Source organism: Calonectris borealis, unplaced genomic scaffold (genome assembly GCF_964195595.1).
Source record: "Calonectris borealis unplaced genomic scaffold, bCalBor7.hap1.2 HAP1_SCAFFOLD_165, whole genome shotgun sequence".
NCBI lineage: Eukaryota > Metazoa > Chordata > Aves > Procellariiformes > Procellariidae > Calonectris > Calonectris borealis.
Genome location: NW_027441551.1, coordinates 8,695 through 133,162, shown reverse-complemented (window position 1 = coordinate 133,162; position 124,468 = coordinate 8,695). Strand labels below are relative to the sequence as shown.

General features: G+C 46.9%; 4 protein-coding genes and 2 long non-coding RNA genes across 21 annotated transcripts; 3 read left to right on the top strand and 3 right to left on the bottom strand.

Moving 5' to 3' along the window:
- The first annotated feature begins 17 nt into the window (after positions 1-17).
- Positions 18-1,053, top strand: LOC142077156 (olfactory receptor 5V1-like). Its single transcript, XM_075139321.1, has one exon. The coding sequence runs from the start codon at positions 106-108 to the stop codon at positions 1,051-1,053; it is 948 nt and encodes a 315-aa protein (XP_074995422.1). The 5' UTR covers positions 18-105.
- Positions 1,054-3,015: 1,962 nt separating this feature from the next.
- LOC142077160 (hematopoietic lineage cell-specific protein-like) lies at positions 3,016-21,656 on the bottom strand. 3 transcript variants are annotated; one of them, XM_075139340.1, is made up of 15 exons: positions 21,025-21,654; positions 18,633-18,716; positions 16,612-16,685; positions 15,401-15,530; positions 14,059-14,169; positions 13,313-13,367; positions 12,299-12,409; positions 11,663-11,773; positions 10,972-11,027; positions 7,893-7,962; positions 7,513-7,649; positions 6,720-6,827; positions 5,905-6,214; positions 5,062-5,133; positions 3,016-4,691 (listed from the first exon to the last, which is right to left on the bottom strand). In XM_075139340.1, exons 2-15 carry the CDS (start codon positions 18,714-18,716, stop codon positions 4,555-4,557), a joined length of 1,566 nt encoding a protein of 521 aa, XP_074995441.1. In that variant the 5' UTR covers positions 21,025-21,654; the 3' UTR covers positions 3,016-4,554. The 3 variants fall into 3 exon arrangements, with proteins under 3 accessions (XP_074995441.1, XP_074995440.1, XP_074995442.1); XM_075139339.1 differs by having other exon boundaries at positions 6,720-6,830; positions 21,025-21,652; XM_075139341.1 differs by lacking the exon at positions 5,062-5,133 and having other exon boundaries at positions 6,720-6,830; positions 21,025-21,656.
- Positions 3,775-10,993, top strand: LOC142077161 (uncharacterized). The gene is made up of 3 exons (XR_012671585.1): positions 3,775-3,836; positions 7,627-8,585; positions 9,358-10,993. It is a non-coding gene; the product is annotated as an uncharacterized LOC142077161 (long non-coding RNA).
- A 6,376-nt stretch (positions 21,657-28,032) lies between the features above and the next one.
- Positions 28,033-98,311, bottom strand: GOLGB1 (golgin B1). 14 transcript variants are annotated; one of them, XM_075139328.1, is made up of 26 exons: positions 79,375-81,706; positions 78,332-78,436; positions 77,768-77,905; positions 75,578-75,674; positions 74,815-74,967; positions 73,896-74,048; positions 70,013-70,165; positions 67,353-67,475; positions 66,799-66,912; positions 64,645-65,056; positions 63,870-63,967; positions 63,471-63,567; positions 56,965-57,288; positions 55,536-55,609; positions 53,101-53,191; positions 52,297-52,364; positions 46,402-51,440; positions 43,358-45,308; positions 41,567-41,745; positions 40,186-40,351; positions 38,919-39,050; positions 35,026-35,184; positions 34,797-34,894; positions 34,014-34,148; positions 31,201-31,306; positions 28,033-29,986 (listed from the first exon to the last, which is right to left on the bottom strand). In XM_075139328.1, exons 4-26 carry the CDS (start codon positions 75,665-75,667, stop codon positions 29,852-29,854), a joined length of 10,050 nt encoding a protein of 3,349 aa, XP_074995429.1. In that variant the 5' UTR covers positions 75,668-75,674; positions 77,768-77,905; positions 78,332-78,436; positions 79,375-81,706; the 3' UTR covers positions 28,033-29,851. The 14 variants fall into 14 exon arrangements, with proteins under 14 accessions (XP_074995429.1, XP_074995436.1, XP_074995426.1 ...); XM_075139335.1 differs by lacking the exons at positions 56,965-57,288; positions 78,332-78,436; positions 79,375-81,706 and adding exons at positions 89,402-89,542; positions 98,184-98,311 and having other exon boundaries at positions 63,468-63,567; XM_075139325.1 differs by lacking the exons at positions 77,768-77,905; positions 78,332-78,436; positions 79,375-81,706 and adding exons at positions 89,402-89,542; positions 98,184-98,311.
- LOC142077159 (guanylyl cyclase-activating protein 1-like) lies at positions 86,798-94,076 on the top strand. Its single transcript, XM_075139338.1, has 4 exons — positions 86,798-87,191; positions 89,803-89,952; positions 91,669-91,759; positions 92,690-94,076. Exons 1-4 carry the CDS (start codon positions 86,994-86,996, stop codon positions 92,815-92,817), a joined length of 567 nt encoding a protein of 188 aa, XP_074995439.1. The 5' UTR covers positions 86,798-86,993; the 3' UTR covers positions 92,818-94,076.
- Positions 98,312-100,916: 2,605 nt separating the features above from the next.
- On the bottom strand, positions 100,917-102,716 carry LOC142077157 (uncharacterized). Its single transcript, XR_012671584.1, has 2 exons — positions 102,311-102,716; positions 100,917-101,236 (listed from the first exon to the last, which is right to left on the bottom strand). It is a non-coding gene; the product is annotated as an uncharacterized LOC142077157 (long non-coding RNA).
- Between the last annotated feature and the right edge of the window lie 21,752 nt (positions 102,717-124,468).

Here is a 124,468-nt window from a genome sequence, read left to right as displayed (position 1 = left end):
CCAGTGAAACCCTTGCCTCATGGGTGGTTGTGCTCCCCTGGCTCACAATCACCACCTCCTCCTCACAGTGCTCGTTTCTGCCCACAGACCAATTCAGCTGGCCCCATGGCAGGTGAGAACCAGACTCATACGATGGAATTTGTGCTCCTGGGCTTCTCCCATGGCCAGCCCTTCCTCTTTGTTCTTTTCCTGGCCATTTACCTTGCCACGCTGCTGGGGAACTCTGCAATACTCGCTCTCGTGTCCCTGGATCCCCATCTCCACAGCCCCATGTACTTCTTCCTCAGTCACCTGTCCTGTTTGGACATTTGCTATTCATCAGTGACGGTGCCCAAGATCCTGGCAAATGCCCTGCGCCCGCAGGCGACCATCTCCTACCACGGGTGCCTGGCACAGATGTTCTTCCTGATGGGGTGCGCAGGGGCTGAGTGCGCACTCCTGGCTGTCATGGCCTACGACCGCTACGCAGCCATATGCCAGCCGCTGCGCTACACCCATGCCATGAGCCGGGGCGTCTGTGCAGTGGCAGCCGCCAGCTGCTGGCTCTGGGGGATGCTGGACTCAGCCGTGCACACCCTCCTGGCCTCCAGGCTCTCCTTCTGCGGGGCTGCCCAGCTTCAGCATATCTTCTGTGATGTCCCCCCACTGCTGAGGGCAGCGTGCAGCAACACCCGCCCCAGCGAAGTGGCACTCCACGCTGCCAGTGTCTTTGTGGGCCTCAGCCCCTTCCTGCTTGTCGTCATCTCCTACCTCCGCATCCTGGCCACTGTCCTCGGGATGCCCGTGGCCACTGGCCGGCACAAGGCCTTCTCCACATGCTCTGCCCACCTGCTTGTAGTTGCCCTGTACTTTGTGACGGCCAACCTGAACTACAACCGGCCCAGCTCCGGCTACTCCCCAGCAGCTGACACACTGGTCTCCACACTGTACTGCATAGTCACCCCCATGCTGAACCCCCTCATCTATAGCCTCCGCAACCAGGAGGTGCGGGGGGCCCTGCGGAAGGCTGTGCGCGGATGGGGTACGCTGGGCTCCCCAGGCAGCAATGCATGAGCAATACCAGGGCTGCAACAGAGTGCTGGTGTGGCACCGGTGCAGCATTGTCCATCTGTGGGAAATCTTTGATGGCAGTAGTGGGCTCAGGGCTCCCTGCCCAGGCAGTGGCTGCTTGAGGCACGCTGCCATCACTGACGGCTGAATGGCAAAATCAAGTTGGGGACAAGGCTACAGTTCCAAGATTATGTCTTTATTTTGCAAGTGTCATGTGCTGAACTCAGCACAGGACCTGTTGCAGCTAGGCTGTTACCAGGGAATGCTGTAAAAGGCAATTTCATGCGGTACCAGACACGTGCTGGCCCCGAGCAGGGCTGGAAGCGCTGCCTTGGAGCTGTCCAAGCTGCTAAGCCCGGCACTGCACGGGACCAGGGGCAGTGTCTTGGATCACAAAACCTGGCCTCCGCAAAGGGGCTGTCACACGGTCCTCCTTCCGCATATGCTGCGGCACTGAGTCCGATGTCTGCTGGGTTTCTCCAGGCTGCCATGAAAGCCCTGTAGCGTTTTGTACATTATGACAGCAGCCAGCAGTTTAAACAGACCACTCATTATTCTCAGTGCTTTGGTCAAACAGCGAATTATTAGCACTGAGCTGTGAGCTGGCATTGCTTAAATCCTCACCAGAAATGCTTGCTTTGCTTGATACCCATAAAAAAATCAAAAAAATGCAGTTGTGAGTGGTGCGTCTGTGGATGATAGTGGCTGAGGGCTGGCTGGTGAGCTGGGGCAGCCAGCTTCATCCAGCTGCCTCTGCCTCAGCTTAACCTCTTCTTGCAGGGGCTCTGCAACTGAGTCCAAGCTGAAATGATTGCATGGGTGTTGGGGCAATCCCACTGCTGGTCAAATTTGCAGGGCCAGCAGTGTCCAACACCATGGCAGAAGCCAGGAGCAGCCAGCCACCAGTGCAAGTGTCTGCGTGGGCAGGGAAGCTGGCACAGGCTGCACATGCAGGTGCACACCTGCAGCCGCAGCAGTGTTTCTGCAGCTGTGCCACAGAGGGGCACGTTGGCTGGAAGGGGCCAAAACGTACTCATCCATAGCTCAGTTACCAAGAGATATCCAGCAAAATCCAGTCTGTTCCCAAAGAAACCTACTGGAGAGTCAAAAAATGGACCTATGAGGCATACAGCTTGTTGGTAGCAGTTTGCCAGTTCTTCTTAGTGCACAACACACACTGATTTTATTCTTCAGGGAAAAAAATGTTTCTGTAACCCATGTGTTGGGATGGCCTGTTGCTCCCACCCAAACAGGTTGCAAGCCTCTCAGCAAGCTCTACTTGCTATGCACCCTTCTTGATTGTAAAAAATTATTGAAACACCCCTAGTTCAGAGTCAAACCAACCAACCAAAAACCCAAATCAAAAACCTCCAGAAAATTTACATTAAAATTGACAGTTTCTAACCTGAATCACAATGTGTCTTTCCCATGATTGATAGACACAGACTGTGATTTTTCTCAGTATGAAACAGGTGGTACAGTCTTGTTCAAGCGCAGGATGGTCCAGAACCAACCTGTGAGCCACACTGAACTCTAAAGGTGTCACAGTGGGACCCTCTGCGCCCCTGCTGTTGGCAGCTGGCACTGCACTGGGGTGTGCTCCTGCAGCTTCTTACATGCTGTGCCACTCAGCGTGTCCCTCATTTATTCCTATTGTGATGGTACTTGCATACCACAAAGGAACAACAACCAACTCCTAAAGTGGCATGTTGAGCATCTAGCCTGGAACATACTGGTTCAAGGAAGGGCTTCAGTTTGCATTGGATTATCACTGAAAACTGTTTTAAACATTAAAAAAAAAAAATTTCCTCTTGTCCTGCTTCCCACCTGCTCCGCCTTTTCCCCACATCTGTGATGAAGCAGGGCTGGAATCAGGGGCCCTTTTCACTGTGCCAGGAACCAAGCCTACAACAGGCACAGGGGACATGTGCTGTCACAGAATAACCAGGATGCAATTTTAGTCAGGCCAGAACAGAAGCAGTTTATTACTACAGTCATGAGGGAGAGCACAGCGCAGCAGAGTGACAGACACTGCTGACATGAACTCTGCCCAAATGGAGCAGTTACAAAGTTTATATACCTTTAGGTTATACAACTCATTCTTCACCAAACCGTGTCAGACAAGCAGGATATTGTAAATAACATTCTTCAGAAAAGGAGGCTCTAGCCAGCACACCCTGTAACAAATAATTCACTCCTTTGTTAATTTAACTGGTGAGACCATTAACTGCAAATATTTGAGTCCTGCAAAGGCCTATGAGGCATTAACTATTTTACTGCCACACTGGGGAGGCCTGACTTCAGCACAGGGACTCAAACCGCCCAACAGCAGACAGAACAGGCTGAGCCAAATACTGGATGGGGGGAACCTACTGACTGCACACTAGAGTCCTTAGGCTAGAGACAAGCTGTGGGACTGCTCTTCCCACCCCACCTGCATGTGTATGCTTATTTATACTGTCAGAGCAGTTAACAGGAAAAATGGAGTGCCCTTAAAAATTTTCTATTGCCTTAAGCAGCACTTATTCTGGTTCATTTGCTAGACGATTGAAAGGATTTCCCTAGCAGAACATTCCTCTGATGAGCTGCCTGGATGCGGACCAAGACAGTTATTAACATCATCTTTGTTAAATGAAGCCTTTTAGTATTTTTCTCTTGCTCCAAGACAGATTTTCCAGAATAATTTTTCTCAGAAAATAATATAATTTTTACATTTCCTTTTTCCAGGTTTACCCCAGAAATGAGACATCTCCCAACAGCATTCTTGGCACACAGAGGAAAACCAAGTGAGTAATCTCCTACATTAGCAAGATCATCCTACATTTCCATTAAGCCAGCACACGCTTCTCTTGTTTAATAGAACAGCTCACTACAGCCAAGCTTCTGTCTGTGTGCAGGAAAAGTCAGCAGCGTTCACTGTGACGGTCAAATGTTCCCAGGGCCCAGCCCCGAAATCTGCCCAGATAGACCAGGTTCATGCTTCTCTACTCCATGCTGCAAACATGGTTCATCCTGCAAGTAGAAACCCTTCTTGGGAACAAAGGCAAGTTTGGCCTTCACAGCGGTCTTTTCCTTGACCCCTGCGTAGGATGAGATCCAGGACCACAGGAACTTAAAAAGGTCCCATAGCTCGTGTCCCTTCTGCCTTGACTGGATTAGAGTTGGTGCTTCTTTTCTGTGAATTGCCCTGTCGGGAACAGGAATGGACACACTTCTCCTGCAAGCTTGCTGGGTGATGTGTGGGACAGCAAGTAGGTAGAAAAGACGTCTTATATCGCACTCACATGTTCTTAAACCATCCCACATTTCCCATCTGGAAGTGGATGGGAACCAAAGTCCTCTTGGGCGCAGGCCAAAACATTCCCTCAGACACTGCCAGTTTCCTCCTTGGTATTTCTTGCATGTAGACATGCCAGGCCAAGCCAAATTAAGCTAATAACACATAAAAGGCTGAAGCAGAGAGATGCAAAAGTTTGGAAGGAAGCAGCTTGGACAATGCTGGTTTCACTGCAGAAGCTTCACATAATTTGCTGGAAAGAGGCCTACTTTGCCCCGGCACTGCCCCCGCCACCAGCCTTCATCTACCATCTCGATATGTGTGATTGTGTCGTCAGGATCAAAAGAAATCTCATCATCTCCATCTGCAAAAATTGTTCAGAAAAGATAGTCACAATGCAAAGATAACTCCAGAGAGAGCTGGTTTTACACCCCTTCTCCCACCCCCCCAGAAGGAGACTCCACAACAAGCATTCTGATAACCGTCAGAGTTCATCTCATCCAACCCCCATCAAACAGTACAGATAAAGCAGAGAAGGAACAAGACTTCACAGATGGAAGATGAAGCTTCTGTGTTCCCAAGTCAGGTCTCATTCTGCTTTCCAAGAGGAAGAAATTTAAACTACCGGGTCGAAATCTTTTCACCACTGCTGATGGTGTAAGCCACCACCTCCCTGTTGCACTGCCCCAGCCAGCTCCCAGTGTCTCTCCCCACAGCCTGGATGGCAGACCCACCTCCTTGGTAATCGTAGAGAGCCACTGCACAGGTCCCAGGGCTCTCCACCTCATAAACATTGTCCATTTCCCCTGCAGAAGACAGGACGGGCAGATGAGAAAGAGGCGGAAAGCAGCCGTATAGATCTGGTCAGTGCCACCCTCCACCCAGCTGTCAGCCTTGGAGTGAACCACATCCAAACCCTATCAACAGGGAGAGGTGTACCATGGCTCAAAGCAAGGTATGACTTCCCTCTCCCTCTGCAAGGAGAAAGACGGGGTCCTGATGCTTCATGTTCCTCTTCCAAGAAAAAGGCTGGACATAACTCCAGCCTCTCCACTTACCATCTCCAGTACCAGCAAAGCTGCAACAGAAACATCAACAGCAGCCCATGCAGTTTGCTTATGGGCTTGGAGGAAGACTACCCTGCACTCCTCACACCCAGGAGACATCACCAGATCAGGTCTCATGAGCACCAGTTGTTTGAGCAACAGGCTGAACTAAGAGGGCACCCCCAGGCCTCAGTGCAGCACTGGCAATCGCTTGCCAGGAAACAGTGCACCAAGAGCATCAGTCCAGGTCCAGCTTCTTTAGAGCCCACAGAAGCCCTCTGGTCCTCCTGCCTGAGTCCTGTTCCAGCAGAGATACTTGCTGCCTGGCCCAGCATCCCATGCAGCTGATCTCACACCTTGGAGCCGCGCAAGGGAGCGGGAGACAACCAAGTCTCCATCATCATGGGCTCCTAACCTGACCACAGTAGACTTCAGGATACAAATTCCCTCTGGAGTCTGTCCCATACATCCAGTGAGGTGAGCAGACAGATACAAGCTCCCCAAGACATGGGCTTTTCCATCAGTACTCACCCAGGTGGGGCTGGCTCTGGCTGGGCTCCTCAGGAAGGATCTCCTCATAGTCCTCACCTCCATCTCCTCCATGGTCATAGATGGCATCCAGCTTTCCCAAGGGTGCTGGCAGCTCCTCATAGTCAGCACCTCCATTGGTACTGTCACAGTAGTCAGAGGGCTCTGGCAGCTCCTCATAGTCTCCACCGACATCCAAACTTTCACTGTAGATGGGCTGATCCTGGCTGGGGATCTTGCACAGCTCTTCGCCCAGGTCTGCTGGCCTTGGTGGCAAAGTGGGTGGTGCTTCCTCATCCTCCCTTTTTGTTTCCTGCCATGAAGTGAGAAAGTGACAGGAAAGTCACCTGTAAAGCATCCACTGCAGGCAGGTCTCCCATGACTGCACAGCACCCAACACAAGGGAGTCCGCTCCACTGCAGGTGCCTTTAGTGCTACCATGACACAAATGGAGCATCATCCTCTGCACAATGGGGAAACAGCTCAGCCATTAGGTCTGTGCTGAACTGGCACCTGGGATTGCTGTGAAGACCCTCACAGCTCATGTATTTGAACCTCTCTCACATGCTTAGCTACAGCTTACTGTACTGCCGCTGCACTGACCCCACTCCAAGAGCCCATCTCATGATGTAAGGTGCGGTGCAGCCATGTCCCATCACCATCCCAACATTTCCCCCCTCACTCCTTCCAAAGCCTCTTCCATGCTGTGGCTGCACCCCACTTCTTCCCGCAGGGCTGCCCGTAAAGCACAGCCCCCTCTCAGGTGCAATCCCCTCTGCCTGCTCCCCTTCCTGGCTCCCCCCAGCCCGCCTTGGCACCTGCTCTCCTTGTGTCACAGGCCTCTCTCGGGCAGCACTCCGGGGCACCCTTGCTGGCACGGTGGCAGGGGCTGCCTCTGTGTCGTCCTTCTCTCTCTGTGGGATTTCCTGCTGAAGAAAAGTCACCAGATCCCTCAATCTCTTTGAATGAGGTCCAGAGCAATGTCCGTTCCCATTCCCAACAGAGCAACTCAGAAAATTTTCCTTCAGCTGAAATCTGTTCCACTTCACAGAGCAACTCTCAGTTTTCCTCCAGCTGAAATCTGTTCCAGCTCCCATAAACCTGCCTTAGGGAGTGGACGCTAGCAGGCCTGTAACGACTATGGGGTCTGCAGAAAGTAGCCTCAAGGAGGGAATGTACCAGGGAGCGCTTTATTGGTGAAACCTTATCTGCACATTGAATGCAGAAACAGCACAATGTAGAAGGAGGTCTTGTAAACGTGAGGGTTTGGGTGCCATCTCCGGTTTGGAAAACCCTGAATGCAGGCTGCTGGGATGGCGAAACTGGGGAGGTGTGATTGCACTGTGTTTGCCAGGCACTAGAGGCAAGAAGGAGCCTAGGCCAAAGCACAGGGGGTCACGGCCGGGTGCATCACGTCCTGATCTGTGTGCCGAAAGGGAAAATCCAGTGACAGCTGTGAAGTTTAATGGCAGGCCCTGGCAGTTGCAGGGAAGCAGTTTAAGCAAGAGGTTACTGTAAAGAGATCAGATAGAAGGACATGGAGCTGCGTGGCCCTGAGGAAAAGTCTGCTTCGCAAGCCTTGGAGGACATGGCAAGATGGCCATGGCTCACCTTCTGCTGAGCTGCCTGGCACTCCCGAGCCTGTCGCCTCACCCGTTCCTCCTCTGCCTGCCTTCTGCTCTCCTCCTTTGCTGACTTAGCCATGTTTTCAAATCGTGACCGCAGGCTGCTGGTGCCACTGGAAGCTCCTGTGGAGAAGACAGCTGATCAAGCCTGCTCAATGGCTCCCTTCCACCACCCCAAGCATCCAGGAGAAACCCAGATCTCTGCCTCTCCCAGAGAAACTTGCAGTTCAGCCACCTTCCCCTGCCCCTCAACACAGATTAAATCCACATCCCACCACAGCACATGCCTGCCAGAGTGCTGCCACAAAGGGACCATGAGGCTCACAGCTTCCCACCAAGCCCAGGGCTGGTACTCAGTTGTCTCACCTGTCTCCAGTGGTCTTGTTTTCTCGTACAAGGAGGTGGGAGCTGCCATCTCATTAAAGCCAGCAGCACTCTGCAAGAAGAAGTGAATGAGGTGTCCAGCTTGTCAGGCAAGGCCAGTGCTGAGGTCCCCTGCTGCGTATGGCTGCTGGTGACTGCAAGTTTTGTCCCCAGCTGTGTCTGTCCTCATCTGTACAACTGCCACAGCCCTGTGGAGGCTGCTGGCGGCAGCCCTGCTCTCCTGATGCCTCCCTGCACGGTGGGAGCGCCTGCTGCCCTCCAGCCAAAGGCAAGGGCTGTTCCTGTTAGAGGGGTGGTGCTCCAAGGGCTGAAAAGGCTACACGGAGCCAAGTGGAAGAGGCCGCACAGTGGCAAGACGACTGCTGCATGGGACAGCGAGGCTGGGCATTCAAGACAGAAGCGCTCACTGGTAACATGGCAAAGAGCTGAGTGGATGCCTGGCAGTCTACCACTTCCTGAGGTCCAGGGATCCGATGCATCCATCTCCTGCACTCCCAGTGGTACGAGGCATGGAAGCACTTCTCTATTGGATGCACAGCTGCAGCTGCCTAACCGTGAAAAACGTGCGTCCCTTCAGCAGGTTGTTGCCCACCATATGTTTACACAGTAGCATAAGATGGAAAACATCGAAGTGAAAACATGTGTGAACATCTCAGATATCGCTGGTTTTATGAGGTGTGAAGAGATGGCTAAACTGGTAATAGCATCAATGGGGTGTTTGCAGCAAAAAGAAAGTGAGATAGAGGGGGTTTATCTACTTTCATGAGAAAACTATTTCATACAAAAAGGAACCTGCAGGTAGGATCCAGCTTTCAGACTAATATAGCTACCTTTAGATACCTGCATGTGTCACCGACGGCCTAGTTCCTATTACAGTCAGTGGAGCTCAGAGAGCAGCTCTGCTCCGCTTAAAGAAAACACACCTGAGCAGGCAAACAGCACTGCAGGCTCAGAACCAGGTCTACACAGACCACAGCAGAGACTTAGATGTATTGTTTATATGACAGCATTTAAATTTAGGAGTCTCAGTGTGAGAGTTGAATCCTACACTTAGTGTTCAAAACTTTATCAAAGGGGAGTTAAGATTGCCTGATGGTATATTATGCTCTACTCTGGAGCAATGAATTCAGCACTACTCCAGTGCCTGAAAACCAAGCAATCAAGAACTTAGGTACTTGCCCAAATATCCTTATTTTTACCATCTTTGATTACGCTTAAATATTCTTAAAATGCACAAATTCATGTTCCACTTTGAGCTGATCAGGAACTGCTTACCCCCTCTCTGCATCCTGCTCCTCAAATGACCCACAGCCCAGACTTTTGCACAAGTGCTCATCTGATTTTGCATGCTTTTTTCTGCCACATACATGATGCCTTGCCTTTTGACAATGCACCTCCATTCGCTGTTGTTAAATTCATAGACCATGCTAATCTCTTCCATGGGCAGGATGCCGTTCCCACTCTGCTACTGGCCCAGCCTACACATGCTCGGAAGGAGTAGAAGGAAAGGAACACGCTCGGTTGTTATAGGTATGTGTTTATGTCCTTCCTTGGCTCAGGGCCCTGCAGAAATGTCCTCATCTGCTTCCTCCAGCTCCTGAGTATGGCGATGTTGGTACTGTACCAGGCACAACACTGTGCCATTAGCACTGTGCCCAACAACAGAAAAAGTATGGTTCAGGGAAGGTACCTCACTTCCTCCTCCAAATGCCCCAAAGCCCCACCACCATGCAGGATTCTCATCTTTTAGGTTATCCCCATCCATGCAGATCATCATCCACTGGCAAGACGCCCTTTCCTGAACAAGCTTGCAGGGTAGCCTGCCAAAGCACAATGTTAATTCAAGTGCCTGAGGCAGTCTGCATTTTGACTGTAGATGAGCCTTTGCCTAGTTTCAGCCCAGACAGAAAACTTGAACCAGCAAACTGGATGACCTCTTCTCATGCAAGGTTGATCCTTGCCAATCCCATCCCTGCTGGGTTTTGTTAAGGTTTGCAGGTAGATGACTAGGCCCTGGCCAGAGATTTAGCTAAGAAACTCCCGGATAGGACAGAAAAACCTGCAGAAGGTAACAAAAACCAGAGAAGCTGATGAGTTACAGACAGCGCCATGAGGAATGGCCAGATTTCACCAGTAGTTAAGCAGGAGGGATATGGGGCCAGTCACTCATACACAAAGCCATACCAGCTGGTGAGTAATAAGTATAAGAAGATACCAGAGAGGCCATAGATCAGATACTGCAGAGACTGGGGAGGTTTGCAAGTTGGCTACTGGAGGGACCAAAGATTCAAGCCAGCTTCTGGGAAGCCTTGTTTATGTGTGGGTGCGACAGTTGCTAACAAACCTTACACCTTGAGTAAGAACAGCTAGAGGAATGGCAGCCACAGCAATACCACCTTCTTGCTGGAGGTAGTACAAGGCAAGAACCACTCTGTATGCATACTGCTCTCTGCACGATCATCACCTACCACTCAGTGCTAGGGACATGACACCAGATGGACCTTCAGTCTGATCCAGCACCTCTCCTGTGTAAGAGACAGTTCCTGCACGGTGCAATAGCCTGTGGCCTCTCAGATTTCTCACAAGGCTGCACTCCTACAAAATTTCATCTCCAAGGAGCTATCACTGCTCAACCTGACTATATGGGTACACACAGGGCCTGTAGGAGTGACGGCAAGCAGCCAGGCAGAACACTCCCAGTATCTCTAGATACTAGATATTCAGGAGGGCACAGTCTGATGCCCTTAGAAAGCTCTTCACTGGCTCTGCTATTAAATCCTGCCCCAAAAGAAAGCAGGTGTATGACTGTTCAGTCCGAGTGTAGAATGATTCAAAAGCAGCTGAGAATGGAAAAAACTTTTTCTTTCTTGCGTTATGGTCTCCCCAGGCTGCATTCCTCTGCACCCTCTGGTATTTACACTGGGCCAGTTCCCTCACCCTTGCAATAGCTGTGCACTGAGCAGTGGCACCTCATCTCCATCTGGGAAGTCTCTTCTCTTGCAGCAGTGCAAAGAGCAGTGATTAGCAGGAAGCAATTGCAGGCTGCAGCATGCAGTCTTACCTTGTCTACTCTGTCCTTCTGGACACCGTAACGGCCTCCAAACCCCTTGGCATAGTCTGTATGGAAAAAATGAGGCTATTTTATAATATTTTATATTCTGTGTGCACCTCCAACTTCAGTATGCTGTGACCAGTGAAATGAGTTAGCTTTATTTGCATCTTATCACATATGGAACGTGTGGAAATTGCTCTGGACAGTAGCTTTTAAGACTAATCCTTCATTCCTTTCAGCCAAGTGCACAGGTGTTCAGTGCTGTACGCTGGCAAATCTGCTTCCAAGGCACTGGGGTGAGAAGCCAGTCATGCCATTTGAGTGCAATGTGGCCTTGTTCACTGAAGTTAAACATACAGTAGTCATGCCATTCCTGAAACCTGCTTTGCCTCATTCCTATGTACTCACCTTTTGAATGAGCTTATGATCAGGAATGTACCTCACAAAGAAAGCGCAGTATAGTCTGGGAAGCCTGATTCAGGGACTTGCATTCAATGTCCGCCACTGATCCAAGCATGCACTTACTCTGGCAGAGTTTACTCTTGTGCTTTAGGGGGTTCACAATGTCCCAGCTGCTCCACAATATGCTGTACACAGTCAGTTTTCAGTAGCTGGATCTCTGTCAAGTGTGAACCACTAGCTCTAGGTCTGTGTGTGCTCCAAGGAAATTGTGCTGCCACCTCTGGCAGCATTGCCCTACCTGTTTGGGATGCATGGGGTTGCACTTCCTCCTGATGCTCCCAGCCAAGGGCACTCTTGTCCTGACGATCCCTCTGGACCCCAAACTTCCCACCAAAGCCCACAGAATAGTCTTCAGCCACAGGGATCCAGATCATGGCATGGAAGAGAACAGATAAGGGAGGGAAAGAGAAAAGTGGCAGGACTGTGAGCCCAGGCTAGTCTCACAGGGGTGACAGTTTTCCCTGCCGAGGACTTAGAGAAAGAAACGGAGCAAGGCCAGATTTCCTCACTGGTGGCTGTAGCAACAGCCCTCCCTCATCCCTGGGACATGTCACCTGCTATTAGCACCTGCCTGGGTTTCCCCTGCACCCTTCCTCTGGTGACATACTGCCCAGGAGATCCCTGTGCCCATAGAAATCTGCTGCTCCTCTTCGTTTAGCCTGAATTTTTTCTAGCAGTCATGCATCATGCAATGGCTTTCCTCACCTGCCCCATTCCCTTGCTGCAAGCAGCAGACACCCAAGAGCTCCCCATAGCGTTTCCACCATTCATGCAGCAGGTTGCAAAAATCAAGCACAGTGCCCCACCACCCAGTTGGGTATCGTCCCAAGCTCCAGTCCTGACACTGCCTGCTGCATTGGGCTCCCCAGCTCACCTTTCTGAGATATGTGCTTCTCTGCTTGGCTCTTGTAGTCGAATCCCACTGCCACTTTGTCCACCTTGTCCCTCTCCACACCGTAACGGCCACCAAAGCCCTTGGAGTAATCTGAGGCAGTGCATGGAATGAAATGCTGCTCCGAGGCTGGTGAGGGGAGGGCGTAAAGATGGGGAGCAGTACTGGGGAGGAGCACCAGGGAGGAGGAAGAATAGCAGGGACAATGGAAAACACTAGAAAAAGCAAGGGGTTTGGAGGGGACAGAGTGGATAGCAGGGAGGGCCACTGAGGATGAGAGTCCATGGGAATGGATGCACAGGGCAAGCATGGGTCATGGCAGCAAGAGAGCCTGAGGGCCGTGGGCAACAGGAGGCACAGCAGGCCGAGAGGGCAAGGAAGAAAACCGTCATGCCAAGGGCAGCTGGGGAGGCAGTGGGAGCTCAGCCGCCCAAGGATGCAAAGCCAAGGCAAGGCTTGGGCACTGACAGCCCGGGCATCCACCCACCCATGCATCTCCAGAGCAAGGATTTCAACTGTGGTCTGCCAGTCTCTGAAAAGGTCTGTGAATAAGTATATTGAGCCCTTGAAAGTACAGAAGAAATGGCAAACTTTTGTTGTATGGCTTACATTTGCTACAATGGAATCTCAACTTCTACAAGGAAACCACTGACTACAGTGCTTGGGTTCCCTCTGGAGCAGTTGCTCAGAAGGACTTTTAGAGGAAAGGGAGCATCAGCCATCCATCAGGGGTGCGTGTGGGGGTGTCTTCTCTGCTCAGCCATGATGTGGTTGCCATCAAAACAAAACATAGAGCAAGCAGAATGTACAACAGAAGGGTGGTGACAGGACAGCAGGGAATGGGGCCGCAAGGGTGACTGACTGGGAACAGGAATCTGAAACAAGTGACAGGAGGGGGATAACAAAGGAGATTGTGCCACAGCAGACAGCACAGGATATTGGGAGCAGAAGAGAAGCTGGGCAGTGTCAAGGGGCCACACGTGCCAATGGACTTGCCTTTCTGGGACGAGTGTTTCTCCACCTCACCCTTGTATTCAAAGCCCAGTGCTGACTGGAACAAGAAGGGGAGGAATGTCAGTCATCCTGAGGGCCAAGCCGGGTCTCACCCACCCTCCTCCAGGGGCCGGGCTGGGACCCTGTTCCCTGTCTTGTGCTGCAACATGCAGGCGCAGGCACCTGGCCACTCCTCAGCTGGTACAGGCCTCCTCAGCCTTTCACATCACCCCTGCTGTCCATGTGGCAGCATGCTCAGGAACGGGCCCTCGCAAGAGCCCATGCCCTCCAGGTAAGAGGGCCATGATCCTGACCCCACATCCTGTCAGTAGGCAAGGTGGCTGGGCAGTGTCTGACACCAGGATGTGCACAGGAGGGACAACCTGCTGTCCTCATCCAGTCCTGCCACGGCCAGTCACTGTGCATGGCACAGGTTGGGGGTCTGGAGATGCAAAACACCACAAGCCCCCGAGACAAACAAAGTGCTGCCTGGCTAGGACAGCGCAAGCACGTTAATGCACACCAGAGAGTTAATCTTCACAAGTGCCCTGCGATTCGTCATCAGTCATTGTCCTGCACGCAGGAGGTGAGCTGCACGCTTCAGTGGAGACCACGGTGCATGGCACGCCTAGACCTGCACCCACCAGCACTTTGAAAACTGCAGCCACAATCCTAAATGTAGCACAGTTCTAGGGGGAGCACCGAGCACAGGCTGCAAGTACAGATTCCAGCTGCCCTGTCCAACACACCTTGTCAGCTCGGTCCCGCTGGACTCCATACTTCCCCCCAAAGCCCTGGGCTGCATCCGTCTGCGAGGAGTGCTTCCCAACATCAGCAATGTACTCGTGGCCCACTGCACACTGAGAAGAGAGACAGCATGACATGAGCACCCATGGTCAGACTGGCAGGGTGGACAGGGACATAGGCACCACACAGTTGCTCTGCCCCGCTGCCAAGATGCTTGCAGCCGCAAGGTGAGAGGTCCAAATTGACCGTGCTGGTGGTGGCAATGCCTTCGGCACAGCCTTTGCCAGTATCAGCTCTGCTCTGAGACCTGTGATACAGCTTCAAGGGCAGCCACCCCACACAAGCAGCCGCACTGCCGGCTCATCCTGCATACCGTGGGATGCTGAATACCTGCTGCTCCCAAATGCCAGTGGAGTGGTGGATACTCACATGGGGAAACTGAGGAGAAAAGTGCGGATAGGCATGCACAACCGAAAAACCACAAGCATCAGGTCTGGCACCTGCTCCCTATTCTCTGTGTCTGAGAGTCAGCAGAGCTGGCTGGGATCACCCTTTACGCCTGCCACAGGCCAGGCCAGGGTCCCGCTGCTCCCTGCAGGAGGTGGTGTGGCCAGGAATTGCACACACTCCTCAGGAGAAGGGCCAGAGGCTGAATGCTTGCAACATCCTTGGTAAGACTGGATGAAGGCCGAGGAGCTGCTCAACAGAAATGTCCGCACTCTGCTTCGGCAGAAGGGTCTGAGCATGGCTGCTCCACTTTAGCCTCCTGGAAACGTCTGTTTCTCACCCTACCATCCCGGTATGATGCACACCCACAGTGACCCCATTTATTGAATACTACTGCAATCTTATCATCTCACTTCTGAAAAAAAAGAAGTATTAAATGCTGAAAGGTACAGGAAGAAGCGTGATGATGATTATTGGAAAACATAAAATAGGTTTGATGTGAGAACAGAGAATATGAACTAGGGCTTCATCCTGGGGAGGTATGACAGAGGTCTGTAACGGAGAATGTGAGGAGGGAATTATTATTCATTAGCTGTCCAAGAACAAGTAGGGAGGCACCTAATTTAACTGTTATGCAGCAGATTTGAAACAAGCCACAGAAAGTCCTTCTTCACAGCAAAGGGGAGTGTTGCAAGGAAGTTGTAGAGACAAATGATACAAATGGGTTCAAACAGATCCTGGAGACAGATTATCTCCCCTGCATGTGTGAAATCTGCGCAGCCGTGCCAGCTCTCCATTCTCTCCCTTCAGGGTCAGGCCGGAAAACAGGGATGCTCTTTCCTTTATGAGAAAAAGACTTTTCCACTGGGGCCCAAGGAAGCCCTCTACAACTGTTACCTTATCCATTCGGTCCCGCTCTGTTCCAAATTTGCCCCCATAGCCATAGGAGGCCTTGGGGCCAGTCTCCAGCTCCTTCTTCTTGATGACCTCATGTTCCTCTGACACCTTGTTCCTCAGCTGATGGATGCTGGTGAGACAGAGAGAGTCAGGGCAAGTCACTGTGGCATTGTAGCCATGCCATGCTGCCAGCTGGAGTATCCCTGTGCCACTGTAGCAGCCAGAGGCCAGCGCAGAGCCGGACATAAACCTGGCCAGCTGCCACCGTATGCCCACACTGGGCCCCTCTGTGTGGTAGCCACACACGTGCAGTCACTGCACTGTGGCAGATGATGCTACTCTGGGGGCTGGCGAAGGATCCAAAGCAGTAGGCTCAGCGGGTGCTGAGCATCCAGCTCCCACCCTGCAGCCCCCATTCAGGGCTACATCCTGTCTTCAACAGGAGCCCACACTTTCCTTTTTCTGTATGCTGCTCTAGCCACACTGTGCAGAGCAGTACTGGGATGTCCCAAGGGAGCTGCTGGACAGGGTCAGCTTTGGAGGCGGAAGGAGCAGGAAGTCTTTGCCACAGGGACAGCGGCTGTCTGGACCTACTTGAAAGTTAACCTCTCGCAGCATCGCAGGCGGCCTGTGAATTTTGCCTCGGTGCCACATCAGCATCTCAAACCAAGAGCCTGGATGCAGCTGGCAGAGCCCAGGCGGGCAGGCGGGGGGCGGCAGCGCAGCCCCAAGGCGCTCCTCGCCCGGGGCGAGGTCTCCACTCCCCTGCCACCCCGCTGCTTTCTGGGCCGGAGGTGTACCCCAAGCGAAAAGCCCCAAAAGAGGGGCCCCAGAAGAGGGGCGCCGAGGGAGGAGCCTGAGGGCGGCCGCCGGGCAGCCGGCAGCGCCAGGAAAGCTCCGTCGGCCCCCCACACCCCACGGCCCCGGCGGGCAGCGCGGGGCGGGCGCGGGCGGGCGCGGGACGGCGGGCCAGGCCCCCCCCCGGGCCGCTCCGCCCCCGCCGCGGCCCCGCTGCCCACAAGCCCTTATTTGGCTGGTTTCGGCCGGCGCTGCCGCTTCGCCTCACGGGACGTCCCGCGGTAACGGCCCGCCCGCAGCTCCCGGTCCCCAGACGCCTGTCGGAGCCGCAGCGGACGGGGGCTGGGCCCCGCCCGCAGCGCGGCTCGGGCCGCCCGCCCGCTGCCCCCCGCGCCCCGCCGGGCCGCACTCACTCGATGTGCTCGGCGCGTCCGGATCCCTCGATGGTTTTGGCTCCCCAGCGCTGCTCCTTCTCGGAGATGTCGTTCTGCAGAGCGAACCGCAGCCGTCAGCTGGGGCCCGCCTGCCCCGGAGAAACGGGGCTCTGTCCCCCGGCCCCCCGAGCACCGCCCGCCGCGCCCCCGGAGGACGGCGCTCGGTGCATCTCCGCCGGGCTGGGCCTGGCCCCGGGCGAGCCCGGACGACTGGGCCGGGGCGGGCGAAGAGACGAGGACGGCTGCCGGGCACGGACGGGAGGGGGGCGGCGGGCAAGCCGCAGCGGGGACGGCCGGGGATCCCGGGCGCCCCATCCCCGCTGGCGACCGCCGTCCTGCGGGGCCGGGCGCACGGGAACGGCGGGTCCGCGGACCGGGACGGCCGCGGCGACAGGTCGTGAGGCTGCTGGAGACTCCATCCCTCTTCCTCAGGGAGGAGCTAGCAAACAAAAAAGCTGTGGAAATTGTTTAGGAAAATACTGGAAGACACTGAAGTGAACGTTTCACTCAAGGTCCGCTGTTCTGCCTCAGCTTTGTTGTGACAGCACTTGTTTTGCCTTCCTTTTGGAAGGTCTGAACATGTATTTGATAAAACAAAGCATCAATAAACTCTTTCCTAATATAAGGTAAAGCTAAAAATACGTATATACAAAATAGAATAAAAGAATAATACAAAGTCTTACTCTGTTCAGGCTTATTTAAAATGCTTCCACAAATAGAAGAAATGACGTAAAAACAAACAAAAAAAATTGACAGCATAGAATTTTTTTAAAACAATAATTTGGAACTTTGAGGAGGGACTTGCTTTTCTGTCCCAAACCAGAATTTCTTTCTGGAAATAACTAGGCAAGACCAAACCTCGAAAACATAGGACGCTTGTGTAACAGAAGAGACTGTCCATCAAGAAACTATCTTGGAAAGGAAACCAAAATCTCAACAGAGCTCAGAGAGACCTGTGGCTGTAAAGCACGGCTGGCACTCCTTGGTGCCAGGAGGAGCAGGACTTTTGCTGTGCTGTGTGCTCCTAAAAGAGGTTTAGAAAAAGGGTATGAAGAATGAGATGTCAATGTCTTGAGATAGTAAAGGACTGTTTAGGTTAACCAAATATAGGAGACAAAGCAGTGCAGAAAAATCTTGTGATGCCAAATCAGTGGGTGGCGAAATTGTAAGTGAAGGTTAGTATCAATAAGTTAAGAAGTAAAGCATATGGAAAAAAAAAATCTTAATTATATCTGCACAATCATGGTTCCAGAATATTTACCATTCAGAAAGGAGTACGAAAGATGGAATTATGTGCCATTATGTAGAAGAGGAGCAAATACAGAATTGGCCAAAAAGCCAAAGTGTGAGTGACTTACTAGGAAAGGAAAAGAGAATCAAATAGAAAATGAAAATCATGACACTGTATGAATGCATGGAGTTCCCACAGGCTGAGCCCTTCTCTCACCGTCTCACCTAAAGAATTGGACTAGATAGACAACAAGGCTATTTAGAGGCATGGAACTGCATCTGCACAAGGTGACCATAAATAGAGTAGGATTCTTCCATCTGGAAAAAAGACAAATGAGGGCAATGCTGGAATCCTGTACAAGTCTTCGCTATTTCTTGTAAGTTGTGGGGAGGACTTGGTGAAGTTACCAGGGAGCAGGTTTAAAAGAAACTAGATATTCTATACTCCTTAAGCCTATTAGTATTATATATATATTAGTATGTATTATTATGTATTAGTATTATATTATATTACTTGTAGTCAGAGGTGGGGTACAGTGATGTAGGAAGTTCTGGAGACTAAATATAGATACAGGTCAGAAATGGCTTAGACAGACAATACCTGCGAGGGGTTGGTGGGACTTGGCTGATCCTGCGCAACCCAGCAGTGCTGCATGCCGTGCCGAGCCCCGAGCCCCAGCCCAGTTGACCAGCACATGCTTAGGGCCAGTGAACCCTTCACACCACTACCACCAGCATCGATATTACGTGTTACCACACCAGACACTCACCACGAAATCAGGGTCAGTGTCCCAGTCATCTCCCTGATTCTCAACCTTCACTGACACGTCATGTCCCACGGTTGCTTTCCACATCTGCACAAGGAGGACACGGTATCACCCAGAGCCCAGCATGTGAGCGCTGCTGGCTCACAGCCATGGGCATGTCAGACCACAGCAGTCATGGCATAATGGGCTGGAAGGGACCCTTGCAGGCCATCTGCCCTGCTGATCTCTCTGTCCCTCATACAGCATAGGGCACCCCAAAATAGCTACTCTTAAGCCCCAGCACCTCTTTCAGCAAAACACACAGGGATTTTAAGTGTAAACCACCATCTTCATGCACACTGACTCCACAGTTAAAATGCACACCTTATTTTAATGTAAATTAGTGCTAGCATCCAACTACCAGATTCTGGTTTTCCAACATACATTCATTTTCTGTGCTGTGGGAGACTGTTCCCTGCTTTAACCTCCCTTCTGTTAAGCACAGTCACGGCACACCACTAAAGGCCATGGCTTGCTCTGCCACCATGACACAATGCTTATTTACCCGAGGTTGGACTCCTTGTGGCTCTTGTCTGTTTTCCAACCTTTTAATCACTGCCTAGTGTGCTAGAGAAGGTTCAGAGAAAAGCTGTATGCTGTTCTGACAGTGCTGGTACAGTACGCTGTGTGATGTTTGTCTGAGATATGGTAAAAACAGGAAATGGGGCTAAAATCATTAAGTGTGCAGGGCTGAAAAGGCTGAAGCTGCGGCAGTACAGCTTGTACAGGCTGTCCAAAGAGGCCTGGAGGAAGTGACAGACCCAGGAAGAGGAAGTTAAATAAAAGTAATGTGAAATGTAAAACTCCTCCATTTCATTTTCAAGGTGACTGTGAAAAAAGATGGTGAAAAAGCCCCTCCCAAACAACACAGTTTCTACAAAAAGAGACACAGAAGAAAGATTACACGGCTTGCCTGCCCCTGCACAACAGAGCAATCTTTCTCAGCAGAGCTCTCACGTCCCACCACCTATTACCGCCTGTGGTGTTAAGGAGCCCCAAATTGTTCTTACTGTTGCCTAGAGCAGCTTTTCACTGGGGCAGAAAGAAAGACTGAACAGAATGTGCAGCAAAGACTGGGCTGCTGAGCCCTGTTTCACATCACTGCAAACATCACATAAACCTGTGAACAAACCAACAGGAGGGAAAACTGCTTTGTGATGGATCCTCGTTTAACAGCATGCTTTTATTACGTGCTTCTCAACAGCACTAACTCCTCAATCCCACAGCCATACAGTAGCCTACAAACTGGCCCCAAGTGCCCAGAACAGTTGCTTTCTGTGCAAGCAAAACGTTTATGCTGAACAAGTAATTAATTGTACAACACAAAAAGCTGTTAAGTGGATAACCTTCTAGTTCAGTTCAGTGCACTGTTCAGTGCAGTTTCAAGCTGCCCTTACCAATTGTCTAGACCACCAGCACTGTAAGACCAGGGAGCAAAGACGACACAAAACTAAAAGAGCACAGCAGGGATGAGTCTTTCTTTTGTTAAACAAAAGCCAGATAGTTAGCTATGGGAGAGGATGTAGAAGCAAGGCAGATTTACTGTGAAGATCTGGCTTTAGGCCGTCCCCAGGCTGCCTCAGGGGGAAAAAAAAAAAAAGCTGTCATACTCCAGAACACAGCAGGTCGGTGACATACTCGCTGTGCTTGTATGCACTGACAGCAATCTTATAACAAACTGAATATAGCTAATTGCAAATAGAAGCAGGGGAAGCAGGAAGGCTCATGTGGACAACATAGCACAATCTAACAATACCTTTCATCTTCTTTTCCCCTCCCTGATTTATTAGCATCTCTCACTCCAAAGATTTTTGAAGTTTGTTGCTCATTTTTGTTAATGATAAAACAGCAGCAATAACCAGCTAGCACAGAACTGTTCAACACGGCAGCTGATTTGAGCAGCTAGCTCAAATGCAGGTGGTTCAGGGTTTTAAATCCTGTAAATGGTTCTTGACCACCTACTCTCCAAAGTTACCCACCATGCATCTTGGGAACATGACAAACCACAGACTGTAATCACACCACAAGGCTCCAGACATCCTCTATAATGAGGAATATCAGCCAGAGTAGCAGCTCAACCCTTTAGTTTGTCCCATTTTTCCCCTTGAAAGCATCCACTACAGCACAAATATAGGGCTTAGCACGGTTGTGCGGGTTGATTTGTAAACATGGTTCTTTAGAGCCTCAAACACAAGAGCAACGACGATGACCAAAGAACAGACTGAGAAGCAAATGCCGAGCACTATCAACTCACACATGCTGGGTTAGGAAGGACTTCTCTTTGCTCACCAAAACCCTACATTTTTTTGTTGTCATTTCTCACTTTCCACTCTCAAAACCCACTCAGCTTTCTTACCTTAAAAGACTCACCAGCTCCTGCTGGCAAACCTGCTGCTTTTTGCTCAGGCACCTGTTGCTAGCGACAGCTTTTGGATTGCTGTGTGCTCCGAGTTCCTGTTTTAACTTCAGCTCTCTTCACTTCCTGCGTCCCAGCCCCCAACTCTGCTCAAGCTACGAGTACCAAAACCTGCCCTAGTGCGCTGCAATTCCCTTGCATGCTGCCTGTGCTCTGGGACACCGACAAGGCGTATACCCAGGATACAAATTGCTGGCTCCATGAGTCGTGCTTGATGGGGCACAATTACATTTCTTAGTGTGCAAAAACCGGTTGTGATCTCCTTTTTCATCTCTTCCAAAAAATCATTCTGCCATAAAAGTACAAAAAAGTTAAAACTCTGAACCCCTGGGCTTGACAATTACAATGAGATCCAAAGAAAGCAAGATACTGCTTACAGAACTTGTTATGAAACTTGACTCAGTACTTTACAGCACAATTAAAAATATATATAATCACACACAGACATACACACACACATATATACATAAATGAAAGCTCTTCCAGGACCAAAAAAAAAAAAAGTAAATAGTTTGAACTAGGAAGAGGGAAAGCATGTAGTTAAAGAACCCTAAGCACTTACAGATCAAACTCTTTGGTACATTGCTTACTGGTGGGAAGTGCACAATTTTGGAATGAGAAGCATGAATCACACTAGTTTGACACTAGATAAAAATCTCAAACCAAAATTACTTTCTTTCTGAATGAGTCAAGTGAAGCAAGAAAAGCTCCTAGAGTATTCATTTCTATTCGACACAATGGCAAGATATACAGGGTTTAGAATAGAATAGAGTAGTTCAGCTGGAAGGGACCTGCAACGATCATCCAATCCAACTGCCTGACCACTTCAGGGCTCACCAAAAGTTAAAGCATGTTATTAAGGGCAATGTCCAAATGCCTCTTAAACACTGACAGGCATGGGGCATTGACCACCTCTCCAGGAAGCCTGTTCCAGGGTTTGACCCCCCTCTCGGTAAAGAAGTGTTTCCTAATGTCAAGTCTGAACGTCCCCTGATGCAGCTTTGAACCATTCCCACAAGTCCTATCACTGGATCCCAGGGAGAAGAGCTCAGCACCTCCCTCTCCATGTCCCCTCCTCAGGAAGCTGCAGAGAGCAATGAGGTCGCTCCTCAGCCTCCTTTTCTCCAAACGAGACAAACACAGAGTCCTCAGCCGCTCCTCATAGGACATGCCTTCCAGCCCTTCACCAGCTTTGTTGTCCTCCTCTAGACGCATTCGAGGACCTTCACATCCTTCTCAAACGGTGGGGCCCAGCGCTGCACACAGTATTCAAGGTGAGGCCGGAGCAACGCTAAATACAGCGGGATAATCGCCTCTCTTGACCGGCGGGCTGTGCAGTGTTTGATGCACCCCGGGATGTGGTTTGCCCTCTGGGCTGCCAGGGCACACTGTGACTCCTATTGAGCCTGCTGCCAACCAGCACCCCCGATCCCTTTCTGCAGGGCTGCTCTGCAGCCACTCCTCTCCCAATTTATACTTGTGCCTGGTGTTACTCTGTCCCAGATGCAGAATCCGGCATTTGGTCTTGTTAAATTTCATGCCATTGATGATTGCCCAATGCTCCAATCTATCTACATCCCTCTGCAAGGCCTGTTGTCCCTCGAGAGAGTCAACAGCACCTCCTAGTTTATTATCACCAGCAAACTCCTGCATCCAGATCATTGATAAAATTATTGAACAGAACTGGCCCTAGAATTGAGCTCTAAGGAACACCACTGATGACTGGTCGCCAGCCAGGTGTAGCCCCATTCACTACAAGACTTTGAGCCCTGCCGTTCGGCCAGTTCTTCACTCAACGTACTGCGTACCTGATCATGTCACAGCTGGACAACTTGTCCAGAAGGATGCTGTGAGGGACAATATCAAAAGCCTTACTAAAATCCAGAAAAACTACATCCACTGCCTTCCCTTGATCCACTAAGTGGGTTACTTTATACAGAAGGGTTAAAAGATGGGATTTTGGTCCATGGATGGACACTGGGTGAGAAATAGATAGCTAAGAAAACCGCAGTCAGCATAGAAAACAGACGGTTTATTGTCTATTGTGTGAAAATGCTGAATACAGAAGGGTAAGGAAAGTTGAGAAAACATTAGGGGAGGGCGTGAAGGATGTGGAAGACGTGCAATAATGAAGAAATATAAAGCACAATGTATAATTTTGCTTGCTTTGTTACATTGTGCTGTTGGCTTGAGTATAGGTTAATACGTAAATGCTGGACCATGGTAATATGTCGTGTGAACAGGGCCTACAAACCAATAGACGAGGTGGCTATGGCTCATGCAGTGTGCCTGATCAGCAAGCGCATGCGCCATAGGCTCCCTATGTTGAGAGTTGCCAATCGAGGCGTGTTTCGGCACCTGCTGATCATGTGTCTTGAAACCCGTTTCCTTTGCAAATGTATAAATACCGGGACTTTCCCGAAGAACAGTGGGCCGGTGTACAGCGAGGTCACCGTTGCCTCCGTGGGGATGCCCACGTAAAGCTGGCACCTACCGACTGCTGGGCTGAGTTCGCGGCACAAGACAATACAAGAATGTACGGATGGTTCATCTTTCTCATGGGCCTCGGGTTGGTAAGACAATCGCTTTGCAAAATACGCTTAGTGTAATGCAGGATTGTAGTTAATAAAGTGCTTGCTTTTCCCCTTCCTTATAGTCTGTCTATGTGTGCTCACCTTCTAAAGGAATCCTCGAAACCCACTCTAAAACAGTTACCTTATCATAGAAGGTTATCAAATTAGTTAAACAGGACTTTTCTTTTGTGAACCTGTGTTCACGGGACTGTGCCTGATGATCGTGTTGTTCTTTAAATGTCTTTCAGTATGATCTTCTCCATAATTTTTCCAGGAACTGAGGTTAGACTAACAGGTCTGTAGTTTCCTGGGTCTTCCCTCACACCCTTCTTGTAAATTGGAATAACGTTGGCTAGCTTCCAGTCAGGGGGGACCTCCCCAGACGCCCAAGACCTTTGGTAGATGATCGAGAGGAGTCCTGCCATAACATCCACTAGCTCCTTCAGTACTCTGAGGTGAATCCCGTCAGGCCCCATGGACTTGTGAACATTCAGCTGATACAGCTGGTCCCTTACAATTTTAGTGTGCGCAAATGGAAAGTCACTGTTCCTGCACTCCTCGTCGTCTGACTCAGGGGACCAGGCAGCCCAAGGTCTATCAATATTATTAAAGACTATTGTTAAAGATTATTAGGCAAAAAAATTATTGGGCGCCTCCGCTTTTTCTTCATCCCTATTAGTCAGGTGACCATCTTCAACAAGGATCACTCCGATGTTTTCTTTAGACCTTTTCTTGCTATTAATGGAGTTTAAAGAAGCCTTTCTTGTTGTCTGATACAACACTGACCAGTTTCAACTCTGGTCAGATTTGGCCTTTCGTGTCGTCTCGCTGCATATGCAAACCATGGCTCTGTAATCTTCCTGCAAAGCCTGACCTCGCTTCCAGAGATCGTACAACTCCTTTTTCCTCTTGAGCTCCACGAGGAGTTCCCTGTTCAGCGAAGCGGTCTTCTGTGCTGCTTGCTTGACTTTTGACACAGTAGAATTGCCTGCTCCTGTGCTTCTAAAAGGTGCTGCTTAAAAACTGACCAGCACTCACTGACTCCTAAACCCTCAAAAGCAGATTCCCAGGGGACACTGCTAAGTAGCTCCCTGAATAGCTTAAAGTTTGCTCTCTTGAAATCCAGGGTAGCAACTCTGCTGACCTTTTTCCTCATTACACCAAAAATTTTAAACTCAACTATTTCGTGATCACTGTGGCCAAGACAGCCACCTACCATCACATCTCCCATGAGCCCTTCTCTATTCACAAAAAACAAGTCTAGGAGGGTGTCTTTCCTAGTTGGCTCACTGAGTACTTGTGACAAGAAGTTATCTTTCACAAACTTCAGGAATTTCCCAGACTTGCTCATCACAGCAGTATGGAATTCCCAGCTGATGTCTGGGAAGTTGAAATCTCCCATAAGGACAAGGGCTACTGATCCAGAGATTTATCCTAATTGCCTATAGAATAACTCATGAGTGCTATCATCCTGGCTGGGTGGTTGATAGTAGACACCCACTACGACATCTGCTTTGTTTTCCATCCCCCTAATCCTCACCCAGAAGCTCTCAACCCCATCACTCCTAACTGTAAGGGCTGTACAGTCAAACCTCTCCCTTACATATAGTGCAACTCCTCCACCTCGCCTGCCCTGCCTACCCCTCCTGAACAGCCTATAGCCCTCCATCCCAGCACTCCAGTCGTGGGACTCACTCCACCAAATCTCAGTAATACCAATGATATCATAGCTCTGGGAACTGACCAACGCTTCCAGTTCATCCTGTTTGTTTCTCATACTGCATGTGTTGATGTACAAGCATTTCAGATGTGCTCCTAAGCCCTCAGTGCTCCCTGGAGCACCTTAAATGCTCCCATTAGCATTGTCACCCTCAGCTGATGCCATGCCAAGCCTTGGCTTCCCTTCAGCTTTCCTGTTGGTATCCCCACTGATTCTAGTTTAAAGCCCTCTCAATGAGTCCTGCCAGTTTACAAGCAAAGATGCATTTCCCCCATCAGGACTGGTGGATCCTGTCAGGCCCCAGCATACCTTGTATTTTAAAGACTCTCCCATGGTTATAAAAAACAAATTTCTGGTGGAGGCACCAGTCCTGGAGCCAGGTATTGATATCTTAGGCACACCTGTTTCTTCCAGTGTCTCTCTCCATTGCTGGGAGGATTGAGGAAAATACTACCTGTGCTCCTGAATCTTTTAGCATACTTCCCAGGGCCCTGAAATCTCTTTCGAAACTTGGTCTTCCTGTTGAAACATCATTAGTACCCACATGAAAGAGCTAGAGTGGGTAACAGTCCAAAGGCTTTACTAAACTCAGTCATCTGGTGACATCCCTGATTCGGGCCCCAGGGAGGCAGCAAACTTTCCTGAAAAGAGGGTCTGGTCTGCAAATGGGTGCCTCCGTTCTGCTCAGGAGGGAGTCACCTATGACCATAACTCACGGTTGTTTCTTCTCAGCACTGGTCTTAACGCAGCTCTTGTTGCAAGGGGTTGGTTGATCTGACCTTGGTGAGAGTACTTGCATAGGTTCCTCCCCTTCTATCTCATCATGCGCTTTGTCTACCATACCCAGAGCCTCATACCCATTCTGTAAAGGTAGCTGAGAGGGTAAGGAGGAGTTCCTCTTACAGGTCTGTGCGGTAACCTGCTTCCACTCCTCCCTATCCCTTGTAACGCTGCCTTCCCCTGGTACAAAAACAGATCCTCGACCTGCCTCAGCAGTGGCCATGCTGAGCTGGCTTGTGTGTACCAGAGATGGCAGAGCACAGCTCCATCGGTCGATCTCCTTCTCAGATGCTATTGCAGATAGATCAAAAAACTAGGCAGGACAGGTCCATCAAACAGAGAAGAAACAAGAAGTTGATATGTTTGAAACAGGAAACATCAGCTAAAATGCCACATCTTTCATTAGGTCAAACCAGAAAGCTGTTAGGCCAAACTATGATTATCAGATCAGGAGTTCCTTCTGAGGTTTTATTTTATTTATTTATATATTTAATCTAAGCTGTAACTGTTCCATCTGAAGGTATAAAATATTTAAATGTCTCTGAACCAGCAAAAGCTTCTTACTTCAGTTCAGGAAAACTTGCATCATAGGCTTTAAGGAAACATATTTTGCTTGTAATTCTTGCTCCTATTAAATACAGTGTAAACATTGTACATTGGTCTTACAACACCCCATTACTAGCTTTTGTTCTAGTGGTGGTGGTGGATTGTAGTAGTGAATATAAACAAAGGTACCTGTCTTTGGCTACAGAAAGATGAAAGAGGACAGTATATTTTAACTAGTCCCATTTAAGTTAGTAGCATGCTTCCAGCTTGCTGTTGCTAACTCCTGTGTCTTTCCTGAGGTTGCACAACTCTTAACAGGGTGGTGAATGGAGTTAAATCCAGTTAGTGGCCGGTCACGAGCGGTGTTCCCCAAGGCTCAGTTTTGGGGCCAGTCTTGTTCAATACCTTTATCAACGATCTGGATGAGGGGATCGAGTGCTCCCTCAGTAAGTTTGCAGATGACACCAAGTTGGGCAGGAGTGTTGATCTGCTCGAGGGTAGGAAGGCTCTGCAGAGGGACCTGGACAGGCTGGATCGATAGGCCGAGGCCAATGTATGAGGTTCAACAAGGCCAAGTGCTGGGTCCTGCACTTCGGCCACAACAACCCCAGGCAACGCTGCAGGCTTGGGGCAGAGTGGCTGGAAAGCTGCCCAGAGGAAAAGGATCTGAGGGTGCTGGCCAACGGCAAAAAGGCCAACAGCATCCTGGCCTGTATCAGCACTGGTGTGGCCAGCAGGAGCAGGGAGGTGATCGTGCCCCTGTACTCGGCACTGGTGAGGCCGCACCTCGAATTCTGTGTTCAGTTCTGGGCCCCTCACCACAAGAAGGACATGGAGGTGCTGGAGCGTGTCCAGAGAAGGGCAACGAAGCTGGTGAAGGGCCTGGAGCACAAGTCTGATGGGGAGCGGCTGAGGGAACTGGGGTTGTTTAGCCTGGAGAAGAGGAGGCTGAGGGGAGACCTCATCGCGCTCTACAACTACCTGAAAGGAGGTTGTAGAGAGGTGGGGGTTGGTCTCTTCTCCCCAGTAACAAGCGATAGGACGAAAGGAAATGGCCTCAAGTTGCGCCAAGGGAGGTTTAGATTGGATATTAGGAAAAAATTACTGAAAGAGCGGTCAAGCCTTGGAACAGGCTGCCCAGGGAAGTGGTTGAGTCACCAACCCTGGAAGTATTTAAAAGAGTTGTAGATGTGGCGCTTAGGGACATGGTGTAGTGGGCACGGTGGTGTTGGGTTGACGGTTGGACTCGATGATCTTAAGAGGTCTTTTCCAGCCTTAGTGATTCTATGATTCTAGGGTGCAGTGTGCCTAAACGCAAAGAGAAGTAAACCCAAGCAGATCTTGTTTTATTGGAATTGCTTTCACTATTAAAGTGGTATTTCCTTCTTTTGTCATTGCAGCAAAAGCTGAAAAAGGCTGACAGAGAGGTGAGATATGGGAAAAAGGTCATCTCCGTAGGCATTCAAAAAATATGAAGAAACAGCTTCTGCAATCAACATACAAGGAAGTGTACACAAAAGTGACCTACAGTCCCACAGTGGTCCTGTAAAAGGTATGATACAGCAGCACTATACCCTCAAGAGACCTCTGACATTTACATGACAACATTATACAAATTCCATCTGAAAAATAATCTTTATTGTATATACAGGACGACATGCCTCAGGAAGCTATAGGCAAAGTATTTGGTCACTGAATTTTATATAGTTGAGGAAGTCCACACAAATAATCAAGGGTACAAATGGATATACAGTGCCAATGTTGTGGACCTACAAGAGATCCAGTTATTTTAGCTACCGTGATGAAATCAATCCATCCTCAAACAGGCTTTGTTCGCTAGCCAGAGAATCTTAGTTTACCAGCAATATCAAAAGAACTACCTCTTTCCCATGGGAAAAATGTGACTATTAATACTCTAGTAAGAGGCGGATACAATCCTTCTGCCTAGTACTCTGAACAGAATGACCACTCAGTCTCTGACAGGGAACTTGACTGGAACTATCTTCTTTGCATTCAGCATTCTCCCGTTGGAAGAGGGCAGTCTCAATTCCAGGACATATTCAGAGTTCTTTAGAAAACACAGCTTTCCATATATCCTATAAGATCAAGTCTATTTACATCAGTTTGCTTTAGATTCAAAAAACCCCAAAAGACCAGCACTAGGTTTCTACAACAGGCTTTTCCTAAAGCAGAGATGCCAGAAGGTTTCAGAACTCTATTCCCTTCCTCAGCATAGGGGGGACAGTTTATTTCTGGAGCTTCTGCCTTTGATTTGGGCCCACATACCACATTATGGAACCCTTTAACACAGCCTGTACAGGTTTAATCTTGTGACAAGGGTTCAGTGGACGAGAACATAGGAGCATAGCTGCTCTCATTTCAAGAGGTATGCAAGCACCTTCCATTGTGAGAGGTGCACAAATGCTATAACAGCAAGGTTATTAACAGAGCTAGAAAGTTTCTTGTTTCCTATTCCTTTTAAATGGAATACTCAGCAGGTCCAGATATACTAATTTTGGCCTTTCTTCAACAGGAGATGCAACTGAGCAGGAAACACGATTTTGAAATGCAATTCATGTTCCTTAAAGTGTCCACAACTTCCTTAGGGTATGCATTTCAAACAGCGCTGAGCCATGGAACAAATCTAAGGGATAGAAGAAAGGGAAGAAGCTTCTCTTTCTTATATCTAGCTACAGGGTTTCCCCAACCCAACTCACTGATTCAGTCTAAGAGGGAGAAGATCCTGCAGCTCCTGGAAGTGTTGAAGTACTGCGGCAACTCAAGAATATTTTTCTTATTCCTACCACAGCACAATACTATCTAAAATGAGTGGTGCTACCTTCAGGTACAGGAACAGATGCTGTCCTTGAAGCTTGTAGCATGAGGATCCTGGCTCAGAGAATGTACCACTCATTTAAGAACACCAAAGGAATGGCAGATGTCCTGGAAACAGATCCCAAGCATCAGCATTGGCTGCTGCATACTTAGACAGCAAGCAACCTAGGTGCAAGTTGCTGGGTGCAGCTGCTCTTTAAGGGCTGATTTGGAAAAAGAAGGCAGCTGGGTGAAGTGCTACCCTGTCGATAGGGAATGCAGGCCTAGGGATTACACAGAGGGCTGTGGCTAAAGAAAAGGCTGTTATTCCTGTTCATAGGTGGCCTGTAAAGCACAGGAAGAGCAGGACATGGAGAGCAAGCAGATACATGGCCACTAGCAGAGGCAAGTGGGTCCGGGAACGGAAGAGAGAGCATAACAGACGTCGTAGTCCAAGGATATTCCGAGTCTGGAAGAGTAAAAGAGACCAGTCAGTACCAGGAATGGGTATGTCCCCAGCTGCCTTCACCCAGAGCTCTCCAGACCATGACTATAAGTTTGTTTAAGCTAATGAGCATGAACCTTCCCAAACCCATTCCACTGTCAGATTCGACCTCTAGACCCAATCCTCAGTGAAATATTCCCCTTCCCGTACTCTCTGCAGGTTTCTCATGAACCAGCTCTCTCCGTTCTGCTTGAGAAAGGGCAACAGAATGCAGAACATCTCCCTCTAACATTTGGTCCCTAAGAATTACTAGCCTCTCCGAGTGAAATATAAACAAATGGATTAACGGTACTTTTCTGCTAAAGCCTCGAGCTACTAGGAATCCTGATTCACTCTCTGGCCCAGAAGAAGAAAATTATTATTTGTTGCCTTCTTTCACCCTTGCAACTGAAAGGACTTCTGGAGCTGATGAACAAGCCGCTTACGCTACAGGGGCTCTTCCAGGAGTCCTCAGACCATGTAACATCTACTGGCAAAGTTCCAGTAGAAAGAAAAAAATGTCTATTCTAGTAACAAACCCCAAGCATGAGTACAGAGTAGCATCCAGTTATGACTCTTGCTGTAATTCTGCTGATGCTGCTCTTGAGAGCACCACCCCCAAATCTGGAAAAGACCAGAGGGCAAACTCTTCAGCAGGGCTTCATCCTTAGCAAAACAGCACAGGTGACTGCCAGGCTGTCATTCAGTACAGTGAAAAAGCAGCTCTCCACTTCAGCTCCCAGCCTGACTGACATAGTGAGGAAAAACTGAGATGGTTGCTAAACAAAAGGGCAGACTCTCCAGACATCGCAGATGCTAGGGCCAGTAACACTTATACTTCTTATGCATGAGATTGCACATGGTTTGCACAGACTTTGCCTATTTGCTCACCACTGAGGCCTTGAATATTCCACAAGGAACCTGGAGCCACATTTTAGGCACAGACAATGCTGGCCTACGTTTTAGTGACCTCTGAAATTTAGCCTGCTTACGCAGACTGTAGCAGAGCCATGATCAGAACAGTATGTGGCTTTTGGCATGGAAAACAGCAAGACAAGAGCAGAAACCTACACAAACCCAAACAGATTTAAATGTGCCTACAGGAAGATTTAGCTGCTATAGGTTCACAGTTTTCAGTTCACATTTTCTTGCATCAGCCAGGGCTCACATCATTGACAGCTGTGAATGTAAATTCTTACTTTGCTGAAATTATTATCCATGGAGTCAATCAGCAAGGAATGCTCATGACCTGGAGTCATATCAATGCTATCACTTAAGGAAGATGTCCACTCGCTTGACCGCAACCTGCCACAAAAAACATGAAATTAAATTCAGTTTCTTATGATGCCCCAAACCAATACTGTAGACAAGCTTAGGAAAGAAGGTATTTCTTCAAAAAGTAACCAACCATTGCAAGCAAGCCATGACCTCACTTGACAAGAACGGGTTTCATTTGTACAACTGTAGTGCCCCTGAGCTCAAGCTAAGCAGGAGAACTGCTCAGCACAAGAAAGGCATAGATCTGTTGGAGCGGGTGCAGAGGAGGGCCACAAAAATGATCAGGGGGTTGGAATGCCTCTCCCATGAAGAAAGGCTGAGGGAGTTGGGGTTATTCAGCCTGGAGAAGAGAAGGCTTCGGGGACATCTTATTGCAGCCTTTCAGTACTTAAAGGAGGCTTATAAGAAAGGTGGGGACAAATCTTTTAGCAGGGCCTATTGCGATAGGACAAGGGGGAATGGTTTTAAACTAAAAGAAGGTGGATTTAGACTAGCTATAAGGAATAAATGTTTTACAATGAGGGTGGTGAAACACTGGCACAGGTTGCCCAGAGAGGTGGTAGATGCCCCATCCCTGGAAACATTAAGGTCGGGTTGGACGGGGCTCTGAGCAACCTGATCTAGTTGAAGATGTCTCTGCCCACAGCAGGGGTGTTGGACTGGATGAGCTTTAAAAGGTCCTTTCCAATCCAAACTACTCTATGATTCTATGACTGGGTGATCCAACTAGCAGTAGTCCTCCTTCCTCCACCAGGAGGCTGGTGAAACCATAACAGAGTAGGCATATTGTGATTTCTATACAAGTTACACTTGCTCAGTGCCAGCCACTTCCTGTGTCCATAGTCATAGCCATAGTCAGAGAGAAAAGTAAAACTTCCATACTGCATGATGTGCAGATTACCATTCCTTTCCAGTAGAAAGGACAATTCAGCTGTTGGCAGTGGAGTCCTTTCTTACCTAATTTATATCCTGTCACTTCAAAACTCATGATTTTTTTAGTGCTAGTTTTTTCCTTTTGTCTTTCAGGAATTTCAAACTCTTTAACTTAACTGAGGTCTCTGTGTTCTACGTGGGGGCTTTCAAGTGAAATTTCATAGTGTGTGACTTGAAAGAAGCCAGGGCAGATGATGTAACTGTATATTTTAAATTCTATGAAATTGTTTTGGAAGCCAGCTCTGGTCCCAATAGTGCTGGTTCTTGCTAACTATTTTCTAGTGACAGATATTCAAGATTGATAAGATACTATTAAAGGATGAAATGCAGAAGCAGCACTGTCAAATATTTGGGCTAGCATTAGTTAGTGAAGTGAAATCAGTTGTAGGAGGCTTTCATAGACTTTAATGCTAGAAGGGCTACAGTTGTTTGAGTTGTGTAGCAATTACCAGGGAACTTCATCCAGAATTCTTCCATACGGACCATTATTTTTTGGCTGAATCAGCATATGTGTCAGAAGAAAGCCATTGTTTCCATGTAAAAGACTCCAATAGTGAGGTTTATTCTAACTACCAGGAAATGCACAGCACAAGTGCCTACAATCAAGTTACATGATAAACCCCACTTTTATAATCAATGAAGAGAAATAGGCATTTCTAACATGTGACTCACTTCCTAACATCTAGTCTAGGTCAGCCTCCTTTTCTCTGCTGACTATAAGGGCATCTGTCAAGTAACCTGAGATACACAGTGTATTGGGTATAAACAGCAAGGTTTTGGTAACAGGGAGTTGCAAGGGAGAGCTGTATGGCAGGAGGCCGTGAAGTGCCCCGTACCAGTCACAGCTGGTTCCAGCTGGCTTGGCAATGGATGATGCCTCACTGTGTGCCAAAACTACAACCAGAAGAGCATATGGTGCCTCTGCTCAAACATATTTAACAAAGGGTGGTACCTGCTAGAGGAAGGAGGAAATGAGTAAGAAACAAAGAGCAGCAGAGAGAAATCACTACATACTGACCCCAGCCTCCTACACTGCCCTTTGCCTGAGTGTAATGTGCAGTGCAAACAACTGGACTGGATACTAGGAAGGGGGGAGGAGGGGTGTCTAGACTGAAGGTGAGCCTGGGAAAGGCGGGGGGAAGCGTTTTCCCTAAGTGTTTAATTGTTTCTCAATACCCAAATTAATTTAAAGTTTATGTTAATTGGCAATACACTAAAATTGAGTGACATTCTTCAAGTCAAGAGTCTTTTGCCCATGACAGACAGGTGCTTACTGAGGAGCCAAATCCCCTGGAAGTATGAAAACTCCTTTTCTGCCTTCACCCAATTCCCAGTCTCCAAATTATATTTTCCAGCAGTTAATTTAAACTCATTGAGAAAGCTGGCATCTCATTTCTAGTCAGAATTTGTCTTAATGTCTAGTCAGTTATCTCATTCTATCTTTGTCTACAATTGAAAGATAGCCTGAACATCAGGAAACATTTTTTTACTGTAAGGGTGACTGAGCACTGGCACAGGTTGCCCAGGGAGGTTGTGAAGTCCTCATGCTTGGAGATATTCAAAAGCCATCTGGACATGGTCCTGGGCAACTGGCTCTAGGTAGCCCTGCTTGAGCAGGGGTGTTGGACCAGATGACCTCCAGAGGTCCCTTCCAACCTCAACCATTCTGTGATAGACATGGTATAGTCATTTCTATGCCCCCAGTGACATTCGACAAGGATGTAATGAAGTGCAGATGAACACAGAGCTAGGATCACCATACTTTTATGGTGATACTGCCTGTTTGCTCAAGCTCCCTCACCTCCTGATCTGATCCTGTGCTGCAGAGAGCGCCTCCTCTACAGCAAGACGATGGTCCCGTTCTTCCTCCAGTTGGTCCTCTAAATACCTCAGATCCTGCTTTGTGCTGCTATGTAAATGTTCTGTTTCGGACAACCTGTCAGAAAATAACCAAGCATATACCAAAAAAGGGCTAATTCATGGATTATTCTGTTTCTGTTGTATTCACTGATGCAGTATGTGAACTGACTCCAATTCCCTTCCACTTCACACAGAAGACTTAATAATCTTCTATTAACATATTTAAATTATTTGGAAAGCAAGAGAGAAGATAAATCTCTTTAAGCTTCTGTGTCACATCTGGAAGGAGTTCCTTGGCTCTGTCATCCATGGCCCCACCTACTGAAAATTATTTTGAAAGGGTATGAGGAATCATGTGCTAGGTCTTAGTTCCAGAAGGTTACAAGGAAATCATGTGCTAGGTCTCAAGGCTGTTAGCCATTGATACACTTAAGCAGTTACTAAGGTCCCAGCCCATCAAATCAAAGATGCTGGTTTGGCTGGTGATGGTCAACTGGAATTACTGCTGCATGTTGTCTCTTCATTTTTTGAGGTTCTATCCAAAGAGATAACTAACGACAGCTGTCAAGTGCATATAACAGTTCCTCCACTTCCACTAGGTCCTAGTGTGGAACAGAGTTTTTCCAACACTCTGACAGAGAGTAACAGAAATAGGCTCATCACTAGCCCAAAGACCTCCATCAGGGCTAACATTCCCACTCCTGTTTTCTCAGGCTTTCTTTACCTCAGCTGCAACTCCTGCAGTTCTGGTGTGTAACTGCCTCTCTGAGGCTCATTCTTTTCTTGGGGTGCTCCTGGAGCAGCATCTGTTGCAAACAACTCCTGAAAGAAAGCATGAATGTATGGCAGATAGCACTGAATAAAGAGGATAGAAAGTAGCTACAATGCTGCACAGTTAGTGGAACCATCTGCAATAATTTTTTCCCTCCCTTGCACCAAAAAGACCACCTTACCATGCCCTTGTCTGCAGACTGCAGCTCCTGGAGCTGCCTCTCAAGCACCAAGCAGCGGTTCAGAACCTCATCGTAGTGCTGATGGCTCTCACAGATGTTCCGACTGCTACCACGCAGCTGGAGGGAGAGGGCATTTTTCTCCTCAAAGACCTGAGATAGCTGAGAAAAGAACACAACTGCTGAGTAAAGAACTCATATTTTTGTGAAAGCAAAATTGTTCTCTCTGTAACTGAGAGTAAGAATTCTACTGAGAACATGGGAACTGCCACACTGCACGTTACTAAGGTCCAAAGACAGTGATAATCTCCAACAGTAGCTTGTGGTTAAGGTTTCCAGAACAGGAGTCCCAAAACATCAACACGATGTACAGAATAACACGCTTCCAAAACAAGATTTCTAAAGTGCAGAGATTGACGTAAACCTTTCAGAAATATCATCAATAAATTATGATTTCATATTGTTGCTTTCTCCTTGAATGCAACTCTCTTTCTGAAGATCGCTAAGTTCTGAGTCTTCCATTTCAATGTGGGAGCCAGACTGCTTGTGATTCTGCACTGAAATACAGAAACTTTTTCAAGATTGAAGGCAGCACTGAAGATCACAAGCATGCCTTCTGAAGAAGGAACTTCCTTCAGGAGTCTAGAAAGCAGGAGGCTAGAAGGAACGCCTGACAATAGAAATGGAAACTGGAAACAACTTTCTTCACATAACCTCGCTCTCTAGTCCCTTTGTCTGGATTCCCTTTCTCTCCCCGCCCCCCCATCTTTCTCCTCTCCCCTCCAACCTTCCTCCATTGCCCCCTCTCCAAATCTGTCCTCCCTCTCCCCTTCTCTCCTCTCTTTCTTTCCTCCCCTCTCCCTCTCCTCCTCTGTCCTCTTCCCTTCTCCTTCCTTCTTTCTCCCTCTGGTCACTTTAGAGAAAGGGCAGTAAAATTCAGTGGCAGAAAAGTTCCTGGTTCAGACACTACTGTCACTGATCCTCCTGAATGTGATGTGTATGTGGCCTGGAATATCCCTCTGGTCCATTCAGGTCAGCTGTCCCAGTTATGACCTCTCCCAGGCTCTTGCCCACCCCCAGCCTACTCACTGCAGGGAGAGCAGAGTGAGAAACGGAGAAGGCCTTAATTCTGTGCAAGCACGGTTCGGCAATAGCGAATACATTGGTGTGTTATCAACACTGCTTTAGTCACGAATTTATAACACAGCACCCTAGGGGTGAAGAAAATTAACTCATCTCAGCCAGCTCCAGTACACAGAGCTTTTAACCTCATCACCCACAGTATTCACATTTGGAAACTAAGGAGCTATGAACTAGACAAATGAACTGCTATATAGTAAAAAATTGGCTGGACCACTGGACTCAAAGGCAATGATCAATGGCTTGACAGCCAGCAATGAGCAGAATACTCCTGGAGCCTACCTGGGGCACATATTGCTCAACATTGACAGCAATAAGTTATAACATAAAGTTTAGCATCAGCAAATTTGCAGCCAAAATTGAATTTTAGGGAGTGGCTGACATGACAAAGACTGAAACTTCAACTTGGAGGGACCTTGAGAAACTTGAGGATTGGGCCAACAGAAATCTCAAGTTCAATAAGGAGAAGCGTAAACTTCTGCACCTAAGGCAAAACCCATACATCAATATAGGATGGGAAGAGACTACTAAGGCAACAGTTCTGCTGTAAAGGACCAGGGAGTTACAGCAGCTGCCCAGCTGAATACAAGCCAAGAGTACATCCTCACTCTGAACAAGGCAAACTGTTTACTGGGCTACATTAGGAGAAGCAAGACCAGCGGATTGAGGGAATTTATTACCTGCTGTGGTTGGTACCAATAAGACTGTGCCTGGAATACTGGGACTGGTTTTAGATCACTCATTTTCAGCTGGGGAGGCCCCAGTTGACTGGAGGTTAGCAAATGTGATGACCATCTACAAGAAGGGCCAGAAGGAGGATCCAGGGAACTACAGGCCTGTCAGCCTGACCTCGGTGCCGGGGAAGGTTATGGAGCAGATCATCTTGAGTGCCATCACACGGCACGTACAGGACAACCAGGGGATCAGGCCCAGTCAGCATGGGCTTATGAAAGGCAGGTCCTGCTTGACTAACCTGATCTCCTTCTATGACAAGGTGACCCGCTTAGTGGATGAGGGAAAGGATATTTGCTACCTAGACTTTAGTAAAGCCTTTGACACTGTTTCCCACAGCATTCTCCTGGAGAAACTGGCTGCTCATGGCTTGGACGGGTGTACTCTTTGCTGGGTAATAAAACTGGCTGGATGGCCGGGCCCAAAGAGTGGTGGTGAATGGAGTTAAATCCAGTGGCGGCCAGTCACAAGCGGTGTTCCCCAGGGCTCAGTATTGGGGACAGTTCTGTTCAATATCTTTATCAATGATCTGGATGAGGGGATCAAATGCACCCTCAGTCAGTCTGCAGACAACACCAAGTTGGGCGGGAGTGTTGATCTGCTGGAGGGTGGGAAGGCTCTGCAGAGGGACCTGGACAGGCTGGATCGATGGGCCGAGGCCAATGTATGAGGTTCAACAAGGCCAAGTGCCGGGTCCTGCACTTGGGCCACAACAACCCCAGGCAACGCTGCAGGCTTGGGGAAGAGTGGCTGGAAAGTGCCCGGAGGAAAAGGACTTGGGGGTGCTGGTCGACAGCCGGCTGAACATGAGCCGGCAGTGTGCCCAGGCAGCCGAGGCGGCCAGTAGCATCTTGGCTTGTATCAGAAATAGTGTGGCCAGCAGGACGAAGGAAGTGATCATTCTCCTGTATTCGGCACTGGTGAGGCCGCATCTCGAATACTGTGTTCAGTTTTGGGCCCCTCACTACAAGAAGGGCATTGAGGTGCTGGAACACACCCAAAGATGGGCAACAAAGCTGGTGAAGGGTCTGGAGAACAAGTCCTGTGAGGAGCGGCTGAGGAACTGGGGTCATTTAGCCTGAAGAAAAGGAGGCTGAGGGGGAGACCTTATCACTCTTTACAGCTACCTGAAAGGAGGTTGTGGCGAGGTGGGGGTCAGTCTCCTTCCCAAGTAATAAGCGATAGGACGAGAGGAAACCGCCTCAAGTTGTGCCAGGGGACGTTTAGATTCGATATTAGGAAAAATTTCTTCACCAAAAGGCTTGTCAAGCCTTGGAACAGGCTGCCCAGGGAAGTGGTTGAGTCACCATCCCTGGAGGTATTTAAAAGAGGTGTAGACGTGGCACTTAGGGACATGGCTTAGTGGTGGACTTGGCAGTGTTAGGTTAACAGTTGGACTCGGTCATATTAAGGGTCTTTTCCAACCTAAATGATTCTAAAATGGGTAGAGAAATGGGAATGAGTCCAGAAAAACGCTGCTGAGATCGTCGAAGGATTGGAGCACATGATGCCTATGAGAGCTGGGCTGCTTTAGCCTGCTAAAGAGGAGGCTAAGGGGTCATTTTACAATAGCTTACAATTAAATTAAAGGGATTCATAAAGTAGACAGAGCCGAACACTTTTTGGTAGTGGCAGAAAATATAATAAGGGGCCATAGTCATAGACTGTGGCTTGGAAGAATCAGACTAGACATTAAGAATAACATTTGCATTAAAAGTGTAGAGCAGCATGGGACAAAGGCCCAGAGAGGTTCTGGAATCTCTATTCTTTCACCATTCAGCTAGGCAAAGTCATGGCTGACCTGATCTAATGTTGGTGACAGTGCTCCTTTGAGCATCAGAAGGATGTACTAGATCATCTCCAGAAGTCTTTTATAACTATTACTTCTAATTTTGTGTTACTTCACTAAATGCCCACAAGAACAGAAAGATTCATTCCTGCTCCCTGAGCCCTACTCAAGCCTACCCTCTTCCCCACATTCCTCATCCCAGACTGTGCAAGCAAGTATAAGATATAATCAGTACCTTGCTGTTTAACTGCTGAATTCTGAGCTCTTTGTGGTGCAGTTCTTTCAGGCTGTCACTTAGCTGGGCCTGGAGATGTTTTGTCTCTGCTTCTAGGCTTGAAAAGTCCCCTCTCAGAACTTCTGAAGAAATCTGCCAGGGAAAGAACAATGAAAAATATACTGCACATGGGACAACCCAGTCTCGTATTAGTCCTCTCTGTTTAGTATTTCAAGGTCAAAGCCCAACATTATTCCTAGGCCAGGAACTTGATCTGCTCAAGCAAAACAGCAAATGGGGAATAAACAGAAATATCCTAAAAGCCATCTGAAAATCCAAACAATTAGAAAGATCACTGAATTTACACATACGATGGGTCCTTCTCAAAAGTTGTCTTACAGCTGTCTGCAATACAGGAAGGAAAAAAAAGGCATATGAATCAGAACAAGAAAACCAAACAAAAAACCAAAGCAATGCCCACACTGCTCTCATTCAACACAGACTAAAACGTTAGCACTGAAGCATTTTCCTGGAAAGCATCACACGTTCGTTGTTCTAGCTTCTTCTTTGCACCTATGCATGTGTGTGTCAAAGGGATAAGGGGAGATTTCCTCCCTCCTCCACTGACATAAAAGCTTCTCACTGGAACATTACAGATGTGGGCAGGAGAGTTCCTTCCTTGCTCATAATGTAGTGGTATGGTACATGCAGCAGGCAAGCATCCTTCCCTAGACCAAGCAAAATACTCAACATATTCCACTCCACTTTTTAGGACTGTGATAGAGGGGAAAGGAGGCAGAAAGTGCAACATTCAATCCTCAGACTCTCTGGGCTTGAGTCAGGATTGTAGATCCCTGTCACGGTAAAAACAGCAATAAAAATTCAATAGGAAACTTAAAAATTAGAATGTGACATTAAAAGGAGAACTAAACCAGAAGATCTTAGATTCAAACAGAGCGGAAGACGCAATTCTAAAATAGCCAGAAAGAAAGATCTGAGAAGTTCCATACTGCTTAGAAGGACCTAAGGTGCCTAGGAAGCCCTGTCTCTTCTACTCTCTTTCTTGAAACACTAGGAACCGTGAACTAAGGGAAGAGCACATAAGGGTATGCCAGAGTTTTCTAAAGGTTTTCAATGATCCAAGTTGCATTGTTGGTATAGTCCTTGGAGGCCACACAACAAAATCCGATACTGCAGTCTGTACGAGCTGAATACAAGCAATGATGCTTTGGCTGAATTTCAAGCCTCACATTTCTATGCAATAAAGAATCTGTGTATTTCCACCCACCTTTGTTTGGTACTGCTCCTCTACAATTTGAGACTTGCTGAGGGGCAATCTCATTTCTTGCGTGATCCTTTGTAAATGGCTCAGTTGCTTGTCTTTTTCTGCTATGACCATCAGGTACTGTTCCTTTATGCTGCTGTGCTGCCTTTCCCAGGTAGTTTTTTCTTGTCTGCCCAGTATGACACAAAGGAAATTACCAGGAAGTTACCAGTATCACTTATGATATCCAGGTATCCAGCTCAGAATGAGCTGAGGATGATTCTATTTCCTATCATTACCCCATGCCAGAAAAGAATTTTCATAACTAAACCAAAACCCACTTAAGTACAGGAACCTTAAAAGCAGGTTTAAGGAAGCATTGTGTATTTGGCTCAACACTGCAGATTGTTCAATGCTCACACTTTTGGTGTTCCTGGACATTGTTTTGATCTTTGATACAGAGAGTTTTGTCAAGCAAGTCATTGACAATGCCACTTGTCATCATAACATTATCACTGCCTCAGTCAAATACGTACCAGAACCATACCATTGATCCCAACATGCAAACTTGAGGCCTTAGCTTCATTTACATTGTAGAAGCTAGACAGGAAATAAATCTCCTTTTCTTTTATCAGGAGATAAATAAAATTTGTAACCTGCTTCAAACTTTACGAGATCTGAAGTGTTAGTTTGAGGGTCAGACTGGGGGAAGGGGGAGGGGGAAGGAGCACTACAAGTTTTTATATCACTTTGGACAAAGATAAGCCATACATCTTTCCACAAAAAAACTCCACCCCTTTCAGTCCAGGTTCAGTCATTCTTAGATGGTTCCCTGAAGTACCTGAAAGGATTTTTTCCCCATTTTTAGTACAGAGCGTATTTGTCTGACTAGTTTTAGTCCAGTTGGAGATGACAATTTAGTAGACTTGAATTACAGATTTTTTTAAAAATAGAAGACAAAGCAAGTGAAACAAAGGATTAGACAGTCATACAAAACGAGTATTTTCTAAACAATTTTATCAATGGGATAATAAAGGGTGTTCATCATCAGCTTGGAATGGAGAGTTCTGTAATTACATACATAAGGTCCAATTCAAGAAACAGCCTAAGTTTCCTCTCAAACAGATGATATTGGTCACCACTGGATGAAGGAAATAAAAATTAAAAGGTCATTGATCTATTTTACACAGGCATTTCCTTCCAATATGTTGGGCTGTAATCCTGAGGCAAAAGCTGAACAAGGGAAACGTGTGCCCACTCCTGAACAGGGCAAATTTAGTGACAGCTGACACAGGTAAGGCTGAGGTTCTCAATGCTTGCTTTGCCTTCTGCCCACAATTGCTCTTTGAATGAAAGAAACGGCAGTTTGTGTCTCTAAGGCAGTGAGAAGACAGACAATTCTCACCTAAGCTGCTGGAGCTCCTGCTGGTAGAAAATACTTTCTTGCTTCAGCTGTTCTTGGAGACGATGCTGTTTATCTGCATCTTGCTGATATTCCTGCAGTTGTGATTTTAAGCGAGAATTTTCAGCTGATTCTACCCCGACTAGTATGTATTGCTGCTGCAGATTCTTCAGCTCTCTTACCTTTAAAGGGAAATATCAGGGTGTGTGACAACTAAGCAAGCAGCTAGGTTTATTACTTATAAGTGTTTAAGAGCATTTCTCACTGTGGCATCTGGAGGAAAAAAGTCACATTCAGATGACAGAGAAATTAGAAATCGAATCAGTGATTACAGCAGTCTACTAAAAACTGCTCAGAAAAAAACATCAGAGAATTCTATGTTAATGAGTAGTGAGTTTTGAGACCTTCCATGAAGATTTGACATACATTAACAAAAAGACCCCAGACTACAATATTAATTCCCTTATTCAGAGGAAGACAAAGTGAGCCAGAAGGAGCTGATTAAGAATAACTCCTGAAGCTGGTATCTGCTGTAAACCAGGGGACTGAGGAACTAAAATCCTTTTGACAGTCTACTCAGACTGAAATTAGAAATAAGTTGTCATTACACATCCATCACTGCAATCAGTTTTCGAAGACAAGAAAATGTGACTGACTCTAGAGACAGGGAAGTACTTAATGAGTCAGGAAGTCTACCGAGCATCTATCTTAGTATTAGCAGCACTACACAGATATGCAAGTTCAACAAAACAACAGTAAAGAAGACATAAATCTACAAATAACTGAGACATAAAATGGACAAGAAGGAAGATGTGTTTAAGACAGTATCACAAAGTCTGTTGTGAATTAACAGAAGGGAAAACTAAGACAGACTAAGTGACAGTGAAAAAGGATTGTAAAAGTCTGTCATCTGACCAGCAACTAGAACTCTGAAACTTGCTGAGCTGCATTGTGCCAAAGACTACATAAACACAGACACATTAAGTATGCAAGCAAGGATATCAAAATGAAGCTGCAATGCTTGACAATCAGCTGCCAAGAGGAGAAACAGACCCACGTCTTTGCTCTAGTCTCTTCTAGAAATCTAAGACAAACCAAATGCACAAGCTTCCACAGGTGTGGACTAAGGAGATTAACAGAGAACCCATACGTTATTTCTATCATTCCAAATTTTAAATCAAGCTAACGAGAGAAACCACCCTGCAAAGTTAACAATGAAATCACAGCTTCCATATGTCAGACAAGATAACATAGATGGCACACACTAAATCCACGGGATCTGATGGAGCATGCCCACAAGTGCTAAGGTCATTGGGAGGGAACTCAATTACCTTTGAAAGGTCAGGAGAGGTTCCTGAAGACTGGAAGAAAGCAAATGTCATCCCTACCTACAAGAAGGGCAAGGAGGAGGAACTGGGGAACTGCAGGCTGGTCAGCCTCATCTCCATCCCTGGGAAGGTGATGGAGCAACTAATTCTGGAAACCATTTCCAGATATATGAAAAAGCAGGTTGCCCAGAGAAGTTGTGGAATATCCACCAATGGAAATATTAAAAATCCAACTGGACACTGTCTTGCGCAACCTATTCCAGCTGACCTTGTTTGAGCAGGGGGGTTGGACTAGAAGATCTCCAGAAGTCCCTTCCAACCTCAACTATTCTGTGATTCGGTGAAGACAATGATCTATGTTTCACATTGCAAATACCAGATCTAAGTGCGATGAATTTTAAGATCTGAAGATCCAAATTTCCTATGGAGCTTTAAGTAAGAGCAGGAAGAGAGAACAAGGACTTACTACTCTGTCTCTGTCATTCTGCAAGGAGGACAGTGCCTTCTTAAGACTCTGCACTTCTGAAGGAGTGGTGGAAGCGCTCCCTTCTGCTTGTTGCTTCACTTCTTCAATCTTACATGTTTTGCCCAATTCATTCAGCAGACAATCTCGCTCATTCTGCAGGCTTGCCATAGCCTTGGAGAAAGATTTGACTTGGTTGGAAGAGCCTTCCAGTTCTGAAGACAAATGGAGAAGCTCATCATCTTTGGCTCTGAGCTTCTGATTAAGTTTCTCAATCTGGGCCAAGAGACCTCTTTCATCAGTGGCTTTCTGCAGTTCTGTCAGCTCAGACCTCACTGTATCTCGGTCCCTGGCAGTGGAATGTTGCTCCTTTTGTAGCTGAACCATCTGTTTCTGAAGACTCTGCACTAGATTCTTTTGTTCCTCTAAGTCTGCAGAGTATTTCTGTTTCAAAACATGAAGCTCTTCATTGGCCTGGTCCCGGCTATCCTGAAGAGAGCTCATGGACTTCCCAAAAGACTGAATTTGAGCTCTGAGATCTTTGTTTTCATCTGTGACTGCAAGAAATTTCTGTTCCATTTCCATCAAGTCCCGTGCCAACTCTGCTACTCTCTCTTCTGCTGTTTCTGTTTCATTCCTCATTATCCCTGCATCATGATGTAGGTGCTTCAATTCCTTTCGAAGCCTGTCCTCAGCCTCTCCCACTCTCTTGGCCGCATCCCTTTGAACACATACTAGTTCCCCCTCAAGTTCTGTTATCCTTTTCTGTGAGAGGGAAAGCTTATGACTCAGTTCTTGTGCTTCTTCCTCTCGGGCCTTCAGTTGTGTTTGACACTCCATGATAGGACCCCCCTCATGTAATGCTGTCATCTCACTCTGCACCCGAGACAGAGAGGACATAAGGGTTTCAATCTCCTGAGACATACTGACTTTATCCTCTCTCAAGGCTTCCATGCACTTCCTGAGATCATCCTGAGTATGCTTGGACTCTTCCAGCTGTGTTTCCATGACTGCCTTCTCCTTTTCCAGAGTTTGGATCCGCTGAAGCTGCGTTTTGAGAAGCTGTTTCTGTTGGGAGTCCTTTATTGAAATCACTTGGTTCAGGTCTTCTCTATACCGCACCAACTCTGCATTCAGCTTGGCATTCTCAGAGTTGAGGTCATCCATCCGGCTATGAAAACTTCTGATTTCTTCCTTGAGCTTATTGTTTTCAGCAGCAGCCTCTTGAATTAGCTGGTCTTTTTCCAAGATTATAACAAGATGACGTTCTTCAAGTTGCTTGTAGTCTCTCAGTATGCGGTCCCTGTCATCTTGCAAAGATGTCATGGACTTGGTGAAGGAGTCCAGTTGTGCCTTCTGCTGCTTATTTTCTTCTCTGCTTATCTTCATCTTTTCAGTGAGACGATCAAGTTTGTCAAGAAATTTGTTCCTCTCATTTTCCAAAGCTTTTTTATCTTCTTCCTCTTTACTTAGCCTATGCTCCAACTCTTTCATCTCTTCAGAATGTTGCTGCTGTAATTCAGACAGAGCAGCCATAACTACTTCTTCCTTGGCAGACAGCAAACCAATGATCTTTTGATCCTTGGCACTAGTTTCTTCATGCAGCTTATTCGTTAGGTCCTTGGAAGCTTGCAGATCAGCCGCAAGCTGTTCACAGCTGAATTTAAAATTCTGGATACTGATCTCTTGTTGCTTGACCATATTCCCCAGCTCTTCCCTGACCAATTCACATTTGGTGAAGGAATTCTGTAAGTCAGCAAGCTGGTCTCTCAGGCTGCTGATTTCTGACTCCAGTTTCTGCTGTTCATTCTGAGACTTGTTGTACAGTTTCTGAGACCCTTCAAGTTGAGTCAAAAGCTCCTTTTTTTCCTCCAGCAATATTTCACATGTCTTTTGATGATGCTGAATCTCCTTTGTGGATTCAGACTCCCACTCCTTCTTGTTGTGTTCCAGCCTGAAAACAGAGAAGAGAAAGACAGTCACAAATCAATCAAGTATCTTAGTATCCAAAACCACAGTAGTAGTTTTCATTGATTATACTAATTTAGAAAAGCTACAAAATTAATTTTACTTTAAGGAAGCAAGCTGGAAATATCCAGATGATTAGTTTTCTCTCAATCTAAAATTCAAGGCATCTTTTAAAGTTCTGACTGCACTACTGTCTGAAGGGGGTGGTGCTGGGGGAATATTTTTTAGAACATGTCCAGTGAGATAAATCTTTACGTTAACATTGAAAAAATGGAGGAGGTTAAACATTGAATGTTATCACCTCCTTTTCATTAAAATACTTCTTTCTCTCATCCATTGTAGCTAAAAAAAAAAAAAACAAAACACACGCAACAATGGAATCAATGTTCTTATATGCTTGATGCTCATTTCATGTTCCAGCATGCAAAGATATAGCATTTTGATCACAACTTTATAGAACAATTTTACTCATGTAAGAATGGTTTGGTTTTGAATTCTGGAAATTCCCAGATGTACATTTTGGTATGTTTCCATAGCTCCATCTTGCCCTCAAAATCTATTTTGGGATTAAACTGGAATTATGTATCCCAATGCTCTCTTGACCTGCCAAATTTAATCTCTGGATGCATCAACTCTATGCAAAAGAATCTATTTCAGATTAATAAAGACTTTAGATAGTACTCAGATGGCTACTGCTTGTCACAGAGAATGCATTTAACACGGGTACCCTAATGATGAGAAGAAGTATTTTACAGTGTAAATCTCCCTGTATCCTTGTGCAGACAACAAATACATAGTGACTCCCTACAACATAACTCCAAACCTCTTTTTTATCCAAACATAAGTGATCCAGGAGAGAGTCTATGTTTATGGCTTTATTAGGAAGACTAATTCTGCTCTCCATCTTAGGCATTCATTAGTTTTGCCAATCACATGTCACATTTAGCATATTTACATACTCAAAATTGTTTCTTTCTGGTACACTGCAAAAGAAAAGGGGAATCCTACCTCACCTCTAGCTGCTGCCTTGTCAAAAGGAAATACAAGAACACCAGCTGAGTCATTATCACCTTCTTTACCTGGATATACGAGTCTGAAGTTCTTCCACATGTATGGTCATCTGCTTCATCTGGTCCTTTAGCACAACACAAGTTTCCTCTTTTGAACGTATTTCTTCTTCCTTCTTTTGAATAGTTTCAGTGAATTTCTTCTCCCATGTTTTTGATTCATCTATCACTCTATCCCTGTCATCCTGAAGGGAAGACATGCTCCTGGTGAAGGCTGCAAGCTGGGCTAGTGTTTTGTTTAGGCTGCCTTCCAATTGCTTGGCTTCTTGATCCTTGGTCTTCAAGGAGTCTTGAAGATCACTAACAGTTGTTTCCATATAGTCTTTCTCCCTCTGCAAAGTTGCCAGCTTTTCTTCCATGTTTTTAATTTCCTTTGAGTGCTTGTCTTTTTCCTGTTCCAGTCTTCTCTCGAAGTCCTGATCTTTTTTCTTCATTTGAATTTTAATATTCTCTTTGTTTGCCTGCAACTCTTCTTTCACTTTGACACTCTCTGCTAGAACCCTTGCTGCCTCACTCTGGGTGTCATCCAATACCACTCTGCAGAGAGCAAGCTCTGCTTGGGCTTTCTTCGTGTCTTCAACTGCTTTAGCTAAATTCTCTTTGGCTGCTTCTACCTCTTTCTGAGACTCACGCTGCACAAATTCCAGAGCTTTAACAGTTCTTTCTAAACTACTGTTCTTTTCCTGGCTTTTAATACAGTCCTTCTGCAGCTGCTTAATCTCCTGCTGTTTCTGTTTCAGCAGTTCTTGAAGCTCCTTTACATGTGAGCTGCTATCTCCCCTCCAACTGCATTTTAGCTTTTCTACAAATTCCTTTTGCTTTTCTGAACTTGCTTTACTTTTCTCCTTTGCCATCTGACATTTCTCCTCCTCCAGTTCATGCATCATTCTCTGCAAACTCTGAAGCTCATGTTTCAGTTGCTCATTTTTGATCTGGAAGTCTGTTGCATCTTGCTGATAGTTTCCAATACTCCCATTAAGTTCTGCCAGCTGATTCATGAGCCTTTCTTCCAAATCATCCTTCTCAGCCTCTAGCGTGTTCTTCAGTTCTGTCATTCTGACAAGGTCATCTTTGGTTTTTTGGACCATTTGTTCCATCTTTGCTACTGTGTCCTGAAGAGCATTCAATTCATGGGCTTTCTCTTCCATTTGGGTCTCTAAAGCCCTTTTCTCACCTCCTAAAGTCTCAACACACCTGCGGATGTCACCCAGCTGTTGCTCTGAAGCCCTCCTATTAGCTTCTAGTTCTGTGATTCGCTCTGTGAGCTCAGCTATCTGCTGTACGTAGGTACCAAGATCTTCACAAGGGCTACTACCTTCAAATGCTTTTTGTTCCAGCTCTGCAGTAGGAGACTCTGGTCTAAAACTTATGTCCACTTGCTTTTCAGTCCTCTCCATTGGTAGTGGTGTGGCAGCTGCCTGATTTGTTTCTTCCCCTGTTGTCTTCTGAGCAACATACTTGTTTACCAGTTCTCTGCTTTCCTTCAGCCTTGCTTCTGTTAACTGCAAATGACACTTTAAGTCTGTGATCTCTTGATTAAGAGACTCCTTTTCAGCCTTTACTGTCTCAAGCTGAGTAGAAAGAGACTGGTAATCCCTCCTAGAGGTCTCCAGATCTTCTTTCAGGCTAGTATTTGTAAAGACATCTCCAGTCCTGGATAGCTCTCCATCTGTAAAATGCATCTCTGCTCTAAGCTTCTCATTCTCCTCCTCTAGTTCCAGGATCTTTTGTTGCTTTGATTTTGCAAATTTCCTCATTTTCTCCTTCATTCCATCAATTTCCTGTCCAGCTTCCTGTAGCTGCTTATCTGTTTCCTCTTTTTTTGCTTCAATGCTTTTCAGCTTAATGAAAATTTCCTGCTTTTCCTGCCTAACAGTTTCCAAAACACGCTGAATCCGCTCAGTCTCATTACTCACATTCTCATATGACTGCAGGAGAGTTTCGTATTCTTTCTGAAGCTCCCCGTATTTCTCATGCCACTCAGAACTCTCAGTGGCTTGAAAGCATTTCAAGGATTCCATCTCCTTCTCCAGCTTCTCCTTCTCTAGAACAACTCTATCTAGAGTAAATGTCAGGTTTTTACAGCATCCATCAAGATTCTGGTTTTCTCTAAGTACTTTATCAACTTCCGCAATAAGTTTTTCTCGCTCTTCAGTGAGGCCCACTAACTTTTCTGTTAAAGTATCTGTTTCTTTAACATGGCCGCATATTTGGCTTTCCATACTTGTCAACTTGACACAAAGATTTTCAATAGTACTTTTAGCATTAGCCAGGTCCTCTTTTAGAGATTTGCTCTCCTTTAGTGCCTCTTTTCTAGAGATAAGTGCAGCTTGCAACTTTCTCTGCATTTGATTCTTCTGTTTAGCTGCTTCTGCACTGTCATCTTGCTTCTCCTGAATTTCAAGCAACTTCATTTGCAGTCGCTTGCTTTGTTCCTCATGTACCTGAGCTTGAGTTTCCAACTGACTACGTAGTCTTTTGACTGAATCCTCTTTTTCCAGCAACTGTGCCTGCACATTATTGAGAGCTTCACTTTTCTCCCTTAACTGCAAGTTAAGAAATTCCATTTCTTCATCCTTTTGGTGCATAAGTGTTTTCAGGTCTTCCAGACTGCCTTCTCTAGAAATTTTTGCTCGACTCTCCTCCAATTCTGTCTGAAGGCTTGCTGCCTTAGCTTCAGCTTGGTCAGAGGTTCTCTTCAGCCCTTCTATCTCCAGAAACAACTGTGCTATATGCTCTTGCAAATGAAAGACTAATTCTGATTTGCAAGCAAGTTCACTTTGCATATGGCTAACGTTATATTCCAATTCCTCTTTCTCCATCTGCGATTTTTCAAGTTTTTTCTTAAACTCTTCCCCAGAAACATCTGCAACTTGTACAAGCTTGTTATTTGTTGTATTTTCTGCTTCCATGCATGAAGAATCCAACCTACCCTGATTCCCAAGAACACTCTCTGTTGATCCTTTCTGTTCTTGGAGTTGTTTGAGCTGAGCTTGGATGCTCTCCTTCTCTTTGCTTTGCTTATCAAATTGTTCTTGGAGGATGTTGTAATCATCTTTCTGCTGTTTCAGTTGTTCTCTGTGATGCCTGTCTTTTTCTTGAGCCTTTTTTATAGTGTCTTTGCGAGATACCAGGGCTTCCTGAAGTTTTTTTTGAAGTTGTTCTTTTTCTTGTTCAAGAGTTGAAATCCTCTCTTTCAGAGCAGACTTTTGGTTTTCTTCAAGATTTGTAGCTGCTGAACTATTTTTTTCATTTTCTTCACAATCTTTTGGGCTTTTGTTGGTTTCAGTTACTTTGTCAGCAATTGTCTGACTCTCCATGATTTCATCTTTAATTGAAACAATGTTTGTCTTACCTTGCAAGCTTTGCCTCATTTCCTCAATCACTGCCTGCAATTGTGCTTCAGTAGTTTCTTTATCCAGCAGGTCCTTCCGGATGCTCTGCAACTCAGATTCCTTTTCAGAAAGCAGTTGAATTAGATACTCCTCACTGGGCTGGCTTTCAAGATTCACTTCTCTGCTTATCACGCTTGTCATATTTTCTTCCCCTTCAGCTTCCTGAGCCACTGAGGTTTCTGTTTCATGTTCTCTTCTCAGTTGAACTAATTCATTCTCCAATTTGCTAACCTTCTTCAGAAGCTCCTTCCTGTTAACAAGTGCTGCTTGCAGCTTCCGCTTTACTTGCTCGTTTTCTTTTTTCAGAAGTTCAAGTTTATTTACTAATACCTCACTTTCTTTACATGCTGCCTCTGTCTCATACTGCTGCTCAGACGTGCCACATTTCAGATATGTATCTTTTGCTTCTATGTTTTGGTCTTTTTCTTCCTGGGCTTTTAATAATAGACTTGTTTGTTCTTTAAGACTCTTCAGCTCATTTCCTAGAGAAAATTTCTCTTCATTCAGCAAAACCATTTTCTCAGACATGCTGACACTGATCTCTGTCATCTGTTGGTCTTTCTCCAGCAAGGTTTGTTGCAGGCTTTCTATAGACCTGGTGTGTTCAGCAACAAGCTGTTCTAGGCTTGCTGCTTCACATCCCTTTGAGGCTAAGTTTTGGGAAAGCCTTTCTATCTCAGCTGTATACTTCCTCAAAAGTTGTTCTAGATCAAGTACTTCACATTCCTTCTTCTCGACCTGGCTTCTCAGATCTTTTAGTTGCATGTCCTGGTCAGAAAGCTGAAGTTGTGCTTCATCCAAGTCTTTTTGCAACGCTTCAATTTTTATCTCCTTGGATTTAAATTCATTTTTAAGGCTCTGGATTTGTTCTCTCAGAAGACTGCTTTGACTCTCTGACAGTCTCTGCTTTTCTGAAAGAGCTAGATTTTCCTCAAGTTGCTTCACTTGCTCTTTCAGTTCTGTTATGGTAGAGAGTTCCGTCATCTGACACAGGAGCTGATCTCGTTCTTCAGTCAAAACACAAAATGCACTGTCAGAATCCTCTATTTTTTTTCTGTATTCCTCAGCCAACTGGTTTAGCCTATTTATTTCTGCACCCTTTTCTCCTAGATCTTTCTTATAGGATTCTTCTGATTTCTGCAGAATTATTTGCAGTTCTGTAATTTGGTTTTGTAACTTTATCAGTTCTTGAGATTGAGAGATGCCAGGCTCTGGATCTGCTGTAGAGACTTCTTGCATTGCCTCCATCTCCCCTCTGCATGGGACAGTGCTCCCCTGGGGCACTTCCTGAAGACTGATTCTGTTTTCCTGAAGCACACCAATTTGCTGCATTTCTATTTCTCTCAGTAATGAGCTACTGCCCAACTCATTTTGTGTACATGAAGCTTTTTGCTCTTCCCTCTCAAGAAACTGTATCCGAGAATTACCTTCCAGCTGGTTAGCTGCTTCTCCTGTTTGGTTACCTGTAGAAGTTTGGCTGTTTGGGCCCTTGAGCTGCCTTTTCAGAAAAGTTATTTCTTCTTGGGCTTCTTTCAGTTCCAGCAGCAAAACTGACAGCTCTTTCTGTTTCTCTGCAGCAAGATATTCTAGAATTCCAGGCAGACAACTTTCCTCAGTAAACTGCTCACTTCCATTGGGAAAGCCATCTGTTCTTGCCTAAAAGAAAATAATAGGTTTCAATTTTCCTTTGAATCCTATGAAGGGGTCACTTTTGGAAGTACCTGCTTTCCACATTTTGTAGTTTAAGGATACCCTTTCTTGAGCTGGCTATTGCAATAAATAGTAGCCTCACTAATAACAGGAAGACTCCTCAGGTCATTTCTGTTCATTTCAGTTTCTGAAGTTGCAGCATGAAAGATTCTGGCTTTACGATTAGACCATAAATGTAACTTCCTATTCCCTTATTTCCCATTCTCTCTTGATTACAAGATAGTATGATTCTGAAGTGTTTCAGTTCTCCTGTGATTCTTACAAGCCCTCCAGCGTACTTATCCAGCCACATTTTCCTGACATCCTATCCATAGTCTCTGCATGAGGAGGTTTTGTCCCCTACTCTATCTGTCCATTTAACATGGGAAAGAAACAGTGTAGAAGCCCATATTCCAGTCTGTGTCCATTTCTAAAGTGAGAGCACTACACAAAACATCTGGACCAAAGTGCTCAGCTTTTTCCAAATAATTATCTTAAGGTTTCCTCCCACCCCCACAAACAGATTACAAAAGAAAAGCAGTCACAAATCCTTCCCAGAAAGCATGGATCAGCAGACCACCAATAAGTCAACATCTTGTGTTGTAAAGGCTGCCTGTTCATCAGTTTGGAGGGCAGAAACAATTTATGGGGAACCATTAAAGAAGAACTATCTCTTAAAGCCTGTTGCAGTGTTGCAACAACCACTTTAAGTTACGGGATGTTAAAAAACCAACTCTTTGGGGCTTTTAAACTAAATTAAAGTTTTCATATCCACAGATGCATACAATACTGAGAGGAAAAAAGTTCTGGACTAGATTTATACCTCAGGGAGCACGAAAGTGTCATCAAAGGGCTTTTGCGCTTCAGAATTCACCAGCTCTCCTGACACACCTAGTGATAAAAGGTACACTTGTCACCATCAGCATAATGAGTTGCATGTAAAGTCAGTAGGTAAGTGGAGAGACAATGTATGGGACTGGAGCTTCTCTAGTTTCCAAGGTGAGAAAGACAAAAAAAACCCCACATAACAACAGAGTTTAAGCCTATGCATTGCACCCAGACATCCCCAATAGCTCTGCACATGCAAAACCTTCTGCATTTGCTGCATGCTGGCATCACCTAAGTCTACACTATATCTAACCTCTACAGAAGAATGAAGAGGCAAAGAGACAAGTGAACTAGGTAACAGGTTGTTTTGTTTTGGGTTTGTTGTTTTTTTCGTTTTGTTTGGGTTGTTTGTTTTGTTTAATAATGTGGGGACAGGGGTGGTGGCAGTAACTCCAGACTCAAAAAGAAACTTACTAGCTTACAGAGAGGAACCCAATTCTTCATCCTATATTAATTCTCTTCTGTGTCTTACACATCAGTCTTTGCATCTACAAACACACTCTCCTTCAAACCCTTCTCCCTTTCTCATCTTAGGAACCACTTCTTTCTTCCCTTCTGATATATCCTATCCATCCCACATTAGAATGTTCTCTTCTACCTCGTGTGCATCTTTTCTATCTCCTGTACATCTTTAGATTCTGACCTCAAAGCTCCTCTTTCCAAATCACCTTAGATTTGTCCCTGAAACTTCTCAAATTTCCACAGTTTTCTTGTCACATGCCTTATTCTGTGTCCTCACCTGTAGAAGTAGAAAAGCAGTCTACATAAGAGGCTGGAGCTTCCAGAGTCTGCAAGTCTTGCAGTTTCACCTCAGGTCCAACATTCTTATTCTATTGGTTAAAGAAAAAATACTTAGTTTTGAGCCATGATCTTTGCATTAGAAGATAGCTATCTTAACTGCCTGCTGCTCTGCCAAGCTTTAAGTAAAAACTATCAGTCCCAACTTTAGACGCAACTCTGATGCCTAATGAAAATAAATTAAAAAAAAGGTAGATTGGTTTTGATGTTAAGCAAGAGACTACGACAATCTCAGCAGATTAGGATATCAATGAATGCAATGATTCTAATAATTTCCTTCCCACCTTGAGATGCTTCCTCTTCCATCTTCACTGCTTCAAAGAGGCTAACTATAGATTCATAACCTTTCACTGAACCACCCAAGCAGAGAAGGTGAGAAGTCATGTGTTTGTCACTGTATGGCTCGCTACTCCAGCAGATAAAGAACGTGCAGTCTTCCCAGGAAAGTTACACTAGGCTCCACCACACAGACAAACAAACCACCCCACAACAATCTATTAACTGCCATATGTCTCCAGCTTCTCTGTCAGACAGGACAGAACCTGACTGGTGAAGAAGATGGAACACACTGGAAAGAGAGAGGAGATTTTGCTGTTTCACAGACACAAACTTTTTTTGCCCACACAAAGATGCTGAATAAAGCCCAGAAAATAGGTTAGTTTGCTGTTGACATCCATACAATAACTGACTTCATCCACTAATTTCTTCATTCTGAAAAGTCCGCTTGTAAGTTAACATGCACTTAAAATGAATGGCAATATTTCTGGCTAGTTCCCAACACACGTTGTCTTTCACCACCACAAACAATTGGCACCCTCAGCATTACTTGTGTGGGAAAAGGTTTGAACTAGAGTACAAAGAGACTACGAGTCAGAACTAAGTAAAGTGTCTCTAAAAAAAGGTACTCCCTCCCACCCCAAAAAAAGCAAGTAAAAAAACCCCAACCCAACCCAACCATGGAAAGGCTGAAAACAAAATGAAGTGTTCAGAATTAACATTTGCTGTAACTACCTAGAATGTAAGTACAGGGCACTAACAGGTCACACAGTCATAAGGAAACGATCTCCAGCCCCAAGTTCTAGAGCACTTTGCCTTTGCCAGCTCCAAGCACTGAAATGGAATGTATGGCATGCATCCAAATAACTTGTGCACATGACCCAAACCCCTGAACCGGGTTTGGATTCACATATATCTTGGCCTAAAGTCATGGGTCAGATGCACAAATGGCAGGATATATCTGTCCAAGTGTAAATACTTACATGCAAGCTATTTAGCTAGACTCTTCATAATTAAGACATTGAAATAGACAATTCCAGGGTTGGATTCATTGACCCATTTTCAACATCCACCTTGGTCCAGGTGAATCATATGCTAAAGAACCTGTTGTTATCTCCACTGTTTATAAGGGGGCTCTAGAAAATAACTCAAAGGCTTATATCTGCCCTTGAAAAGACTGCGCGCGCACGTGCCTGTGTGTATGTACCCATTGATCCACTAGCTTACACCTCGTCTACAGGCAGTTGGAATGTAAGGGTCGGAAGTCAAGCAGGATGAGCTGACTCAGAATGCCTTCTCTAGTTCCAACATGAGTCCCAAATGTCAACTTTTGCCCTAATACTTCACAGTAATAAATATACTATAAACTCTCTCTGTTGGAGAGGAATGTATTAGATAAAACACAGCATCATCTTCTTCCCCCTGCTGGCAGGTTGGAAGAGAGTGGAGCAGTCTGGAAAGAGCCCTCTTGCTCTAAGCTAACAAACAATTCTACCACAAATTCTTAGTACAGATATACAGAGGCAGTCATCTCCATCACCTTGCTGACTGAGTATAAAGCAAAGCAGCAGGTATCTAATCCTGCACTCTTCTCACCAATAGACTGACTGCAATTGTACCTGCAGCTGTTCACAGTGGAAGAGTACAAGGACAGAATCTACTTATCTCCCACCTAACAAAGAGAACTCAGCTTCCTCCAGTCAGTCTGCCAGATCCCCATCAGGGCAGTGGGAATAAATAGGGTTGGTTTAAAAGGCATCCTATAATGACAGCTGAGCCTTTGGAATTGTATTTCCTGAGACTTGCCTCAGTTTAGCCTATGGTTTTGCTGAAAACTAACTCACAAGAGGCAGAAAATAGCACGGATATGGATTGGGTGGATGAAGGACACAAGAATTCCACACAGCCAGCAAAGGGAAATACAGTCTGATAAGAACACTACAAGCAGTATTTGGAAGCTATTTGTGTCTTTCATTGTTAATCCAGTTAATAATAACCTTCCAAAGAGGATTGTTAAAAAGGGCCGTAACAGCTTAGCTGTTTTAAGGCCAGTCCTTGACCTATTTTAGTTTTAGCTTATTTTAGCTGCTTAATCATTACCTGCTTCACATTTTCTGTGACCATCACCACTTCCTGCTGAGGCTCCTGGAGAATAAGTTGCAAGTGTGGTATTTCTGAAATATTCAAACACAAACAATTTCTTTGAAAATTAAAACGCTGATTTAGAGAGTATTAGGATATTCTTCCAGGAGCTTTAGATAACAGGGCACATGGCTGCTAGTTACACTTATGTAGTGGAGATATATAACACTGTCATTGGATAATGTGTTTTGGTTTTTTTTAGAGACAAACCACCAAAATAACCTGCTGTTTTAAGCACCTTTTAGAAAAGAACAATTGTTATTATACAGACTAAAATTAAAGGACAGCTGATAAGGGTTTCAAGTTTTAAGAAACATTTTTATAAAGGAGGGGAAATAAAGTTGTAGTAAAATGTTTCAAATTTTATTTGGATAAAATGAAATGAGAAATTGTTAAAATTAGAGAAGAATAAAACACTCAAGGGACATGGTCCAAGTCAAGATTGGTACAAGAACTCAGCTGCTGTTTGACTCAGGATATTTTTACACTTACATCTCTGTAAACTGACATATAAACACCATTTATCATAGGTATGCCACTGTATATGATGAAATGACTGGCTTGGTAGATGAGGGGAGAGTAGTGGGTATCACCAAGGCCTTCAGTAAGGCTTTCGGCATTGTTTCCCAGAAGAGTCTCATAGAGAAGCTGTTGATGTAAGGGCTGGATGAGCAGACAGTGAGGTGGATCGAAAACTGGCTGAATGGCCAGCCAAGCAGCATGAAGTCTAGCTGGAGGCCAATAACTTAGCAGTGTACCCCCAGGGATCAATACTGGGTCCGATCCTGTTCAATATCTTCATTAATGATCTGGATGATGGGGCAGATTGCACCCTCAGCAAGCTTGCAGATAACACAAAACTGGGAGAAGTTGCTGATACACCAGAGGGTTGTGCTGCCATCCAGAGGGACCTGGACAAGCTGGAGAAATGGGCTGGCAGGAACCTCATGAAGTTCAACACGGAGAAGCGCAAAGTCCTCCACCCAGGGAGGAACAACCCCAGAGCACCAGTTTATGCTGGGGACCACCCCGCTGGAAAGCAGCTTTGCAGAAAAGGCCCTGGGGATCCTGGCTGACACCAAGCTGACTGGAAGCCAGCAATGTGCCCTTGCCACAAAGAAGGCTAAGAGTATCCTGGGCTGCATTAGGCAAAGTATTCCTTCGCCTCTACTCAGCACTGGTGAGCCCACACCTGGAGTACTGTGTCCTGTTCTGGGCTCCTGAGTACAGGAGAGACATGAACATACTGGAGAGAGTCCAACAAAGAGCCACGAAGATGATTAAGGGACTGGAGCGTCCCTCATATAAGGAAAGGCTGAGAGGGCTGGGACTCTTTAGCCTAGCGAAGAGAAGGCTTAGGGGGAATTTCATAAATGAGCATAAATACCTGAAGGAAGAGCATAAACAAGATGGAGCGAGGCTCTTTCCAGTGGTGCCCAGTGACAGGACCAGAGGCAATGGCCACAACATAGGAGGTTCTCTCTGAACATCAGGAAACACTTTTTCCACTGTGAGGTTGACCAAGCGCTTGCACAGGCTGCCCAGAGAGGTTGTGGAGTCTCCCTCCTTTGAGATATTGAAAAGCCATCTGGACATTGTCCTGGGCAGCTGGTCCCTTCCAACCTCAACCATTCTATGATACTCAAGACATACTCAAGACATTTTGATACTCCAAAGCAGAAGATAAGCAAAAAAGTATCCTGTACCACATCTAGAAAAAAAATTAATGTTTGAAAGTAATAATTACAGTTATTTAGCTTTCCTGATTAATTATTACAGGAAAAAAGCTTCCATTTACATTTGATACCAACAGACACCATCTCAGTCTTCTCACTACCTGGGAAGACAGAGAACGTGTTCACTTCCTGTCTGGAAATGTCGGTCTTTAAACAATTTGAGGAAGTCTCTGTGTCACAGATCCTGAATCTTCTGGAGGACCTTAATCTCCCTGACATCTGCTGGAAGGGTAGCACGTCAGAAGGCAAGCACTCTACGAGATTTCTGGAGAGCATCAGAGATAAATTCTCGATACAGGATGGGCCAACCAAGAGTGATACACAGCTAGATCTGCCGTTCATAAGCAGAGAATAACTGGCTGGATATGTGATAATCAGTGGCAGCCTTGGCTGTTGTGACCATGAAATAGAGGAATTCAAGATCCTGAGGGGAGTGAGGAAGGAGAATAACAGAGGTACAGATCCTAGACTTCAGGAGACTAGACTTCACCTTATTTGAGGAACTGGTAGGTGGGATCCCATGGCAGACAGCTCTGAAGGGCAAAGGAGCTCAGGAAGGCTGGCAGGTTTGTAAGGACAGCACCCTCCAAGCACAACACTCCACACAAGTCCATCTCAACACTCAGAAAAACAAGTCAACATATCAGAAGCCTGGCTTGAGTAAACAGGGAACTCATGACAGAGCTCTGAGGCAAAGAAGTATTATATAGGAGATAAAAACAGGGACAGGCTGCAAAGCAGGAATTCAGGAACATTTAAGGACAGTGTTAGAAAAGCCAAAAATTACTGGAGTTGAGACTTGCAAGGGATGTCAAGGGCAACAAGAATAGCTTCTACCTCTACATTAGTAGTAAAAGGCTGAACAAGGAATATGTGGGACTGACGCTGAATGAGGTTTATGATTTAGTGACAGTGCACACAGGTAATGCTAAGACACTCTGTACCTCCTTTGTCTCTGTCTTTTCCAATAAAGTTTTCCAAGCCTCTGTCCTGAGGATTGAGTCAGGGACTACTTGTGAGAAATCGAGCGATACGAATTTATGAGAACAGATGGGTTGTCTTGCATTCAAGAGTCCTGAGAGAGCTGGCCAGTGTCCTTGCAAGGACAGTATCATCACTGAAAGGTTATGGAAATTGAGGGAAGTCCACTATAACTGGAGAAAGACAAATGGTGTATCCATCTTCAAAAAAAGGGCAAAGAGATGATATGGTAAACTAGAAGCCAGTGTGCCTCACTTCAGTCCCTCCAAAAATCACAAAGTGAGCCCTCTTGGAGCACATTAGCAGGCAGATGGAAGAGGAGGCAGTGACTGAGAAACAGCCAGCACGGATTTACCGAGGTGAAATCATATTTGGACTACCCGATTGCCTTTTATGCATTTGTGGATGAGGAAAGAGCAGTGGACAGCATTTACCTTGACTTTAGCAAGGCTTTTGCCAGTGTCTCACACAATATTTTTGTATCGATGGTCTGGACCGAAGGACAACTCAATGCATAAAAAACTGGTTGGATGATCAGGCTCAGAGAATAGTGGTGAACAGGTCATACTCTAGCTGGAGGCTAGTTACAAGAGGCACATCACAGAGGTCTACTTGTGACCTCTCCTGTTTAACATCTTTATCTATGACCTGGAGGTGGCAGAGTCCACACTCAAGTTTGAAGAACACAACACAGTGAGGGGAAACAGCTGATACCCTCGCTGGCAGGGCTGCCATTTACAGCAACCTAGACAGGCTAGAAGAATGGCGCAACAGGAACCTCATGAAATTCAAGGACAAATGTAAAGTCCTGCCCCTGAGAATGCAGGCTGAGGACCAGCTCTGCAAGAAAGGATGAAGAGGATCTGCTAGACATTAGGCTAAACATCAGCCAGCAAGTGTGCCTGGCAGCAAACAAGATCAACAGCCTCCTGGACTGTATGAACAGCAGTCTAGCCAGCAGATTGATCAAGGATATTATCCTCTTCTACTGAGCACTCATTAGACTGCATTTCAAATACTGCATTCAGTTTTGGACCCCCAATATAGAAAAGACATTGATAAACTGAAGCAAGTTCAGTGGAAGACCACCAAGATAAGATGGTCATGGGGCTGGAGCACTTTCCCTGTGAGAAGAGGCTGAGGGAACAAGGGTTTTTTACCCTGGAGAACAGGAGGCTTTGCGGAGACCTAAAAGCAGCCTTCCAACACCTATGAAGAGGTTATTGAGAAGACAGAGCCAGGCTTTTTACAGTGGTGCAAGGTAGGAGGATGAAAGACAACACACATATACTGAAACAAAATGGGTTCCAACTGGATGTAATGAAGACTTTTTTTGCCTTGAGGACAGTCAAGTGTCATAACAGGCTGCCCAGGGAGGTTGTGCAGTCACCATCATTGGAGGTTTTCAAGACCTGACTGGATAAAGGCTTGAGCAACCTGGTCTGATCTCACAGTTGATCCTGCTTCTAGGAGGAAGCTGGACTAAAATACGCCTTCGATCCCTTCCAATGCAAGTTATTCTGTGATTCTATGATTCATCTCAGTTCCAGCTAATTCTATTAGAGATGATGCCTCAACTTTTTAGCAGAAGAGCCAGTAAAACAACTTATACAATATGTCTGTCTTCCTCAGAAATATCAATTTAGAAGCATTAAAAAACAGACCCCATTTTTGTGAACAGGTAACTATCAATGATGATATGAAATGTATGTTCATATATATGCAAAATGAAATTCAGGACCAAGTTAAATAGTTCTGTTAGGGATAAGAATTCTTGTAGTTTCCAATTCTGAGCATGAAAAGAGGACATAGCATTAACATATGGTATAAGGTTTTCTTTTGTGCCCCTTTAGACTCTTTTCTACATACAATTGACTATACAAAATGGTATTTGCTAAGTTAAACGTATTATGTATTTTGAGGAGGCTCAGATGAATTTTTTTGTGAATTCTAACATCTGGAAAGCAGTCTGTCCATCTTCTGTGATAATGGCTTTCCTTTATCAATTCATACCATACTGTAGTCTTTCAACAACTTTTTCTTCCACTAAGTGAACTAGGGAAAGTCTTATATCTAATGTTAAATTATCTATACAGTGACTCTGAAAAGCAATCTCTAGCTCTCAATCCAGATGTTTGCTTTCTTTGAAATTGGCTGAACGTCATAGGCTTTTCCTGAAGATGACAGAATCATAGAATCATTTAAGTTGGAAAAGACCCTTAAGATCATTGAGTCCAGCTGTTAACCTAACTCTTGTCTATTTTCTTAGTGGAGAGGGGAAAGCAGAGAAAGGTAAACTCAATGGTCTCTTACGTAGCAGGAGGAGAGAATTCAATCACTCAAAGAGCTGCTTCAAGAAAAGTTTAAGGAATCCATGTAGCTAGTAAAAAGAGCAAGAGATATAGTAGTATAATGCACTGCTAAGCCCATGAAAATTAAAACACTGTACAAAGATTTCAAAAGTGTTTACATTTTAGAAAATGATAGTTAAGTAGTTTGGAAGCATTTGTTGAGGTCTGTTTGAAAATCATCAGAAATTGCAAAATGTAAGGTAACTATATGTAAATCCTTATTTCATTCTACTCAAGTTAGGACTGGAGTACTGTGGGCAGTTTTAGGCATCACAATTTAAATAAGACTGACAAATCAGAAAGTCATCAGGAGACGAAGAGGAGTAACAAAGTATTTAGAACCTACAAAGGAGTTTTGAAAGATGATGATTTTTTACATGTTTCCATTTAATCTTTTGGTGGTTTTTTTAAGAAATTACATCTCCCAGTGTTCAAAATGTTAAAAAATGTTAGTAACCAAGTGTTCAATACACCCACTGGAAACCGAATTACAAGAAAAAAAATCTTGTTTTGAAGTAAACATGCACGTAAACATGCATTGGGAAAGACCTTTTAAGTAACATGACAGTGAAGCCCTAAAAGTCACTGCATTTTTCAGGTGGAATTCCTTTCACTGGAGGAAGGACCTGCTTTTTAAGAAAGCTGATGAAAGCCTTCCAGGTACATTTTGGATATACTCAATCTTAACTCAGGGCATGATATCAGATTAAAAGCTGGACTTCTGTCAGGCCTTTGACATGGTCCCCCCCAACATTCTTGCCACTAAATTGCACGGATGGACTGTTAGATGCATAAGGAACTGGCTAGATGGCTGTGTGCAAAGAGTTGTAGTCAATGGCTCAATGTCCAAGTGGAAACCAGTAATGAGTGGTGTCCCTCAAGGGCCCATACGGGTACCAATACTATTTACTATCTTCGTTCACAGTATAGACAGTGGGACTGAGTGCACCCTCAGCAAGCTTGCAGATGACACCAAGCTGATTCGACAGTTGATTCGACTGAGGGATGGGATGCCATCCAGAGGAACCTGGGCAAGCTTGAGGAGTGGGCCCGTGCGGACCTCACGAAGTTCAACAAGGCCAAGTGCAAGGTCCTGCACCTGGGTTGGGGCAATCCCCAGTATCAGTACAGGCTAGGGGGTGAATGGATTGAGAGCAGGCCTGCAGAGGACTTGGGAATACTGGTAAACAAAAAATTGGACAGGAGCTGGCAACGTGCGCTTACAGCCCAGAAATCATATCCTGGGCAGCATCAAAAGAAGTGTGGGCAGCAGGTCGAGGGAGACAATTCTCACCCCCTACTCCGCTCTCATGAGACCCTACCTGGAGTACTCTGTCCAGCTCTGGGGTCCCCCAGTACAAGACAGACATGGATTTGTTAGAGTGAGCCCAGAGAAAGGCCACAAAAATGATCAGAGGGCTGGAACATCTTTCCTATGATGAAAGGCTGAGAGAGTTGGGGTTGTTCAGCCTGGAGAAGAGAAGGCTCCGGGGAAGCCTTATTGTAGCCTTTCAAGAGGGCCTCTTCTCTTTGAGTTGCCCAGAGAAGTTGTTGGTTGCCCCATCATTGGACATGTTCAAGGTCAGGTTGGATAAGGCTTTGAGCAACCTGACCTAGTGAAGGATATCCCTGCCCCGGGCAGGGGGGTTGGACTAGATGATCTTTACAAGTCCCTTCCAACCCAAACCATTCTATGATTCTAAGTGATGTCTTGAAGTCTGTTAAAGACCTGCATTTCTGAGTTCACAGAATAAAAAGAGAGAAGGGAGATGTTCTAGGACTGCAGGAATCTGGTTTATTGGTGATTACTCACCCACCAGGATTCTTACGAAGAGGGTATATCTCTGAATAACAGGAAGCAAAAGGAATCTATTTCTGCAAAAAATCAAGATAGCCTGTTGCCATAGCGTACCATACCCTAAAGTCAAAAACTGTGGGAATCCACCTTTTTATACTATAATTCTGATAGAGTGGGGATATTGCTGCTCTATGTCTACATGCCTAGACACTCAAAACCACATTAACTGTCTGTCTTTTTTTTTTTTTAATGTGGCATATGTATGAGCCCTTTACTGTTTCAGCAAGAGCTATCAAAAATAACCCCCTCAGAAGCACCACCTGCATATTGTCAGCAATTTGTATTAGGGAGGAGCTACTACTTCAGTTATATCTTATTTTGTACAATCTAAGAATGTGCGAGTGCACAGTGTCTTGGAATACAAAATTTATTGTACCATCCTTAGGCATAACTGACATTTGTAGAACAAAAAACCCAATAAATCAAAATTATTCATTGAACTTAATATGCCCTATCACAATACTAACCTTGGAACCCTTTTCTGGAAAAGCCTGCAATCACATAATATTACCATCCTTGCCTTCATCCTAACTTTTTCATGTCTTCTCCATGTTCTTTGCACCTATCACCATACATCATACATGCAGGAACATGACACACGTGAACCATACAGGTGACAAGTTCTACTCAGTTTGTCTCATGGCCAAAACACCAACCATCGCTTCATATCACAAGACAACACCATGCAGGCAGGCCTATGATGCACAGTCCAGTCTTTAATAATTGCATATGGTTTACTTATTTGTTTCTGTCAGTCTGTTCACTGTCTGAGAGTCAAATAGTTCCTTTTCCCTTTAGAATTACATTCTATTTTAATCACTGGAAAGAATTATATAGTATTTTTGAAGATCTTGGCAACGAAAGCATAATGAACAAGTAACCATGGACATGTTTATCATCTAAAAACAGACAAGGATAATTCTTAAATATTTTAAGAATATTAAAATAGGTAAGATAATCATACCACCTTCAGTCTTCTGTCTTTCCAAGTTTTCTGTGGGTAGGAGTGAAGTCCCATTTCGATCTTCCTGATCTATTATTTTTTCCTGTGAAATTGTTTCATCCTGTTTAAACATAGGACAGGGGGGAGAAAGATAAATTTCAATACAGTTTATATATACACATTAGTCTTTGATCTTTCAGTTAACCTTTTAACAAATCAATTGGCAACTTTTAAATTACTCAAATTGACTCCTATTTCTTCCCAGGCTTCCATAGTCGTAACATGTCTGCCCATCAGCTGAGAGAACCTGTAAGGGCCTTTCTCAAGCAATACATCATAAAAAAGGAATTCCAAACATTTCATTTGGTTTCAGTTCCTCAACATATGGGAAAATTTCAGGAGACTCATATGAAAAGATCATACCTGTTTCTTCAATTCAAAGACCTGCACTACTGACTGGGATTTCAGCTCATTCTGACAGCAGAATTCAACAAATTCTTCAGATTTCTGTACAAGTTCATCTAATGGAGGGGGAAAAAGGAGAGTTAAGGTGTGTTCTTGCCTTTTTTGTTGAAGTATATCCAGTTTACACATATGCACAGTAGTATGTGAGATCCCTTATCTCTCAGTCACTGCTTCAAGTTCTGGGCCATAAAGGAGCTGGAAGAAAATCAATTTGAAATAATAGCTTGAGGCAAGATCAATATTATTAGTTCTAATACAAGCCTACAGAGAAAATGGTACAGTTTGCTTTCCTTGGTTGTTTTACTTATAATTTCAGTAGAAATTCAGACTCTGAAAAATGTGGCACATCTAAAAAGAACTTACATAAGTTGATGGAAAAAATCCAAGAAGTTATTAAAATTAATTTAAAAAAACGCATTTGGCTCAATAAATCCATAAGCCTCAAAAGATTATAGGCTGGGACAGTACACAAGGAAAGCACCATATATGTCCTACTCTTACGCTCCTCCTCTTGCAACTGGCTTTGGTCACTGCCAAAGACAGAAAGGTGAGATCACACTAGAGAGACCTTTGGTTTGATACAGTACAACCACTCCTATGTCCCTATGCTATTAGGAATTGTTATACCAAGACTTTCTTATGAGCTATTACAAAAACAAAGCCAAATAGAAGGCAAGCCAATGATCCTTAGGCTCTTGAGAACCTGCTTCACCAAACTGCTGTGCTTGCTCACCCTGTAGTTTCTGTATTGTAGCACTGTTTTCAGCAGACAACACCAACAGCCGGTCAACATCCTGTTTCAGCTGGTCATTTTCAGCTACAAGGGCAGCATGGCTAGATTGCAGCTCTTGCTCAGCCACCTTAAGACAACTGATCTGCAGGTTTTTCTCTTCCACCTCCAGCCTTTGCTCCTGCTCCAGGTCTTTATACTTCACCTCTAATTCAGCTTGTGCTCTTCTTGCCTCTTCCAGCTGTTCTGAGAGACACTGCACCTCCTCCTGCAAGTGATGGGAGGACAGCTTCCTCTCAGCTAGTTCCAGCTCCATCTTCTCTCTGAGATCCTGAGACTCTCGTCTCTCTGCATCTAGCACATCCCTCAGTGAGCTTAGATCCACTTCCATCTTCTGGCACTGGTCTAGGAGTGTCTGTAAAAGGATATGGAAATGAATTTAACGCTCAACTAGTTCAATATATTGCCAAAGCAAAGTACCTGAATTATATTTTTAAATTGCCATTAAATCCTTTCCAAATATCTAAGCAGCAGAAAGGAGGAAATAAACATAGCAGAAATCTCAATTTGTTAGAAAGAAACTGCCCTACTATTTGCAAATTCCAAGAAAGCAATGCTGGGAGAAACAAGAACTCTCAGTTTTGGTAAAGAAAAGATAAGTCTTAATTTAGAGCAGGGGAATGTAGAGGAAAGAAACAATAGAACAGTGGCCATGAGTTCTCTTTTAGAGGAAAGAAAGCTTCCCAAAAAGAGGAGGAAGAACTACAACAAAAGAGGGGGAACTCAACTATTACAGAGTACAATTAAAAAACAGAAAAAAGTGTGTATGTGAAAGGGGGTCAAAAATAGGAAATGGAATAGGAATAGGAAACAGAAGGTAACAAACAGAGTGCTCCACATAGTGCCCACTGCTTCAGGAAAGATCCCAGAAAGCTGGTCGACACTGACCAGAGCTTTAAGACAACCAAAGAACAGAAACAGACCCTACACGTGCCAGAATTCCTTTTGCCAAACTTCCTCCTCCTGGAGCTGTGGACGGTCAGCATAGCTACTTTCAGGAGGAGGCTGATGAGGAGTTCCCTTTACTTTATGGGTAGGAAGAGAAGCTTCAGCCACATGGTCTCAAGTTTATATGTGTACCAAGGTCTCCCTCTGACCATATAATGTGCATGAGGGGAGTCAAAGACACAGAGGAGGAGTCAGGGGACCCCAACAACCATGCCATGAAGATATCCATGCCACCACTCCATGAAACACCCTGGTGAGCAATGTAATCAGTAGTAAGTACAAGCCAGCTCACAGAGGTTCTTCACCTCTTCCTGGTAGTAAGACGTCCCACACTGTGTCTGGCTGGGACACACGGGAAAAGAAACGGGAGTGGTGCATAAGTGTGTAAAAGTTATCAAAGTGAGGTTCAGCACTAGATTGGCTAGAGATTGTGCACCCTACTAACATGAGACTGATACAGTATAAGTCTCTTCTAAAGGGATGGAGAATTATTTTCAGAAGTTCAGATATTGGAAAAAAATTAAAAATACACTCATCCTGTATCTGCAAACAAGCCTTTTAAGAGATTGCGTACTAAACCCTGTCTCAAGGGGCACATGTATATATACAGTCATATATGCACAGACTTGATTTCATTCTCTTCACGCTCTAAAATGGTTAAGTGAGAGGCAATACCACTTCAGAAGTTGTGTCATCATATCTGCATGCTTTCAGCAAGACATAGCAAAGAGTATCTGTCTATGCTCTGATATGGCTTGGATGCTGCAGTCCAGAAACAGTGTAGCTACAGCAGCCCTGCGTTAGGCACTTTTGTCTTAGACGAAGCCTTGTGTATTTGATGGCTTTGAATGTATCAGTCAGCAGTGTGGAGTATGGATAGATTTTGTCCCTGCCCACCTGCCCAGAATCTGGATCACTAGAGATGGCTGCTGCAGTGTCCCTATCCTTGTTGTTTGGCTGGACTTATTATAAGCTGTGCATACAGACCCGCAGCTCTAAAACCTGACCTGAGGGAGCCCCCTAGTTGATTTCATGCTAGAAACCTCATGCCAGAAATAAGCTAATCTGGTAAATTCTGAGCTACTTACAAGGGCCCCATCCACCACTTACACATGAGAGTAAGGCAACAAGCAAAGCATGAAAAGGTACCTGGTTTTGTTGTTCAGCAGTCCGTAATTCCTGCTGCAGCAATTCTACCACCTGAGTTCGTCCTAGCAGAGCTGCTTCCTGCTCCTCTAGCTTTCTCTGAAGTGTACGCAGGTTCTGTGAGAGAGACAGTGCTATACCAGTATCTGGGAGACTAACATAAGGCGGCTACATTTCCTGGTTTCATCCACACACCTAGTTTTCATAACACAGTTACTTTAATAGCCTGAATAACTTTATTTTTGTTGACACTTATTCTGGAGCCCTGGTGCACGAGGAAGAGCTCACCATTGTTTCACAAGTAGGGAACTGGAGCATAATAATTTTATACTTCTTTTTAACTGTTCTTTCTTTTCAACTGATAGCAAATCAGCAGATTGAAGCTAAGACTCTGAAAGTCCAAACTAGCATCCCAAAAAAACCCAAACAATCAAATCATATCTCTTCTCACCCCTTCTGAGTTACTTTGATGAGAACTGCTCTCTCAGGGTGTCTTCAGACTGGTAAAATTTCTTTTCCTTTCTCCTCCCATAAGAAGATTATTGTAACAAATATACCTGCTGCATCTCTACTTCCAGATCTGACTGGGCCGCTATCTTGAGCAATTCAGCTTGGTGCCGGTGAACCTGCTCTTCTAGGAGAGCTTCCTTCTCCTGAATCACTTCCTGCAGGGAGCTCAGCTGAAAACATAAGCCACAAAATAAAAAAAAAAACAAGAAGGTTATGAGCTTGACAGACATGCAGGCTTGCTTTCAACATGCACTAGCATATTACGTGTGTGATGAGGTCTTCAGCTTGATAATCCTATATGTCACCTCGGTCAAATGGTATCTTTATCCTACTAATACGTATATATTAACTGATAATATTTCAGATACCAGAAAGCAAAAACCACAGAATTTCATCTACAAATATGCAGAATAATAAAAGATATAATTACTATATAATTACAAGTTCATAAAACTTCTGGGTTTTTATTTGTATAAGATGCAGCCTAATTCACAGATCAAAAGCTAAACCTGCAATTCAGAGTATTAACAAAAACCTTTCCATAAATAAATACAATGTAACGTAACAGCTGTTACATTATGTAAAAAAAAGCTCCTCTGCACATCCACAGTAGAACACAGAGAGGCAATGGCAGGTTTGGGAGCTGAAAGAATAGCCTGGCCCAGCTATTCCAAAGCCCATCACAGAACAGCAATGGCAGAACAGGGAAGAACCCAAATTCTGGCCCAGGCCCTTCCAGGGGTTGTTTCTCCCCCTCCTCAGAGAGCCATCAGTCCCATTGTCCAAGTGCGAAACCCGTTAAGATAACTTAACTGCGGAGCACCTTTTGCACCAAGGGTGGTTACTGCCTAGGGGTATAGGATATATTATGGGATGCAGGTGAAGAGCATTTTGGGATTGTGAAAGATTTATGGAATGTTTAGAGGAGGAACCAAAGGCAGGGAAATGGATGGACCTAGCTGATTTGGGGAGGAACAAAAATGAAAAAATAGAAGGTAAGGGAATTAAAAAAGGCCAGCTGGGTAAACAGTGGCTGCTCAACATGCTCGTCTGGCCATGCCCTGCACCTGATCAGCAGTCTGTCCTGTCTTCTTACGAAACACCATTTCTAACTCTTTCATTGGGGGAGAGGGTCTCTGTTCGGTGTGCATTTGCGTGGGTATGGGGGGTGTAAGTGCTAGTAACTGGAATCAGACTGCGGGTTAAAGGGTCTGTGTGTCCACCGTGCCAGCACCTGGAGAGATTACAGCAAGTGAACTTAAGTGCCAGCAACTGCAGTGGGATCACAGGTCAGAGGGCCTGTGTGTACACGGTGCCAGAAACTGGAACAAGTGTGAGTGTGCAAGTGAACGTATGATCACTAGCGAGTATCAAGCTGGACAGGCTGGCAAGTAGGTGAAGTAGCCTGGAAGCCAGGACAGAGGGGGGATGGTGCCCAAGGGTGACACCACAGGCAGGCTTGGCTACTGGATGGACCAGGGGAGTTCTGGCCAGCTGCCAGAGACCATAGGGTCTTGGGCGTTTCTAAGGACAAGTCCTGCTTCTGTGTATGTGTGAATCTCTAAGGGAGCTGGCTACTAGAGAGACCAGGGGAGTCCTGGTCAGCTGTGTGCAAGTGCATGCCTATGTGTCTCTAAGAGTGAGAGCACAGGGAGGGCTGGCTACCAGAGGGACCAGGAGAGTCCTGGTCAGGGTATGCGTGTGTGTCTGTGTCTCTTTAAGGGTAAGACCACAGGGGGTTGGCTACTGAAGGGGGCAGGGGAGCCCTGGTCAGGTGGGGGGGGTGGTGCACGTGTGTGCGCACGTGTGCACACATGCACTAATGCGCGCATTTTTCTAAAAGCAAGCCAGAACAGAGGGGTTGGCTATTGGAGCGACCAGGGGAGTCCCAGCCAGCTCCGTGCACACGTGTCTGTGTCTGTACCAGCAGCTGGAGTGGAGCTGTGGGCCCTGAGGCTTTGCATGTCCACATGCCAGCCACAAGGGAGACAGGAGCCAGTTACTGGGCAGACTGAGTGCCTAAGCACAGCTGTTGGTGAGATTCACAATGTACATCTGAATACATTCTTACTATTCTCTCATTTGAGCTGCCATAGAGGAGAACATGGTGAGGCTATTGGTGCTGTTTGTGTTCATGTGACTGCTGGGCGCTTCTGTCTGTGTTATCTATGTGGCTGGCCATCTACATACATATACAGGAGTTGTACCTGCGCGCCTGCTGGAAACACATTCTCAGCCATGCTACTGGCTGGACTGGGGGGCATGGCGCTTTGGCAGCCTTGCCTCTGTCAGGCTGCAGGATTTAGCCATATTCCCTAGCAGCAGCATGTCCTCAGGAACAACTGTCTCTCAAATTATCCAGTGACAAGACACGTGGGAATCGTTCAAAGCTGCATCAGGGGAGGTTCAGACTTGACATTTCTTTATCAGGAAACATTTTGTTATCAAGAGAGTGGTCACACACTGGAATGGGATTCCTAGAGAGGTGGTCAATGCCCCATGCCTGTCAGTGTTTAAGAGGCATTTGGACAATGCCCTTAATAATATGCTTTAACTTTTGGTCAGCCCTGAAGTGGTCAGGCAGTTGGACTAGATGATCATTGTAAGTCCCTTCCAGCTGAACCACACTAGCATGATAGAATAGAATAAGTGCGGGGTGGGAAACACAGACACACACAGACTGATGAATAGAAAAATTTTTCTGTACCTGTGTTGTGTACTTGAATTCAGCATCTTTCAGATCCACTTTGGCTAGAGCCAGCTGTTCCTTCAGATCCTGAAGAGTCTCCTCTCGCTCCCTGAGCTGCTCTTTTAGTGCTTCGGCTTCCTCTCTATGCCCTTCACTTGTATTTTGGTTATTCTGACATTGCAAGAGTAAAGAAGGGGGAAGAAAAGAAACAGAAGTAAATAAACTGATCAGTAAATTAAAAAAAAAAAATTAGAATGCTACTGCACTCTTGACTCCTAACCAGATGTTTATTTCTACTACATTTCTTAACTTCTTAACTTCACATTGTCTTTGTTTCTTTAAATGAAGTTGTCCTACGTTAAGTAACTATTTTGCCTATTTCAGTGTAGATATGCACAAGATGTCTTTAATTGGGAAGTGTCAGATCACTTTGGAAGGGCTAATTATCCATGAATGCTTACCATATAAACTAAGGTAAATCATATCATCAAATAAAATATAACACATAATCTACAATATGACCACCTTGATTTGTGAGGCTTTCTAATTTCACAGATTTCTCTAATACCAGAAATGAAACATTTTTTAGTTAGCAATATAAGAATATTCTCCACATGAAAAAGGGACAGACATGAAACATTCTAGACTACAGAAAACGCCCATGGAAATCTCTTTAAACTAAAGGGATTTATAGTAACAAACCTGTTAGAAATAAGCAAAGAGAACACGCAAGCAATCATCCGTTCTACTCCACTCTGAGGCACTAAAATCCTCTATTTATGACCATGAAATCTAAACTCAGACAACATTTCACAAAAACCATGTGCTTAGGCTATGTGTATGCAGACATACCAGCACACTATCCCTGCACTCTTCTTCTGTCTCTCAAAGACTATCTGTATGGCAGGCAATTCTCTAATACCACAGCTGTACACCTACTTAACATAGAGTTACTTATTAAGTCCAGGATATCAACAGTGTCACTGAGAAGCAGGAAAAACATCCTTCTATTGTTATCATCTCAGCACTCCCAATTACTTCAAGCACTTAGTGCTGGGGATTTTTGACTGAATATATACAAAATGTCTCTCATTCCTTTTCCTTGTTACAGGTATTGGATCAAAGATCACCAGTAACACACAGAGTCTACAGAGTATTTATGTCCTTTAAACCCATTCTGAAAAATTTATGAACGCTTTTAGAAGGACTTATAAGTCAGTGTTATAAGAATAAGTAAGAAGCTACTGTTCCTCAAAAGATGTGTCACCTACAGAGAATGTCTTTGGAAGCAGGTAGAATAGGCAGACAAGGAAAGCTTTAATTGCACTTAAGCTTAGAAGTAGAACAGGGGAAAAAAAAGAACAGAAGTGCAGGAAGCTTTAAGAAGCCAGGGATATACATAATTTATAAGGCTGGGGCAAAGCAGTTGCTGGGGGAAAAGATGGGTAGATTAGTTTGCTTACTTGGGATTAGTTTTCAGGATTGATATTTACAGTCGGATTTGGAAAAGCTTCTGACAGAAATCCTCACATACTGGCCACTACGTGAAGTACTGCAATTAAGGACAGTAGCACAGCCACAAAGTTCCCAGAGCTCAAACTTTCAAATATCATGTTTTTCCAAAATATATAAATTCTTATATCTGAACATAATTTCTGTTTACGCACTTTAAAAGTTTAAGAGGAGCCTCAATTTTCTGTACACAAATACCAACTACTTAATAGAAAGACATAAGCTGATATTTCGATTCTCCTGAAAATGAGGCACTCTGTTAAAAGCCCAGAAAATAATAGTACCAATCGGATATTTAAAACACAGCCTTCCCATGGGGCCCCCATCATGAGAGGAAAAAAAAGCCCTTTGCTATATTTATGCCTCATGATTTCCAAAAGGAATCACTAATGTTCAATAACTCAGCACAACATGCAACCCTAACCTAAATTTTTCATCTTCAAACTACAGGGTATCTGTCTAGGAAATATCACCGTTACTCAAGACAGCACCTACTTGGGGAAATAATCATAAATAAATAAAGGAATCTAGCTTCTCAGTAGGTCTAACCTTACAATAAAGTATCTAGAAAGTGCTTTCTGGGTCAAATACATAATATTGCAGGTAACTGCCCTAACATCATTTCTCTTAAATGATGTTCTAACCCAAAACCAATAAGGCTCTGGTCCACACCATTTCCACTGGAGACTGTATCAAGACCTCATTTCTCTAATTAGAAGGCCATTTTTCTCAATGGCTAATTTACATCCATTCATTCACCCGTCAGTACTGTCCTTTCACTTTAACAGTTCTTCCACTTTCTTGGTGCTTACCTTCCTCATAGAAAGAAATGTTTCCTCTCTGCCTTTGGTTGACTAAATAGTTAAGCTATTTTGAGTGTCTAGTAAAAGCAGCTACTAACATGACAGGAGAATGGAAAGTCTTTTGCTGCTCTCAGAGTTCATCTTTCCTAATTCCAAGTGAACAGACATGACAGCACTCCACATGAGGCCTTGCCACTCCTAGTACAATAGTTGGAAGGATAACTGTTTGCCTTACATAACAAAGAGTAGGCCTCTTTTTAAAATCTGTATCACACTGATTAACTGATTATAAGCTTGCTTTCTTTTTGCCTTCTTCAACTGATAAATTTGAATTTTGAAGCAAGAACACTCCAAAATCAGCAAGTCTACACAAAGTAATGTAACAAGTCTACACATGCTACATATGAATAAGATAAAAAAAGCCTCAGCAGCAGGACAGCAATGTGAAGTGACATAGCTAAACAGCCCCCAGGGCCTTCACTGTCCTCTGCAGCCAGGGGATATTTTTCATGGCCTTGCAGCATACAGTGGCAGGATACCACAAGTGCTTGATCTTGCACTTGTTAAATTTTGCTTTATTTTTATATTACGTCAATCCTCAAGATCATCCAATTCTTCCTGTATGAAAACCAAATGCTGCTTTGCATTGAGAAAGATTCTCAAGATTGTATTGTAAAGTGAATTATAGTAGCACATTTCTATGATTTTATGATGCCATCAATCAAAAATAGTAAGCACAAGTCATGGAACCAATCTTTATTCGATTAGCAGTCACCTCTCACCTGACAGTTCTCACACTCACCTTTTAATGTTTCCTATAATCTTTTAATCTTTTTTTTCGATGTTTCAAATAACCCTTATCTTTTCTGGTTTAATGAACATCATCTGATGTCCTGCAGTCTGTTTGGACTTCTGTTGCATTTCCCTTGCCTAGTATTACTAACTTTTTAAAGAAAACTATGTGGTCAGCAGAACAATTTTAAGTTTTCAAAAATTACCAGCTCTGATGGGAGTTTCTAGATAATAGCTAATAGCTTCTTTAATGTCTTGGTACAGGACACTTTCCCCTCATTTTTTACCTAGCTTTACACGATTACGGCTTGTTAACCATAAAACTTCGTGGTGGCACAGGAAGCTACATGGCTGGAAAATTTTTTTTTTTTTTTTTTTTTTTTTTTACATTTAAGTTACTGCCTTTCAATTTTAATGACCTCCTTACCTCCTTGTTCTTGTATTTCAGCCAACCTTCCCTCTCCTTTGCTGTACCCACATGACAGATAACATTTTGAAACTTACAGCTCAGATAGACATGTGATTTCTGCACGAAAGAACTTAGCCACAACAGATTACTGAGGGTATGCAAAGTGAAACTGGCCCATATCCCTGAGGAGATCAAGTTGTGCACTCCAAGGGCACCTGCAGTACAAGGGAGCTGGACAGACCAGCTTCCTACAGCATAGACATCCTTCCTGGAACTATGAATGTCCTGCTAACAAGAGAGATAGGACCTGCTAGCTCACTGGGACCTAAAACATAGGGATTATCAGTAGAGGCTAACATCTTTTAAGTAGCCCTGTTCTCCCTACCTTGGGATACACTTGATCTTCTGGTAGGGTCTGTGCAGGCAATGGTGATCCTTTCTCTGTCAGCTCCTCAATGCGTTTGTTCAGAGAGGCCAGTTTGGCTTTGGCCTGAAGTTTAAGCTTCATCAGCTTAGCATCTGCAGCCTCTCGCTCTTCCTGTAAAAGAAGGATACAAACTGACTGCACTTAAAATTCCAGTGCTATCACTCTGAAAGCACCACTTGGAAAAGTTACATAATTTGTCAGTCTGCCATTCTTTGTCCAAACCTGCCTCTGCAGTAACAGTGCTAATTAAAACACATCCAGGAAACAGATTTGTTTGAAACACTATACACAGCAAAATAGTTAGCTTCTGTTCTAGTATTTTCTCTTCAAGGGATAGATCACTCAAGGTACTTCTCCTAGCAGTTAGTACAAACTCAGTTTGACTTCCTCTACTATATGCAATCTCTGAACACTATCTCAAGTAACTGCACCTTCTCTCCTGTCATACCTCAGGTATGCAATATGTATCTTTAGTTACGTGCCATAAAACCACTGGACTGCTAAGTGACTGCAGCACAGTCTACTCTGTCCCAAACACTCTAAAGTGGGGAAAGAAAAACCTCACACAGAAGATATTAGTATTTATTAGAGCCACCAGGAACCTGTACGGGCCTTGAGGAGCTCCGAGACAAAATGCTACGTAACTTGGATATAACTTATCTACTCTAGAAGGAATTACCCCTAAGCAAAATGAACAGAAGCTATCCTACATCTCTTGGGTTAGGGTCCATTCTTCGGATTTCAATAATTCTCTGGAATTGATGCTTTAGTACTGCAGGTGTCTCAAATGTTCAAAAGAAACTAGAGACTGGCTTGTACAGAAAGCTGAAGCAGCATTTTACTCTTGCTTCCAGGTCCCCAGTGAAAGAAATGATACCTTGAGTACAGTTTGGTTTTGCTGGAGCAGGGCATCCTTTTCTCGGATCAAATTCTTCAGCTGAACAACTAGTGTTTCTGTTTGGGCTAGGCGCTCCAATAGCTCCTCAGGTGCCTCCTCCATGCTTTCTGCTTCTGGCTCTAAAGCTTGTACCTGAAACAGTGAAATGAGTGCTCTGGCAGACTGCAGCATATCATCCAAATGATATCTTCAGCTCCACTCCTAAATGCTTCACTCTGTTCCTTGCAAGCATTTCACATAGCCTATAGAACTGTACACAATGAGGTGAAACCAGGAGGAAAGCTCAGGATACCCATGAGCCAATACACAAAAAAAAGAGCACCTTTGCTGAACACAATGCCAGCAAATCTGAAATGAGTGGCACTGGAGAGACTCTACCACTCACACACTATCCACTGTCTCCAGTACCAAAGGGCAAGCCTTCCACTGTCACCCAATCATGCAGAGCTCCCCTTTCTGCTGCACAGAATCATTAGTACTCTTAAAAGTGTTTCTTCACCCTAATTCTAGTCTGTTTTCTAGGACCACCTTGAGATGTGGAAGCTAAGGAGATTACGGTCTGCCCCACAAAAGTGCTGACTTAAGAGGTCAGGAATATAGGAGAAGCAGAGTGGAATGACAGCTCAGTCTAGTCCCCAGCAATGAAGAAGCAGGAAACAGTTCTCACTGCAGTCAAATGATTCACACTCCCCAAACTAACTCTCAATGAGATCTGAAAGCCTTCAGATAACACTGTACTTACAACAACAGACGATTCAGTAACTGCATCTCCATCATCACCTGACAGCTCTTGTAAAACAGTACTTGCTAAACCTGACAAACGGCTCAGCATCTTCAGCCTAAAACAAAACAAAGAGTCAGAATACAGTTACAGAGTCAAAAGTGCTAAGAAGAATAAGCATCCCTCCATGCTGATCTCTAACGTTATAGAGGTGATCAGGCTTACAGGAAATATGTAAAGAGAGAAAAGCCAAAGTAAAACCTCAGGAATAAAGAAATGGTCATGTTAACAAAAGCAGCCAGATTCTGAACATAAAAGCAGAGGATGTGCTGGTAAGACACATGAAGATACCTTCACCACTCTACATGTATGATTGAAAAATACATTTTTATACCAGATTTCAAGTCACTCTCATAGTTCATTCCTGATCTTTCTTAACAATGACATTACAGAACCATGATCTGTTCAGTTTACTCAAAAGAAGAGTAAGTGATTCTTAGATGAAGTCACTTCTTTACAGGCCCAACATGGCCTGTAAATACATAAAAGAAGCTTTCTGTTAGTAAGTGGAAATGGTGAACTCAGCCCTGACATTTGCTAAGTAGATTCAAGTGTGTCACATTAGAGAGATGATGAGACCTCTGCATGTCACATATGTGACAGGACAGGACCTTGACATAGGGGAATAGTCCGGAGAGGGCATATATTCCCTGGCTGCTGTTTTAGCATACCTTCTTTCCTTTCCTTGAAATTCAGGAGCCAAACTGATCCAGCAAGTGGAGGTGAAAAACCAGAAAAATGCAGCAGTCCCAGCCAGTAATACATAATTTGCTATTTTGGGGAGAGTGGCAGATTAAGTTCTCTGTTATTAACCCAGACAATGGGATGCAATCCACCTCAGTAAGTTCACCAAATTCTTATGAGCAGTTGATAAGTCGAAGTATAGAGCTGCCAACCAGAGGGATCTCAACAGGCTAGAGAAACAGATGGATAGAAACATCATGAAGCTCAGAAAAGGCAAATACAGAGCCCTACACCTGGGATGGAACAAACATATGCAGTATTACAGGCTGGGGACCAACTGGCTGTAAAACTGCATTGCAGAAGACAGCCTAGAGATGTTGGCAGATAAGCTCAACATGAGTCAGCAGTGTGCTCTCACAGCAGAGAAGGTCAACTATATACTGAGTTGTATTAGTAAGACTGCAGCCAGCAGGTTGAGGGAAGCAATTATTCCTTTCTATTCAGCACTTGTAAGACTATATTTGAAGTACAGTGTCCACTTTCTAGCTCCCTGATACACAAAAATGACAGGGACAAACTGAAGCAAGTACAGCAGAAAGCCTTCAGGATGACTGGGGGTTGGATTACAAGACATATGGAAAGGCTAAGGAGGGGCTTATTCAGGCTTGTTCAGCCTTGAGACCAGCAGGTAAGGAGGGGTATATAATTGCTGTCTTCCCTACAATTGCCTATTAGGTAGCTAAAGACAGAGCCAGACAGTTCTTATAAAATGCACAGCAGATGGACATGAGGCAGTGTGCACAAGTTGCAGCATAAGAAATTTCAATCAGGAAAAAAAAATTCACAGGGAAGATGATAAAATATATTGGAATAGGCTGATAGCAACCTGATCTAACTTTGAACTTAGCCATGCTAAGAGCAGAGGGTTTGACCAAACGAACTCCCAAGGTCCCTTAAGACCTAAATCATTCTAGTATTCTATGAAGAAAGGTAACATGTGACACTTGGCATATCTCTTAACAGAAAAGCTATAGATCTGTCCCAACTGTAAGTCCAAGCCTGTAAATGCCAAAATAATTTGTACAAATGTAAAAGAAGCTCCAATAGTGTAAACTGAAACTAGACAAACTCACATTAGCCATAAGATCCAGTTTACATTACCATAATTATCTCCATCAAATGGGATCTTTAAATATGACAAGATGTCTCTGTTTAGCTAGAAGTAGGCTTCTAAAGCTGGCTACAATGATCCACTCATTCCTGACCTCCTCTATCTTAGTAAGCAAATCTTTGCTCTTAGGTTGCCAATTAAAGTGTGGAAATGTCAACAATGGAGAGAACAGTAGTGCATTATTTTTCTGTAGCAGTCACACCTTCTAACCACCTGATTTTGCAGAAGTAGAAAATGTCACAATGGACATTAGAGTATCAAAAAAGAGTATCAGAAAAGGGCATGTGAACACCAACCTCTTTTATGCACTGAGTAGCTCATAGATCTACTTATTCAGTAGTAAAGAGGTTTCCAAGGCAGAGCAGTCATACACACATCCTTCATGCCATTCTTTTTTCTCTCTTGGGTACTGACAGGTTGCATGAACCAAGACTCTTGATGGAGAGAGAAAAAAAAAAAAGAAGAGGAAAATAATTTATCCAACAGTAAAGAAATAAGCCCATTCTTTATCCTACACAGTACACTTTGGGATTATTATAGTCAGTCATTTGCAATAAGCGTAAAAAGTGAAAAGTCTTCCCTGTTCGGGAAACTGGATTTCTCCTGTTCTTGCAGAGACATGCCCTGGTTTCTTATGTTGTATGGCATGAGCTTAGTCTCTTCAGCCTACAGAATAAAATGCTCAAGAGGCAGTCAGTGAAGCAAAAAGACATGAGGCAAGAAGCCAGGCCTCAGACAGTCTCTTGCAAAGAGTTTTGGGTGGTGAAATTACTCAAGAAGCATACTGTCAGAAAGCCAGGATTGTCCACATTCTGTATCAATACACTAGCCAGTGAAAAAAGTACTAGTACTTCGCTTACTTCTCTGCTGGTCCCAGTGAGACTGAGGCATGGAATTCCAGAATAATATAGTTTTACAGTTCCTACTAGCGAAATTTCTTCTGTCAACATCAACTGTTCACCAAGCTGGTAATATAAAAGACTCATTTAAAGACCTGGAATCCCTGGTTCATTATAAGAATAATGAAGTATTTATAGTTTTGTAAACCACCCCCACAATGCCCCAATGAGGAACAGAACCCGCTGTCGTGGCAGTGGTAAAAGCACATTTTAGAAAAGTCAACCAAATGCAAAAATGCCTCTTTCTGACTGTCACCAATATTTGAAGAGGATGGATCTGATCTTCCTACTGAGCATTAGGCCACAGATTCTTAAAGTCACAAATGAACAATATGTGGTTGAGATGTGACATCAGGTAATACAAGATAACATGATTTAGGACTGATAGAACCAATAGATAAATTATTAGAAGTGCTAGAAAAAAGTAGAATCTAGGCATCTGCAGACATTCATTGTAACCAGAATATGTATGGGGCTCAGCACATATCTGCATGCTACAAGCATTACAACTTCAAGCATGGGTACATGGACTATGTTGAGAAAAGATTCCCTGGCCTTTGTCCAGGCTGGCTACATTAAGCTGATACTGAACTCAAGCTAATATGCCTTGCTGGGCTTGGCTCACAGTTGGCCTCCTCAAAATGCAACTGAGGAACTGAGGCCTGTCTGCACCTATTTGCACAAGCATGGACTTTAATAACCTGAACTCAAGTCTTATAGATTTATGTCTTTTGAACTCACTTTTACATTATATTCTCAGGTTAGCTGAATATGGCAAGGGATGTGAAGGGGAATGAAAAATTATTCTATAATTATATAAACAGCAAAAGGAAGCCCAGGGAAAACGTGAGCCCACTGCTAAATGTGGCAGGGGCCCTGATCACAGAAAAGGCTGAGGTACTCACTGTCTTTTTTTCCCCCCTCAGTTTTTAGTGGCAAGACCAGGCTTCAGGAATCCCAGTCCACCAACACCTGATGGAAAGTCTGGAGCAAAGACGACTTACCTTATGTGGAAGAGGACCAGGCTAGGGAGCACAAATTGGTCATACACAAGTCCACCAGGCCTGACAGGACGCACCCAGAAGTGCAGAGGCAGCTGGCTGATATCACTCCAGCGTGCACCCTCAGCAACTTTGCAAAAAACTGGAAGGAGTGGCTGATACCCCACAAATGGGTGTGCTGCCATCCAGAAGGACCTGGAGAAATGGGCCAACGGGAACCTCATGAAGTTCAACAAAGGGAAATGCAAACTCCTGCACCTGGGGAATTATAACCCCATGCATTAGTACGTACTGGAGGCAGACCAGCTAGAAAGCAGCTCTGCAGAGAAGGGCCTGGGGATCATCGTGGACAACAAGCTGACCATGAGCCATCAATGCCCCTTTATGGCAAAGGCCAACAGCATCCTGGGCTGCATCAGGAGCGTTGCCAGGAGGAAGGTGATCCTTCCTCTTACTCAGCACTGGTGAGGCCACATCTGGAGCACTGTGTCCAGGTCTGGGCTCCCGAGAACAAGAGAGGTGGAAACTTGTTGGAGCAAATTCAGTGACGGACAACAAAAAGAAGGCTCAGGGAGGATCTTACTACAGAATGGGTGAGGTTAGAAGAAACCTCCAGAGGACATCTGGCCCAACCTCCCTGCTCAAACAGGGCCACCTACAGCCAGTTGCCCAGGACCATGTCCAGACAGCTTTTGAATATCTCCAAGGATGGAGGCTCCACAATCTCCCTGGGCAACCTGTGCCAGTGCTCAGTAACCCACACAGCAAAAAAAAGCATTTCCTGATGTTCAGAGGGAACCTCCTGTGTTTCAGTTTGTGCTCATTGCCTCTCATCCTGTCACTGGACACCACTGTAAAGAGCCTGGCTCAGTCTTCTTTGAACCCTCCCTGACAATAAATCCATGAACAAGCATAACATGGCTTTAAATACTGTCCCAAAGCCAACAGTCCACACACAAGGTGGTAGCTGTCTTATGCATTAGCCTCAAGGACTTGTGGCAGGAATACCTTGGTGCTTGCACTTCATATTTACTTCTGAGCTTATAGCAAGAAAGCATTATACAATGCTGGCCAATTTCCTCATAAACAGAAGTAGACAAACACAAAAGGACAGAGGTTATTCTGTGTTCCACTGCCTCACCCAAATAAAGTAAACAGTGCAGCTCTCAGAGAAAAGACTATTGCTCTTCCAGAGTCATACTGACTTTGGTATGGATTTCCATTTTTGTAATTAATAGCAGAACATAAAAGACCTGCACTGTGTTCATGATGTAAGCCAGTATAGTTTGTGTTCTGGCTGTAGTTGACAATGTTTCGCTCAGCTTTCTTACGACTAATGAACTTTTGGTTGTGAGACTTTACTTTGAACACTGGGACTACCAGCAGTGTTCTAGAAGAGACTCCTTTACTCTGAAATATAATTCCCTTACTGACCCAAACAGTCTAAGTCCATTATTAGTCATAGGACAGTCTGCATACAAGTAATAAGCTGTGCATAAATCCATGCATTTCTATCTGCAGGTATCAGCCACAGGGAAGAAAGACTTGACAGTGTTTCTCCCTAATTTATTCTATTACAAGTTTATTATACATAAGTTAAGTTTAATTCTTTGCCTTTCCCTTCTTTTGAAGGCAAACAGGCATTGAAAGCATTGCTGCAGTACACAAGCCCTGGACCAAACCTCTCACACTGTGCAGAGGGGCTCTGAAAAGGACAAGGATCAAAGGAGAGCAACAGATCTTGTCCACCGCTGTCACCTGCAATCCCAGGCCTCACAGGAGCTAAGCAACAACCTTCCACCAAGGGAAGAGGAAGCCAGCGCCGATGCAGCTACAGGAACGCACAGTTGCCCCGCCACGGGTTTACCGACGAGAGCGAAGTTGACCGCAATGCCTCCGGCGGGCTTCACAGGGCAGAAACCTTCCCAGGACGGGCTCCACTGCCGGTTACATCTGGGCACCGTGGTCAAACCGCCGGCGAAAGGCAGCACAGTGGAAGCGTAGGCACCGGCGTGGTGGGGCCAGGCCACGGAGCCCGGGAGAGAGAAGACCGCCGCCGGCCCAGCCCGCCCCACTGTTTCTCACCGCCCTGGACCCCAAGAAGCTGCGAAGCCGCCCCGGTTCCTTGGGCCCTGCAGGCTGGCAGCGGTGTCCCAGCACTGCACGGCGGAATGAGCCCGGTCCGGGACCACGGCCGAGAGCCGCGCGGCAGCGCCGACCCCGCAGACCGCACACACCGAGAGGCGGAGGGGAGGCACTGACCTGCCGACAGCGCGCACCCGCCGACCCCAGCGACGGCTCCTCTGCTGTAAAACCGATCCCGCCCCCAGCCACCTCAGCACCGGAACACGCCGCGGCGGCTTCCGCCTGCAGCGCGGCCCCGCCTCCCCGCAGGAGGACACCCAGTCAGCTACGGAGACACGAAGAGAGACGTGATCGTCAGCTAATTGCGGCGAAGCAGCCGCGTGGGCGCCATGGTTATACTGACACATGGCACAAAAGCACCAATCCCGAGTAGGGTTTGGGGACCCGCCCAATAACAAGGAAGCAACCAATCAGCCAAGGCTTCCTGAGGAATATTGAGGGTGAGGTGAGACGGTGCCTGAGACAGCGCGGTGGTCCGCGCGCCCGGGCGGGGAGCGCTGTGCTGCCGGGCAGTGACGTCCCCTTGGGCAGCGCCATAAGCGCTGCACAGTCACAGAATGGTTTGGGTGGGAAGGGACCTTTAAGGATCATCTAGTCCAACCCCCCTGCCGTGGGCCGGGACATCTTTCACTACGTTGCTTTCAGGTTGCTCAAAGCCCCATGCAACTTGACCTTGAACAATTCTAGAGATGTCCAATCTAAACCTACCCTGTTACAATTTAAAACCATTGTCCCTTGTCCTTTCACTACAGGCCTTGGTAAAAAGTCTTCCTCCATCTTTCTTCTAAGCCCCCTTTGTATATTGAAAGGCTGCAATAAGGTCTCCCTTCTGCAGGTCTCCCACCTTCTCTGGGCTAAACAACCCCAACTCTCTCAGCCTTTCATCATAGGAAAGATGTTCCAGCCCTCTGATCATTTTTGTGGCCCTTCTCTGGGCTCACTCTAACAAATCCATGTCTGTCTTGTACTGGGGGACCCCAGAGCTGGACAGAGTACTCCAGGTGGGGTCTCACGAGCAGAGTGGAGGGTGAGAATTGTCTCCCTCGACCTGCTGCCCACACTTCTTTTGATGCTGCCCAGCATACGTTTGTCTTTCTGGGCTGCAACCGCACATTGCCAGCTCCTGTCCAATTTTTTGTTTACCAGCACCCCCAAGTCATTCTCAGGCCTTCTCTCAATCTATTCACCTCCTTGTATTGATACTGGGGATCACCCCAACCCAAGTGTAGGGCCTTGCACTTGGCTTTTTTGAAGTTCATGAAGACTTCATGAAGTCTGAGCAGCGCAATCTTCCGCGCCTCCCGGCTGTCTTCATTGTGTGTTAGCATATACATTCGAATGCACTCATATTCCTGCTTCTGATGTGTCTATGTAGTCCTGTCATAGGGTATTGCCATAGACTCTGTACTGAGTTCGCAAGGCCTCAGGACTAAGGCCTGCCAGGCCTGGTCTGAATTTTTCATGACCTGCCTGCAGTTTTGTTTCACTTGGTTTACCTGTGAGAGCAATTTCTCTAAATACCTAAATAGCCATAGGTGTCTACGGCTAATTTATTTTACTTATTTATCCTTGTGTGGTACAACCATGGTTTTACATAGGTAGTATTAGCAAGCAGTTATTCTAGGTAGAATGAGATATTTACAACTCTAACACAATTATGTAGAGTAGAGAAATACAGGCCTGGTAAAACCGCTGCGGTCTTGAGAAGTGGAGACACGGGATTCGGCATGGAGGAGAACAGACATGGGATGATAAGAGATGGGGCACAGGCTTTGTGCTGGAGACCCCATGGCTATAAACAACTAACTAATGATTAGTTAAAAAAATGCAGACCCAGAGCTGGTCAAAACTGGTTTTAGGGGTAACAAAATAAATGTATGTAAAATATGTACAGGGCACCATATAGAGTAAATTCAAATGTAAATGTAAAAAGAAAGAGAAAGGTGTAAATTTATGTTAGCAAACATATATACATGAGCCTAAGTGGAAGGAAAGAGAAGAAAGGGAAAAAAAAAAAGGAGAGAGGATGAAAAAACCATTGACAGAAACATCACATTCCTCCCAGTGAAGGACTTCAGATACTGACAACTTGCCATGACACCCCCCACTGGCAAACGTCAGAGAACCACAGATCTTAATATCCAGAGGAGCAGCAATCAGGTGAGTGTAACACCAGAGAAGGCATAGAAACTAAGTGTGTGTGTTGCAATTTTAGTTTTTAATTATTGCTATTTGTGCAAGTTTTTTCCTGTATATAAGTACTCAACCTACATTATTTTTCTTTGCTATTCTATAATTAGATCTAGACTAATGATGACTCCTGAATTAGACTTTTAAAATTTCTATTATATCAACAATAAATTCTTGCTTTTACATATATCTGTAAAGTGGTGTGGTTGATACTTTAGAGGGAAGGGATGCCATCCAGAGGGACCTTGACAGGCTAGAGAGGTGCGCCCGTGCAAACCTCATGAAGTGCAACAAGGCCGAGTGCAAGGTCCTACACCTGGGTTGGGGCAATCCCAAACATGGATACAGGCTGGGTGATGAGTGGATTGAGAGCAGCCCTGCAGAGAAGGACTTGGGGGTATTGGTGGCTGCAAAACTGAATATAGGCCGGCAATGTGCGCTCACAGCCCAGAAAGCCAACTGTATGCTGGGCTGCATCCAAAGAAGCGTGGCCAGCAGGTCGAGGGAGGTGATTCTGCCCCTCTACTCCACCCTGGTGAGACCCCATCTGGAGTACTGTGTTCAGCTCTGGGGGCCCCAGTATAAGATAGACATAGACCTGTTGGAGCGGGTCCAGAGGAGGGCCACGAAGATGACCAGGGAGCTGAAGCACCTCTCCTGTGAAGAAAGGCTGAGAGAGTGGGGCTGTTTAGACTAGAGAAGAGAAGGCTCCGGGGAGACCTTATAGCAGCCTCTCAGAACTTCAAGGGGCCCTACAGTATAGACGGAGAGGGACTCTTTAATAGGGAGTATAGTGAAAGGTCAAGGAGTAATGATTTTAAACTGAAAGAGGGTAGATTTAGATTAGCTATTAGGAAGAAATTCTTTACTGTGAGGGTGGTGAGACACTGGAACAGGCTGCCCAGAGAAGCTGTGGATGTCCCTTCTCTGGAAGTGTTCAAGGCCAGGTTGGATAGGGTTTTGAGCAACCTGATCTAGTGAAAGATGTCCCTGCCCATGGCAGGGGAGTTGACTAGATGATCTTTAAAGTTCCCTTCCAACCCAAACCATTCTGTGATTCTATGATCTCTGATTCTGTCCATAAACTCTTTGTCCATAAACTCTTTGTCCATAAACAAGATTTTGAATGTTACACTGAGTTCTTAGTTTAGGAATGTTTAGTAATGGTGTCTAACAGATATAGAAATCCTCCATCTCCTTTACATACTGTCCTTCTTAAATGGATTAATGGTGATAATTTTCAAGGCTCAGTTGTGCTAGTATCTCACTACATTTCAGTAATACAAACAATTTTTTAATGGTCTTAATAATGTTTACCTGCAGCTTCAGTATAAGTAGCTGAAACATTTGTGATACATAGTCTTCTTGTATTGATTTAATATGCTCTTGAGAAAGTGAATGTGAGGTGGTACTACTTACATTGTTATAGGATGCTGGCCACAAAACATAAGTAAATGGACTATTTAGCACTGTTCATTGTTTCAAGATCTAAAATTACTTCTCTTTGTTTTATTATAAAATGTTTATGGGTTTGGATTTTTTTTTTAAATTACGCTACAAAAATAAGCTATTACTGTGTTATAACAGATACAGGTTTGTGAGGATAAAACGTTGGAATGACAACCATTCCTAAGTAAAGATGGTGATTGCCTCTGATTCATCTGTGCTGTTGTTAGGAGTTGCCAGATCTGGTGGCCTGATAGAGGTGAGGCTGCTACAGCTCCATGCCCCCAGGTTCAACCAGTTGCAAAGTTGAGCATGTATTCTTAGTAGGCACACACACAAACGTGTATACAACACATATATACATGTGCACCCAGTCAGCAACTGGAGTTGCTGGAGTTGTCTCACTAACAGAGACATACAGACACCTGGTTCCTAAACCACTTAACCTATTTGCTGGCTAGTCTGGCTTGATATTCACTCATGGTCATATACTGACATACATACTCTCACTCACTCCAGTTGCTAGCACCCAAGACGTGGTACTCTGTGATCCATGGTCTGACGCCAGTTGCTGGCACTTAGATCCTCACTGGTTCCAGCTGCTGGCACCAAATACATGCAGGCTCCATCTGACCCATGGGCCCCACTCCAGTTGTGAGCACTTAAATCCCCATGCACACACATGCACACAGAACAGAGCTGCGCAGTCAGAAAGAGAAATGTTAGAAGACAGGAAAGACTGTGCTGATCAGGCACAGGGCATGCCTAGACACTCATACTGACCAGCAACCATTTTACACGCAACCAGTCCCCTGTATCCCCTTTCCCTCCATTTTCCCATGCTTGTTCATCCCCAAACCATGTAGACCCATCCCTTTCCCCACCTTTGGTTCCTCCCCTAAACATCCCATTGTAAGTCTTGTGCAATCCCCAAAAGCTCTTTCCCTGCACCCCACAATGTTTTCCATACCCCTAGGCAGTAACCCCACTCAGTCTGTAAGGTACTCTGATGACTTCTCCCATTGACTCATTGTGATGGGTGTCACCTCCAGACCCACGGGGCTGATGGCTCCCCTATAACAGCCGTAGAAGGAGCCGGGACAGGGGCTTCATTTCTCTTACTGGGTTATTTGGGTTCCCCAGCGTGTGGTTGTCTCTTTTTGCTCCTTCCTGTTTGTGCAGATGAGCCTTTTATGGGTTGATTGCACTTCTGTGGTGGTTCTGGGATTAGCCAGGTCAGGGGATTATTTGGGTTCCCCACCTGCCATTGTTCCTCTGTGGCCCTTTGTACATGCGGAGATGAGCTTTTTCCCACATAGCCTAACATTTATGATAGGCTGCTCTGTAACACTTTCTGGTCCTATACATAAGTTATCCAACATTTCTATTAGAGAAAGCAGAACTCTCAAATCCAGTTAGAGGAGCAGATCTTTACTTCACGTCATATCCCACATCTTGTAGCCTTTTCCTCTTATCTTCATGTACAATTATATCAAGGTTAAAAATAGGATAGTGTACCAAACCAGTATAGCTCGTGATGCTAGTGTCTGATTAAACTTCTCAGCCTTTCTGATTTGGCTTCTGAAATAGCAGTGATTTGCTAAATTATCTTGCATCTCCTTTCCATTCTAAGACAACCGTTGTTTGTATCATCGGAACTTTCAGGTTTGTAAATCAGCCTCTAAGTAGATTAACATCTATAATTGGCTTGTGGAAAGTTAGATCCCTCACTTAACTGACACTAATGTCGAATGTGGACAGGAGCAGACAGGCAGTGCTGTGAGAGCAACAGGAGGAAGAGGATCATTCCTGTACCATCATTCTTCTGACCACGCATACACATGGGGAACAATAGCAGCTCCACAGTGGATGACCTGCAGGCTGTTGAGATCCACCACTGGTACAAAAAGTTCATGATAGAGTGTCCTTCTGGACAGCTGACAGAGCATGAATTTAAACAGTTCTTTGGGCTTCGAGGGCTGGATCCAGAGGCCAATGAGTACATTGAGCAGATGTTCCGCACATTTGATATGAACAAGGTGAGTTCTCCGGCAAGAAAATTAACTGCCTCGTACTGCTTAAAAGTGAACCAACTCCTGGACTTTTGAGAAAACACTGGGTTTTCTCTTACAAACATTGGTGTGGAAAGCTGCTGAGGGACACTAACGTAAAGTAGCTAAATGCAAGGAGCAAATGAATGTGCATAGATAATGACATAGATAACATAACCATAGGTAATAACACCTTATTATCTAACTACCTTGTGCAAGTTCGTCATTGAATTTTGAGGATTCCTTACTGTGTATTAATTGACTTGGCCTTGTTTGACTAGCAAAATACTAATGAAAGGAGATTTAATTATTATTCTTATTCATATATGTTCTTAATCTTTTTTGTATAATTAAAAATATATCTGTGTTACATAGTAGAGACTACAGGAATCAAACACAATAGAAATCATTATAACATTCAGAGAGGAAGTAATTTCCAGATATTTGGCAGCTGAAATTAATACTGCATGGGCAGACAATCTATATGGCTCTCCTCAGTGCTAGGAGGTATAGGATATAGCAGTAGCTAGGAGGTAGGTAGCATTCCTCACTGTGACAGGTGACCACTGGCTGTCTCTAAGGTAAGAAACAGTAGCCGCCATAATTCCTTTAAGCATGCAATGGCCCTCACTTTTGCCTGTTTTTTATTCATATATGCTTAAGCCTCTGCTTGCAGGCCTGTAATCTCGATGACAGGGAAATTTGTTTTTATGGCAGCCTGGGAAAATTCAGCTTTGCTCTCTGGTCCAAGGTTCTGAAATGGCTGGAGCAAACGTCTGTGAGTCAAGGAGGAACTAGGCACAGAGACGTGTGAAACAGGTGGGAAATCACAGGTTAGTTTTGAAGAAGGAAAGCCTAGGGACTGAGCAAAGAACATTGGTTTGGACAACATGTGAGAAGGCATAAGGAGTTAAGGAATATTAGAAAATTCTTAAAGGTAAGAGAAGAGCAGCCAGGCTCCGTTAGGGTAGCTGAGGTCTTGTGGTGGATGTAACAACTGGAAATGACTGCGAATCTCAAAGAATATCCTTTCTCATCCTAAAGTTCTCTGTGCCCAGGATGATGGCAGCGATGAGAAGCAGTCTTATAAACTAAACCAACACGTTTACAGTTCTTGCACAAGTCTTTCTCTTTACCTCTGTCATCTCTTGGGATGTTTAAGGACTTTAAAATTTGTTCAGGAATGTTACGCATTCCGAAGTTCTCCTGTGAGTCCTATGTTATGCAGTAAACAATGTTTTAAGAAGACTGTCAAATTCAAATTTGGTCATACAAAGATAAAAGCTATCATCTAAATAAAGTGATAGCGATCTCAAGGGGAATGAAGTAAGAGTGTGACAGCTAGTGGATATGGACCTACATCTTAGCCTGTTAATAGTTAGCCACTTAATCTAAGCTCCTTTTATAAACAAGGGCAAGGAACAAGAGCACCCAGAGGAAGAGCCACCCTGTAGTAATACAGAGATTGACGATGGATGGAATCATCTGCCCCCTGGACCTTCAGATTCTGAGAACTCTGCTGAGGACAAAAAGGATAAATTTTCAATAGAGTTATTTTATAAATTGCAATTATGCCCTCCTTCCCTCCTTTAGAGCTGGTTATCTTTGTTTTCTATGACTTTGCTCAGTGAAGTTATGAAAAACTCACATAAAGCGAGTACTACAACGATCCTGAATTTTTAAATGTTGTGATCCTTGCTGTAAAAGGGTAGTGCTCTGCTAGTCTACCTACATTAGCCTTTTACATATATTTATTTGCATCCATTCCAGAAAGGCATCTAACTTTGTTTAAATACCTCAATAAATGAAAGTTTCATTTTTTTGCTCTGTAATGTGTTGAAGTAGTTATTCAGAATCTTTGACAGAGATATGCATTTTATTTGTTGTTTCTTTTTAACCACTTCAAATTTTAGTCAGTGTTAAATCTAGGGATTATGAACCTTTACTGTCTAGCATTTTTCTTGCAGAGGAAACAAGAGCTTTTTGAGTTTCTTTGTAGATTCAAGAAATTGAATGTTTAAAAACCTAAATACAGAACAATTTTTCCAGCTGTCAAATCATGTTCTGTATATTTTAAAAAATATCATCAGTCACTTTTTTTTTCAGAGAATGGAGAAGAGATCTATGGCTTACTGAAATAGCAGTAGTTTCCCACAAAGACAAAGCAGGCTAGTACAGAAAACCCAAGGTAGAATTACCTTCCACTTTTCTTGCAGCCAGGGCTCTGGATCATTTTTCTCTCCCAGCAGGCCATTGGCAGTCAGCTCTGGTGGACACAGAGGGGTTCGTTCACACTGGCCATGAGGTTCCATCTCTGCAGGTGGCGAGCACAGAATAGCCTAGACATGTAATAGATCATAACTTCAGGAATCCAGGTATTTAGGAGATCTTAAAGGTGGCCAGAGAAATAGCACGTGTATGTGTGTGTGTGTGTGTTTGTGTATGCATGTGTACTAAAGCTTTTTCCTAAGTCCAAGTCTCTGTGCGATTTTTCTTTGTCTTTTAGCTGTGGATCTAAAGAGCAATAAGGTAAAGCAGCTCCAGAGCCATAACTCCCTCAGTTTGTTCCTGTCACAATTTGGTTTTCATTTTCCCACAGGATGGATATATTGACTTCATGGAATATGTGGCTGCCCTCAGCCTCGTTCTCCGTGGGAAGATGGAGCAGAAATTGCGGTGGTATTTCAAGCTCTATGATGTAGATGGTAACGGCTGCATTGATCGACATGAATTGCTCAACATCATTAAGGTGAGTCTCCAGGGGTCTGTGTTCTTTCCTCTTTTGTTAAAGACAAATTCCACCACACAAGTAAGACTTTCGCTGTTCCCCATGTGGATGATCGTGGATGAGGCCTTCTTTAACAGCATTCTTTCTTTTAGCAGAATTCCCCACAATCTCGTAGTCCAGTAAGCAGAACTGACAGACTCTTCTTTACCACCACAGCATATGTTGCAGCATAGCTAACTCCATAAAATTGTTCTAGCTGCCTAGGACTTCAGACTCCGTGACTGACAGTTGCGGTCTCTGCAATGTGTCCTTCATATGTCCTTTTCCCCATGCGAATAGTAGTTGAAGAGTTACTCCCAGTTTGCTTTTTAGAACTAGCTCCTAAATGTCAATGTAATAAAACATTTCTGACTCTGGCAAATAGTTTGAAGAAGAATGACTGTCAATGGAAAAGATTGTATGCAAATAGCTGTTCTGGAAGGTGTTGGAATTACATAAAGGCATAAACAGGACCTTATGAATATCTCAGAATGAATTATGCTGGAAGTTAAGATTATTCTGTAGAATAATCTGGGAAACTACAAAGATGCAGGAAAGATTCAATGACCCTAAATAATTTACATTTCTGAATAAGAAAGGTCAGAAAATGGATTTGATAAAGATTTGAAGCCTGAGCTGTCCACAAATAAAACCACTAATAAGGTGTTAGTAATGCATTCTCATCTGGATATGAATTTTAGTGCTGGGCATTGAAGATACCAAACAAAATCAATAACTGTAATAATATACAGCCTCCTACTAATAACTTGCAATAGAAATACTCAGACATCACAGTGAAGCAGCAGATAGTAAATGTTTAACACAGAGCTCTTGAGAAACAAGTCCTGTGGGCGATAATTGGTGGCAACTAATTTACTGCCCTTTGAATTTTGTGGGTGTAGTTCAGTGTCTTTTTTGGCAGCCTTAGCAAGTTGCTGAGGTGATACTTAGTTTTAGTAAAATGGCATTTGAAAAAGAATGAAGAAACTTACCAAATATCAGAAGGTAAGAACTAGAAAATGAATAGTCTTAAAATCAGTAGTCTTAGAATCAATATGAAGGCTCTGGAATGACATACTTCATGGACATCCTTAAACAAAGGAAACAATTAGAGATGGAAAGAAAAGAGAACCCTGCCCTATATGGTTATGAATAAGATGAATTGTAGTAAACAATAGTGAATAATGCTTAAACTTTCTCAAGCTGAAAATGAATTTCCAGTGAGCTTTAGGGAGAAGCAGGACACACAGGAAGCAGTATATAAATGGAAATAGAGGAAGCAAGAATAGAAATAAATGACCACAGCATATAATAAAGGAATTTCATAATGTCAAATGCAGAAGGTGTTTGACGGTGTTTATTGCCTTGGTGGACCATAGAGTAATAGAAAATGGATCAGTTAGGTATATCCTGATTCTGCCATTTCTGCAGGGCTTAACCTCTACCTAAGAAGATTTAGGGTGATCCTCTGGGTTTCACTGCTCATTCCATGCTCCAGAACCATGTTCCCTTTGCACCCTTCAGTGCCAACCATAAGGCCTGATGATTTCTGCTGTTGTTTCCTATGATGCTGGTTCATTTGTATCGGGAAGGTACCAGGCATGACTGTCTTGTTCTGAATCTACGCTGACAGGCTGCAGTGGAATCAGTCTATTGTTTTGGGAGCCATTAGGCAGCTTCCTATTCTTGCTCTTTTAGGCTATTCGAGCTATTAATGGTGGTGACCATGAAACTAGTGCAGAAGAGTTCACCAACCGAGTCTTCAACAAAATTGATGTGAATGGAGATGGTAAGATTCCTGTCTTTGTCATCCAACTTAGATGGTCTCTGTGCTACAGAGAGACATCCATGTCTTCTTTTCTTGATTAAACTTTATGTCTCTTCATTTCATATTTGCTTGTTATATGAATTCTCATCCAGTAATGCATTCTCCATTAATTTTGCTAAGGCATTTTTCTCCTTGCATCATACATAATCAGTATGACAGGATTTGTTCCCTGTACTAAGCCTCAGCTGTGTTCTGTCCACATGAGTTTGGTAGTGGGGTTTTGGAGTGGGGTTTTTTTGCCTTTTTCTATGTTGCTGTGTAGCAGAGTTAGTTGTGTTGCTGTGTCAGAGTTAGAAGTGGGAAATATTAACAGATGACCCCACTGCTCCTAGTCAAAAGCTGGTCGATGCCACTGTAGTCGCTGTATGTCCCGGGGAGATATTTCTTTCCTTGCTACTTTATGTGCTCATTACCTTCTGATGTGCTCTTTTGTTATTCCGGAACTCTGCCAAGCTGCTTCCCTGCACAAGGGCTTTTTGGCCTAGGACAGAAAACCTATTTCTGCCTGTCACAGCTTCCTTCTGTCACTTCTTTTAAACACGAAAACCAGCAAGTATGGGGCAGGTTAGGACTATGACAGATTAGGCCAAAAAGGAGACGGCTAATCCAGCCATATTTATAGGAAGCTATGATCCCACTCCTTAGTTACACACTTCCTCTATTCCTTCTTATGTACCCTTTCCCTTGTGTGGGAAAAAAAAGAGGAAGCTGGAGATGCCTGGTGATCGGGGAAGTTTCATATAAGCTTAAAAAGACTCTCTGAGGCCTCTTGGCGCTTTAGAACAGTGCATGTATAGTAAGTGGTCTCTAAAGTTAGATTACTCTACCTCCTTTTCCTGTTCAAGTGTGGATTGGCACGATTCTCATGCCTTCTGTCTGTGTCTGACACAGGTGAACTTTCTCTGGATGAATTTGTGGAGGGAGCAAGGAAAGACGAGGAGTTCATGGAGGTTATGATGAAAAGTTTGGACCTGTCACACATTGTGGCCATGATCAACAACCGTCGGCATAGTGTATAAATCAAGCTGGGAGAAAACCCTGTGCCAATAGAAAGGAGAGACAGCATTTTTTAAAACAAGCAAAATTTCCATAAACACGCATATGGAAGTAGGAACAGAAAGACACTGCTATATTTGTATATCTGAGTGCATGTTCCTGTACAAATATTGAAGCTCAGCCGCATACATGCAGGGGAGGTTCAGAAAACCTGGATCTGGGTGGCAGTATTTGACTTGACTTCCTAAAATTTATAGGCCAAGTTTCAGGGCACAAGTTTCCTCCTTATTCTCTGTCCCAGATTGTCACTTTGCAATGCACTAAAAGTAACGCTACATTTGTGAAGAGCACTAGCAGAACTGGATGATGGAGTGTGGACGATTTCTGAGTGTACAAAAGAAGAGCTTCAAACTGCTATCAATGTAGAGAATTATCAAAAGAATATAACTTCCACTATTCTTGTCATGCTATTAGACCAAACACCAGCAGTTTGTCTATACCAGATGTGCTTGGATTTGGTAGTCTCTACAGAAGTAGCATTATTCATAAAATCTCAAGCGCTGAAAGAAAAATCAGCCTTTAAGGCTGATAGTGACAAATCTGTTCCCAGCTGCGCTGTCAGTAATGCTGCTGTTTGCAGCTTTCTGTGATCACAGAACTCTTTACCAAACAAGTCAACAGTTTAGGAGCAGCTTCTGTAATCAGAGAAAATACGCTACTCAGTTTCTCCAAGCAGAATTACCCGAGAGATCAAATCTTTTTTATACTTGTTGTCCTACTACTCTCCTCTCATACAACTGAATAAATGAAGTATGTGAAGATGATCCTAATATTGTTACTTCACACATCCTTTATTGGTCTTTCTTTTTATTCTTGGGGAGAAAACCTAAGAAGCAAAAGAAACAACTCAGCAAGGTGACATGAATTCTGCTGTTCACGTGAATACTGGAGAGAAGTTAATACTCTAGATCAGTGCTGCCACAAATGACTCTGTGTCTTCGTACACCATGGGAAGAGTGATGTAGCATGGATAGAAACAGCAAACTGCGTCTTGTTCACTGACGTTAGGTAAGGTCACAATCAGAAGCTCCTTTGAATCTGAAGAGAGAACCAGAAAGTAAGAAGAATGCAGGAAAAGTTCAGCAGAGTGCCTGTGCCATAGTTGGGCATGTTTTTCCTGTGCAGGAGGAAGAACTTGCAGACCTGTAACAAGAAGACTTTAGAGTGGACTTAATCTTGTTTATATTTAAGATTCTGTGTTGTATGTATGTATACTGAACAAAGTGTCCAGGCTTTTGTCTAAGTCAAGGGAGATTTAGTCAGTATTGTCACTAGAGCTTGAGAGAGTGAATGATCATGTTTAGAGTAGGCACCAACATTTTGCCAGGCGGGCTCATACTCCAGGTCCCACTGGCATGTACTCGTCTGCAGTCTTAGAGCTTCTGAGAGGAATCACAACCTGGGTATTGGCAAACATTGCTCAGATCTCCAGAGGATTATTATGAGCATATGCTATTGGACTCTGCTGTCCCTTTGGACTGAGGAAGGCAGAGGTTTTTTTTCAAGAGTCTGTTGAACCTGTCCTGTACCTATTACAAGTGCTCAGTCATCTGCAGTTTCGTGGGTCAGTTACATGTAAAACTGCATTTTTATTATCATCTGACATACAGAAAAAAACCCTATTTTTAGTTCTTAGGAAAGTAAAGAATTTTTGTAAGTGCAGCTGATGTATTAAAGAAATTACCAAGAAGTTGTAGCTGCCAGCAGTGTTGCAACAAGCTGTGCAGAATCTCCTTGATGTACATAAAGGAGAAGGGCATGTACACAGTACATTCTCAAGAATAATCCTGAATATTTGTAAGCGGAGTTTAATTTTTTTTTAATAGACGTTCTAGAAAACTGGTTCTTCCTTAGCTGTCATTGCTGATGATGCTGGAAAATTTCCCAGCTGAGATGCAGTTATGACATTTGTAATAGACAAAAAAAAAAGCATCATGCTATCACTACACTAAGTTGCAGACGTGTGTTTTGTTCTCAATGTTTCTGTTCTTCTGTTACTGAATTATTTCACTGGTTTTTGCCTCTGCAACCAGCCTGTTCTTTGAGAGACCAATCCGGCAGTATATGTGCCTTTGTCAGAAGCTATGGGAAGGGAGACTGGGGAGAGGGAGAGGAAATCTCTGTAAAGGGGAGGTAGTTGTTTTCTGACCTACTTGGCTTTCTTTGTACAGTTAAGATTAAAAAAATGTACAATAAAAATATCTTGGAACCATTCCCTTTGATAGAAGAATAGAAGAACTAGGAGGAGGAGGATAGAATCTAGAGCTATGGTTTGGATTCAGCATATTAGGGTTTTCAAATATCTCCAAGGATGGGAACTCCACAAGTTCTCTGGGTTAGGGTGAGGGTTTGGAGTTAGGGGTTTAGGATTAGGGAATATGGTTAGGATGTTAAGAGTTGAAGTTATCATCTGGGATTGGGTCAAGGGTTAGGGTTCAGGCTGGGATTAGAATTAGGGGTTTGTGTTTGGGATTTGGGTTAATGTTGGTAGTTTAAGGGTTAGGAATTAAAGTTCAGATTAGGGTTTAAGGGTTTGGGTTGGGGGGGGTTGGGTTAGATTTAGAACTAGGATTTAGAGAGGGTTAGAATTTGAAGTTTGGGGTACAGTTAAGGGCTAGGCATCAGGTTCATCATTCAACTTCATGGGTTAGGGCTTCATGTATCTGGAGGCAGAGAGGACTCTGGAAGCTGTTTGCAGGAGCTGTCACAGCACCATGGAGCAGTGGTGGTGCTGGAGCAGTTCATGAACATCCTGTGCCAGGAGGTGCAGTGCTGGGTGTGGTAATGCAGCCCTGGGACCTGCGCCACGGCTGTGGCCCTGGCTAAGGGCCAGGTTCTGGCATGTAGGAGCTGCAGATGGGCAGATATTTATGTAGTAAAGATGAGAGAGGAGGCCTCCTGCGCTTGTCATGGTTTGGGGACTTGCCCTGTGATTGTGAGTGTGTGGCGTGAGGGTATGTTCCATGAGCCTTTGAAATCCTTTTGCCTGTGTCCCCTTCCTCAGGCCACCATGTGGGTAATGGTGGAAGAACCCAGCATGAAGATGTCACATCCTCAAGGATCATTTAAAAACCCTGCCTAACACCTACCTCCAGGACACGGTGGAAATGGGCTTAAAAAAATGCCTTCAAATCAAAATCTTCAACTCAGATTTCTCCTCCCTAACTCTGAGCATCGAACAGATTTCCTCTCGTTCTGGTCCGGAGAGTTCCTCCACTAGCAGGGATGGGCTGGGAGAAGGCACCTGGGAAACTTCCTGACTAGACAGGAAGCAGGGAGGAATGCAGCTGCCAAAACATCGGGGACCTTAATTAGCTGTCTGATCATCCTCTATCTCTCCTACAGACTTGGAGGTGGTCTGTCCCTGATGTTCATTACAATGTCCTGCTCTCAGAGACCAGTGGGCAACTGCCCTGTCACCCCACCACAAAGAAAGATGTCCCTGACGAGGCTGGACTCCACTACCTTCTTTCCGAGATCCCTGGTGACATGGAGAAAAGAAAGAATTAACATGATGTGTGTAAGAGACCAGCCAAGCTTGTTGCCTAACCCTTTCTCTTCTGCCGATAGAGCCTAGGCCCTGTGTGATCTTCATGTTGATGGGTAGGTAGAGGGAAGATCAGGCTGAACAAGGCTGGGAACTGCCCTCCCTCCTTATCCTGTATTCAGAGAAGGTGGCTGAGGCAGGGCCCTGCCCAACAGCAGGACACAGCCAGTGAGTGGTAAGCCAGAGGGCTCACCAATCCCAGCTGGGAGTCAAACTACTCACAAGCTTTTTCTCCCTGTGGGAACAAGAGTAAGATGAAACGGTCACAGGTGGCCCCAAAGGCTGTTCACCCTCTCATTGCTGTGCTGACCCTTGAGCTGTGGCTGGGCAGTGGGACAAACAGAAGTGTAGCCCTGTAACCGCAGCAGACCAAAAACCCAGAGCACAGCATTGAACAGAGATCCCCCCAGGACTAAAGCAGGCAGGGAGGGGAGGCATGGCAGGTGCAGGAGCCCAGCCTCACCATGGAGTCAAGCCAGTCCTTGTGAGCGTCCAGCAGCTGGGCATAAGCCTGCAGGGTCCTCCTCCTCCCATTCTTTGGCCAGGGCCCGAGGGAAAACAGATCTGTCTCACAATGGGCGTCTGTCTTTCCCTGACTTCCCTCTCCATTTTCACCTCATTGATGACACCTTCCCTAAGAGTCACCATGCAGATCGAGGTGCCCTTATGTTTGCCTCTGTGCAGAATGGCACACCCTGCTGTGCAGGGATGCCCGGTGCCTGCAGCAGGTATCTCCCCCTGCTGCCATTTCTGTCCTACTGACAATAGTGATGGAAGGAGGTTTGTTCAGCAGCCACCACTTTGCTCAGGCTCCCACTACTGGTAAAGATCTCTGCCTGCCCACCAACATCCCAAATGTCTCCCCATCCTGTGCAGAGTCTCACTAAGGAGTGTAGGACCTCAGCAGCTGATGGCTCTAGGCTCTCTCTTTAGATCTGATTTAGCTGCTCACAGAAAGTGCAGGCACCCACCACAGATGCTCCCCCAAACCCACAGGGCATTGACACTGCTGACTCCACAGCCCAGGTCTCCCCACAAACACTTCATCCTTCATTAAGAAGATGTTTCCTCTGCAGGGATGTCCTTGCTCAAGGCTTAATCCAAGCTGTTCTCTCAGAGCTCAGAGAAGTCTCTTGGGTTTCCCTCTTCCAGCACCTTCTTTGCTTGCCTCCAAGGAGCTGTGGCCTGACACTCCCTTCCGCCAGCTCAACCCTTTACCTCAGCCTGCTGCGTGGTCATACTAGCAAGAATTTGCCAAAGCTCTGCCATGGGCTCTCTTGCAGGCCTATGCCTTGGTATGGGCAGTCACATCAACGTCCCCATCACTCACCATGTGCAGGATGAACTTTCGAACTGCCACCTTGCTGACAGCTTCAGCTGTGGAGGCGGCCTAGCTGATATATCAGGCTCTTAGGGATATTCTGACCTTGTTGAAATGAAGCTGCTCTTGGTAAGGGTATGTGGAAGGAGAGTGTTTGCTCCTTTAAGGGTATCCTGTCAAGGACCCTTCTCAATGCAAAACAAAAAGGGGTAATAAGAAAAGAAGAAGCCATAGACAAGAACATACAAGGACACCAACATGACCACCAAAGCTGGTCAGTCACACTAATTGATTAAGGCATGTGAGAGGGTGGGAATGTTTATTCCAGCAAGCTTGGATCTGATCAAGGGACCTTGTCAGCTGGGAAAGTAAAGTAAAAAGCAGGAAGCCAGAAACAAAATATGCAGAGACACACACCTGACAAAACAAATACGGAGACAATGACAAGAAACAGACCTCGCCTGTCACACTAATTGATGAGCCATCAAGAAACTTACAGGCGCCACTTTCAGGAGTAGACTTTGCGAACCTGGAAAGATCCCAGACACGGAACTGACAGGGGCGCGGAAACGCTTCCGGTCAGCCATGCCGGTCCGCGTGGCATGCCGGGAGCTGTAGTCTTTCGGCACGGAGCGGCCAGACAGCCGTGTTGGCCCGCCGGGCGTGCCGGGAGCTGTAGCACTGCTGCCACCCAGTGACCAAAGTCGGGTGCTGCAGCTCGGCGTTTGTGCACGGGCAGTTCCCGGGAGCGGGCGCCGGCCCCTCCCTCACGCCGTCGGCTCAGGCGCATGCGCGGTGTCCGGGAGCAATGTGCGACTTTTTCTCTGTGGATGTCCTTGACAGCGTCTGGCTTTGGTTTGCCTTGGTTGTCTCTGATTTGCCTTGTTATCATATAAGTGTTTGTGAAAAGGGAAAAGTCTAATACTTACTTGCGGTGGGTGAAGAATTGGTTGGATGGTCACCTCCAGAGGGTGGTGGTCAACGGCTCAATGTCCACATGGAGATCGGTGACGAGTGGTGTCCCGCAGGGGTCCGTACTGGGACTGGTACTGTTTAATATCCTCATCAATGACATAGACACTGGGATTGAGTGCACCCTCAGCAAATTTGCAGATGACACCAAGCTGAGTGGTGCGGTCGACACGCCTGTGGGACGGGATGCCATCCAGAGGGACCTGGACAAGCTGGAGAAGTGGGCCCGTGTGAACCTCATGAGGTTCAACAAGGCCAAGTGCAGGGTCCTGCACCTGGGTCGGGGCAACCCCTGGTATCAGTACAGGCTGGGGGATGAAGGGATTGAGAGCAGCCCTGCTGAGAAGGACTTGAGAGTACTGATGGGTGAAAAACTGGACGTGAGCCAGCAATGTGCGCTCACAGCCCAGAAAGCCAACTGTATCCTGGCCTCCATCAAAAGAAGCGTGGCCAGCAGGTCGAGGGAGGTGATTCTGCCCCTCTACTCTGCTCTGATGAGACCCCACCTGCAATACTGCATCCAGCTCTGGAGCCCTCAGCAGAAGAAAGACATGGAGCAGGTCCAGAGGAGGGCCACAAAAATGATCAGGGGGATGGAACGCCTCTCCTATGAAGAAAGGCTGAGACAGTTGGGGTTGTTCAGCCTGGAGAAGAGAAGGCTTCAGGGACACCCTATTGGGGCCTACCAGTGCTTAAAGGGGGCTTATGAGAAAGATGGGGACAAACTTTTTAGCAGGGCCTGTTGCAACAGGACAAGGGGTAATGGTTTTAAACTTAAAGAGGGTAGATTTAGACTAGATATAAGGAAGAAATGTTTTACAATGAGGGTGGTGAAACACTGGAACAGGTTGCCCAGAGAGGTGGTAGATGCCCCATCCCTGGGAACATTCAAGGTCAGGTTGGACGGGGGTCTGAGCAACCTGATCTAGTGGAAGATGTCCATGCTCATGGCAGGGGGGTTGGACTAGATGAGTTTTAAAGGTCCCTTCCAACCCAAATTATTCTATGATTCTATGATTTTTAGAGTACCTGTCGTGGCTGAAGTTGGAGAGACCAGAAAAAGGTAAACCAGCTGAAGAATAAAATGAAGTGGATTGAATTGGAAGGTGTCTCTATCTGCAGATGAGAAACCCTGTCTCTCTGGGTGAGGAAGAATTCCTATTAGTAGTTCTCAGCAGACTAGATCACCAAAGTATAACCCAGGGGCTGTATGTGTAACCAAAAGTATGATAAACCCATGTATTTGTGTGTTGCACCAGGTACCTATGAAGCCTTGTATTTTAAGAGCTATAAGACACCAAGATAGTCCTTAGGTGGATGGCAGTCAAGTGACTGGAGCTACAGAAGAGGATGGGCAAGACAGAGAGAGGAAAAAGAGAGAAGTGTCTGAATTGTAAAATTCTCCAGCCAGCGCTGAGGGAGGGATCTGCGGTGAGTTCTGGGCCCTTGGGTGCATGTCTCCCTCTTCTGCACTCCGGTCTCTCTCTGCCCTCTTCCTCATCCCCTACCATTCCACATTCCAGACCGCCTCTTTGCCTCTCCCTGCCTCCATCTCCCTATTGCATTGTTCTTCATCCCTACACATCTTGCCTTTCCATCCCTCTGCCTGGCTCTCCGATGCTCTATCTGACTCCCTCACCATCTCTTTCCTTCTCTGGCATTTTTTCTGCTTCCCTGTACCTCTGTTCTTCTCTATATTCTTCCATACCACTCCCTGTCCCTCTCTTTCTCTATCCCTCAATCCTAGTCCCCATCCCTCTCTTTGTCTCTCTATCCCTGTGCCCTGCTCCCTCTCCCTGTTATTCTTCTAGCCCTTCTCCCTGTTGTTCTTCTAGCCCCTCTCTTTGTTCCTGTGTCCTTCTCCCCGTCCCTCTTTTCTTTCTCGATCTCTCTGTCCTGCTCCCTGTCCCTGTCTTTTTCTCTCAATCCCTATGTCCTGGTACCCAACTGTCTCTTCCTGTCTCTATCCCTCTGCTGATCCCCATCCCCTGTCTTCTTTCTCCAATTCTCTGTCATCCTGCATGTGCCTTTCTTTGTCTTTCTATCCCAGTGTCCTGTTACCTGTCCCTATCTTTTTCCTGTCCCTCTGTCCTCCTTCCTGTCCCTATTTTTTTTCTATCTCTCTGTCTGCCTCCCTGTCACATTGTTTCTGCTGTCTATCCCTCTGTCCTTCTTCCTCTCCTTTTCCCCTCTCTATCCCTCTGTTCTGCTCCCTACCTGTATTTTTGCTTTATCTCTCTGTCCTGCTCCCTGTCCCTCTCTTTTTCTCCCAGTCCCTCTGTCCTGCTACCCTTCTTTCTCTTTCTCTATTCTCCTGTCCTGCTCCCTGTCACTTTTCCTATATCCCTCTATCCCTCTGTCCTTCTCCCTGTCCCTCTTTCTCTCTCTCTGTCCAGCTCCTTGCCCTGTCTTGATCTATCTATCCTTCTGTCATTATCCTTTTCTCTCTTTGTCTCTCTGTTCCTCTCTCCTGCTCTTCATCCCTGTTTTTCCTTTCTCCATCCTTCTGTCCTGCCCCCAATGCTGCTTTTCCCCTCTCCATCTCTGTCTTTCTCCCTGTCCTTTTTTTTCTCTCTTTACTCCTCTGTCCTGCTCCCTTTCTCCATCTTTTTCTCTGTATCCCATTTTCCATCTTTCTGCCCCTCACCCTTTCCTTCTCTCTCTCTCCGCCCACCCCCCGTTGCCTCTCCCATTGTTTCTTGGTATATCCCCCCTGTCCCTTTTCTCCTCTTTTTTCCTCTGTCCCGGTCCTTGTCCTTCCCCCCTCCACAGTCCAACACTTTTTTTTCCTTCTTTATCTCTTTGTCCTGATTGGCATCCCTCTTTTTTGCAATCCCCTTGTCCATTCCCTGTATTCTTTTCTCTCTGTCCATGTGTCCCGCTCCCTGTCTTTCTCTGTCCATCCCTCTGTCCTTCTGCCAACCCTCTCTTCCTTTGTCTATTCCTCTGTCCTGCTCCCCATCACCATTTTTTCTTTCTCCAGGTCTCTGTCCTGCTCTCTGTCCCTCTTTTTTATCTCACTGTCCTGCTCCCTGTCCCTGCCTTTTTCTCTGTATCCCATTTTCTGGCTCCCTGTCATTTTTTTCTCTCTGTCTCTACATCCTGCTTCCTGTCTTTCTTTCTTTTTCTGTCCCTCTCTCCTCTTCCCTGTCAGTTTTTCTTCTTCAGAAGATGGATGGGAAGCATCCATCCTGCTTCCCATCACAGTTTTTCATTTTTCCAGCTCTGTCTTGCTCTCCGACCCTCTCTTTCTCTCTCTTTTCTCTGTCCTGCTCCCTTTCTCTGTTTTTCTTGGTATCCTATTTTCCAGCTCTCTGTCTGTCACCTTGTTTATCTATCCCTCTGTCATGGTCCCTATCACTATTTTTTTTCTTTCTGCATCCCACTGTCTTGCTTCCCCTTCATCTCTTTCTCACCCTATCCATCGTCCTCCCTATAACTATTAAGTTTTTCATCTCTCTATCCTGCTGCGCATCACTATTTTTTCTTTCTCCCACCTCTGTCCTGCTTCCTGTCCCTCTCTTTGTTTTCTTGCTATCCTTCTGTCCTGCTGCTCGTCCCTATTTTTTCTTGCTCCATCTTTCTGTCCTGCTGCCTATTGCTTTTTTCCCTCCACCTCTGTCCTTCTCCCTGTCCTTTTTTTGGTTTCTTTATTCCTCTGTCCTGCTCCTTGTCTTTTTCTCTGTCTCCCATTTTCCAGATCTTTGTCCCATTGTTTCTTGCCGTATCCCTCTGTCCAGCTACCTGTCCCTTGTTTCCCCTATCTCTTCCTCTGTCCTGCTCCCTCTCCCTGTTTTTTCTACCTCCATCTCTGCCCTGCAGGCCGTTGCTGCCTGGGGCTGTCCCAGTTGCCATGGGGGAGCAGGGAAGGGTATGGGACCACTGGAGGTGTCCAGGTTTCGGCTGGGATAGAGTTAAATTTCTTCCTAGTGCTGTGTTTTGGATTTAGTATGAGAAGAATGTTGATAACATACTGATGTTTTCAGTTGTTGCTAAGTACCCTGCTAGTCAAAGGCATTCAGCTTCTGTGCTCTACGAAGTGTGCAAGAGGCTAGGAGGGAGCATAGCCGGGACAGCTGGCCCAGCTGGCCAACGGGGTATTCCATACCGTGTGACATCATGCTCAGTATATGAATGGTAGGCGTGATCCAGGAAGTAGCAATCGCTACTTGGTTATCGGTCAGCACAGGTGGTGAGCAATTGTATTGTGCATCACTCCTTTTGTATATTTATTATTGTTATTGTTACTGTTACTGTTGTTGTTGTTGTTGTTGTTATTATTATTATTTTCCCTTCCTTTTCTGTTCCATTAAACTGTCCTTATCTTAACCCACAAGTTTTTCTCACTCTTACCCTTCCGATTCTCTCCCCGTCCCGGGGGGGGGGGGGGGGGGGGGGGCGGTGAGCGAGCGGCCACATGGTGTTTGGCTGCCTGCCGGGTTAAACCACGACAGGAGGGCAACTCAGCAGCGGTAACCTTGCCCATGACTGGGGCTGGGGCAGCAGCAGCCCTGAAGAGTGGCAGTACCAGGTGAGGATGGTGCAGGGCTGTCCTGTAGGGGCAGCACACGGGGAAGTTGCCAGGGAAATGTGGACAGCACTATGGTCTCCAAGCACCCGTAGAATCACCTGAAAGACCCTGGACCTTTCACCCTGTCTGGGATGATCCATCTTTTGGCCTTTGAGCCCCTATGGGACTTCTGTGCTGTATACAGAAGCTGTCCTGAGGCCCCATTTTACCCTCCGAGCCTTCTCTTGCCTGTATAGTCCTCTGAAGAGCCTGTAGTCTGCTCAGAACCCCTCCTGCATTCCCCATTATGTCCCAAGGCTTTCTCTTGCCCCTCTTACTCCCTTTGGACCCCTCTAGTTCACTTGCAATCCCTCGTGAGGCCTTTTTTCTTCCCCAGAGCACAGAAGCATCAAGGATGTCTATATTAATTCCCTGTTCCCTGAGGACATCTGTACTCTGCTCAAATCTCCTTCTGCCCCGCAGCCCTCTTCTAGCTATGTACTATGTTTTGGACCCCTCTTGTTCCCTCAGAACCATTCCTGAAGCCATGTCTGCGCACCAGAACTGTCTTTTTTTCCTCTATGCTATGTAGGATGCCTCTACTCCGTCCTTGGTCTCCCAGGGACATCTATACTCTGCCCAGATCCCCTCCTGAGTTCCTCATTGTGTCCCTGAGTCTTTGTTTGTCCCTCTGGTCCTCTCAGGACCCCTCTACTCCCATTATGATCCCCTCCTGAGGCCTTCCTTGTGCCCTGCAGCACTTTTTTAGCTCTGCAGCCTCCTTTGGACCCATCCTCTTCCCTCAGAACCCCTCTGCAGTCTATCTTTGTGCCCCAGAGCGATCTTTTTGTCCTCTATGACATCTGGGATGCCTCTGTTCAGTCTTTGGCCCCCTGAGGACATCTGTACTCTGCTCAGATCCCCTCCTGAGTTCCTCATTGTGTCCTCTAGCCTTCTTTTGTCCCTCTGCCCACTCCCGCCCTCCCTGGGAATCCTTTACTCCTTGTCTCGATGTAGTCTGAGGCCTTCTGGGTTACTCTCAGCACATTTTTAGCTCTGTAGTACACTTTGGACCCCCCCTTTTCTTCCCTCAGAACCTCTGCTATGGCCATTTTTGTGTCCCAGAGCAGTCTTTTTTTCCTATATGCTGTCTAGAATTTATCCATTTTGTCCCTGGTCACTCAAGGGCATCTGCACCCTTCTTAGATCCCCTCCTGGGTTCCTAACTGTGTTCCTGTGCCGCCTTTTGTCTTCCTCCCTCAGTACCTGTCCAGTCCCATTACAATGCCTATTGAGGTGTTCCTTGCAGTGCACAGGCATCTTCTACCTAAGTAGATGTCTTTGCATATATATTTTTCCCTCAGCATCCCTGCTCAGGCTTTCTTTGTACCCCTGAGTACTATTTTTGTTCCATATGCCATGTAGGATACCTCTGTTTGATCCCTTGCCCCTTGAGGACTGCTGTACTCTGTTCAGATCCCTTCTCCAGTTCCTCATTTTCTCACCAAGCTTTTTTTTTTTTGGTCTTTGTAGCAGCTTTAGGATCCTTTGAGCTCCCTCACAAGTCATTGTCCGGCTTTCCTCCTGCCCCAGAGGACTCTGTGTGCCTTTTATTCCATGTGGGACTTCTGCTTTGGTCTTTGACCCCCTCCAGAACTTTTGTGGTATATACAGCAGATGTAGCATGATGATCCTTTTGTGCCTCAAGGGCTTTTGTTGCCTGTGTAGTCCTCGTAGGACACTTTTGGCCCCTTTGTGCATCTCTCGTTGTGTCTTAGAGGTTTCTTCTGTCCTTCTGACATCCTTGGAGCCCACTAGTCTCCTTATGACTGCTCCTGAGGCCTTCCTGCCTTATTCCCACATAAGAAACCTATATAGGCCTGCTCATCCTTGTAAGGGCCTTTTCAGAACACCTTTGAAACATTTAGTGTTTCCTAGAGTCTTCTTTTGCCCTTCTGGCCCACTCGGTACCCCTCTAGTCTTTTCATGATTGTATCTGATGTCTTCCTTGTGCCCCAGTGCCTTTCTTTAGGTCTGTAGGACTCTCTGACATTTTGTAGCTCTCCTGGGACCCCTTATGAGGTCTTCTTAGTGCTTTAGAGCACTTTTTTTGACATCTCCACCATCTAGGCAGTCTCAATTCTCTTTATTGTCCATTAGGGATATCTGTGCTCCACTCAGATCTCCTCCTGAGTTTATTGTTCTGTTTGTGAGTATTCTTGTGCCACTGTAGCACTCTTAGGATCCTTTAAGTTCCCTGAAAAGCAGCTTTTAGACCATACTTGTGCCTGAAAGTGCTGGTTTTGCCTTCTACCCCATGTGGGACCCCCTCTTTTGTCATTTGAGCCCCTCCAGAACCTCTGTGCTGCACACAGAAGCTGTCTTGAGGCTTCACAGTGCCTCAGAACCTTCTCTTGCCTGTGTAGTCCTCTTAGGACACCTCTAGCTTCTTCAGGACTAGTCTTGAATACCTTTTGTGGGGTAGAGCGTTCTCTTGTTAGTCTTGCTGTCCGTGGCAAGCTTCCTTGGCACCTCTCCTGAGGTGTTTTTTATTATGTATTGTCATTTATTTTCCTACTGTTAATGTTAATCTTAATCAACATTAATCTTCAAAGTGTTATCATCCTGTTTATAGCCCTCACCCAGAACTGGGTTAAAAGACCAGTTGATAAGAAACCAGAATGATGAAGCTAGTGAGCAGGTGTTTGATTGGAGGAGATCAAGATGTATATGTTTTAATTTAAGAACACTATGGTGATAGATAGTTTAGTTTGTTGTGGATTCTATATTGCTCGCTTCTGTAATTTTAAACAATGAAGACTTGTTGCTTAGAAGTTAGGTAACTAACAGGTGTGTGTTTTAGAAGTAGTGATAATTAATTTTAGCTATGGAAACTATAAACAGATGCGGTCCAAGCATGGCTCAGGGACAAATTGCGACCCTATAAGGTAAAGAGAAAATAAGTTCATGAAGAGTTCACTGCCCTGCCGACCACCAGAGACCACCCGAGACCCCCAAGAAGACCCTAAAGGCTTTAGTGCGCATGTGTTTAAGATGATGTAATATTATAATTAGTTCTCGGAAATGTAATGAATATGTAACAAGGAAATTTAAAATATGTATGAGAAGCATGGATATAAACAGAAAGGTGACTAGACCAGGTGTGCTTGATTTGTGGCAAGTCCACCGAGCACCCAGGCCTGAATAAAACAATCTCTCTCCTGAGCGTGTGGAATTGGTTAACTGCACGCTGGGCACGAATCCGCTTTTCGGACAACACTACTAGCCCCTTTGGTGTTATCTAAGGTTTACTACAGTTTCTGATGCATTTTGGTGTTTCAACCCTAGTTTGGTCTTTTGGGAGTCGTCTGTTTCCGTTAGAGGGGTCAGTGGGAGAGACATTTTAGGAATCTCAGTAACCTAGAATTGGTGGTGATATAAAGTAAGCAATTCCCTCTGAATCTGGAGATCTTTTAGAGAAAGGATTCTTACAGGATCTAATTCAGCTGTGTCATTCAGTCCTATGCAGAATGCAATACTGATATAAGTTGGGTACTATGCATGAGCTTGATAGAAATGAATGGCAACAGCATAGCATTTTCTTTTTTTTAAAAAGGCAAGTAAAGCATTTTACCTCTGCTGCTAATACTGTTACCACATTTGATCAGCTACTTTCACACATAACTTACTATGTTGTTTTTACAGCTCTAAACAGAGGCTTAATTACCTACCCGGTCATATACAAAGTTGCTGTAAAAGAGTAGGTGTGGTCTTTTCCAGGAAACAGCCCATTCCTCTTTTCTGTGCTTTGTATGCTGTAAACCTAAACGGGAGCAAATTACTTGCTACTGACCTGACGGCTCTCTTTATGGCCTTCTGATGATTTCTCCTCTCTTTTAGTGGATGGTGGGCATGGCCCAGGGGGTATACCAACCACAGGCCCCTCAGCAAGGAGGTCATTCTGCTTGTGGTCTCTTGTGGGCTCAGTGCTATACATTTACTTGTGTTGATAGCACTCTTTGAGCTAGATGCTAGATTTCCAAACTCAGAGAAGCAAAAGCTTCTGTTAGAGGTAAGAGCAATGGGAAGAGTCAAGGTCAAGCAGCACGTCCGAGAGAAAGCATGTTTATTGCATGAAGCTGTTCCAAGGTTGGTAAATTTATATGGGGTGTTCAGGGGTGGGAGATAGTTCATGAGTCTGCACCTGCATTTTTTGGTTTTTTCTGTTAAATGTAGACCATATTTTCTGGAACTTTTGAAGGTTACTGCAGCAGGGACCTTATTTCCTCCTAGGATCTGTTGGAGATCGTCATAGTCGATGATGTTGTCTTCTTTGCTAGGACTGATAGTAAGAGTAGTGGGGGTTAGGGTGAGCTACTTTTCCACATTTGCATATGAAGTTTCACTACTTCTCAAGCAAGTGGGAAGCATGCAAGTCATCATCTTTTTCAAGGAGTCGGATGCCCACAGGATATGTTGTTGTTCCTACAGCCACTGGGAAACATAGTGGGCCCTTGTTAGGTAACAACTGTGTGGAAATCATCTACTGTCCAGGCATGGAGCAGAGCCTGGACCATCTGGGAGGAGAGAAGATAGGGGGTGCCCACAGGGGACTGGGCACAACTCAGAAAGGTGGCTCCCAAAGAGCAGATGGTGCAGAGGGTTTGGGGGTGCAGATACATGACAGGAGCTGTTGGGAAGGAGCATAAGTCCTTCCCTGACAGTTTTGGCACTGTGGGATGGCTGGGAAAGGGAGGTGGGTTCATCACTTGCATTCAGGCTGGTTTTGCAGTTGGATTTGAGTCAAGATGCGGTCCCTTTAGTTTTTGTTGCTCCACAGCTGAAGGGAGCAATGACAAGGTGTACAAGAACTGTGCCGTAAGGCCATGGACATCTTCGTCTGTGAGGTCGAATGTGAGATGCATGTCTTGTTTCAGAAACAGCACAGGCAGGATGCTTCATGCTTCATTGACCATCGGGCCAAAGGAGATGGTGGGCAGTTTGGAGTCAAGCAGCAATGGAGAGGATAGTGTGGCTTGAGGTTAGTTTAATGAGAAAGTGTGATTTAGGCACGAGTGTGGCAAATATTGTGGGAACCATAGCTCAGAGAGACATCATAGGCCAGAGAGGTAGGAGAATAGGCTGCACAAAGTGGGTCACAGAGTGAGTAGTATCCCTTGTTCATTTGGTTTGTGTGAGGTATATTATTATTTACTGTCCAGAACTCTGAGGTCTCCTCCCCTCTCTTGGCACCATAGCTGTGGCCCTCCCCAGCATTCTTCTCGGGTCCTTTTTGTTGCCATCCATCTGGATCTCACAGGCATTGCTTCTTACAGGCATCCAGTATGTGTGTTTCTGTAGTGGTCTTCCCTGGCATTTCTTGGAGAAGAGGATGTATGTTATCCGTGCCTATAATGGTCTCAGGCCAGGGGCTGCTTTTTTTTTTTTACTTCCCCCAGACTCTGGGCATGCAAGCCTTCTCCATTCTCCCAGTTGGATGTTTTTTTCCATTACTGTCTCATGAGGTTAGTTCTGGTTCCAGCTGTGGCAGTTATGTTTCCTTGGCCTTATTTTTCCATCATCTATTTTGCACCAGTTTCTGTAGTTGTATGGTCTTCATCTTACATCTCTTCAAGTCACCACATTACACCATTGCCTGTTTTTTTTTTTTAATTGGCTGTTCACCCCCATTATTCTGTGTGGGGCTTCGTAGGTACCCCAGCTCAAGCTTCTCCGTGTCTTTCTGTCTTGCACTGCTTCTGTCATGGACCTCTCATCATCACTGTTTCATCCATCTCATGGTCTGAGTTGCCACACGGTACCATGCCATATGTCTTTGAGCATTCTGCTTTGCTTTTATTTTATGCGCCTCTTGGGATTTTTTGTGCCTGCAGGTAGACTCAGGTGTCCTTTTGACACCCTGATCCCTGGGGCTTACGTTCCTCTTTTTTGCCATATATCCTCAGTGGTCTTTTCCCACACTTGGGAGGGGAGCAGAGCACTCAGTTCTAGGAAATCTAGGGAGCTAGGATCAGGCTTCCTCTTGTCTTTGCAGGGCCATCCCCAAGGATGTCTGGTATATGAGTCTATGGTCAGAGTCTAGACTATGTGGATACATTTATCCCTTTCAGAGTGTCTCAGAGGTTAAGGTTTTTGTTTTAGCTGTATAATTGCATAAGAGGAAGCCAGCTATCTGGGATAAAGTGGGGTACACCTATGTCTTCAGGGCATATCTTAATTGCCAGACACTCTTGATTACTTTTCACACAATTTTTCCAGGTGACAAGCAAAGGGCTTTGGGATGCACCTCAAGGGAATCAGACCCTCCTTGAGCTCATATATTGGCAAAAAGCGGCGCTCTCATTGAGCGTTTGGGTAATTTCTAGTGTCCCAATAATTTTTGTTGGCATTGATCTTGTTCTTGTGAACATCTACTTATCTTCCACATCTGTCCACACTCGGGCCTGCTTCCATTACAATGTGGTTGTGTTGTAAGACTTTTTGGCACTGTGTTATCTGTTTGTAGCCTTCTGTATGTGAGCATTTTTCAGCAGCCCAGTCTTGAGTCTCACTTCAGTCACAGCTCTCGTTTTGACAAAGCTGCCTGTTGAGGGGTTTGCCAGCACTGCTGTCATGGTGTCAGTTAAGAGCTTTTAATCCATTAGGGAAAAGTGTATGTCATTATGCCAGCCAGAGTCCCTCTCTAGCCACATCTCTTTTGGCATTTGTGGTCCTGAGTGTTTTGCCAGCACTATCAGTCTCCTCGTGTCTGAGTCATCCGGAAGTAACTGTAAATTTTGTGTGTCAGTGGGTGGTTGTACTTACTTTTGTAGTTAATAAAATAGGTCTGGTCAAGCAAGGTGCCACAGTCACAGTGAGTGGGTGGCACCTTGAGACATGATTGGAGGGTGGGGTCGATCACTTGGGTTTTGTGCCTTCTTGGGTCTCTTTTGAGTTGCCTGAGAATCTACATCAGTCAATGGGATTTGTTAGTTTGTTTTGTGCAGTGGGAACTCTCTTACAGAAAGTGGTATCTAACATCCCAATGTGTTTCTTCTGCCATTTTTCCAAGACTCACCCAGCATCAAAGGTTGTAGCTCCTGAGATGCCAGAGATGGATTGACTATATGAGTCGGAGCATGACATAGCAACTGCCCCTGCAGTGTGGGATGGGACCCGAGGGAAGTGAGTGGAGCAGTGTTTGCCTGCTTGGGCAGGGGGCAGAAACAGTAAATCTGGGGCATGGCAATCAGGGTGGGGGTGGGGGGAAAGGGAAGGGTGCATACTGTTTCTTGGGTATTAATGTTTGTTCCTGCTCTTGCTGATGTGGCTGTGGCTCAGTGAAGCAGATCGGAATGCAAAGTGCAGATTGAGAAGGTTATTGGAGCACAGAAGATGGAATGGGGAGAGTTTTTGGATTGTTAGACATCTATCAGTCAGTGTCTAGGTAATTTGCTTTATATTGTTATTGTGGCTGAAAAGCAGGGGGCTGAATGCCAAAGGGAGACTGAGGTGAGCGGAGTGCTGTAAGAATGTTGGCTGGTCCCTCTGCTGACAGAGGGAGTGTGCCACTGTTGGTGCCTATATAACTATCTTATGCTTTGTATTTTGAAGGTGTGAAACATTTTGTGAAGCAGTATATCTGCACTGGAGCACAGTGAGGCAAGGTGAGTGATGGACAGCAGGCTGAAGTAGCAGTTCTATACCACACCTTCCTCAGGTCTTGATGTTCCCCTTGCTTTTTGCACTTGGCGAGCACCTTGGTAGCCAGTGTGAGGGTCTCAAATGCATCACCTCATTGGCGTAGTGCCGGTTGAGTGCTTCTTGTCTTACAACCAAAGCTTGAAGCATGGATCCGTCTTGTGTGTTCCGCATCATAGATGTTTCTGGACAGTCCTCTTTGTGGCGGTGATCCAGCCTGCATTAGCAGCTCTTCTCTTGTCTTGAGTGTTCAGTTTCCACAGGGTCCTCTTCTAGAGTTTCTTCCCCGTGTCCTTATAGTCTTAGGTCTTAGGTTCTTGGGCATCCATCATCCCAGTTTTGACGGTAACTTTTTGTAACGGGCCATGGTGTTTGACTGGTTTTCCTGGGTCCGCTGTAGAGCATCTGTGCCATGCTGTCACAGCACCGTAGGGCTTCCTGTACAGCGGCATCCTCCCTCCTCTGAGAGTTGTTTGTTTTGCATGTGGTGTTCTTGCATATTACGGTCATGTTGTGTGCAGTGTCCGTCTGTCAGTGTGTGCTTGGGGTGGAACTGTCCTGCCTAAGGGTCGCCACGGGTTGTCCTTGGGCACCGCTCTCGGGCACGTGCGGCGCGGCATAGCCCTTACTACTGCCACGGCCCCACGTGCGCGGTGCCGGCGGGCGCTGGGCGCGCAAAGCGCGGAACTGCAGCGCCCGTGCCGCCCCCGGGCACGCGCTGCCCGGCGGCTGCTCGCTGCTGCTGCCGCCCCGTGGCCGAATCGCGGTACTGCAGCGCCGGCACCGCACAGGTGCGCAGCCGCGCCGCCGCCGCCGCTTACGCTGCTGCCGCCCCGAAGCCGAAGCGTGGTACTGCAGCCCGGCGTTCGCGCGCCGGCTCTGGCCCCTCCGTGCGCTGTGCCCATCCCGTGCATCCCTCATCCCGATGCATTCCTCATCCCGAGGCGTTCGCCGGTCCCCACCCCTGTGCATCGCACATCCCCCTGCCTCTCAGCCGCAGGCAGCACCCCGAGGGGTGGGGGGGTTCTGTCCCTGCCCCCTCCTGTCACCTTTGCCAGCCGGCAATAGTAAGGGAGCCCCCCACCCACAAAAACACTCCCACACTCCCATCAGTGCCCACCCCCGCATGCCAGCACCCCCAAGGCTGTTGGCGTGTCCCAGTGCTGTCCACATCCCCGGGGCAGCCCCCTGTCCCTGCGGCTGATCGTTGGGCTCTGTGTTCTCCCAATAAAACACGGGGATGGAGGGTACCCCTGGGGACAGGGGGAGGGGACCCCCAGAAAGTGGGCTGTGCTGCCATCTCTCCTTGGTGCTGGCCCCACCTGTCGCCTGTCCCCTGCCCCCGCAGCAGTGATGAGCTCCGGGCCACTGGCGAGGACCCTCACTGTCACCTTCCCCCCGTGCTGGTTGCCACCAGGGACAGGGACAGCAACGGCGCCCCCCCCGGCACACACACGGGTATGCTGGGGCACAGGCCACCCCCGTCAGGTGGACACGCTGGGGACACCAGGGGTGTTTGGGGTCCCCGGGGTGCGAGTGGAGCTGCAGGATGCCGGGTCCACCCTGCCCGAGCCCTGCAGACCCCAACGGGGCACAGGCATCCCCCAATCCTGTCCCCAGCCCTGTCCCCGCGTGGCCATGGGCTGGTACTGCCATTGCGTGGTCAGCGGCCGGGAGGACACAGCTCCCGCCGGCTGGGGCCGGGGGGCCCGGCAGCCTGGGGACCCCCGGGAAGGGCTGGCTGTGGTGGGGACTCGGCCCCCAGGGCCCAGGGCACCTCGAAGGCCCTACAACAGGGTGCAGCATGAACTATTTTATTACCTGTGCAGTGTCCATGGGTGAATCCCCATCATCCCCATCCTGGTCCCCCCTGGTGGGTTGGGGTCCTGGCTGTCCCTGGGGGTGGCTGCAGGTGTGGGGGGTGGGATCCCTTCTCCCTGCGGTGACCCCCACCTCCCCAGGGTGCCCCCCACCTCCCCAGGGTCATCCCTCGTAGGATCTCAACTCCCACATGGTATCCCCAACCTCCCAAGAAACATCCCTGTCCCTAAATGTCCCCCCACCCCACTCTCAGGGTCCATCCCTGAACCCAGGATTCCCCCTCAATCCTGAGGCCTCCCCATCCCCACGGTCACCCCTACCCTGAGACACCCACACACACACCCCTCAGCCCAGGAGTGCCTGGGGAGACGCTGGGAAGAGCCAGCGGCGCCACCTCGGGGTCCCACTGGCCCTTGTCCCCCTGAAGTCTTGCACCACGCTCTCCTCCTGGGGGGAGTCCCCACAGTCAGGGCAGGCAGCGGCTCCCCTCCTCCACAGGGTACCCCCCCGACCTGTCCAGGGCCACCTTCCCAGGGTCCGATCACCGCAACAGGGTCTGACCCTGGGATCCAGCTGGTTAACATCAGCTCCGAGGGAAGGTTGCTAATTCCTCCTTGATTAGTTCTCAAGTGCCAGCTTGAGCTGGATGCCTCTGGAGAGGGACCCCTATCCTGGATCGCCCTCCTTGCACATCCGCACCCGTCGCAGGAGGGTGCACGCTCACCATGGGAGCCACGTGGGAACCGGAGGCGGCCTTGAGGCTGCTCAACACCAGCCAAAACACCTCAGTGGTTTCAGACACCGGCTGTTTTGTTCCTGAACCCAAGGGTACTGCCAAGAAAAATAACCACCACTGTCACATGAGGGTCCTGCACAACCCCCACCATCGCACAAGGGTCCCCGTGCACCTGCCTGCCATTGCACGACTTAGAGCTCCCTTAAGCACTTAGAGCTCCCTTAAGTAAGCACGACTTAGCGCTTAGAGACCTAAGCGCAGCACGTCTTCCAACAGTCGATGTATCGCTGATCTTTGGTTCTCAGGTGTAACAGTCGAGATATCATAAAAACGTGTTCCTCCGCATGCTTGGGTACAGCCAAAAGCATTAGCAAATCTGCCAATCCCTTTTGGTAGCCTTATGTATTGCAGCACTGGAGATTTGATATTCCCCACCGCCTGCCTCCCCGCCCCTCCCCCCCCCCCCCAAAAAAAAAGTAAAACCATATGGGAGATCTCTTATCTCACTGATTTTTCTATCATAAATGGATTTTAAAAAAGAAAGTTAAAATTGTATAATTTACAAACTGACTTGCATTGCTTAAACTGCAACTGCCAAATAGCTGTAGCATATAACTTATTAGGTGTACTTAAGCAGTTAGGTAGTTGTTCTAAATCTTTAAAAAGAGAGGCAACCGAACGTTACGGGTTTTTTTCCCCAATCTTTTGACAGAGTGCTCTGAAGTACTTTATTTCTGTCTCGCTTTCAACGGCGCGTTTCCCCGGCAGTTCGGTAGCATCGGTCTCGGCGCAGCTGGCCAGGCGTCCCTCCTAGTCATGTAACACACGCAAAACCCCTAGTCAAATGATGGCTGTGTGTTTTGGAGGTAGATAATTTAACAGTATGAATTCACAGCTATGCAATTTAAATTAATGCAAAAGGAAAATCAAGTATTTTTATGGTATAAGTATTCTTCTTGTATGTGTATAAACGTACACACACCTTTTTAGCATAAAATGAATTGCTGAGATTTGTTCTTTCTTTTTCATTTTACTCTTCCAAGTTTTACACTTCACTTTCAGCTTTATCGACCAAGCAAGCAAGATGCGCAGCAGCAGCAGCGCAAGGGCTGGAGCTGTGGCGGTGGATCCGTGAGCGTAGATGCTGATTACGGCGCGCCCTTGTCCTGCAGCCTCAGGGGGTTATCTCCCTGCAGCGGTGCTGTAAGGAAGGGACGAGACGTTTTCCAACACCAGCAAGAGCGTTTACTTCTCTGCGAAGAACGTGTTCAAAATCGTGTCAGTTAGTCTTAATGCTGATTTTAAGCGTTCGAATCGCGCTAGCTTTTAAAGGACGTGTTGTATTTCGAGCTGACCCGTTTGCCTAGCATCCTCCTTTAGCTCAACTACTACCCTATCCCTTATCCTGACTGAATTCCTCTGCTGCCTTCGGTGCTATTTTTTTAATAGGCTGAAATATCCGTTGAGATTTTTGTTTTTCAGATGTCTCGCTGTAAGCGTCCCGTGATGCTCAAGAGAGACCCCCCAGCCCAGGTTTGCCTGCCGGTCGTTAGGCGTGCTGACGGTAAGGGGCCAGCTGCCAGCCTGCGGGACGGGGGCTGGGGGGGGGCTGCAAGCGTTTGGGGGGGCTGCCCCTCCTTTATCTTTCCAGCAGAGCCCCCCTTTTTGGCGGGGGTGCGTGTGTGCATACGTAAACGGCATTATTAAAGTAACGAGCTGCCGGTTGGGGCCGTTTCCCTCATTTTGTGCCTTTTTGGGGGCTGAAAAAAAGGGGGGGTTGGGGGACCTGGGGGGGGCGATGATGTCATTTGGGGCACCCCAACATCACCGGGGGGGGTGATAATGCTGTGGAGGAGCAGGTGAGTGGGGAATGGGGGGTCATGGGGGGGGGGGTGTCGTTCCCCCCCAAAAAAAGGGGGTCACAGCCCAAAAATGCCTGAAAATTCACGGGGGGTTTCAAAAATTTTTAAAAACTGTAAATATATGTGTGAGGCCTTGAAACAGAGAAAAATCTCTCATTGTTATATATATTGAAAAATAATATTCATTTATATGTACAAAAGGATTTCAAAATAAGAACCTATATCTGCCATATTATATAAAGGATTTTAGAGTATAAAAAAATTTGAAAGACATATATAGGGTTTTAAAATACAAAAATAACTCGCGTACATATAAATTAAAAAATAAAGGGCTTTAAAATGCAAAAAGGATGATATATTTTATATATGAAGGAATTTAAAGTAGAAAAAAGTCTGAATAGATATAGCTATCTACACTTACATGTTACATAGAGAGTCTAAATAGATACTATATGTAATCTAAGAGATAATATATAAGTGTAAATAGATATCTAAGTCTAAAATCTAAGTCTATAAAGATATAGGTGTAAATATACGTAAGTGTAAATAGAGAAGTCTATAAAGACATTTAAGTGTCAAAATATGTAAGTCAACAGATATATAGTCTGAACAGGTATTACATATAATAAGTGGGAAATAGGGAGGATAAGTGGGAAATAGGGAGGATAAGTGGGAAATAGGGGGGTATAAGTGAAACATAAATATATGCTCTAAATATATATATATGTATGTGTAAATACATTAAGTGTAAATGTCTATGATAGATAAGGTTTTTAAAATGCAAAGAAACCCTGTTTATAGAAAGGATTTAAAAACTCTTCACCCCCCCACCCCCCCCGAAATACCTCTCTATTGAAGATATAAAAGCGCTTTCAAAAGCTGCGTCTTCCCTGTTCTCCTTTTCCGCCGTTTCCCATCCTGATTTGGGGCCAGTTCCCCCAACAGGGACTTTCCCCTGCAGGGCCGCGCACACAGAGCGGGACCTGCCGCGATGGCATAAAAATACCACAAAACCCCTGATTCAGGGCCTGCAAGGGGTGAAAAAAGAACCCCGCAATTTTGGGGGAAAAATACCCAACTTGGAGCTCCCGGGAAAGCCAAATCCACCTGGATTTGTACAGCTGGAAAGCAGAAAAACGCCCATTTTCATGCACAAAACCAAAAGCAAAAATCGCCAATTTTTGTTGTGAAAAAGCGTTGAAAAACCTCCAAATTGAATATTTTGGAAAAGGAAAAAGCCCCAATTTTTATATTATAGAAAAGCAAAAAACCCCCCCAATTTGGGGAAAATTTGGGGTGAAACACCAGCCATTTGAGGGGCATCGCTCGTGGTTATCCAGTGCGGGTTATCCAGTGAGGGTCAGTTATCGGGAACGGATTATCTGTTGCGGATTATCCCAGGTGAGTTATCTGCTGTGGATGGTCCCGGGCGGACCCCCTGGCGTAGGTCACCCCCACGCATGTCCCCCCACCCATGTCTCTACCCACACACGCCCCTCCCAGTGTCCGCCCCGCCTTTCCCATGCGAGGTTTTTCCCCCGTGCGTGCAAGGTTTTCCCCGTGACGCGCCCCCCGTATCCCCTGCCCTCCTGCCTCGTGCCCGCACTGCCCTCCTCTCTCGTCTCCCTCCTCCCACCCCCCCGTGTTCCGCACTGCCTCCCCGTAACCCCTCTGCCCCGGACCCCTGGGGTGCTGCCTGCCCCGCCAACCTGCCCGTTGCCCCCGCCCAAACTCTGACACCCCCCTCCCGCTCCCCCGCACCCCGCTCCCACCCCACTCTCCCTCCTCCTGCGTTTTGGGTTTGTGCTGAAAACAGCATTGATGACGCAGGGGTGTGTTAGCTCCTGCTGAGCAGCGCTTGCACGGCGCCCGGGGCTGTTCTGCTCCTCGCCCTGCCCTGCCAGCGAGCAGGCTGGGGGTGCGTGAGGGTTTGGGAGGGCGCACTGCTGGGAGAGCTGACCCCGACGGACCCAAGGGATATTCCAGACTGTATGATCTCATGAAATAAAACTAGGGGGGAGGTTGGCAGGGGGGCCGCTGCTGGGCTGCGACTGGCTGGGCATCGGTCGGTTGGTGGCGAGCAATTGTTTTCATTTGTACCGCTTGTCTTTCCTGGGTTTTTCTCTCGGTTGTGTTCCCCCCCCCCCCCCCGCTTTCCTTTTCCAAACAAGTGGAGTTTTTTCACTTTTGCCCTTCCAATTCTCTACCCCATCCCACTGAGGGGGGAGCGAGTGAGCGGTTGCGTGGTGCTTAGTTGCCGGCTGGGATTAAACCATGACACAAGGTGAGTTGCAAGCTCTGCCTGGCTAAATACTTTAGGCTCTCCGTGTTATTCCTACCGTCTTGATAGGCCATCCTTGTTCTTTCCCGCTGCTTTCAAGTGCCTTGTGCTCCATAAGCAGTCTGGGAAGTATGGTTGTTGCAGAAACTGCTACACGCTGTGACTCCTTCTCAGGTTGTTAGCTTTGCCCTTTGTATGGGCTACCGAGGTCGTCGGCTCTGCACGGGACACAGGCAGCCCGCAGAGCTTGACGCCAAGCCATTCCTTTCCCCTCGGCGCAGCAGCGGTTCTGCCGCTGCTACAGGCAGCCACTCGCTCGAGGGCGAGGGGCTGGGATGACGACAGGCTGCTGCACGCTTCAGTCGAACTGAGACGCCGTTCTCTGGGGAGCCGGTGCAAGGAGAGCTCAGGTACGTTCTGTACTGCCGATGGCCCTTCACAAGGGAAGCGTGCTTTGGTTTTAGCAGAAAAAGGTGTCAGTCACAGGCAGCCACCTATCGCTGTGCACAGCTCAGCTATTTGGCAGGTGTCCGTCTTGTTCAAGTAGAGGCGTATTCCTCACCTTGCAGTCTCGATGGCAAAACCATCGGGGTTCAAGTTACAAAAGCCTTTTGACATCGGAGCGAGATGGCAGCTGGGTTTCTACCAGCACCGTACTTAGCTGTGTGGCTAGCTGAAAATGGCTCGCAGGCCAGGAGATATGCAGAGGGGTCTAAAATAAAGAAACCAAGTGTTGAAGTGATTGTTTCAAGGAGGCAAATTAGGCAGTTAAAGGAACCGAGCTGCTCCCCTGTCACGTTGGCAGAACAGCCCCTCCAGCCCACTAAGTGCTGCGTGTTGCAGGCAGCAAAGTGCAACTGTGACGCTTGCTGGCAGGAGCGGCAAGGAGTGCAGAGCTACGCGCCCTGTACAGAGCAAGGATGGAACCTGCCGGGCTCTACGGTCATCTGCTGAGGACGCCTAATACACGGGCAGGCCTCTTGGCTTTCCCTGCTTCATTTCTAATTCCTTTGCACGCTGGAGGGCAGGGTGGTAGGTGACGTCGTGCAGTGTCTCTCCTCCAAGTGACAAGCCCTGTGTGGCAAGCCTTGTGCGTGTGCAGGATGAGGAGAGCGGAGTGCTGATAGCACAGAGGTTGAGGAAAGGTGCAAACACCACAACAAAGCCCCAGGACCACCAGCGTATCGCTCGTTTGCAGGTCAGCCACTGGCACCGGGTCTGCTCAGAAGCGCGGTTTCCTGATGGACATAGCTGCCCCTCCCCTGCTTTCAGGGTGCCACCCGTGTGGCCTTATTTTTTTAAAATCTCTCTCCAGCATCTGTTGGGTCGCTGCTGTCACTCCCACAACCCGATGCCACCTGCAGTCCGAGACAGCGATCCCTGGGGCTTCCTCCGGGTTAGAAAGAAACCTGTTCCACAGGTTCCCCGTGCTGCTTCTCCTCCGCGGGTAATGGGCTGGGGGGCACGGACGGAAACAACCACGGGCCTTGTAAAGCGGCCAAAGGGAAAGGACTGAAATGCTGGGGCCACCGGGTGCTTTTTGTGGTACAGAGGCGATGGAGACTAGTGCCCGGGCCGCGAGTGGGAAAAGGGCAGAGAAATCTAAGCCCAGTACCCCCAGTAAGCAGTTACCGTCTTTCGGTGGTCCAAACTGGGCGGAGAGATCGGGAAGGGGTCGGTGAGGCGACGGTGGCACCCGGCGGCCGGAATTGGGTACTGCAGCTCTTGAGCCGCGCACGCGCAGTGCCGCGCGTTGCCGCGCTCGCTGCTGCCACGGAGCGACCAAACTCGGGTACTGCAGCTCTCGGGAGCCGCGCATGCGCGGCGGCGCGCTTTTCTTTGCTCGCTGCTGCCACCGAGCGACCGAAGTACGGCACTGCGCCTCGGGAGCCGCGCATGCGCAGAGGCGCGCTTTTCTCTGCTCGCTGCTGCCGCCGAGCGACCAAACTCGGGTACTGTGGCTCTCGGGAGCCGCGCATGCGCGGCGGCGCGCTTTTCTTTGCTCGCTGCTGCCACCGAGCGACCAAAATCGGGTACTGCGGCTCTCGGGCCGCGCATGCGCGGCGGCACAATTTTCTTTGCTCGCTGCTGCCACCGAGCGACCAAAATCGGGTACTGCGGGTCTCGGGCCGCGCATGCGCGGTGGCGCGCTTTTCTTTGCTCGCTGCTGCCACCAGGCGACTAGAATTCGGTACTGCAGCCCTTGAGCCGCGCATGCGCGCTGGCGCCCCGCTTCTCCGCGCTGCCGTCCGCCGGTAACGGCAATGCCGTACCGTGGTGCCTGCGGGGTGATGCCGCCGCGTTCGTCGCTTCGTCCCGGTAAGGAAATGCCGCTGCCGCCCCACGTGCGCGGTGCCGGCGGGCGCTGGGCGCGCAAAGCGCGGAACTGCAGCGCCCGTGCCGCCCCCGGGCACGCGCTGCCCGGCGGCTGCTCGCTGCTGCTGCCGCCCCGTGGCCGAATCGCGGTACTGCAGCGCCGGCACCGCACAGGTGCGCAGCCGCGCCGCCGCCGCCGCTTACGCTGCTGCCGCCCCGAAGCCGAAGCGTGGTACTGCAGCCCGGCGTTCGCGCGCCGGCTCTGGCCCCTCCGTGTGCCGTCCCCATCCCGGTGCATTCGTCATCCCGGGCGGCAACAGTTAGGGTGCCCCCCCCGCATGCCAGCACCCCCAAGAGTGTCGGCGTGTTCCGGTGCTGCCCCCATCCCTGGGGCAGCTCCCCGTCCCCTGTCCCTGCGGCGGATCGTTGGGCTCTGTGTTCCCCCAATAAAACACGGGGACGGAGGGGACCGCTGGGGACAGGGGGCGGGGACCCCCAGAGAGTGGGCTGTGCTGCCGTCGCTCCTTGGTGCTGGCCCTGCTTGTCCCCTGTCCCCCCAGCGGTGATGAGCTCCGGGCCACTGGCGGGGACCCTCACTGTCACCTTCCCCCCACGCCGGTTGCCACCAGCGACAGGGACAGCAACGTACCCCTCCTCCCCCCCGCCACGCACACGGGTGCGCAGGGGCACAGGCCACCCCCCGTCAGGTGGACACGCTGGGGACACCATCTGCCCCGGGGCTGTTTGGGGTCCCCAGGGTGGGAGCGGAGCTGCAGGATGCTGGGTCCCCCCTGCCCGAGCCCTGCAGACCCAGGTGGAGCACAGGCATCCCCCGGCCCTGTCCCCAGCCCTGTCCCCACGTGGCCGTGGGTCGGTGCTGCCGTTGCGTGGCCAGCGGCTGGGAGGACACAGTTCCCGCCGGCTGGGGCCAGAGGAGCCCGGCAGCCTGGGGACCCCCGGGAAGGGCTGGCTGTGGTGGGGACTCGGCGCCCAGGGCACCCCAGAGACCCTACAACAGGGTGCAGCATGAACTATTTTGTTACCTGTGCAGTATCCATGAGTGAGTCCCCATCGTTCCCAACCTGGTCCCCCAGTGGGTCGGGGTCCCAGCAGCCCGTGGGGGTGGCTGCAGGTGTGGGGGGTGGGATCCCTTCTCCCCGCGGTGCCCCCCACCTCCCCAGGGTCATCCCTCCTAGTCTCAACCCCCCACATGGTGTCCCCAATCTCCCGAGAAACACCTCTGTCCCCAAATGTCCCCCTACCCCACTCCCAGGGTCCCTCCCGGACCCCAGGATTCCCCCCCTGCCCCGTTCTGAGGCCCCCCCCCCATCCCCACGGTCACCCCCAGTCCTGAGACAAGCCCCCCCCCCCAGCACGGCAGGTGCCTGGGGAGACGCTGGGAAGAGCCGGCACCGCCATCTCGGGGTCCTGCTGGCCCTCATCCCCCCTAAAGTCTTGCACCATGCTCTGCTCCTTGAGGGGAGTGCCCACAGTCAGGGGGGGTGGGAGCTCCCCTCCTCCCCAGGGAACCCCCCCAACCTGTCCAGGGCACTCTCTGCCACCTCCCCAGGGTCCAATCACCGTAACAGGGTCTGACCCTGGGATCCCGCTGGTTAACATCAGGTGCGAGAGAAGGTTCCTCATTACTCCTTGATTAGTTCTTAGGTGCCAGCTCGAGCTGGGTGCCTCCAGAGAGGGACGCCTATCCTGGATCGCCCTCCTTGCACACCTGCACCCGTCGCAGGAGGGTGCACGCTCACCATGGGAGCCACGTGGGAACCGGAGGCGGCCTCGAGGCTGCTCAGCAGCAGCCAAAACACCCCAGTGGTTTCAGACACCGGCTGTTTTGCTCCCGTACTGCCGAGAATAATAACCACCACTGTCACACGAGGGTCCTGCACAATCCCCACCATCGCACAAGGGTCCCCGTTCACCTGCCCGCCATTGCACGAGGGTCCCCTGCACACCAACCAATTACGTAAGGGTCCTCCTGCACTGCCCCCCCCCATCGCACGGGGGTCTCCACACACCGACCCCTCGTTGCGCAAGGGTCCCTGCACAATCACCACCGTTGCGCGGGGGTCCCTGCACAGCCACCCGCACGGCACAAGGCGCCGTGCGCATGCGTGCTTCCGGGGCGGGGACTACAACTCCCGGCGTGCCCCCGCGGGCGGCCCGGTGGAGCCGCGCGCTGATTGGCTGCGGTGGATATTTCAACGGGGCGCGCGGCGGGGTCTGCACCCACGCGGCGGCGGCGGCGGCGGCGGCGGCGGCGGCGGCGGCGGCGGCGGCGGCGGCGGCGGCGGCGGCGGCGGCGGCGGCGGCGGCGGCGGCGGCGGCGGCGGCGGCGGCGGCGGCGGCGGCGGCACGAGAGCAGCGTGAGTGTGAGGGGCCGCGGGCACGGCGGGCTGAGGGGAGACCTGCAGGCTCCGGGGAGGGGGACTGGCGGAGCGCCGGGCCAGGGAGAGGCTGTGAGCATCGGGGGAGTGGGGCTGGGGGGAGGCTGCGGACCCTCGGGGGGGCCGAGGAGTGGGGCTGTGCATCCCGGAGGGGGCCGGGGGGTGGGGCTTGGGGGGAGCTGTGCATCCCGGAGGGGGCCGGGGGGTGGGGCTTGGGGGGCTCTGTGCCCTAAATGCGCTGGGGAGTGGGGTTGTGTGCCCTAGGGAGGCTGGGGGGGGCTGCGGTCCCCCAAGGAGCTGGGGAGTGGGGCTGTGGGTCCTGGCGGGATTCGAGAGTGGGGCTTGGGGCTCCCAGGGGGCTGTAAAATGGTGTGGTCGGGTGCTGTGACCACCGGGGGTCCTGGGGCTGGGAGGTGCTTGCAAACGCTGGGGAGGGGCTGCGAGCGTGGGGGACACAAGGGTTGCACCAGGGTCCGTGCACGATCACCTCCATCGTACGGGTGTCGCTGTACAGCCAGCCGCGCTGCACGAGGCGCCCCGGGGCGGGGGACTACAACTCCCGGCGTGCCCCGCGCGGGCGTTCCGGTGGAGCCGCGCGCTGATTGGCTGCGGAGTGTATTTCAACGGGGCGCGCGGCGGGGTCTGCACCGAGGCGGCGGCGCAGCGTGAGGGTGAGGGGCCGCGGGCCCGGGGAGTCGAGGAGTGGGGCTGTGGCGGGGGGGGGGGGCGGTCCTGCAGGCTCCGGGGAGGGGTGCTGGGGGGCTCCAGGCGGGGGAGGGGCTGTGAGCATCTGGGGAGTGGGGCTGGGGGGGGGGGGGAGGAGGGGCGTGTGTGCCCTAGGGGGGCCGCGCAGTGGGGCCGGCGGAGGGGAGGGGGGGCGCTGTGTGCAAACAGGCCCTCCCTGCGAGTCCCCACTGTCGCCCCGTGGGGCCGGGGACCCCCCAGCCCTCCCTGCAGGTAGACGGGCAGCCTGTAGGCAATGGAGGCCGCCCGGCCCAGTGAGGTGCTCGAGTCTGGGGGCTTCATGGGCCGAGTCGACGGAGGAGGTGCTGGAGAGAGGGCTTAAAAACGGCCTTCTGCCCCCGAAACTCCTGGAGCATTTGAAGGGGAGGGACAGGTCCACCCCAGGGCCCCAAGGGGAAGACCTGGGAGCAGGGACTTGGGGTTGTTCCAGGAGCAAAAGCTGGTCCCAGCCAGCTCTGCGCTGCTCCCCCGGCACCGGGATCAGACCTTTCAGCCCCGTTTCTGCCAGAAGCATCGCACAAGCGCTTGCCCTCCCCGGGGGCATCTTTGGGACTTGAGAACAGGCGCAGCAGCTGGGTTTTTGGGCTCAGAAATGGGCGCCAAGTGAGCTGGTTTGGGGGCCCAAAGCAGAAGCCGGTTTAGCCGTTTGTGCGGGGGGGCGGGAGGGCATTGGGGGCTGCAGGGGAAAGCAGGGGGTGGGCAGGGTGCGTGGACCCTCCCCGGGGGGGGGGGGGGGCGGTCTGGTCCTGCTGGACCCCGAAGTGTGGGAGGCCGGCATGCACCAGGCCAAACTCAATGTCTGCGGTGGTCTCTGGGGGGAAGAGGTGGTCTCTGCTTTTCAGACCCTGCACGCCCTCTTCGAGTCCAGCTCTTCCTTGTCGACTGCTTAGTATAGTTATTAACTAATTAATCGTACAAACTAATGAATATTTATACAACGTACAACTATGATATTTAATCCTAATAGTCGAGTTTTGACGGCGATTGATTTACGACCTTGTCAAAAGCCCAGGCTGTTGCAAATAGCTGGAGCTTGTAAGGAGAAGGAGCTGAAATCAACGGGAGCTTCAGTGCAGAGCTGGAGCTTCAATTAGCCAGAACCGTAGCAAGCAGGAGCTGAAACGAGACGGGGTGTCCGCTGTCTGGGGCATGCCTTAGCCTTAGCCAGAGGCAAAATTACCTGCAGCTGTAACGAGCGGGAGCTGCGATTCGCTGGAGTGTCTATTTGCCGGAGCATCCGTCGGCCGGACTGCACTCCTAGCACGGCTGCAGAGCAGCCAGGCGCAGGCAGGGCTGTCCCCAGCAAGGCGCTCCGAGCGGCAGGGAGGCGAGTTGTCCATCTGCCAGCGGGGAGCCCGGCCTCTTCCCTCGGGGATTAAATCCACGCCACGTGCGTCTCTCTGC

Coding starts and splice junctions, on each gene's coding strand:
- LOC142077159 (XM_075139338.1), top strand. CDS start 86,994: ATGGGGAACAATAGCAGCTCCACAGTGGATGACCTGCAGGCTGTTGAG. Junction 87,192..89,802: donor GCACATTTGATATGAACAAG/GTGAGTTCTCCG, acceptor ATTTTCCCACAG/GATGGATATATTGACTTCAT. Junction 89,953..91,668: donor AATTGCTCAACATCATTAAG/GTGAGTCTCCAG, acceptor TTGCTCTTTTAG/GCTATTCGAGCTATTAATGG.
- LOC142077160 (XM_075139339.1), bottom strand. CDS start 18,716: ATGTGGAAAGCAACCGTGGGACATGACGTGTCAGTGAAGGTTGAGAAT. Junction 11,774..12,298: donor GAAGCACATATCTCAGAAAG/GTGAGCTGGGGA, acceptor CTGTGGCTGAAG/ACTATTCTGTGGGCTTTGGT. Junction 7,963..10,971: donor AGAAGGACAGAGTAGACAAG/GTAAGACTGCAT, acceptor TTCTTCTTGCAG/AGTGCTGCTGGCTTTAATGA.
- LOC142077156 (XM_075139321.1), top strand. CDS start 106: ATGGCAGGTGAGAACCAGACTCATACGATGGAATTTGTGCTCCTGGGC.
- GOLGB1 (XM_075139325.1), bottom strand. CDS start 89,457: ATGGCCTGCTGGGAGAGAAAAATGATCCAGAGCCCTGGCTGCAAGAAA. Junction 74,049..74,814: donor AAAACCAAACTGTACTCAAG/GTATCATTTCTT, acceptor CTTCTTTTACAG/GAAGAGCGAGAGGCTGCAGA. Junction 51,441..52,296: donor ACACTTTCGTGCTCCCTGAG/GTATAAATCTAG, acceptor ATTTTCTTTTAG/GCAAGAACAGATGGCTTTCC.